The sequence below is a fragment of the Peromyscus californicus genome, unplaced genomic scaffold, assembly GCF_007827085.1.
Source record: "Peromyscus californicus insignis strain IS unplaced genomic scaffold, ASM782708v3 Scaffold_16__1_contigs__length_79575227, whole genome shotgun sequence".
In the NCBI taxonomy this organism is placed as follows: domain Eukaryota; kingdom Metazoa; phylum Chordata; class Mammalia; order Rodentia; family Cricetidae; genus Peromyscus; species Peromyscus californicus.
The window spans coordinates 75,054,906-75,199,084 of NW_026294458.1; the positions used below are offsets into that span (position 1 = coordinate 75,054,906).

Consider the following 144,179-nt stretch of genomic DNA (forward strand, 5'->3'; position numbering starts at 1 on the left):
ACCGCTACCTAGGGATGGCACCCACCATGGGCTGGGTCCTCCTCCACCAATCACTAATTAAGAAAATGCCCTACAGACTTGTGTAAACCCGATCTCATGGAGGCATTTTCTTTTTTTTTTTTTTTTTTAAAGGTTTATTTATTTATTATGTATACAGTGTTCTGTTTGCATGTGTCCCTGCAGGCCAGAAGAGGGCACCAGATCTCATAATAGGTGTTTGTGAGCCACCATATGGGTGCTGGGAATTGAACTCAGGACCTCTGCAAGAACAGCCAGTGTTCTTAACCTCTGAGCCATCTCTCCAGTCCCTGGAGGCATTTTCTTAATTGAGCTCCCTCCTCAGATGACTAGCTTGTGTTGGGCTGACAGAGAACTGTCCAGCACAGTGAGGTGAGCTTCAGCGGCTGCCACTGGCTGCACGCCACACACACCTCTCCGGTGGTTCAAAGTCACAGCTGTGTGTGTGTGTGTGTGGGGGGGCTTCCATGGCAGTCTGCCTGAGCACTTGCTCCTGGGGCCTTCGGTGTCTCCAGGCTCTTTTATTTCTCCAGCGCTAGCTGGGCCCTATGACCTGAAGTCATTAATCATAGTTTACTTTGATTTCTCCTCTGCATAACTCAGTGTATTAATCCCTTCTGGTCAGCATACTAAGCTGATTAAATCAAGCTCTGCTCCCTCTCTTCACACACACACACACACACACACACACACACACACACACACACCCTTACAAATATAGTCCCCAAACAGGTCAATCTGTTACAAATGCTGATGTTAATTTTAATAAAATATTAGAACAAAGGTCACATATAAATATGTCCAATAAAAATGTTTAATTTTTAAATCACAGAGCTTTCAATGGGTGGGAGAAGAGTGGTATGGTATTACTAGAGCCCCTGACATTCCATGGACTTCCGCTGGCTCTCCTTTGCCCCCGAGTGCTGGGATTAAAGGCGTGTGCCACCACCGCTCAGCTCTTATGTGTGTGTGTGTGGTTTTTTTTTTTTAAGATTTTTTTTTTTAATTTATTAAGTATACAGTGTTCTGTCTGCATGTGTCCTTGCAGGCCAGAAGAGGGCGCCAGATCTCACTACAAGTGGTTGTGAGCCACCATGTGGTTGCTGGGAATTGAACTCAGGACCTCTGGAAGAGTACTCTTAACCACTGAGCCACCTCTCCGGCCCCGTGTGTATTTTTTTTTAATTTAACGTTTTTAGTTACATTTTTGTTCTTTTTTTAATGCATTCGTACACATGTGTGGGCAGGCACGTGCCACCGTGCATGTGTGGAGGTCAGGACAGCTTGTGGGAGTGGTTTTCTCCTTCCACCGTGTGGGTTGAACTTCTGTTTTCACACTTGGCAGCAAGCTTCTTTCCCCTTGGGCCGTCTCGCTGGCCTTTACTGTTAACTGTGTGTTATTTACGCTCTCCTCACCACCTTTCCCCTAAACACACTGGTCTCTACTTTCTACTCTGCCCTTCAGAAGGTAATAAATCTTGGGTTCATCATCAGTCTTTCCTTCCTCTTCTTCCTGCTTTTTTTTTTCTATGAACTTTCATGTTGCCCCCCAGAGTGTTTGTTTTCTATGAAGCGTTTACAGATATGATTACTAGTCTGCCTTCAGCTTCGCCCACCAGGTAGGGATTTGATACAGTAACTTTGCTGTTGTAACTTCCTAGATAGACTGTCACTGTGCTTTGAACTCCTCTTTAAAATGAGAGAGAGAGAGAGAGAGAGAGAGAGAGAGAGAGAGAGAGAGAGAGAGAGAGACTTCTGTTTTTACATTTCCAATAGGTTGAGCATTAATTTCTTTTTTGCTTCAACATTATTAGTTTCAGTTTTATTTATTTCAGGTTCTGCCTGTAGTTTCTGTTTCACTTCTTGGAATTTGTGGGGATTTGGGGACTGGAGGGAGGGCTTAGCAGTTAAGAATGAACATTGCTCCTGCAGAGGACCTGAATTCAGTTCTTAGCACCCATGCCAAGCTGCTCTCAACCTCTTGTATCTGACGCCCTCTTATGGCTTCTGCGTGCAACTGCACTTGTGCACATACATACATACATACATACATACACACACACACACACAACTAAAAATAAAATAAATCTTTAAAAATGCGGCCGGGCGGTGGTGGCGCACGCCTTTAATCCCAGCACTTGGGAGGCAGAGCCAGGCGGATCTCTGTGAGTTCGAGGCCAGCCTGGGCTACCAAGTGAGTTCCAGGAGAGGCGCAAAGCTACACAGAGAAACCCTGTCTCGAAAAACCAAAAAAAAAAAAAAAAAAAAAAAAAAAAAAAAAAAAAAAAAAATGCATTACTTGTATGCTTCCTTCCATCTCTGCTTCAGGCTTGACTTTACCTGGTGGCTAGCCATGGAGTAGCCTGTGGCAACAGAGGCCTCGTTTTCTACTTACTATGGTCCTTTTTACCCAGCGCAAAGCCGTGCTTTTAGCTACATTCAGCCACAGATGGCTTGTTGGTCAACTACAATGTACAAGGCCATGGGAATAAAAATGTAACCATGACAGCAGAGTTCACGAACTGATGAGGAAAATGGACCAGCACTGAGTGAGCTGTGAGCACAGAGCTCAACAAAACCCATCCTGATTCTAAGTGAGCACCACAGAGGCCGCTGGGATGAATACACCCATATCATTGCCTCCAAGGTCCACAAGAGGAGTGTGGAGCGTGCAGAATCTCCTCTTTGGGGATGAAACAAGTCATCAGCCTAATTCATCTCCACAACAACTGTAAACTGTGGCTGCTCCTCCTTGTCCACACTTGATATTGTCGTCTTTTACATTTTGTTCGTTGCTGTTTCATCCTGGTTTTAATCAGCTTTGATTTTGTAAAAATAAAAGCACGTGAGATCATTGGGTGAGATGGTGGAGGCCTATTAATCCCAGCACTGGGAACACAGAGGCAGGAGGATTTAGTTTAAAGCTAGCCTGGACTACATAGCAAGACTTTGTCTCAAAAGCAAAAACTAAAAAGAGAAACCAAATGGGTGTGACTGTAAGTACCTTTCAGGAGGGAGGGGTCCGAGTGGAGGACTCCCAAGGACAGCCTTAGGCTTCCCATTCCCACTTCACTTCCCAGGGCCCCCTTGCTCATCCAGCTCATGATCGACAAGGACATGGAACGCCCACCCAAGGCAAGCGTCCACTTCCTCAGACACCTGTTGAAGCTACTGGACCAAAACCCTCCTGTTTTTCTCTCTAGTTATTAGGCTAGATGAGAAGTCTATGCAAATGCCTTATGTTGGAAAAATGCCTGAGATGACTAAAGAATTTCCAGACCCCCCCAAAGCTGGAGGCAGCTGATGCCCCGGGCAGGAGCTGGTAGGCTGCCCTGGCAGAGGGAGCGCTCCAGCCAGTTAATCATTTGCCAGGCTTGCCAGCCGCCGCCGCCGCCGGGGAAGGTGGTGAGCATTTCAGTAGAAAGGCCCTCAGGAGAGCGGAATTAAGGTAGACCTGTGCTGGGCTGCCTACCTACCTGTGTGAGGCTGGCTGAGCAGGAGGAGACTCGAGGAAGAGGCAGGTGATTAGCCTGGGGGTGTGTGATTTATGGGGTGACCTCCATTGGCCCTTCTCCGGCAGGAAATGGGCGGTTTACTAATGCCTTCCCCTCCACGCACCTGCAAAGCCTGTTGGTAGTATTTTAAAATAATTTACTAGATGAAGTTCTATGTTTTCCTTTGGACAGCTGCCCAGTAATCGACTCTGTTGGTTTTTTTTAAAATTCAGATTACAATGTTTTCCTGTGTCTCTCTCTGTCCCTCTCTCTTTCTCTTTTCCTTTCTCTTAAGGAGAGAAAGTCTGAGGACTCTAAGACCTTTATTTGTGTATTTTCTGAGGCGGGGTCTCCGGTATCCCAAGCCTCACTCGGACTCGTCATAGCCAGAGGATGACTGAACTTCTGAACCTCCAACTCTTGACCCTCCTGCCTCCACCTCCCGCGTACTGGGCTTGTACCACAATGCCCAGTATATGGGGTGCTGGGGATTGAACCTATGACTTCATGTATACTAGGCTAGCGCTGGACCAGCTGAGCCATGCCCTGAGCCCCCGTGGTACAGCTGGAAACAGACCTCAAGTCTCAGATAAACCTGCTCAGTTCAGCTGTCACACCATGCTCATTTTCTCCTCTCTCCCATGGGCAATCCCACCTCTTCATGTGCATGTGCGTGCGTGTGCATGAGTGTGCGTGTGCGTGTGCGTGTGCGTGTGTGTGTGTGTGTGTGTAAGGGCTTCAGGTAACACATGACCCCTGAAGCAGAGGACAACTTTCAGGAGTCCTCTCCTCCCACCATGTGGGTTTCTGGGGTTCAAACTCAGGCGTCTGTGGAACATGCCAACCCCAGCCGGAGGAACCTGACCTGGAGCTGTGACCCAGGCACCCAGTTTGAAGGTCAAAAGCCTGATTCTGTCCCTGGTTTGTCACAAAGGCAAATGCCTGTTGTACAAATGCTGGACTGCTTTAGTTCCATAGTCTTTCTGCTGTGGTCACTGTAGCCAACATGAAGTTAGGATGTGTCAGGGAGATGTCAGAGGTCTCAGATTTCAAAAGCCCCAACCCAGGAGAGCATTATGAGGTCCAGGAGAGGGGAGGCAGATCCGAGTACAGGAGGGCACAGACCCCTGGCAGGATATGGCTTCCTCGAGACCCACTGAGAAAAAGGCATTTTCTCCAGGGATCCCGAGATGGAAGATTCCAGTGTCTCTCCTCAGCGTGGGTGGAGGAGACATCAGAGCCTGGCGGTCCATGTATAATAGGCTGGTCTCTCGCTTCTCCTGAAACTAGGCTCTTCCTTGCCAGGGCCCCTAGGCAGCCTGAACTGAGGAGGGAGGACCCAGAAAGCAGGGCTGACTAGGACCTCTCAGGATCAGAGCCAAGTTCAGAGAGAACCAAATGTAGCGTTTCTCAGTCCACAGGGGCAGTGCTGTAATTCATACCACATTGTAACAATGGCTTCCTGGAACAGTCTGAGTCTCACTCACGTTTCCTTTTCATTCTGACACTTGAGGTCTTGTGTCGTGCCTCAAAGGAGTCAATCTTGGTTAAGACCTAGTCCTGAAGGTTTGAGCAGGAGGTGGCATCTACCCATGGCGTGGCATCTACTCCACGGTGATGGCCCTGATTGTAAGAGGCTTAGAAGGGCAGAGACACTTGTCCTGGGGGGTGAATGAAAACGAGAAAGAGAAAGTGATGGAACATACTGTTACCTGCAGGAGGAAACCCAGTCTTCCTCAGATCGACTCCCAGGTTTAGATGGCCAGGTGTAGGGCAGACCCACCATGTCACTTCCTGCTAGGTCTAGGGCAGACCTATCATGTCACTTTCTGTTTCTCCTGGGGATTCAGATGTGTGACTGATGTTACCTTTCATCTTATGTAGTCAGGAACCCCACCCCCATGATCTATGAATGATAGTTCCGGGAAGCTCCACATATGGCCACAAACCACCTACGTGCTGGTCAGGATTTGCATGGTGATCAGACTGGAGGGGTCCTGTGCTGGCGCTAACCTACATCCCTGCCTCATCATCCAGATTCAAGTCCTGGTTCAAATCCACTTTCTAAGGTTCTTTTATTTTTAGACTTATTACTCTATGTGCGTGCATGCGTGTCATATGTGTGTGTGTGTATGCGTGCGTGCATGTGTGCGTGTGCGTGTGTATACACGCGTGCGCACCCACTGTACATGCAGGTTCCCAAGGAGGCCAGAAGAGGGCGCCTAAGCCCTGGAGCTGTGGTTACGGGCTGGTATGGACTGCCTGATGTGGGTGTTGGGGTCCAAACCTCTTTTGGAGCAGCAAGTGCTCTGATTGGCCAAGCCATCTCTCCAGCCCACCTTCTCCTGTCCTGAATGTTTCTGGGTCAGGCAGTTTGCTTGAGGTCTGGTTTCCTGCCTGGGTGACTGAGCGACCTATTTGGATGAACTCTTAAGAAAGGGACTATGGCATGTTTTTCTTTACTAGAGTGCTTCTGGCTATATAGTAATCTAATAATCATCCAAGGATTTTTTGTTTTATTTTTTTTTTTGCATTTTTCAAAGAATTTTATTTATTTTTTATTGTTTGAGACTGAGGCTGGCCTTGAACTTTCTGTGTCATCAAGGATAGTCTTTCTTTTTTCTTTTTAGATTTATCTGTTTTATGAGTGTTTTATCTGCACGTTTGTATGAGTGCCTGGTGTTCTCAGAGATCAGAGGAGGGTGTTGGATCTTCTAGAATGGAGTTACGGATGGTTGTGAGCCATGATATGGGTGTCAGGAACAGAATCCAGGTCCTCTGTAAGAACAGCAAGTGCTCTGAACCGCTGAGCTCCTCTCCAGAGTGATATTAAATGCCTTGCTCTTCCTGCCTCCTCCCAAATTCTGGGATGACAGGTGAGTGTCACCACACACAGTTTAAGCTCTGCTGGGGCTAGGACCAAGGGCCTCATGCATGCTGGGCAAGCATGTTACCAACTGAGCTACATCCTTAGCTACCAGGTGGTTGAGAATCAACCACCCAAGGTCATAGACAAACTCAGATCTCCCCAGCCCCCCTGTAGCTAGAGTTTTCCTGTTTCTGCCTGGCCCAGGGTCAGAACAAATCTCCCTCACCCGCCAGTCCCACAGCTGCTCAGACCCAACCGAGTAAACACACAGAGACTCATACTACTTACAAACTGTATGGCCGAGGCAGGCTTCTTGCTGTCTAGTTCTTTTATCTTAAATTAACCCATTTCTATTAATCTGTAAGTTGCCACGTGGCTCATGGCTTACATCTCGCTTTTCATGGTGGCGGCTGGCAGCGTCTCTCTGCCTCAGTCTTCCACTTCCCAGAATTCTCCTCTCTGCTAGTCCCACCTATACTTTCTGCCTGGCTACTGGCCAATCAGTGTTTTATTTATTAATCAATCATCCACAGCAACCCCCTTTTCTTCTTCAGTAATTGCATAGTTGTATACACAGCTCTTATTCCATTGAGTTCCTCATTTTACAAGCTGCTGATTATGAGGGAGGGCCCATCCCTGGGGACCTTCAAGCCCACTCTTATCTAACTAGTTACCTCATGTTGCCAGATGTGCTGGCTAGTTTTATGTCAACTTGACACAGGCTGGAGTCACTGGAAAGGAGGGAACCTCAATGGAGAAAATGCCTCCAAAAGATCTGGCTGTAAGGCATTTTTGTAATTAGTAATTGATAGGGGACAACCCAGTCCATTGTGGGTGGTGCCATCCTAAGCTGGTGGTCCTGGGTTCTATAAGAAAGCAGGCATGTAAGCACCGCCCCTCCATGGCCTCTGCATCAGCGCCTGTCTCCAGGTTCCTGCCCTGCTTGAGTTCCTGTCCTGGCTTCCTTCAGTGATGGAGTACAATGTGGAAGTGTAAGCCCAATAAACCCTTTCCTCCCCAACTTGCTTTTGGTCGTGATGTTTTGTCACGGCCGTGGAAACCCTGAGATACCAGGAGATCTCTGTGAGGCTCGTGGACAGTTTGTAGGTCGGACTGGCTGCAGGAAACGAAGGTTCCTCAGCTCTGCCCTCCCCTAGGAGCCTCTGCCTGCCTAGAAATAGCAGCTGCTTTCTCCCCAACATTCGGGGACCTGAGGGTCTAGAGAGCCCTGCAACATCAGGACAAAGTTGACGCCAGTGTGATGGTTAACTTTGGTTGTCAACTTGACAGGCTCTAGAACAGTGATTCTCAACCTGCCACTCACGACCCCTAGGGGGTCACGTAGCAGATATTTACATTACAATTCGTAACAGCAGCAAAATTAAAGTTATGAAGTAGGAATGAATAATGTTCTGGTTGGGGGTCAGCATGACATGAGGAACTGTATTAAAGGGTCGCAGCTTTAGGACGGTTGAGAACCAATCATCTAGGAGATTAACTACCTGGCATGTCTATGAGGAACTTTCAAGACCGGTTAACAGAGGAAGGAGAAAACTGCCTTAAATGTAGGCAGCACTATCCTGTGGGCTGGGGCACCGGACTGAGAGCAGGAAGAAAGCGAGCTGAGCACCAGGATTTCTTCTCACCCACAGCTTCCTGACTGTGGGTTCCACGTAATCAGCTGCATCACGATCCCGCTGCCATGATGGACTGAACCCTTAGACTGTAGCCACAATGAACATATTCCCCTGAGTTGCTTGTTTGTTTTTCATTTCTGAGACAGGGTCTCATGCAGCCCAGACTGTCCTTGAACAGGTTGTGTAGTCAAGAACTTCTCATCTTTCCATCTCCACTTCTAATTTCTGGGACAGCCGGTGCACACCTCCACACACAGTTTTATGTGATGCTGGGGACCAAACCCAACTTCTCATCTTTCCATCTCCACTTCTAATTTCTGGGACAGCCGGTGCACACCTCCACACACAGTTTTATGTGATGCTGGGGACCAAACCCAGGGCCTGGTGCATGCTAGGCAAACACTCTCCAGCGGAACCTCATCCCAGTCCCTGACAGGTATGTTTATTATTAGAAAAGTCGCTAATCCAGGGGTAAGGAAGTTCTCTGAGGCCTGTCTAGGTCTAGGACTTGGGTAGTGAGCCCCCTTTCGCCTCCCTTTTGGATATTTGGTCTCACTTTTGTGATCATGGGCCAGGGTCTCCCCAGGCAGAGCCACTGAGCTCTCCTGTTCCACTGTAGTTCTCTTGTGGATCTTTCCTCCTCACTCAAAGCCTGGGACCGAGGCTGAGGCAGAGCAAGGATGTGAGCCCAGAACCACCGTTAGGCTGCGGGAGGGAGGTTGGGGGAGACATTGTTCAGCTCTCTGGTCATATGACTGAAGCCAGAAAGGACAGACACTAGGGCTCTCGAAGCTTTCAAGCCCCACCCAACTTTCTAGGAGTTTTTTTCTAGTTGAAGGAGCCCTCTAGAACCTGTTGTCATGACAACTAGGACTGATCATCCCAGAAAAAAGTCTAGCAAATTCAACTAAGTCCTGGGGACCAAGCACTCCTGACTGAACATCTGGCCAACGCATAGTAAGTGGAGGCACCAGACGCGCTTCCCTTTTAGCTCACTAAAGTGGGAACTGTTGGGCCAGCAAGATCACTCAGTGTGGAGAGGTGTTTGGGCAGGCCCAGTGACCTGAGTTTGATCTCAGGTTCCACATGGTGGCAGAAACAGACTCTCTCTCTCTCTGCTTCTGTGACTTCCTCGGGGTTGGGGGTGGGGCACAGCAATCGGCTGTCTGTGATTTTCCCATCATGCACTAGTGGATGCTAGTGCTTCAGTGTCAGGCTCAGGGGGTCGTCATCCTGAGTGTGGCTGCACAACCAGGATACTCCAAATCCCTAGGGCTCAGGTGAGATTTTCCATACCTGATGCAGGACCTACTGCTGTCCACCTCACAGACCCACCTCCAAGAGGCTTGTTCCCGGGCCGCAAACCAACCCCGTGGGCCCAGCTTCCAGGCCACTCTTTATTGAGCTCCTATTAGATCATTCACATAAATACATAGAATAAATACAAAAACAGCACTTTTAGAAGTCTTTGCTTTGAAGAGCACCCTTCCCATGTGTTCTGGGCTCACTTCCACACATGCACGTGGGTCCCTGTGTCCCCCCTGCATCCGTCAGCAGTCCCTCGGGGCCCAGCAGCCCTGGCAGAGGCCTGGGGAAGGAACTCACACGTAATCATTCAACCTGTACCCACTGTGCGAGGCTGAGGTCACCGAGGGGGCACGGTTGTCCTTGTAGGCTGCTGGTGGGCGGTAGGCAGGGGCAGTGGCCGTGGTGGTGGCACCAGCCCTGGACTGGGCCTGGTAGGGCCTGTAGGGGGCCTCATCCTGGCAGGACAAGCAGAGCAGGGTGCCCCCGATGAGAGACAGGGAGGAAGAGATGAAGCCCAGGTACAGGGCCTGGCCGATCTCGAACTTCATGCCGCTGGGCAGCAGCGGGTTGTAGAAATTCTGCACCACATCGTTCGTGGTCCAGGATACAGCCACCATGCACAGCAGGCCGGCCAGCAGGAAGAGCGCGCCCCCCAGCACCGCGAAGGTGGTCTTGGCGGGTGTGCCCTTGGCACAGCGAGTGCACTTCATGCCCACCACAGCGCAGGCGGAGGCCATGCCCGACAGCAGGCAGGAGATGACCATGAGTGCCCGGGCTGCTTGCAGGTCCCGGGGCAGCGCCAGCAGCGAGCGGTAGATCTGGCACTGGTAGATGCCCGTGCTGTGCCACACGCACTCCATCCACAGCCCCTTCAGGTAGGACACGGCAGTCAGGATGTTGGTACCCACGTGGGCCGTCCTCCGCCAGTGTGGCAGGATAGTGGTGATGAGCGTTCCCACCATGCCCAGGAAGCTAAGCAGGAAGCCCAGGAGCTGGACGGCTGTGCTGGCCATGGCCAAGGGCCCCCGCTAGCCGCGCCGGGCAGCGCCCAGGTCCCCAGGGGTGGGTCTGGTCCTTAGGTGCCCGCAGGAGGCCTAATAAAGCCGAGGAGGAGAGGGAGGGTGAGAAAAGGGAACTGGGTTAAATATTATCTCGATGCACTTATTTCTGTCGCCCAAACACTTTTCCATAGGCAGTTGGTATGATAATTAACATATCCTAAAAATAAAATGGTTTGGGGGACTTCACAGGGTGGACGGACAGATCTGGAAGAGAGAGATGCAGGTCCCAGCAGCCTGTGCTTCCTGGCGACCCTCAGGGAATTGCACTTCAGAGCCCCCATTCTGAATGTCTCCTGGGAAGCTTCATGGGAAGCACGTGGAGGAAGTTCTGCCTTTTGTCTACCCTCCGGTTTTTCTGTTACACCTGGACCTTCCTTCTGTTTGGTCAATCATTAGAGACGACAAATGTTATCCACACAGCCTGGACTGACTGACACATGGTAAGGTGTGACTGGAAGGACAGCCTTGGGTGGCTGTGTCTCAGGCACCCCAGAGGCAGGCCAGAGGCTGCTTTGGAATTCAGAGCTGATGGGACATCAAGGTTGCTGACTGCTGCCCAGGGACAGGTTTCCCAGGTGGCCGGGAGCTTCGTTTCTGTAACAGGGTATAGCCCCCACCCGCCCAGCTTAGGGCCCAGCTCTGCCTTGCTAACCACAGAGGCAGCCCAGGGTGGGGAATTCCCTCAAGCAGGAGTCAGGTCAGTCCTCAGCTGCTCCAGGTGGCCCTGGGTGGGACTACACTGGGCTCGCTGGCTGACCCCTGACCCTGACCAACCCTTCCTTGTGGAGTTACTCAGTAAGGACCGTAAGGAAAGCTTGCCTGCCTGAGTCCACGGGCTTGGGGAGTGGGCCAGTCTGGGGAGGTCTCTGTGTATTTATGGAAAGCAAGGAGGGCTAATTTTAGAAATCAGTAGGTTGCTATTTTTAATTTGAGGATTTTCTAATTTAAGATGTGTTAATGAGCTCCCCCCCCCCCACCTCCAGCTCCCCTCTCTATCGTAGTAGCATCGGCTGCTGGCAGCAAGCATTTCTTCCTGGCCTCGATCCTCACTTTAAGGCCGTTCGTTCTGTAGAGAACATATTAACCGAACGGCTCCTTGGAAGCCTCGTGACTCTCCTCCCAAGCTACTGTTGGCATAGGAAGGCCCTGCCTCCTGCTGGAGCTGCGTGTACCCAGCAGCAGGCGGGACTGGCCCCCCCAGGGCTAACTTTGGAGTTCCCTATGGGCTACTGTTTTCCCCACAGGCATGTGTCTGTCTGTGCAAACATTTGCAAGAGAGATGCAGGTCCAAGACAAAGGTTCCGAAAGCCCCCGGTGGGCCAGGTGGGCAGCGCGGCATCTGACAAGGTGAAGCTATCGGGCCTTGCGTGTGTGTGTGTGTGTGTGTGTGTGTGTGTGTGTGTGTGTGTGTGTGTTTCAGGGGGCTTCCCTGCACCCTAAAGAGTTTTAGAGATGGTTGTTACAGCTCCACACTTTCTATAACTTTAAGTTTCCTGTCCGTATTGCAGGCACTGATAGTTTAAACTGACAGGACTTTCTAGGCCGTTCACAAGGTCTGTGAGAATCACAGGCAGGTAATTACGCAACCAGAACTAAACGACATGATAGTGCCTACTGTGCTCATTCAGGACACCAGTGGGAGATGTCTTCCCCCAAGTCACACAGAAATGACACATTGTAACTTAACCCATGTCTGTACACGCGGGTAAAGAAAACGCCTTTTCTAAACAAGAACGCTTGTGTTGGTTAGATGAAAACCAATTCGGGGTGCAGGACCTCAGAGGTCATTTCTACTTCGGTAAGTTGCAAGAGCCACCAGATTCAGTGTCTAACACCGAAAGTCACCTGGATCACAGGAACTCTAAGCGTTTCCCAGGAGGCATCATCCCACTACTCAAACTCTTTACAAATGCAGATCAGGGCTGGCAACTGGCTCAGTGGGTAGAGGTGCTGCTGCCAAGCCTGAGGGACCTGAGTTTGGTCCCTGGGATCCAAACGGTGGAAGGGACCGAGCCAACCCTTCAAGGTGTCCCCTGATCTCTGTCTGCAAGTCCCCCCACATACGTGCACATATATACATGCATAACATACTAAATGAATAATTTTAAGAATGCAGATTGTCAACATTTTAAGATGAAATAACTGAATTTCAGTAAGAAAACCCAAAAAACTGTTTTTTTTTCTTTTTTCTTTTTCCCCAGAGCTGAGGACTGAACCCAGGGCCTTGTGCTTGCTAGGCAAGCACTCTACCACTGAGCTAAATCTCCAGCCCCAAAAACCTGTTTTTATAGCTGTTCTTTTCCTAGTTGCATAGATATGCTACGTTATTTTTCATTTTTCAAAAACCTGCCTTATAAGAGCAAAGCCCTCTTAAGCGCTGAGCCAGCTCTCCAGGCCAAGATTAGTGTCTTTATGAGAAGATAGAAGACACATGAAGACTAAGAGAAAACATGGTGCAAAGATTGATGCAGAGTTTGGAGTGATGCATCTACAAGCCCAGAATGTTCCAGATCCAGCAGCCAGCAGAAGCTTGGACAGAGTCTTGGGACAGGTTGCCCCTCACAGCCCTCAGGAGGAGCACCCCTGAGGAGCCTAGGTCTATGGTGGTATTTTATTTGTACTAAATTGTGATTTTATTTGTATGTTAATAAATAAAGTTGCCCGGGGGTCAGAGCTATTAGAGCCATAGCAAAAGCTGGGCGTTGGTGGTGCACGCCTTTAATCCCAGCACTTGGTAGGCAGAGCTAGGTAGATCTCTGTGTGTTCAAGGATACAGCCAGCATTGGAGACACATGCCTTTAATCTCAATACCAACCATAGAAGACCTAGAGGTCTGTACAGACAGGCAGTGACGAGGCTGTCATGTGGCTGGGTTTACAACCAATGAGAAGGCAGAACAGATAGTCTGTATAAAGACAAACAGACAGGAAGTAGGTCTCTTTCGGAGAGGTCTCTTGGCTGAAGAGGCTAGCTGCAGCAGGCGGGTAAGGCTCTTAGTTCTGATCTCTTGGCTTTCTTCTTTGCATTGGTTCTGTGTTTCTTATTTAATAAGACAGTTGGATACATCTACATAGGTCCCAGACTTCTAGAATCAATTTCTGTTTGTTAAGTGTCCCCAGCTACTTTCCCTCCCTCCAGTTACTCCTCCTCCCCCAGCTACTCCCCTTCCTCCAGCTAATCCTCCTCCCCAGCTACTCCCCCTTCTTCCAACTACTCCCCATTACCCCCAGTTACTCATCCTCCCTCCAGCTACTCCCCTCTCTCCCCAGCACTGTCTACTTAGCTCGGGAAGTTAGAGAAAAACACACCCAAGTCTGAACACAAGAGTGAGCCTCCTCCAGAGCAGAGTGCTGAAAAATCTGGTGGCTTTGTGTTGGTCACTCCATTAAACAAACCAGCATCTACCTTCATGTCCCTAAATGTAGAAGACAGAAAAAGAGGAGAAAGATCTGGGAAATCTCCTGTAGATATGAAGTTCAAAAACAGACTTTGTCTAAGTGGCCCACACAGGGTTCAAATGACTGGGCTTCTCCACATTAAATAATAATAATAATAATAATAATAATAATAATAATAATAATTTAACCTAGGAAGAGTTTGAGGCTAAGGTGTGTGTGTTCAGCTTGCTGCCTGCACCCAACCACTGGCTGGCTGTCTTTCTTAGGTTGGTTGTCTGCTTTTCTTTCTCCTTTCTTAAAAAAAACTATTAATAATGTGTATGTGTGTGTGCCTGCACCGTGTGGTGTGGTGTGGTGTGTGTGTGTGTGTTGCCCATGGAGGTCAGAGGGGGTCGGGTCCCCTGGAACTGGAGTTACAGTATGAGCTACCTAATAAGGCTCCTGCAAGAACAGTAGGTACTCTCAACCAGGAAGCCATCTTTCCAGCCCCCCCTCCACCCCCTGGACAGTATCTGAATTACTGTCCGTTTTTCTTAAATCAACATGTCTTGGTTTCATAGATCATAAAATCCCAAATTTGGGGTGTGGGCCAGGTGTGGATAAGATGGCTCAGTGGTTGCCCAGGCTTTACTTTGGAAATGTAAAAGAGCTCAGTGGCGCCCCCTTCAGTTAGGACCTAGATCAAGACAGACATACAGCTGAGTGGGAGGGAGGGAGGGACGGTCGGGGAAGAGAAAACCCCAAACCAAGCCCAGGGGTAAGACAGCACAGGTTTTGTGAACCTCTGAAAGTTATCCATTTGAACATAGAACTGGGGACATACAAACGCAGTCACAAATGTGGCGCGTATGAAAATGTAAAGCAAAGATTTACCGATGCTAAATAAAATACTGTGAAGCTGTTTCAGTCCTGTTCTCCGAGACTGTGTGTGGAGCCCAGGTTAGGACTCCTTAGGTGAAAGTGCTCAGTGTCCCTGGTACCCGGACCTTGTGCTTCCACCGATGGTGGATTCTTAAGCATCTACAATGTGCATGTTGCTATTCTCATTGAAGGGTGGGAAAATTCAAGTTCAAAGTCATTAAGTGACTGGGCTGAGCACAAAGAGGAGACAGTGACACTTGGGTGAGAGACACTGGAAGAGCTGTGACCAGGTGGGTGAGGCTGGCAGGGTGAGAGACAGATGTTGAGACTGATGGCCTTGGGCAACCAGACCGTGGCTGGTGAAGACAGGAGTGAGGGATTGTGGCCGTGGTGTTAACTCTCTGGATGTCTAGATATCTGGGCCCAAGGCATCATTTGTGCCCTTGTTACAGTGTTTTGGGTGACGTTAACATTTAAAGCAATATGGGTTCCTTCCTTCCTTCCTTCCTTCCTTCCTTCCTTCCTTCCTTCCTTCCTCTTTCCCCTCTCTCTGTCTCTCCTCTCTCTCTCTCTCTCTCTCTCTCTCTCTCTCTCTCTCTCTCTCTCTCTCTCTCTCTCTCCTTCTCTCTCTCTCTCTCTTTGTGAGGGTCTCACATAGCTCAGGTTGGCCTCAAATTTACATGCAGCCAAGGATGAACTTGTGACACTCTTGACTCTCTACCCGATGCTCAGTGCTGGGATTTCAGACAGGCACAATCAGGCCTGGCTTACGGTGCAGTCGATGCTACTTCAATATGCCGACTTTGAATTTTCAGTTAACTAAATTAACTAATTGATTAATTTTGTGACAGTCTCCCATAGCCCAGGCTGGCCTTAAATTTGATTTGTAGCCAAAGATGTCCTTGAATCTCTGATCCTCCTGCCTCTACTTTCTGAGTTTGGGCATTACAGGTGTGTACCACCACACCCAGTTTGTGGAGTCCTGGGGATCAAACCCAGGGCTTCATGTGTGCCAGGCAGGCACTCTACAAACTGAGCTACATCCAGCCCTGTCTATACCTTTTACATGTTTAGAAGTTTAAAGTTAACTGAGTCACTGATGGGATTTCAGATTGTAGATTTTCCTGTAGAATTCAAAGACCCAGAGAGAAGGTAGCATGTGGCCTTTCTGGCTTGTCTTTCATGTGTACTCAGTGATCAAGTTGTGCACTTTCTCTGAGGCATACTGGGTGCTAGATGCTACCTTTGCCTGCTTTCAAGCTGAACCCATTACAAATGAAAACACAGATCCTTGTTCAGAAATTACTGGGAATTTCAAGATGTCGGTAGCATCCAGCAGTGCTCACAGCTGAGTGAGCGTTTCACAGGGTGGCTGGTTCCTTGGAGCAGCCACAGATCACACATGACAGATCGGGCATACAGCCCTGTCCGTGAGGATGACCCAAGAGCTGGGCGTTGGGGTTTTCCCCTATTAAACAGTCATCTGGTTGGGAGTTTGAAAGGAGTAGGGGACTCTCTCACAGTGTTCTGTGGTATAAAAACATGGCTTCATGTGCTTATTTTTTTCTTAAGTGTAACCTGGAGACCTCCGTGAATATAGTGCAAGCTCCCTTATCCAGCTGTCCAGGAGAACACAGCACAGCCTCGGAGACAAGAGAGACCCGCCTCAACAGGGTGAAAGATGAGACTGACTCCTGAAGGTTGTCCTCTGACCCCCCCCCCCACGCACGTCCTGCCTAAATAAATAAATATTTTTAAAAAGTGGAAAGCAGGAAATACTTGTCAGTAATTGTGATGGTTACTGTCGTCCATTGGACGGCACCGGAAGCTTTTGGGGACAAAGCTGTCGCTGGTCTGTGGTGCCCAGGAGCGGCCAGTGGACACAGACCTGGGGCTCCCCACCACAGTTTTCTTAGAGAAACTATGGGGTCCCCATGGTGGCCCACCCACCGGGAGGGAAGCTGCGGAGTTGGCAACCCCGCCGCCGCCTCTCTTCCTGTCTTTGTAGTCACTCAACAGCAAGACACAGGGGCCGCCGTCAGACTGCCTGTTCAGACTCCGCCATCAAACGGCCCGGGGGGGGTCGGGGGGGGAGCTCCCCTCTTGCTGTTGCTGTTGGCTGAGCCCCCCCCCCCGCCCCCGCGAAAGCTCATGGTCTTGGCCAACAGTGTGGGGGTTCGCTGCCTGAATAAGAAACACACACATCGGGCAGACGGAGGAATGCTTGGGTTAAAAGCTCCAAGAATCACTCCCGAGCTGGCGAGACCCACTGTCTGAATCTCAAGATGGCCTTGACACAAGCTTGACTTTGATATGCTTCTGTACTACAGGAGGTCTTTTCTGATGTAGACAAGAAAACAATAAAAAAAGCCCACCCCACGAACATATTAAACTTCATCGATTTTTATCTACATGCACACACCCAAATCAGGGCTGGAGAGATAACTTAGAGAAACATCAGCCATGTAAGTCGGAGGACCAGAGTCCTGTGCTCGGAACCCACACAAAGTCTGGATTTGGAGCCCCGGATTTCCAATCCCAGTACTTTTATGACTAGATGGGAGGTGGAGGCAGGAGAAGCGCCCTGATCCAGCTGTCCACAAGTGCCCCACAGTGTCGCATTGGAGACAAGAGAGACCCCGCCTCAACAGGATGAAAGGTGAGAACTGACTCCCGAAAGTTGTCCTGCGACCTCCACATGCACGGCCTGCCTGAATAAATAAATATTTTAAAAAGTGGAAAACAGGAAATACTTGTTAGAAATCGTGATGGTTACTATTGTCCAATCGACAGTACCAGAACCAACATTAGAAACAAAACTCTGCATGTCTCTGCAAAAGAGTTTCTCAGTTTAGGTTAGTTGGGGGAGGAAGATTCATAGTGAACTTTGGGAGCACTGTTCCAGGGGCTGGGAGCACTGACTGAATACGAAAGGGATGTGGGAGCAGAACTCATCTCTGCCTCATGTCCCTGTGGTGATGACTTTTTGCCTCGAACCGTAGACCCCTCTCTGCCGTGAGCTGCTTTTGTTACTGCAATGAGAAGTCACTAAAGGGGTAATGTTTTCATGGCTCCCAAAGATGAATTTGCTTTTCTTCACCTGTGTAGTTTTGTCCACAGATGCCTCATGAGGCATCGATCTCACTGCACAGATAAGTACGTAAAATACAGGAAGCGTCCAAGATTGGTGGATCACAGGGATCCAGATGGGGCGGAGGCCAGCACTGCCTCCCAGCCTGAGTCGTTGGAGGCAAACTGCTCAGCCTGACTCATCACCACCCACCTCGAGGCAGAGGCTTCCTAAGCTGTGGAGAAGATGCCGAGATAATACAGTGAAAACCTGAATGTCCAGTTTGGGCCACCAGCAAACACAAGGAGCATGAGGTTGAGGTTTGATCATTGTTAAGGATAAGGGGTCAGCCAAAGAGAGGCACAAGTAAGCGTTGAGCCCACAGGCAGCCTCAGACCCAGATGGGGACCTCAGGTCCACCACTGGGGGTGATGCTCTAGTTTACCAACTTCAAATCTAAACCTAGTACCTAAAGGATTTAAACCTTCAAAAATGTCAAGCTCCCCACGGGAATTAAAAACCAGAGCCCCAAATATCTCCAGTTTGGAGACCCTCTCAGGATGCTAATCCTGCTTCCTTTTCTACCTTGTCCAGAGTCCTGTCACCTGCCTTGGGAAGACAGCTGCTGAGGATGTGGGGCTCAAGGAGTGGAGGATTTTATGTGAAATAGCACGGCATCTCTCCACTTTATGCCATGTTTTTTTTTAATCCTTCTTAAGAGATTGCCAAAAAGCCTGGAGAGATGGATGGTTCAATAAAGTGTTTGCAAGCTTGAGGACCTGAGTCTGATGCCCGGAACTCACATTAAAAGAGCCAGGCACGGAGTCCAGAGCTTAAAGACCCAGCATTGCAGAGGTGGTGGGTCCCTGGGGCTCTCTAGTCGGTCAGCTTAGACTAACTGGTGAGCTCCAGGTTAATGAGAGACCCTGCCTCAAACAACAAGGTGGACACTATTCCTGGCCTCCCCTTGCATGTGCACACACGCACACTCAAACACACACACACACACACTCACAATCACACGCAGAGATATGATAGATAGATGATAGGTGATAAATAGATAGATAGATAGATAGATAGATAGATAGATAGATAGATACACAGACAGACAGACAGATAGATAGAGGAACTGAACTGACTCATTTCTCCTTCTCCCAAGTATATGTGTGCGTGCTTGGCGGTCAGGGAGAGGTTTCCGTGAGGAGGAGGAGAAGGAGGAGGAGGAGGAGAAGGAGGAGGAGGAGGAGGATGCTCCCGGGTAGCAGTTCTGAACAGAGCTGGCTCTCTCCACAGGGAGTCAGAGCAGCAGGAGGAGGAAACAGTCATGATAAAGCTCCCAAGCTGACACAAGGTCCTAAACATCCCACAGATTCAGTCCTTGCTCCCAAACTGAGGTCCAGCAAGTGAAGAGAGCTTTGTCCAGATACTGTGGAACCAGATTCCTGCCCTTCCTGGGTCCTTGGCAGCTTGGCTGCCCTCAATCCCAATGTCTTATGGTCCCCCGAGACACCCAGGCCCAAGGACCACAGTGACTCTTTCATCTGGGGAACGCTCCCTTTCGCCAGGCCACTGACCTGCCTTCCAACTCATCCACCCACACACCCGAGGGCAAGGGCCCAGCTTTTGAGAGAAATGACCGCCAATCCCCCGTCACTCCGACTCACTCACAGAAGACCTGGAGTCCCATCCACCTCGCTGCTCTGGAACACAGCTGTCTCGGGCTCAGGTAGTGACAGGGACACAGCAGGTCTTCCAGCTTCACCTCACTCGCCAACCGGAAGCTTGGAGGCTAGGGCGTCTGAGAGACAGTTGTCTGGTCAATTACGGTCTCTGAGTACAGCCTGCGTGGGCACACATGCCCTTTGGTTAACATTAACTACCGGGTGTGCCCTACCAGGTGGCCTTGCTGAGGCAGGCATTCAAGACCAACCGGAAATGTCATATCTGCATTTGGAACAAGAACACCCGAGACATCTACACATGGCCGACTAATGGGTCTCTGTGGCTGGCAGGTGAAGCGTCCCCCCTCCACTGCTCCATCACCCTTTTCCGACCTCCCTGCTCTGGCTTTATTTGTCGGCTTCTCTAAAAGTCACCAGACTCCTGTCAATGAGTAAAAAGGTCTCCTGCACGCCAACTGTGCCCACAGTGGCACGTCCTCTGAACCGTCCACCTGGCAGTTGTTCCCACACGGCTTTGGACTTTTTTTTTCTTCCTATTGAGCAATTTGGTTTCCCAATACTGAAAAGGGCCAGTGAATTCTGAGGAAGGAGCAACTTCCTTTTCTGGTTGTTTTTAGCATAGTAGCTGACTCAGGTGATGTCTGTAGGTAGGAAACGGTACTGAGTAGGCAGGTCAATGGGCCATCGTGCTGAATGAGGGGCAGTACAACGGGAGTTGAAGGTAAGAGCCGAAGGGAGAAGACAGCCTTCTCGGGAGGTGGGAGATGTTGGCCCTGAGACCTCCAAGGTGGTGCAGAGACCTGGCCTGGCTAGGAATGACTCCAGGCCCTTCAGGAGTCCAGGGTGTGATTCTGGGATGCTACGGTGTGCTGAGAACCACTGAGTTTCTGGTTGATTCCGTTAGCTTCTCTACGGTGAGGAAGCTAAGTGTTCAGGATCCTCTCTCGGCACTCATCAGTCGTTGGTAGAGGGGATGCTGTGAGAAATCTCTGCTGGCGGATGGCCCTGGGCATGGCTCAGCCTGGTCCCTTCCTCCCTAGCAACAATGGTGTAGACAGGAAGGGAGCAACTGGGGGTGGTAGTGTGAGCTTCCACAACTTAGTGTCTGCTCCATCTTTAAAAGTTTTGTGTTTCATTTTATTTTTTATTTGTGTGTGTGTGTCTGTGTGTGTGTGTGTGTGTGTGTGTGTGTGTCTTTGTGCATGTGTGTCTGTGTTTGTGTGTGTGTCTCTCCCCGTGTCTGTCTGTCTCTCTGTGTCTGTCTGTGTTTGTGTATCTCTCTGTGTGTCTGTCTCTTTGTGTGTGTGCATGTATGTCTATGTTTGTGTGTGTCTGTGTTTGTGTGTGTGTCTCTCCCCGTGTCTGTCTGTCTCTCTGTGTCTGTCTGTGTTTGTGTATCTCTCTGTGTGTCTGTCTCTTTGTGTGTGTGCATGTATGTCTATGTTTGTGTGTGTCTCTGTGTGTGTGTCTCTCTCTGTGTGTGTATCTGTGTGTGTGTGTGTGTCTGTCTCTCTGTGTGTGTGTGTCGGTCTATGTGTATGTGTGTACATGTGGATATTAGAGGCTGACATCCAGCGTCTCTCTGCCTTATGTTTTGAGACAGGGTCTCTCACTATATGTGGCAGAACTTGATGATTGGCTAGACTGGGTGGCCAGGGAGCCCCTGGGATCTGACCATTTCTGCCTCCCCAGCCCTGAGGTTCCGGGTTTTCCACTGTGCCCAGCTCTTTGTGGAGGCCCTGGGGATGCAAACCAGGTCCTTGTGCTTGGGCCACAGACTTCACTGAGTCTTCTGCCCAGGTCTGACAGTTTCTGACCCGACTGCACCCTCCATCCCATGAAAGACTTCCCATGAGCTGAGACGGAGTCATGGAAGGAATGAGCCTCCCTGGAGGTAGGACAGGCTGGGGCATTTGAAGATCACTGGTGTCTGCTGGGGTTTCAGCATGGACATTAAGATGCAAATGTTCTGAAGGGACTTTTTTTTTTTCCTGAGTTGGGAGGGGGGCGGGTCACTGTGTAGCCAAGGTTAGCCTCAAACTGAATTTTCCTCCTTCAGCCTTCTGAATGCTGATTAGAGGGAACTCGGGGCTTCACGTGAGCCAGACAAGCATTCCACTGCCTACATTCCATCCCCGGCACTTTAGATAACGTGTTGATTTCTCAGCACTCATTGCACATTCTTAGGAAGTCCTGAGTAGAGAGAAAATAAAAGTAGCAAATAATTTATTTTGTTTTTAAAAAGATCTTACTTTATATTTAAATTGTGTGTGTGTGTGTGTGTGTGTGTAAACATGAGTGTGGGTGTCTTTGAAGGCCAGAACAGGGTAGTGAGTCTTTGGCACTGAAGTAAGAGAAAGTTGTGAGCTACCTGACCTGGATACCGGGAACCGAACTCTGGTCCTCTGCCAGAGCGGCACATGTTTTGACCACCGAGCCAACTCTCCAGCTCTCAGATAACAACATGTGACGGAAAAACATGTTAGGTCAGGCGGAGAGGTACCAGTGAAGGAATCTCAAGGGGACTGAAAACGGCCCAGGAAGTCTGGAAAGACGGCTCAGTGGTTAGGACACTTGCTGCTCTTGCCGAGGTACCTGAGTTTCGACCCCAGCACCTAAGTTGAGTGGCTTCAGGGTGTCTGACACCTCTTCTTGCCTCCACACTCATGCACACATACACACACTCAGACACACACTACTACACATCAAAATAAACTAAAAATATAATAATAGTAATAATAATAATAATAATAATAATAATAATTTGGCTCTAGACCCGTAAGATTCTAACTCCTTCAGTCATGAACATTTGACTAGTTACTCAGTCTCACAGAACCTTTGACCCAGGTGTGGCTCTTCTTTATTCTGGGATCCTCAGCTCACAGAATCATCTAAGAGCATAGTTCTGCCACTAAATGTACAAGGTCACTCACATTGGGCACTGAGGATATGTCAACTTCTATCTCCAAAATGTTTTTGTGACTTCCAACAAACATTTGGAGTCATTAAGCAACTCCCCTCCCCCTGCTTCCTGTCTAGTGGCTGATCACCCCACTGTCTCTACGAACTTCACTGTTCTAAACATCCCGTGTGGTGGAGACAGACAGTATTCGTAGTTTTGTGACTAGCTTATTTCACTTAGAAGTCAAGTGTTAACAAGACGATCTTCCCGGACTGCTAACTGTCCCTGGGCAGCTGCTGGGTGTGCCTGTGACCCCTGCTCAGAGTAGGCAGGGTGAGTGACCACGCACCCCATGCTCACTCTGGCTGGAGTCACTAACAACGGATGGATGGAAACCAACCCATACCTTTATGTCTAGACAGACTCCCATGATGCTCCAGCGACTTTGCCTTTAAGCCTAAGAATGGTGGCAGTCTTGTCTATCCAGAGACTCGAACCAGGCCATAATGCTGAGACCTTCCATAATTTAGTACCAAACAGGAACGGTTGTTCCAAAAGAAAGTCAAGACTCATAAGGGTTTGACAAAATGTCCACACACCATAGCATTGTGTTTACCTTACTCACTGCTTAATATAATAGTCCTGAAAATATCATTAAAATAAAGGGGTTTTTGTTTCGTTTTGTTTTTACATGGTGCTGTGGATGGAACTCTGGGCTTCATGCATGACAGACACGAATTACAGGCAGTTGTGAGCCTTAGATGTCCTCCACTGTCTCTGTGCCTGGACTGGCAACCCTGTGGCTATCGGACAAACCTTTAAACTGTATCCTTAGCAGACTAGTAGCTTCCTCCAACCTAGACTAAGACTGTCACCAGCTAACATCTGAGACCAATAACAGACTTCTCCACGGTGTACTAACCCCAGCCTGTGGACCAGCCAGTTTAATGACAAACACCTTGACTTATCTTTGTTATGAAACTAATGAAATTCGAAATAGCTCTTTCTATGGTGGAACATGTCTTTTTACACAATTTTTTTTTCAAAACATAGTTTCTCTGTGTAGCCCTGGCTGTCCTGGAACTCACTCTGTAGACCAGACTGGCCTTGAACTCAGAGATCTGCCTGCCTCTGCCTCCAGAGTGCTGGGATTAAAGGCGTGCGCCACTATGCCCAGCTACATACTTTTGTTATTAATCTATTATTAATATTTTGTTGTATGTATGTGGATGCTTTGCCTGCATGTATGTTTGTGCACCACATGTGTGCAGTGTCCATGGAGATTAAAAAAAAATGGTGCAGAGTCCCACATCTGGAGTTACAGATGGTTGTGAGGCACCATGTGGGTGCTGGGGATTGAGCCCGAGTCTTCTGGAAGAGCAGTCAGTGCTCTCAAATGACTGAGCCATCTTCTCAACCCCGGAACATGTCTTTTGAGCCAACCCAAATCTGTTCCCAAGTCACTGATTTAGCTCAGAATGAACCGCTGATTCCTTTGGAAGTGAGAGCTGTCTTGAGTCAACCATTAAAGTGGTGCATTTTATTTTTCGGGTGTTTGTGTTATTTAGTTTTCCATTGCTGCAACAAAAACCCTGAAACAATTAACTTAAAAAGAAGAAAGATTTATTTTGGTTCAGAGTTTTAGAGAATTCACCCATGACCAGTGGCCTGTTGCTCGCCGAGGGCTTCATGACCGGGAGTGTGAGGTGGAGTGCTGCTCTCTATGACCGGACAGGAAGAAAAGGGGAAGCAGAGAAACTGGGGTCTCATGATCTCCTCACAAGAATGTCTCACGACAAAAAAAAAAAACAAAAAACAAAAAACAAAAAAACCCTCTCATTAGGTCCTGCCCATCACCGCCCAATGGTGCCATCCCGAGGACCAAGGCTTGAAGTTTGGAGACACCTGGTCCTTAGGGTAGCATTGTTTTACCTCATATTTTATATGTAAGTGTAAAAGTATAAATACAAATGCATTGAGCTCACATGATCAGCCAGTTGTCCTTGCCCACGTTTATGAGGAAGGAGTTCTGTGGGATACTGTGTTCTCAGACAATGGAAACACCCTTTTCCCATCTCTGTTCTGTCAGTGGCCGAGAGCCAGATGGAAATCCCGGAGAATACTTACATTAGGACTCAAGGTCATGACAGGAAGCCTGATGCTGTGGGAGGGAGGCTCCCTCAGCCCTTGGAGGCTGCCCCAGGCAGAGGTGCCACACGGCCTGCAGCAGATCTGGTGCAGAGCGGTGCCTGCCACACCTGCCCTGGGCAACCCACACCCCCAATTGCTACCTCTCTAACACACTTGTCTGCTGGCACCCAACGTCACACCTCTAGTGTGCCTCAGACCTTGTAATGGTATAAGCACCCTCACGTGAGTGGTGTTTAATGAAGTGTGTGCACAGGAGGAAGCCGCTATCATTGCCAGCCATCTTGTCTGGTCCTCCTCACCCAAGGCCTCCTTCTAGACAAGCTTTGTGTTCTCCCTCCACAATCACTATCTCAGAGTTACCAGACCTCCCTGGAGCCACCAGAAATGGCTAGTGTTCTGAGAAAAGGGTTTGAGATGGGGCCCTGTGTCTAGGTACAGGGTACCAGTCAGAATCTGCTGTGTGTCCAGGTGTAGCTATCAGGAAGTGTTCTGATAACTCTCCTGGTCTGTGCCTGGTTGTAGAGAATGCCTGTCACATCTGAGGGGCCTGCAGGACTTTGCAGGGGGCACACACTTCCAAAATATTTCAGTTGCCATGAACCAGACAGCAGGGGGCTTAGGAGGAAGGCAGGGGCTTGAGAGATGCCTCAGACACCATCAGGGCCTTGCCCACAGGAAGGGAAGAGTCTGAATTATACAGACAGTCAATTTAATATGTGTGTGTGTAACAGGTTTGTTTTGCCCTGCCCTGCCCTGTCTCTTCCCCAAATAAGCTCACACATGGACACACACCGCATGCACACACAAGCACACACAGACATGGACACACACACACACACACACACACACACACACACACACACACACACACAGAGGCATGCACACTCTGGCAAGTACATGTATACACCTGGACATGCAGAAGTGACTTTGACAGTGGCAAAGCCCAATCATTCTAGAAGTTCTCGGTAAACAAGGTAAAAAGGAGAATAATTAAGCCAGAGAAAGACCCTCCTTGGCCTCATGTTAAACCAGGAAGCTGCATATTTTTTGCCATGTCTTGTTGTAAAGCATTAGCCAAGGGGCTCGCAGCTTTTCCAGCAAGCCAGTTAGGGTCTCATGTGACTACGGGGCACAATTCTGGTACTTAAATGCCCCCATGTCCCTCAGTGGACTCTCCTCACAGAGGGCCCTACAGTTTACCCGGGAATCTACCCTCTTCTATTCAGAGGTCACCCAGAAAACAAGAAGCCAGCTACACATCCAGCTTTTAGAAAGAGAACAGCCAGGACTGGGTGTGTACCCTGGAGTCAGGGAGAGCGGGGACAGGAACCCAGTGTCAAACTCGACCCCGTCATTTTAATTGCCGAGCGCGTTTAGACCTTTTCATGTTGGCTTCATGGCAGTGTGTGTTTGCCGAGGAGACCGTGCCACAGGATCCCAGTGTTCTCTTGCAGCCGGTAATAAAAGCCATCTGCCTGAAACCTTTTTTGGAACAAGAAAGGGTATGAACAAATAAGCAAATGGCCATAAAAGGGCAGGGGAAGGGCTGCTTCAGAAAGGGGAGCCAGGCGCATGCGCTACGGGGCACGCGCGCTACGGGGCACACGCGCGACGGGGCACGCGCGCTATGGGGCACACTCGCTAAGGGGCACACACACGCTACGGGGCACACGTGCTACGGGGCACACTCGCTACGGGGCAGCGTTGCCGGAGGCTGGGGACTTCTGAAGGTCAATTGTAAAAGCATAGGCAGTATGGAAACAAATGTGGTACATGCAGGATGAATCAGATGATGGGGGCTGATCTTTTCCTAGAACTTGCGCCCTCCTGGGGTCCCACCACTTCAGGAAGAACAGAGATGTGGAACTTTGCCCTTGAACCCCTGCCATGAACCCTTGTGTGTCCGTCTACCTCTGAACTCACATCCACCCAGAGCTTTAGAATGTGACCTGTTTGGAACCAGGGTCTTTGTCGATGTAAATAAGAAATTATTATCTGGGCATGGTGGTATGCGCCTGTCCCAGCACTCAGGAGGCAGAGGCAGGAGTTGCCCCAAGAGTTTGAGGCCAGCCTGGTCTACATGGTGGACTCCAGGCTAGCCAGAACCACACAGGGAGATCCTGTCTCAAGGCAGAAAAATATGATGAGATCATATAAGGATTAAGATGGGCCCTCAACCCAATGGCAGATGTCCTGAAAGAAAAGGGGGGGAGGTTGGGTGGGGGAAGTGGGGTGGGGGAAGTGGGCCGTGTGAAGACAGGGCCGAGTGAGCTGATGCCCTGCAAGTCAGGGACTGCCACAGTCCTGTGGTATTGTTTATGGAGTGGTGACAGATGCAGGTTTCCCTAGTATTTTCGACTCACAGTCAGCTGAGTCTGTGGATGTAGAACCTACAGCTACTGAAGGCTGACTGTGACATTAGCTGTATGTATTTCACGGACGACCTTATTCTGTCCTCACCTCTACTGCATGAGTGTCAAACTTGAACAGTTTTGAGTCTTTTCCTATTGTTGTGATGGTGGATGACACTGATTGGTCTTCAGATATTGAATCACTCTTGCATCTCTGGAATAAATCCCATTTGATTATGGTATATAATATAAATATTTCTAAATTCTATTTGACAACATTTTTAAGTAAGTTAGGATTTCTGATTACCCTTATGGGTGTAGAGAGGACTTTGTCGTATTATCCAAAATGGACACAGCCTACACCCAAGAGTCTAGCTGGAAGCCAGTGACTACAAGAGGTCCATCTCGACCAGGGATGGAGTGGGAATCCCGCTGGCCTGGCAGGGAATTACACATATGAAAATCCCATCACCCCAGTCCCTCAGGCCCTGGTCTTCAGCAGAGACACCGGGTGGACACCCAAAAGGCAGACCCAGACTGCAGGTCCTGATGCAACCTGTCTGCTCCTAGGCAACCAGTGGCTGAAGAGACCAGTGGTACCAATGGCTCGGATATGGCAGGCATATGGGTAATTCTAAGAAGATGGATGCTCTCAGATTTCTCTGAGAGAGAGGGAGAGAGGCAGAGAGAGAGAGAGAGAGAGAGAGAGAGAGAGAGACAGAGAGAGACAGAGAGAGACAGAGAGAGACAGAGAGATACACAGAGAGAGAGAGACAGAGACAGAGACAGAGGCAGAGAGACACAGAGAGAAGAATTCCTGATGGCAAGCCTCGGGAACAGGCAAGAGAACACACACGAGCTTTGGAGCCAGTGAACCCATGGCTCATGGGAATTCACCTCTCTGTAAATGCAGCTGCTCTGAGTTCACCCTTCCCTATGTTGGGATTTATAGGGGACTGATGTGGGATGGTCTGTATGTCAAATCTGTTGCTCTGATTGGTCAATAAATAAAACACTGATTGGCCAGTGGCCAGGCAGGAAGTATAGGCGGGACTAACAGAGAGGAGAACTGAGAGAACAGGGAGGCGGAGAGAGACACTGCCAGCCGCCGCCATAACAAGCAGCATGTGAAGATGCCAGTAAGCCACAAGCCATGTGGCAAGGTATAGATTAATAGAAATGGGTTAATTTAAGATATAAGAACAGTTAGCAAGAAGCCTGCCACAGCCATACAGTTTGTAAGCAATATAAGTCTCTGTGTTTACTTGGTTGGGTCTGAGCGGCTGTGGGACTGGCTGGTGACAGAGATTTGTCCTGACTGTGGGCCAGGCAGGAAAACTCTAGCTACAGGGGATGGCCGTGTGGAGATCAGAGAACAGCCCTGTGGAGCTGGTTCTCTCCTCACATTTACACAGGTTCTGCCAGGCTGTGAAGCCAAGCGCCTTCCTTCACCCTTCAGTGCTGACATGTGAGTGCCGGGCCTTACACATGATCAGCAAACACTCTGCCGCTGAGCTGCGTCTCCACACTCAACCATCAGAAAATCCTCTGGTTTCTGGAGGAGGCTTAGAGAACTTCACTGAGTACACATCCTGTGACAAGAACTTAGGAAAAGAAGAAAGAACAGCCCGGGGAGTGACAGCCACTGTGCCTACGGGGATCTGCTCTGAGGACCTGGTCCTGGCCTGGATGCTGTCAGGAGTAGACATGGACAGCTCTGGGCTCCCTGGGGAGCCCTGCAGCCCCGCCCATCTCAGCCCACCCCTGTCCCAGGAACTTCCTCTTCTGATATAGGAGAGATTTTTTTTTCTTTTTGTCACTGTTGAAATCCTAAAAAAATCCCAGTCCTTCCTTACCTTATCAAGTCTACACTACAGAAGCAAAACTTTTCAACTCTTGCAAGCACCGGCAGCCTCTGGGTGTGTATTTCAGCCCCGGGGCATTGGCAGGTCCTCTCTTCCTTCCTCCTCTTCTAGGCCTTGGATCTCCCCCAGTGTCACTGAAGTGAAGGGATTCCCTGAGCTTGCTCCCAAGTGGCCGGAGGCCTGCAAGGTAGACTGTGTGGACCTGTGAGGAGACACACGAAGGGATCCTCCCTCCCTGCATGACCTGCTCCTTCTCCATCACTGGTATTGCATCCACACACTGTCTCCCTGCTCTGGTTTAGGGTTTTTGAAACCAGATTCCAGGGTACCACTGGACTTCTGCCCCCGAGAACAGTCCAGATGCTGAGAACATTTTTCATGTAAGATCTGTACAGAACATCCCTCTGCGTTATGGGCTGGGTTCCTGAGGGACTAGTAAAATACAAGTGAGGCTGGAAACAGTCTTAGTACCGTGTTTAGAGTGTGCCCAAGGCTCTCTGGGAGCTCACTGACATGAACATCAGGACCTCAAGCCCTATTCTTCTGAGTCAGGATTTCGGGGTACAGAGCTGGGAATCTGTCTCCGTGTCAGCTCCACCCAGTGCAATGATTCTTACACATGGTAAAGGACAATCTGCCATCTAGACACAGAGACCATCAATAGTCATCCAGCTGAATGTCGTATCAGCTGAAGACAGACCCTGGGTTCCTCCAGCCCACGGAGCCCCACTGGCAAAGCCGGCAGTGACTTCCCGCTTCCCAGGTGCTCAGTTGCCAGGGCTGCAGCCCTATGTAGAGGGGTGTTCTCACAGAATCAGTGGCTGGTGGTAGAACCTGAGGGTCCCCAGGGCTTCCCAGGAGGGCAGAGCTGAGCCCAGAAGCCTGCCCCAGCTGCAAACAGAGCTGGCCCATCCTCCCCTGGTTCCCCTGAGGCAGAGAATTAGAGCGTGCTGTTCATTCACAATGTTTATTTTCCTTTTGGAAACGCCTTGGGGCAAGCCGGGATTGGTTTTCATAGTTGTATTTGCCTTGGCTTGGCCGCAGACGTCCCCCTTTGTAGTCTGTTTATGGAGAGTGCGCGCACAGCCCCACATCCAGGAGCCTTACGGCAGGTCTAAATCAGGGGCTGGGCAAGTGAAATGGGACATCCATTGGGAGGGAAGAAGAACCAGTTTTCCTCATCTGACCCTCAGCCTGCAGCTAACCTGAGGTCAGTCAGGCTGGGCACATGCTGCTTCTGCAGCCTCAGAGATGCCTCAGAACTGTGACACATCCAGCCGCTGCCTGACCTGACCAGAAAGGCAACACATTCTGTTCTTTCAGCTCCAACTGTACAGCCATATTTCCCCCCTAGGAAATATTTTCATTCCATTCATCCATCCATCCATCCATCCATCCATCCATCCATCCATCCATCCATTGTGTCATTGTCTCATGTAGCCCAGGTGAACCTCAAATTCATTATGTAGCTGAGGATGACTTTGAACTTCTGATCTGCTTGCTTCTACCTCCTAAATTTTGGGATTACAGGCATGCAACCTCACGTCTGGTTTATGAATCAAATGGATCAAATGTGAGGTTTTATGCACACCACACACCCAGTATTTATTTTCTTAGCTTAGTTTTGGAGCTGGGAATTGAATTCAGGGCCTTATGCATGTTAGGTAAGCACTCTACCACAGGACTACGCTCTCAGCTTCCTTCCTTCCTTCCTTCCTTCCTTCCTTCCTTCCTTCCTTCCTTCCTCTCTCTCTCTCTCTCTCTCTCTCTCTCTCTCTCTCTCTCTCTCTCTCTCTCTCTCTCTCTCTCTTCTTCCTTCTTTGGCCATTAGTAAGTTGCCAGATTCCCTAAATATTTATTTTTATTTTTTAATTTATTGGTGTTTTGCCTGCATGTATGTCTGTGTGAGGGTGTCATATCTTGCAGTTAGAGACAATTGTTAGCTGCTATGTGGTTGCTGGGAATTGAACCCGGGTCCTCTGGAAGAGCAGTCAGTGCTCTTAACCACTGAGCCATCTCCCCAGCCTTAAATGTTTATTTTTTAGTACTTAGCTGTGAAAGGCCTGCAGATAGCAGCAAGATCCTGTGCCCTGCACTCACGTCTGTAAAGACTGCATGAGATTGGCTAAAGGGGGTTAGTTACATCAAAGCCTTTGAACGGTCTGGAGAACACCACAGCACACTAAAGGCGTTAGAACCTGCCACGAGCAGTGCTGCTTTCCACTGTATCCACTTTGTGTTATCCTTGTTATTTCTGTCCCAGTTTCGCATAAGAATCTGGCCAACGAGAGGCTCGATGAGCTCAAGCTCGCCTAAGATGGCAAAGTCAGCAAAAGGTGGAAGCCCTGAGGGGGATGGGGGGCCCTTCCTCTCATGCGGGCGCTAGCGAAACCCTGTTCTCCCCCAGGAGGGGTCTGATGCAGAATCCCATTACACACAACCGCACTATTTGAAGGCAAGGGACAGCCAGGCCATCTCTGCAATGCTGGGCTCAGCCCCGGAGTGGGCAGAGATCATCCTCAGCCAAGAAGAGGATCCCAAGAAGATGGTACCTCAGACCCCTCGGCTTACAGAGTTGTGCGTGTTAAGCTGTATTGCAGGGGCGCACCTGTCACATTCTTATTGTGTTCATTTCAAATGACACTGCGTGGGTGACAGTTCTAAAAAGTGACTGTGTCATCTGACTGCACTTAGGAGCGGACTCCCCTGACTGTCACGGCTCCAGTCGGCCTACTGTGTCATCTGACTGCACTTAGGAGCAGACTCCCCTGACCGTCATGGCTCCAGTCGGCCTGCCGTGCTTTGGCAGGTGGTCTCTTGCAAGCACGAAGGCCCTGAGTTAGATCCCTAGAGCATGGACAGAAAGTCGAGCATGGTGCTGTGTGTTGTAGCTAGTTCACCAAAGCCTAGCAGCATCAGGGCACACCAGGCTAGTGAGAGACCCTGTCTCAAAAAATGGAAGGGGAGGAGGATGAGAAGGAGGAAGAAGAAGAAGAGGAACATGATCAAATATGAAATCACCAAAGGATTAGTGAAAACATTATTTTCAAAGAAAGGTTGATGACTCCTGAGGAATGTCACTCAAAATAGTCCTCTGGCTCCCACTGTCATGCCCACACACACAGTCTTGCACACACACACACACACACACACACACACACACACACACACACATACACACACACTGTCACATACACATACATGAACACTCACAGAGTAGTTTTTGCATCCTTAAATATCTTTCTCATAAGAAATTAGAATTGTCTACTTTTTCATGGTTTGATACAGGGATTCAAATAGCTCAGGCTGTCCTCAAACTCACTTGCACTTAGGAGGCCGTTCAAATCCTAACCCTCCTGCCTCTACCTTCCAAGTGCTGGGATTACAGATGTACACCACAGCACCCAGCCAAGAGCTCTGTACTTCGAAATACTAAGTTTTCCACCAAATGTTTAACAGACATGACTAATCATTTGACTGCCAACTATATAACCTGGCATGAATCTGACCATAAAGAAGGAGAAAATTCATGCCAGCACACAGTAGGTTCCTTGAAATATCTGGGCCTCACTCCTAGACCACATGTCAGATCTCTGAGAAAATTTAGGAATCCCTGTAGGGGACTCTAACATGCAGTCAGGGTTGAGGATGGCTGCCTGGATTTCCCTTTTCAGGTGAGCACCATTCTCTGAGTCAAATGACACAGGCTTTAAGGCCAAATGAAAGCCCACAGTGATGGATCTGTAAATGCATGGAGTTACTTCTCACGAACACCGACGGATCACAAAGAAAAAGCCGTGTTGTGCACCACAATCAAGAGCTTGAATGTGATTGAACAAAAACATATGCAGTGATTAACACACAATAATTCAAAGAGTCCCAGACATCAAGTGGATATTCAGTAACTGTCCCTGGGAAAATGCCTGAATGAATGGTACCCCACAAAGTACAATAAAAATTGTATTTTGGTGAAACTGGGAGTCAGTTGTTGGATGAAGGATCACCGATAAAGAAAATGATTTAAATTGTGTCATGCTGTCAGCTACAGATACACCCTAATTTAAAAGATGTTAAAAACAAAACCGGGCCGGGCGGTGGTGGCGCACACCTTTAATCCCAGCACTCGGGAGGCAGAGCCAGGCGGATCTCTGTGAGTTCAAGGCCAGCCTGGGCTACCAAGTGAGTTCCAGGAAAAGGCGCAAAGCTACACAGAGAAACCCTGTCTCGAAAAACAAAAAAAACCCCAAAAAACAAAAAAACAAAACCGGGAAATGAATGGAAGGAAGGTGAAACACAGTATTTAAACGTGTTTTCCTCCTCTTTGGCGCCAACCGTTAAACCACTGATGTCCACTAGATGGTGCTGTGATCCACTCTTTCAGGCTCCAAAAGGAACTCTGAAAGCCAAGTTCTGGAAGCACGCTGCTCCATTTGAAGACAAAAGATTTCGAGGCTTCATAATTTGAGGCACCGAGGTGTTTTACTTCTCTGCGTTATGGTCTCTCCGAAATATCTCACTACATGTCAACTTCTTTAGAAAGTGAACTGAAAAGCTGTTCTGTCTGGATAGAGAGTAGTTGCTTCCTTTTATCCACACTCCCGACTTGACAATCACTTGCATTTTACTGACTGGTCTGGGATGGGCTGTGCAGAGGGCATCTAAACACCGACAGAAAAGGCTGATGCTGGATTAGAATAAAACACAAAGTAATAGTGAGTGAAAAAAAATGTGGCTTCTTCTGTCCCAAAGGCAGCAGATCTGTCTACTCTGCTCCAATTATTCCCAGCTTATCACGGACAAGCAAGGGAAAGGGGAAGTTGGTCGGTTAAATGTAAACCACCCACTGTTAGTGAGAGTATTGGCCTTCTAGGCATTCAAAACCCAAATTTTCCCCGTCAGGAATGTATCACTACCTTGGCCTTAGGGATGTAGGCTTCAGGGCAGAATGAAAACCCTGGAAGCTTCCAGAGATATACTTAGAGTAACAACAGCTCAGTAACCTCCACTGGGCGGGGCAAACATTGGAAGCAATTAAAACTCCCATAGTAAATTAACAGAGTAATGTGAAATCTAATGAAAAGAAATCGGGGGACTAGGAAATACATAGCATTGCTTAGCCCTTGAGAAGCCTTGATTTTAATACAACCCCCCCTCTCATTCTCTCTCTCTCTCTCTCTCTCTCTCTCTCTCTCTCTCTCTCTCTCTCTCTCTCTCCCTCCAAAACAACCATCAGGCAGGGCTGCAGAGCTGCCTCGGTGGGTTAGGAGCACCCACTGTTCTTACAGAGAACCTGAGTTCAGCTCCCAGCACCCAAGGCCTGCAGCACCCAACTGCCAGCCCCTCTAGCTCCAGGGGATCTGATGCGATCTTCTGGCCTCTGGAGGTATCTGCACACACTTGCACATACACACAGACACAAACACATAAATAAATAATAAGTCTTAATAAACAAAAAAAACCCTGAACAACAACAAAATCCCATTTTGTGTATATTTTTGTTTGCTTAAGTAGTGGAACAAATACTCACATATTTTGTCTAGCCCTTCAAAGAAAAATAACTTCCAACATACTAGGTTATAACCACTGATACTGATAAAAACATCGTAACAAAATGTCTCTCTTCCTTGTGTGTGTGTGGTATATATATGGGTGTATACATATGGGTGTGTGTGTGTGGTATATATATGGGTGTATACATATGTGTGTGTGTGGTATATATATGGGTGTATACATATGTGTGTGTGGTATATATATGGCTGTATACATATGGGTGTGTGTGGTATATATATGGGTGTATACATATGTGTGTGTGGTATATATATGGGTGTATACATATGGGTGTGTGTATGCATGTGTTCACATGGATGTGCATGTGTGGAGACCAGAGACTGATGCCACAGGTCTTCCGTAGTTTTCCTTCCTCGTACTCTTTGAGGCAGGGTCTCTCACTGAACCAGAGCTCATCTCTTCTGCTAGGCTGGTCGACAGCCTTCAGGGATGCACTGGTCTCTGCCCCTCTAGTGCTAGGGTCACAGGTGTGTGTCAGGGGCCCAGGGCTTCCCGGGATCATGGCCACCATAGGTGAAAAAGCCCAGGGCAACTGACCAAGTATTTAATTTCACTGTAGAACTAAAACAGAAGGGAAAGATCATTGTTGACGTGTCCCTGCTTTATGAGAGGGAGCGTGTTAGCAACCACAGTTGCCTAACGTTTTAAATGGGGTGCACATGGCTCCTAGTGAATTCCATTCTGCACAGTACTGATTCATTATGATGCCATTGGCCTCAGAAATATTTTCCTTAAGAGTCATATATAATTCCCATGTATACATATGAATAAACAACACACACACACACACACACCAACATACACACCTCAGGCTGCACGTTCTCAGGCAGTGAGAGCTGGAAACAGCAATTCTTGTCTATTCTGGAACTCTCAGCCCAGTGCTGCCAAGAGTTTAGAAGGTTCTGTGAACACATTCTCTACTCCACCCTAGTCTTTCTTCTGCCTCCTGGGGTGTGTTCTAAGGGGTAGTTTTGAGCCACAGCTGTGGGCCTTGCCCCGAAGAGGCAAGGGAAGAGCATACTACTGCATGTCAAAAAGCTAGTTTCCATGCAGCTCAAGTTGCCTTCATGGAAATGATGGAGAAGGCCAAGACAAAGTTTAGCAAGCTGTGGGGGTGGGAAGGGGGTGGTTTTTGTATCAAAAGTAGTGCTGTAAAGGCCGGAGGGGTAACTGGGAAGATCTGAAGGGGAGGATCAGGGGAGGAAGTCAGGACAGAGCTTATGAGACCCAAAGAACCACAAGCATCCTTCCTGACTCTCATGCACTGTCCAGGTCATGTTCCATCAGATGTGCTGTGCAGTTCCAGAGAGCTCCGGTGGGAAAGGGAAGGGGCAGACACAGAGCTTTCCCCTACAAGAACAGCCTCCTCGTGCACTTGAAAAGAAGCCACATCTTTGAGTCAGGGTGGTCCAGCTGAGTGGTCCAGACCAGTAGTGAGAGGAGATGGGATACTCTTGCCCCATAGTCACGCCCAGGGGGGTGGGGAGGGACCAGGGAAGAAGTGTGGCATCTGGAAGCACCTGGAGTCAGGAGGTAGACCCTTGCCCAGTCCGCTCCAGAGCATAGCCTTGTCTGGCAGGTGGGTGAGATTAGTTGTGGGGCTTTTGTTTTGCTGAGAGGTGGTACAAATTCTTGCCAGGAATGTATTCTCTGGAGACTATGGGGAGGCTGCAGCTACCTGCCCTGGGGCCTTTCCTCCTGCTGAGCCCTCCATTTATTTACTTAGTGACCTGGGCCTTTCGTCTAAGTAAATATTGAACAAATCTTTAAAAACCACGGGTTTAAACAATGTCACAGAATTACCTTGCTTCAACATGGCCCCAGTCATGGCTGCTTTTCCTTCTGTTTACGTCCTGACTTCCCACGGCTAAGCAGGAGAGGGCTCCTACTGCTAAGGTGGGACAGCTACCCCCCTGCACATGATGGGCACTTCCAGATGTCAGCCACCTACGGGAGCCCCCACAAGGGGAAGCCAAGCTGGTGAATGTACCCTGGGATTGGAAAGTGAGAATGACCATTTGCCTGTTTGGGGTAGAATTGGGAGAAGGATAGACGTATGATGGATCGTGCTGACCGCAGGGACGCCGCAGCGAGGCCAGGGGGAATAGTTTCAGCCTCAGAGTGAAGAGGAATCATGGGTAAGTGTCTCTTGAGGAACTCTCATGAGGGAGTGTGAGTGGTAGAGGGAGAGGTACTGTTTAACCAGTGCAGTCCACACACAGAAAACCCGTGTTCGCTGAAAACGTCCACAAGGCAGTGCTTTTAAACACACACCTTTCAAACCCAAACTCTGTCTCCTGGCCACTTACACCTCCTGTCAAGCCCCCAAGATCTTGAGGGGGAAGCTTATACCCTGCTGCCGCCGCGCACGTCCCCTGGGCCTCACTGGGGATGTCTGTGCTCTACTAGGGCAAGGTATAGGAACACCCAGAACCTAGTTTCGTCCAGGGTTCAGCTGGGTTCTTGGCCCGTCATTCTCAAATGTGCCAACCGTGGCTCCGTGTCAAAGGAACCCAGGGCTCTGGGGACAGTCACCAGACCAGAAATACCGAGCGGCAGAGGGAGCTGCCTTCGGACGGAACCCGGCTCGCTATTTTCTTTCCTTTTGGCCATTTCAGCTTTGAGTAGGAACTGGAATAAGAGTTATAATGATACATGTTTATGGACTTTAAGTAATTAATCCCTCGGAGTCCTCTTCTGAGGGAAAAGCTTGCTACCCACCTCATACATCAGGCAAGCAAGAGGCCATGTGGCTTGGCGGGGCTGGGTGGTCGCTGGTGTCAGTAGAAGAGTAGAGAGTGAGCCTTCAACAGTCTGCGGCGGCGTCTTGGCCCTTGTCCAGACGGCTGGCCCATGCAGCCCCTAGAAAAGTGACACACGAGAAACTGAAAAGGACCAGACCATAAACTCGCAGGAGCAGTTGCCTTTAGTTAGGAGGTGAGGGTTCTGCGGCCCTGCCTGGGTCTCTTCTCTTTGAGGTACAGGCTTGGAGAGGACAGAAGCCACCACACCAGGCGCTCACCCAGGGCTCATGGATAGTTGCTGTATTCTGTAAAGACGCCCCTTGGAAGGAAGCTCCAAGGGACTGAATCCTAGGGTGCATGGCCTTGTGGTCCAATACAGGGAAATATTTGTTGAAACATCCACAGAGTCTCAGGGACACGAGTTACAGGGACAAGGCTTTCTTGGTAACACTGAGCATGCTGTCCCCAACCTGCTTAAGAACATTCTTTTCTTTCTTTCTTTTTTTTTTTTTTTCTGAAGCTGAGGACCGAACCCAGGGCCTTGCACTTGCTAGGCAAGCGCTCTACCACTGAGCTAAATCCCAGCCCCTTGTTTTGTTTTTAAAGACAGGATTTCTCTGTATAGCTTTGGTGCCTGTCCTGGAACTCACCCTGTAGACCAGGCTGGCCTCAGACTCGCAGAGATCTGCCTGGCTCTGCCTCCCGAGTGTTGGGATTAAAGGCGTGCGGCACCTCTGCCTGGCTCTTACTTTTATTTTTATTTTTTTAAATTTACTTGTGAGGGGCTTGTAGACATTTATATTTTAACATCGATGATGCTGAACACCATCAACTTTATGTTTAATTTTCCTCAGAGACTGTGTTGCCAGACCAGCCCTTTAACTCGGCAGGACAGCCAGGTGTGAGGTGCGTGGTGGCTCACGCATCAGGCCGGCTCTTTATTGAAAAGGGGTCCACAGCCTGGTCCTAAGCAAGCCATCCAGATGACGGCACACAAACACCGGTAAAGTGAATAAATAAATGAAGCAAGCCAGCTCAGATCCTTCAGGCTCCACCATTCCCACCTCCGGCTTCCTGTTCTAGCTGCTCTATGGCCATGGCTACACTGACTTCCTCTAGAGGTCCTGGGAAGAAAGAACCTTCTAGAGACTCATATACAGTCTCCACGCTCCCCAAGCTACCCGTGGTGCCTTAAGTAGGTGATAACCACGTTTTCACTTGATCCTGTCTTGTCTGTTTGCAGAGCTACTTTTCTGGACAGATTGGAGAGGGCTGATGGGATGCAGATGAGAGAAGAGAAACCACACTCTTCAACAGCTGCGTCGAGGTAGGGGAGACGGCAGAGGCACAGGGAGATGTTTGGAGAGGACCCTCCATACCCAGTGGGTGGAGACCCTAAAGCTTCAGGTCAGTCAAGGGGTCCAGGTTGGATCCCCATCAAGAATGGCTAATGTTTGGAAGCTCTATGTTGTTGTCTCACTGAGGGCTCCACCCGAGTCCACACTGAACGTTCACCTAATCTCAGTCCCTCGCTTCCTTGTATTATTGTCCATCTTACACATGTGGGTACCCTGGTTCCCCAATTCAGCTGTAAATGTCTTAGTAGTCCAGAAGATAATTCTCACAATCGATATTAATAAAAATGACTGATTTAAAAGTCCTGTATACTATCGGCTGAGAGATACAGACTAATTTTAGCCTCTTTTCCATACCTTGATCTCCTCCCACCATGCCCATTTCCTCTCATCTGGAGCATCCTTCCTGATGTGGAGGCATCTGGAAGCCATGTGTTTCTTTTCTTTGCTCCTCCATGTGGTCATTTTTTTTTTTTTATGACTGCAGGAAGCTGGGTAGATTCAGAAGTACAAGGAGCCACACCAAGACCTGAGATGACCATCCTCAGTGTTATCAGGATGGAACAACAGCATTTGCTTGGAGAGAGAGGCTGCCCCTCGAAGCTCATCCAGTCATGAAGTCGGTTGGTCTGTTTGGGCTGAAAGCCTCATATTGAAGCAATTTCTCCCAACCAAAGGGTCTACAATAGGTTCAGTCATCATCTACTTGATGTAGTTTTGACTGCCTGGAGAAACCTGGGAAGGATTATCAAGAGTGTGTCTGGCATATGGCTCTATCCCAAATCAACAGTTTGTGAACACTATTAGTAACCCTTGAAACTGTTCTCTGGGAAGAGCTAGTTTTTAATGACTCTGCCCAGATGCTCCTGTGGGGAGCTGTATGGCGGGATAATGGGGAGCTTCATAAGTAGCCAGCTGCTCTAAGTTGAGGGCTTGCCCAGGGGATGGAGACGGTGTGCCCTGCTGAACCCAGGACCGTTGTTTAAGGAAGAATGGAGATGAAGCACTTTGCTCGGCTAAGAGTTGACTTGTGTCTCTGCTGAAACACGGAGTGACGAAGAGGAAGCTGAGGCCCCTCAGCTGGCCGTGAGCAGGGCTCCAGCAGAGGCAACCAGGGATGGTGGGACAGCTCCATGTGGTCAGGGAGAGGAGATCTTTGCTTCAGTAACTGCTAGTTGGCTTTCATTTGTAGGACAATACTGCCTGAGAGCACATGGAGACAGAAAGATTGCTCCCGAGGGTTATGTTCTAACTAGGGGATTATTGACATTGACATGATTCTTGACATCTTGGCCTTTACTGACCAACTAGTTAAAATAAATGGCAATGGAGTGTCCACCTGATGGAGTAATATTCAGCCAGTCAGATGAGCGAGGCAAATAAATGCCTCAGGCAGTTGAGAGTGCTTATGCTCTTGCAGAGGACCCAGGCAGCTCACAACGTCCCGTAACTCCAGCTCAGGGACCTGGGGCCCTCTCTGGCCTCTGAGGGCACCTGCACACATGTGACATACTCACATGCAGACCTGCTCCCATAAATAAAAACCAGATCCTTAAAATGATTGAAGTACAGAGGCCTGGAAGATGGCTCAGCCTTTAGGAGCACTGGATGCTCTTCCAGAGGATCCAGGCTTGACTCCTAGTACCCACTTGGCAGCTGGCAACTGTCCACAACTACAGACCCAGGGGATACAGCGCCCTCTTCTGGCCTCTGTGGGCACCAGGCATACAGTTGCACAGACACACATACATGCAGGCAAAATACCCCTTGTACGTAAAATAAAATAAGTAAATCTAATTTAAAAATAAATTTAAAAATAAATGAAGTATATTTATATGTGCCGAGTTAGGTGGGGAAAGGCAAGTAGCAGGACAAGATGCCATGTGTAAAGATTAAAACACATTAAAGTACATGCACGTGTGTGATCATGCATGTCTCTACACAAATCCATGAAGGGAAGAGCCAGAGCTCCTCCTGGGAGGTGGCTCAAACGACCTTCCTATGAGAAGGCAGTCACCCTCCATCCCAAGGACAGTCACCTTCCTTCCTAGGCACAGGAGGCACAGCCAGAGATAATGTTAGCATTCTCCTGGATCTGGAGAGTGTCGGCTGGAGGTTTGGAAGGCACTACCCTGGGCAGAGCCACGCCCTCTCTTAGCTGCGGGTTTAGAGGGTTGATAGAGCAGAACCTGGACCAAGCTATGAGGCTCTGTCCCCGAGGGAATCCCCAAATTCCTGATTCCCAAATCAGGAGCCCTGATGACTTGCACTGTTTTGTTTTGGTTTGTTTTTTTGTTGTTTTGTTTGTTTTTGAGACAGGTCTCACTGTGTTTCCCTGGCTGGCCTGGAACTCTCTATATAGACCAAGCTGGCCTTGAACTCACAGAGATCCACCTGCCTCTGCCTCCATAGTACTGCGACTAAAGGCATGTCAGGATAATAAGCTCTGGCCACCAAATGTTTTTTTAAATTGTGAGAGAAACCCAGCAGATCAGAAACACCTACGGATTTAAAAGGTTTTGAACTAAGGTGGCTTCTACCAGTATGTTGGATTTGGGGACCTGAAGGGAGAGCAGGGAGATGATGTCTTATTGGCGTTGCCTGTGTGTGAGAGAGAAGGAGGCAGAGGGGTGGGGAGAGGTAGGAGAGAAGGGAAGAGAAGAGAGGGAGATGGTTCCTCAGGCGAGGAGAGGAAGGCTGGTTTCCACCAGGGCTCTGCATTCCTGCCCTCACACAGAGGCATCTGTTTCCACCACTGGTCTTGCCTCCAATTTGAAATTGATCACCTTGCTTACTTCTCAGAATGGAGTCAAAGCAGGCACTGCTCCAATGCCAACCTTGGCACTGTAGGCGTACAAAGTCCAGGCTGGGCTTTCAGACTGGGATCTGCAGAACTCAAAGGCAGCTACCATGCTGTGAAAGGCCTTCAGGGGCCTTGAATCCTCAACCCAAATCTCAAGCTTATACCCCTTATCAAAAGCAAACAAACACACTAACTCCTGTAAATGGAGGCTTTTTTCCATCCCGCTCGGTCCCACAGCTGCTTCCAAATAATCACTCAGAGGCTTGTATTAATTATGAATGCTTGGCTGGTAGCTCATGAGACTCTTAATCACAGGTTTTATGTGGAAATTTCAGCCACATGTTGGAACACCATATGTAATTGCAAGTTTCTGTCCTGCCAGTAACTCCCAAATATCCAGCAGCTACTTCCCAAATAATTGACTTGGAGGCCTAATATTATTTATAAATGTTTGGCCGATAGCTCAGGCTTATTACTAACTAGCTCCTACACTTAAATTAACCCATAATTCTTATCTATGTTTAGTCACCTGGCTTGGTACCTTTTTTCAATGTAGCATTCTCATCTTGCTTCCTCTGCATCTGGCTGATGACTCCTGACTCTGCCCTCTTTCCCGTCATTCTGTTTGGCTTTCCAGCCTAACTTCCTGCACAGCTACTGGCCTGTCAGCCTTTTATTAACCAGTGAGAGTAATCTATATTCATGGTGTAGAAAAGGATTGTTCCACAGCAAACTCCCAGCAAAGAGATGTGGGGATGTGGGGAAATTAGAACCTTCGACACCATTGGAAGGAAAGTCAAATAGCACGGTCATTGTGGAAAACAGCTAGAGATTATTTAAAAAAAAAAAAAAACCAAAAAAACCGAAATTCAAAATAAAAAACCCATGCACAGAATTGCCTCCAGACCCACCAGTTCCCCGCTAGATGAGATCTAAAGCAAGAGTGCAGACTTGCACACCAGTGTCCATGGCAGTGTTCTTAGTACTTACAAGTGGGGACAACTCAAATACCCATCAATGGACAAATGACAGAGTCTTATTCAACCTAAAGAGTGACAAAGTTCTGATACATAGCCCATGAGGGATGAGCTAGGATGGTGATAGCGAATCTCAGTTGTCAACTTTACACACTTGTGTAGAGGAAACCTCAACTGAAGAATCACCTCCATTAGACTGGCCTGTGGACAAATAATGGGACATTTTCTTGATGGCAATTGAGCCCACCGTGGGCAGTGCCATCTCTAGGCAGGTGGGCCTGGGCTGTGTGAGAAGGGTAGCTGAGAAAGTCGAGGGAGTAAACCAGTAAGCAGTGTTCCTCTGCTTCAATTCCTGTTTCCAGGTTCTTCCCTTGACTTCTCTCCATGGTGGACAGTAACCTGTATGATAAAGAAGCCCTATCCTCGCCCACGTTGCTTTTGAGAGTGTTTGATCACAGAAACAGACAGCAAACTAGGGCAATGATCTTATGTCAAGTGAAATAAGCAAGACTTCCATGATGCCACTTCCATGAGGTGTCTGGGACAGACACTCACAGACATGGGGAGAAAGTGGAACGGTACAGCAAATGTTACAACGAAACCCATTATTGTGTATTATGTACAATTAGTATATGCTAATAAAATAAATGTTCAAAATGGCTGGGCACAGTGTTGCATGCTTTTAATCCCAGCACTTGTGAGGCTGAGGCAGGAGGGTCACAAGTTTCAGGGCAAAGCTTCTGTTTGGCATGATGAAGTTTTTTTTTTTTTTTTTCCATGATAAAGTTTTGACAGTGAATAATGATAACGGTTGTACAACTTCAGTGTATATATTTATTGCCACTGAATCATACACTTTAAATGACTAAAATAGTAAACTTCAAAACTTACTTTTTCTTACTTAAAAAATTGTGGTATGAACAACACAAATACTGAGATACTAAAATGTGCCCAGTTTTAAAAAAAAATGTTTTGCTGTTTAGATTTATTTATTTTTATGTGTGCATGTGTTTTGCCTACATAGAAGTGAACCATGTGCGTGTCAGAAGAGAGCAACAGATCCTCTAGAACTGTGGGTGGTGTCCCATGTGGGTGCTGGGAGCTGAACTCTGGTCCTCTGTAAGAGCAGCAAGCAAGCCTTTCTCTAGTCATATTTTGTTGGCTTGTTCTATGGCTTTTGTTTATTTGTTTGTTTATGACACAGTCTCTCTCAGTAGCCCAGGCTGGCCACAAACTTATGGCAATCTTCCTGCTTCAGCCTCTTAAGTGCTGGCATTACAAGCATGAACTACCACACTGGGCATCTTTACTGTTACGGCTGTGCTGGGTTGGGCTCCCTTCCCACTCCCAATTTGTGCCCACGGCTCACTAAAACCTCTTCTGCCATTTCTGCAAGGAGGTTTCTATTTAGGGGCAAATACAACCACGCTCAGGAAGCTCGTGTGTCTTGCATTGATCTTTTAAAGGTTCAAACGCACTTTCATCCATTCATATAAAATCCTGTGAGCATAGCTTTGACACACCAGCAGAGCCAGTGTGTGGAAACAGCTCCTGACATGTCGTTTATATGGTAAATGTTACTTACTGAAACTTTTGGCGGTTTGTGTCTGACTTCCATGTTTGTGGACAGGAGTATAAACCACCGCTAGATGTTGTGTGTGGTTCCGCTTCAATACAGAAGCGCCTCTCTCCTTCCCATGTCAAACATCTGGATCGTTTTAACTAAAGAGCACCTTGACAGGTTATCTGGAGCTTTCCCTTCCTTGGCTTTCACAGTCATCCAAATACGTGAATTTTATAAATTTGAACTTGTAAAACAAAACGTTACCAATAAAGTGCTACATCTGTTGCAAACGTTGGGATTTCTACCAGATTTGAGCTGCAGAAAGTTTCTGCTGGTCAAACAAATGTTTGAAAAGGCACCGTGTCTGTTCAATTCCCGTTTGATTCAGTTCAGCGAGGACTTCCATCCATTGCTGACTTTGCATCTGGATGCACATAGAGCTCATGGGGGATGTGTCAGAGGGGCACTCATTCTGATTGGCCATGCCCTAAGAGTGACTTCTAATTTTTTTTTTTTTTGAGACAGGATCTCACTAGCCCAGGCTGGCCTAGAACTTAGGATCCTGTCTCAACGTCCTGAGTGTACAGGCATGCAATACTGTGCCTGGCAGTTTTTAACTTTTTTTTTAAATTAACGTGTTTTGATTATACATAACAATGGGTTTCATGATGGTATCTTTGTGTGTGTGTATAATATATTTTGATCATATTCTCCCCGTAACCCTCTACTGTCCTCCACCCACTCCAGCTGAAACTGTTCTCTCCTGAACCATTTCCCTCCTGCTTTCTTGTCTCTTCTGTCTGTGTGTGACCTAATGAATTTAATGAGGGTCATTCACTTGGTCATGAACGGTTATTTACTGGAGCGTGGATACCCCAGTGAGCTCACCCTCCTGACAGCCCAGCAGCGCAGCATGCAGCGTCACAGCTGCCCAGGGCTGCGGGTAAAGAAGATGTCTCCTTTTCCCAAGCAGTTCTTAACAGCCAGTGGCTCCTAAGGGAGGGGCGGAGTTTCATGAGACCCACTCCCACTCTCAGTGGAGTGTTGAGGGGTCCTCTGTCATGAAGTTAACCACAGCTGCTGAAAGCCTAAAGCGCAATGGCCATATCATGCCTATTTGACAACCTTCCACAGCATTCCGTCCCTTCCTGCAGTTCTTACATTCTTTCCACACTCTTTCTGTGATAGTCCTTGATCCTGGGCTGGGGGCGGGGAAATATAGATATCCTCGTTAGGACGGAGCTTTCAACAGTCACTTAGTCTCAGCATTTAGAGAGTGTTTGCAGCAACCACCTCCCACAGCAAAAATAAGCTTCTCTGACAAAGACTGAGAACGGTACTGATCTTTAGGCAGAAACATAAACGTCTACAAGGCAGTTTGACAGACGCATGTCCATCCATTTAACAGGAACAGCAGTAGCAGTAGGGCCCATGACCTCCGCAGACATGGGCTTTTCACCAGGCTGACAGGACGAGGTGTACATTCTCCTGTGGAGCAGGCCTTGAGTCTGACTGGAGAGCAGTTGGTTGCCCCCAACAGCCATGCCACGATTGCCCCAGTGAGCTCATCCTCCTGACAGCCCAGCAGCGCAGCATGCAGCGTCACAGCTGGCCAGGGCTGCGGGGAATGTTTTCTCTCCCTAGCAGCCCGTGTAGCAGCACTTCCCGGCTCTCTGAGAATTAGCCAGCATGGGAAAGACAGCTTTTTTACATGCCAAATGGTTAGAAAAACTCCAAAGAGATAGATGTGACTGTGATCTTGATTTTGAACTTGATTGGATTGAAGGACACTGTTCTGTACAGCCCAGAGAATGATCTTTGATGGCTGCATGTTTTTGTTTTTTGATGGATGAGTTCATTAAGCGCGTAGCAAGCAAAAGTAAAAGAGAAAAGAGCAAGCAGCAGATAGACAGCAAAGCTTGTGGAATCAGGCGCTCACCACAACCAGCGAGAGCTACTGGAATAGCCTGATGGAAAAACAAGCAAAAGAAAAAGAAGGAGCCAGACGATGTCCTTGAATCAGCTGCTCCCAGTGCCCACAGAAACCAGACAGGGGAGCTGAGGAGAGCCAAGTGATGGAGGGCTGGAGGGCTGGCCCTGCTGGAGTCCCAGGCAGATGGTCCTCCCTGTCCTCTCTGTGGATGACCCTCTAGCTTCCATTTCCCACCACAGGCATTTTTATACCATGGAATAAATAATAGTAATGTCTGTGGAGACGGTTGACTGTCTATTCTCAAAGACTTTTTCTTTTTTCAGCAGAGTGAACAAAGATTGATGGCTGAAAAGTGAGAAAAAGGGGCACGATGCTCTTTCATTTCTTCGCTTTTTTTTTTTTGTTGTTGTTGTTTTGTTTTGTTTTTTCGGGACAGGGTTTCTCTGTGTAGCTTTGCGCCTTTCCTGGAACTCACTTTGTAGACCAGACTGGCCTTGAACTCACAGAGATCCTCCTGCCTCTGCCTCCCGAGTGCTGGGATTAAAGGCGTGCGCCACCACCGCCTGGCTCTTCGCTTGTTTTTAATGTCTTAGTTTTGGTTTTGTCTTTTTGAAACAGGGACTCTTTACACAGCCCTGACTATACTGGAACTCACTGTATAGACCAGGTTGTCCTTGATCTCAGAGATCCACCTACCTTTGCCTCTGAGCGCTGGAATTAAAGGAGTGAGCCATCATGCTGGTTTTTTAAATCTCAATTACTTTATCTGCTTCCTGTTTTCCTCTCTCCCTATTACAAAGTGAGGTAGCCTGACCCAGGATGGGGGCTCTGGAGGAGGTGAGGGAAAGCCTCCTCATTCTCAGAAGCCACTTTCAACAAGCTTAAAAAGCATGTGACCACCAGGCTGTGGTGGCCCATGCCTTTAATCCCAGCACTCAGGAGGCAGACCCTGAACTGATCTACAGAGTGAGTTCCAGGCCAGCCAGGGCTACACAGAGAAACCCTGTCTCAAAAAATCAAGAACCAAAAAAAAAAAAAAAAAAAAAGCATGTGACAATTCACCATTGTCATATGGACTACAGATACCCAGGAGATAAATTGGTAAATTTACCTCTGGGTGTGCCTATGAAGGCATTTCCAGTGCCAGTTAGCTCATGAGGGTCTGGTTGACCTAATGAATGGCTAATCTGTTGATGAAGTCAAAATTTGAATTATTATTGTGAGGTGGGAGACTTGTGGAAGGTGGAGCCTTGTGGGAGGGAGGGAGTCATAGGGAGGTGTTATTATCTCGAGGGCTACACCTTGATCTGAGCCCAGGTCCTTCAGCCAGAACACCCCTCCTGCCCCTTGTATTTCTTCTTTGTTTTTGTTTGGTTTTTAGAAACAGAATCTCACTGGGCAGCCTTGGCTGGCATGGAACTCACTATGTAGACCACGCAGGCCTCAAACTCATAAGAGTTCCATCTGCCTCTGCTTCTTAAGTGCCGGGATTAAAGGTGTGCGCCACCCGCCAGGCTCCTGTGTTACTTCCTAATCATGAAGGTATCCACATAGTTTCATTATCACAAACACAGCAACCTTGTGAAATGAGGAAATCCCCCATTATGGGCATTCTTGTTTTCTCATGTCCTTTTTATTATGACAGGACCTTCTGGTCCGTTCAAGCCCTCTTTCTCGCCACCAGGAGAGGGGAGCTGCCGTTGGCTGGAGCAGTTCCCCAGCACTCAGCTCAGCACTCATGTGTGTTCACCATCCACTGTGTGCAGAATCCTTGGATAACACAGAATTCCATGGCAAGAACCACGGGCCCTAGAAACATTGTAACCGATGACGATGTACAGTTTAAAATGTACTGTCTGAAAAATGAGTCTGAAAAAAACCCATGACCAAGATGTGGGTAGAGCCATGCTCCCTCTGAAGTCTTAGGAGGGGAGGGTCCTTTCTCACCTCTGTCTAGTTTTGGCAGCTGCCTGCAGCCCTTGGCATTCTTTGGACAGCAGCTGCATCGTCCAGCCTCTGGCTGCTTATTCATTAGGACTCTGCTCCAGAGTTATCTCAGGGTGATGGGGTCCATGGTCCCCCCGCCATAACCTTCTCTTTTCTAGCTTCCTGGCATCTACCCACACTCACTCCCACATAACACACATATATAACAGTTAGAATCTAGGATCCATATAAGAGAGAACACATACAGTGTTTGTTTTTCTGAGTCTGAGCTAGCTCATTTAATACATTTCCAATCCCATCCATTTTCCTGTAAATTTTGTAATGACATTTCCCTTTTCAGCTTAATTAAATCCCACCGTGTACCACATTTTATTATCTAGTCATCTGTGGAAGGATATCTAGATCAATTCCATATCCTCCCTATTGTGAAGAGAACATTGGAAAACACTGATATATCATTGTTGTGGTTTGAGAGAAAATGGCCTTCAAAGGGAGTGGCACTATTAGGAGGTGTGACTTTGTTGAAGGAAGTGTCTCACTGTGGAGGCGGCTTTGAGGTCTTATATATTCTTAAGCCACGCCCAGTGAGACAGTTCACTTCCTGTCTGCCTGCATGATGTCGAATTCTCAGCTACTTCTCCAGCACCATGCCTGCCTGCATGCCGCCACACACCCAGCCACCATGCTCCCCTCCATGATGATAATGAATTGAACCTCTGAAACTGTAAACCACCACCCCAGTTAAATGTTTTCCTTTATAAGAGTTGCCACGGTCATGGTGTCTCTTCACAGCAATAGAAACCCTAACTAATCACCATGTGGTAGGATTCATGGTCTTCTTTTCCCCCATAATATTTTTATTGATGCTATGAATTTCACATCATGTACCCAAATCCCACTCATTTCCCAGTCCATCCATATCTACCCTCCACCCTTGTAGCCTCCCCCCAAAGAAAATAGACACTAAAAATAAAGAAAGTCTTGCCGTGGCAGCTATGGTGTCACGGTGTGTCACACAGTGTACCCTTTTGTCCAATCAGCTCTACTTGCAAATGTTCATTGCAATGAGTCATTGGTCGGGTTTGAGGCCTCGGGCTTCTGCTACACCACTGATACTGGGCCCTCACTGAGACTCCTCTTGGCTGTCCTGCTGTTGCCCCGAGTCATGGGGATTCTGCAGTTTTGGGCTCTGCAGGACTGGCCCTTTCACATGCCCTAGCAGCCCATAGATGGGGTAGGTATTGGGGTGAGGCAGGTCAAAGCCCTGGATCTGGGCCTGGCTGGTAGCTGAGTTGGTCAGTCTTCCAGCTCTCCCATGCCCACACCACCTGCCTAGGTAAGGGTAGGGCCAGCTTTCCAGCACTGCCCAGGTGAAGGATGGGTCCAGCTTTCCTGCATCCATGTCATAGGGACCAGTTCTCCCACACTCACACCACCAGGGGCCCAGGTGAGTGGTAGGACCAGCTCTCCCACACCGCTCCAGAGAGGGCCAGGGCCAGCTCTTTCAAGTGCTGCATCCAGTGAGGGGTGAGGCCAGCTCTCTGCATTCATGTCACCACTGGCACCACTGTGTAGTAGCCAGTGAGGGATGGTCCAGATCAGCATGGTACTTAGACATCAACACGGCTTCAGAGGGCAGCCCAGACCAGATGTGCACATGGTCTTTGGTGGTGACACAGGCCATAGACATCAACACAGACCCCCGCTGCAGAAGGGCCACGGACCCAGACGTGGCCCTTGGTAGCAGCATAGGTCCAGATACCGCCGTGGCCTCAGGTGGCAGTGCAGGCCTCTCCCATCAGGCTTTCCTCATCTTCTTGTCTCCAGTTCCGCCTCTCTTCATGGTGCACAATCTGCTCAGCTTCTCTTCCTCTCCCGTCTCTCCACCACATACTTGCTCATCGTAGTGGCACCCACCCCAGCTGGACCTCTGCAGCCTCTAGGACTTACGATCTTAACACAACATAATCTGCCGAGAAGATACTCCAGGTTGAAGTCCCATGGACAAGAATGGGAGGTAAGCCTTGCAGGTCCCTGTGTGGGCGTACAACTCAGCTTCCATTGGATGGAGACTCCAGACTTCTACACAATCCACCAGGAACTGCAACAGATCCAAGTAAAGGAGGCTCTTTCTCAGGCTGGTCCAGCCCCAGTGAACATGCGCTCACGGGTACCCAAAGAGGCCCCTCTGAGGGCCTGACAGGAACCAACCCTTCATCTTGGCAGCTCTCTGTCACTGGTCTAGGTGAGCTGTGGAGGCACCCTTTCCTCTCAGCTTCCATGGATGTGGGCTCCCCGAAGTCAGAGCCCTTCTCATGGGGCATGCTCCAGCCTCAACATTTGGCTTTAGGGTGTGAGCTGTGCGGAGCACACAGCCCAGCGGTAGTGGCTTCTGGGAAATCCAGACTTTCTCAAAAAAGCTGTCACTCCAAAAAGGAAGAAAAGGTACTTGGTATTAAAGATCACAAAATCTGGCTATGGCCACAGGCCTTTCTAAAATTGGAGGCTTCTTGGTAGAGATCAGCTTTGTTTCTTAAACCAGTGGGCAGTTCCCCATGGGGTAGTCAAGCAGTTGTCCTGGGAGGGGGCCAGGAGGAGTGGGGATTTGATAAAGGCTGTCTGTCCCCCTTTCCTGGGCTCACATGTGCAGGGGAGTTAAGTAGCCCATCAAATATCCATCCATTCAGGCCCGCAATACACATACCATCCCGTAACTGGAGCCACACAGACTTCTGCTGAACATTCCCATGGCAGAAACACAGATTTTTCACCACATTCCAAGAAAATCTTAAAGTCCTGTAGACAGATTGGATTTTCCCCCCAAGGAAATGATATTCCACACACCAGAGGTCCATCTGTGTGGGCAGATGTCTCAGGAGCCATGAGAGAGGCCCAGGCTGGTGGGTCACTATGTGTGTGGAGACCTGGAGCAAGGGGGTCCGCAAAGGGTGCTCTTATCCCAGTTCCTAGTTTTCTGACTCAAAGAGTAACACCCAAGGAAAATGGCAACATTGTGATTTCCTACACAGAAATCATGGGACAGAGAGGTGTTCTGTAGAAGGCCAGAAGACTGATAGGATACTCTCAGGGTTTAGAAATTTTAACACTTGATTTTAGCCGAAAGGCTGAGAATTGATGGCTTTAGCTGTACCACACCACCAGACAACCCCACTGAGTTATCTGAAGCAGCTTAGTTATGTCTGACCTCATTCGTTTACCTTTTTGTTGTTGTTTTATTTTGAAGACAGAGTCTCATACAGTCCAGGCTGGTCTTGAACTTGCTTTGCAGCCAATGCTGGCCTTGAACTCCTCATCTCTTACCTCCAAGTCCCAAGTGCTAGGATTACAAGCATGTGCCACCACATGCCTGGTGTTATGTTATATGGGCTTGAACCCAGGGCTTCTCTAATGCTAGGCAAGCACTACCCACCAAACCATGTCCCCTTCCCAAAGTTTAAACATTGAAGCCTGCATCCCTGCACAGAACTGTCGTGGAATATTATTTTAAGATGTGTTACATTTGTTTCTGCTGTGGAACATTTGTTTAATGATGCAAAGATGTGCTGCATTCTTTTGTGTTGCATTTGTGTAACTCTGTGAAGCTGTGTTACTTTGTCTGTCTAAAACACCTGATGGTTTAATAAAGAGCTGAACGGCTAATGGCAAGGCAGGAGAAAGGACAGGTGGGGCTGGAAGGCAGAGAGAATAAATAGGAGGAGAAATCTGGGAGAGAAGGAAAGATCTGGGAGCGAGAGAAGGAGGAGGACCCCAGGGGCCAGTCACCCAGCTACACAGCAAGCCATGGATCAAGAAGTCAAGAAAGATATATAGAAACAGAAAGATAAAAGCCCAGAGGCAAAAAGCAGACAGGATAATTTACGAAAAGCAGGCTAGAAACAAGCCAAGCCAAGGCTGGGCATTTATAAGAAAGAATAAGCCTCCCTGCATTTATCTGGAAGCTGAGCAGCAGACCCCCCCCCAAAAAAAGAGTCAAAGAGCAAAAAACAACATAGAACTCTTGGAACTTCTCACTGCAGATTAAACAGGTTTCCAAGCTGGGATAAGAGTAGCTTCCTTCACCCCACTGTTACGATAAAAACCTCTCTCTCCACGTCCAATATTATCAGGGCCGTCACTCTCCATGTACAACTAGGCTGACCTTTCCTTCCTGGGACCTACATTCTACTTCATGTGATAATACATGTTTACACCCTGGAAGACTTGACGTCTGTCTCAAAATAAAATAGATGTGGATCAAGGGCTTGAAGAGATGGCTCAGGCGTGTGGAGCACTTGCTCTTCTGGAGACCTGGCATCCATGTTGGAGGCTTACAGTTGTCTATAACTCTAGTTCCAAGGGACCTGACACCTCTTCTCACCTCCCTGGACACCAGGTGTGCACATGCTGCACATACACAAACATAAAAATTAAAAATCTCAACGAAATCTAACAATACAGACCGCAAGAGAGGATAACTGTCAAGCAAATTGTGTTTCTTGCCTAGATGCTAATTTTTTCTCATCCTCACTGTCTTTGGGAGACAGTGAGGGGTCCCCAGGATGGGCTGAGGGCTTGCAAACATACTCAGCAAAGCCTGCCTGGGCACCAGCACAGCCAAGTTCCTGCACTCCCATGCTCCCGTCTCAAGACCCTGTGATATATGGTGCCTTCCAGAGATCAGGATGCAGATGCGCGGGGGAGAGTAACCGGAGAGCCGTGCAAGAAGATATGTCTGTCTGCCCCTGGAGTTCAACACATAAATTAAAAACCACAAATTCAAATATGAAGGAAATATTGACATTTCTCTTCCCTCCTAACTTTGGCTTTTTCCGTGCAGGGTTTCCCCCCTCAGAACGACTTTCTCTTGCCCCATCCTAGTCACCCATCTGGTGTCTAGCAACCAGCATACTAGCATGCCTGTCTTATAGACATGTCAGGAGCAGTGAGAACCCTTGTCTCCAAATGTGAGCATTCACTGCCGTCCTGGGCTTTTCTGGGATCAGAGGGACTTGGCAAGGGAAAAGAGAGCCAGTACCCAGAGGGGCTCGAGACACTGCAGAGGCCAAAGCCGGGCAGCCAGCTACCCGCATCAATGGTCTCTCTTCTGCTTAGCTCTGTCCTACATCCCTAGATGTCCTGATACCTCTGCCCCTGACTCGCAGTTCCAGGGAGCAGGGAAAGGGGCCAGACTGCAGCTGGAAATCCCACAGGCTTAGAGCTACAGACCTGTCACCATCTTGGGTGTTTTCATATGGTTTTGCCAATAGCAAGTGGACAGCTTCAAATAATACATTGTCTCTAGCACATCTGTTCTAGGCTTTAAAAAGCCCTGATTCATTCTTCTAGAAATTCACATCTGAGCACAGAAAAAAAAAATGAAGCGCATGTGTGTGTGTGTATGTGTGTGTGTGTGTGTGTGTGTGTGTGACAGAGAGAGAGAGAGAGAGAGAGAGAGAGAGAGAGAGAGAGAGAGAGAGAGAGAGAGAATTCTTGAGGTACATTGTTTTGGTGAGGGTCTGGGGAAATGGCTCAGCAGTCAAGAGCACTGGCTGCTCCTCCAGAGGACGAGAGTTCTATTCCCAGCACCCACATGGCAGCTCACAACTGCCTGTAACTCCAGCCTCAGGAGATCTCTGGCCTCTGTGGGCACCAGACATGCACATGGTGTACAGACATACATGCAGGCAGAGCACCCATACATATAATAATAAATACATGAAAATTTAAAAATAGTTTAAAAATTGTTTTGGTGCCTTGTGCTCACTCAAGCCTTTGTAAACAAGGGTTGCTTGTTTACAAATCTGTGAGTGTAAACCTTATTATGAAAGTACTCTAGAAAGTACAAGGTGACTAACTGCCACCCCAAACAACCAGTGGGAAGGACATCCTTCTCTTGCCTGCCTGGCCCTAATGATCTGTGGTCTGACCTCAGCGCAGTGAGAACACCACAATCAGTCTCCTGCCTTCTCCTGTCCTGAATTCCACTCCCACACGCAATACTGGGGTACAGGCCACCTCAACACTGAGCAGAACCCAATTGCCCTCTCCCAGAGTAAACACTCTCTCCCAGCTCCCAGCCCTTCGACCGTACAAGCTCCTGGCTGCGCTTGCTCCCAGTTCTAACCTGCAAGAGGAGAGTCAGCTTTGGTGTAAACGAGGCTCCCCACTTCAAGCCTGGCAGACGGGGCCTCTTCTGCACAGAGCCTGAGAGAGCTCAGACATTAGGGCGATGGGTGGGATGGCCAACACCTGATAGGCAGGGTCACATGACCAGGACCTGCTGGACCTGCGCCCATTAGGGCGAACACTGCCATCAGTATGTGGCATACAGCAGGACTGGCAGAAGACAGGACAAGGAGTGTAGAGAGGCCCTACCCGTATCCTCTGCACCAGTCATGACACACGGAGGGATGGGACTTGTGGACCGGAACACACCTTCATTAGGTAGCCCTGGCTTGTGTTGTGGATGCAAGGCATCCATGCAAGGAGCTCAATACTATGATTCACTTTCAGCTGCCTTTGGTTACCAGGGTCTGGCTACCTAGTTGGGCCTTAGGTTACCCAGAACGAGGTGCTCTGTGAACTACGCCAGTCATTGACCTCCAGATAATGAACACCAAGGCTGGCCTACCTGGGCACAGTAGGCTGAGCCTTCCAGGTACCAGGCAGTACTGGCTCCTCATTTGGGGTCTCATCCTGCGATGAGACAGAAGGTTAAAACAAAGCTCTGAGGTCAGGGATGTGCAGCCATGCTGACAGTCAGAATGGGGGTGTCAGCCACTGAGGTTCTGGGGGAGTCCGGGGCAGGAGAGGCCAGCCTCTTCCTGGAGAAGATGAATATCAAGCCTTGAGTTGATTTTTTCTGAGACAGGATGACTTAGCTTCGTTTTTGTTGCTGTGATAGGATCCGCTGACAAAAACGACTTAGCGGAGAAAGGGCTTATTCTGCCTTAGAATTCTAGGTTACGGTCCGTGTGAAGGTAGTCACAGCTTGCAGGAACCCCACCCAGCCAGTCACAGCACATTCTCACCAGGAGCAGAGGGCCGTGCCTTCTGCGACACTGCTCTCTCTGCTCTTAGACCAGGGTGCCGCCCTCTTTAGAGCCGGGTCTTCACAGACCAGTTAGGGAAATGGAGACGGTCCTCCATATCCATGCTCACCTGGTGCAGATAATCCTCCATGGGCACTCTTGGGTTACAGGTTGTGTCAAAACAAAACCAACCACAGCACAGGCTCTTTACTACGTGGCCCAGGTGGACTTGGAACTTGCCATCCTCCTGTCTCAGCTCCCTGAGTGCTGGGATTACAGACGTATCACACCCGATGTCCAGGAGGACAGGATGAAGAGGGTTTCGGGTCAGGAAAGGGAAGGCTGGGGAGACGAGTTAGAAAACAGGGAGGAAATCTGATGGTGATGGCGGAGCTGGTGACAGTGGGACGCAGGCTGGGGAGGCGAGAGGGGCCAGATGGGACTTTCTGGAAACTTGGCAGAGGCTTCAAATGATGGCTTCCAGAGCTGGCAAACCACAGGTTGGGGAGGGCAGGGTGTGCGACCACAGGTGGGGCGCATGTGTGGGGCGCCTGCGGCAGATGCCCTCCGAGTGAGGAGAGAGCCCAGCAGTGTCTGCCTTCACCAGCCATACCGCTGTCCTCCACACTGAGGGCCATCGGAAACAGTAGCAGGGAATGGCTGGGGACCCTGACCCCTCAAATCTGCTGCAGGCTCACTCTGGCATCTTTTTTGTTTGTTGTTTGTTTTTGAGACAGAGTCTTCCTGTAACCCAGGCTTGCCTCAGACTTACTAGGTAGCTGAGGACAACCTTGGAGGTGCTAGGATTACAGATGTGCGTTGCTGCACTCAGGCTGGGATTACAGATGTGCACTTCTGCACCGAGGCTGGGATTACAGATGTGCGTTGCTGCACTCGGGCTGGGATTACAGATGTGCACTGCTGCACTCGGGCTGGAACTACAGATGTTCACTTCTGCACTCAGGCTTGGATTACAGATGTGCACTGCTGTGCTGGGACTGGGATTACAGATGTGCATTGCTGCACTCGGTCTGGGATTACAGATGTGCATTGCTGCACTCGGTCTGGGACTACAGATGTGCACTGCTGCACTCGGGCTGGGACTACAGATGTACACTGCTGCACTCGGGCTGGGACTACAGATGTGCACCGCTGCACTCGGGCTGGGACTACAGATGTGCACCGCTGCACTTGGGCTGGGACTACAGATGTGCACTGCTGCACTCAGGCTGGGATTACAGATGTGCGTTGCTGCACTCAGGCTGGGATTACAGATGTGCACTGCTGTGCTGGGACTGGGACTACAGATGTGCACCACTACACCTGGTTTATGTTGTACTGAGGATGGAACTCAAGGCTCTGTGCATGTTAGGTGAACACTCTGCCAGCTGAGCTACACTCTAGCCTGGGCCCTGGAATCTTTGAGGCATAGCCTGCCCCTACCCCGCCCATTGTAATTCACATTGTGAGTCCCCAAAGCATCACCCTTGGACTTCAGGGATGCACCACCAGGAAAGAAGAAAGTGGTGTGTTCATTTCGGCCTGCCCAGCCCCTCCTTTCTGTCTGTTCCCATCTCAGAGCTGACCCTCACTCAGATGCCCCCAATCTTTGTGGTCTGTATTCCTGCCCAGAATTGTTGGAAGGACTCAAGAAGGATGTCATCTAACCCAGAGGGTGACAGAAATACTTTCAACCTCATTGGATCTCTGGTCACTGTTATGGCATAAAAATGCACGGCTGTGTCCCAGCAAAACTTTAACTACAAAACAAGCAGTGGGCAGATATGGCAGACTGTCACTGATCCGGTGTTGGGCACTCCCACTTTACAGATAAGACAGAAACCCAGAGAGGTGGACAGTTTGGATCAACACTGCTTGGTGAATAGAACCAGGCCAGAACCCAGGAGATCCACCTCTCAATCATAAGGACTCTCTCTCTCTGCTGGTGTGTGTGAGTGTGTGTGTGTGTGTGTGTGTGTGTGTGTGTGTGTGTGTGTGTGTGTGTGTGTGTGTGTGTGTTCAGGTACATGCACACGTACACGAGTGTTCAGCTAGAGGCCAGAGGTTGATGTTAAGACATCCATCAACTGGTGGTTGATCTAGTCACACAGGCTTCATTGTTCAAAGGTTATACTCACGTAAGTTCTGATTACAGCTCAGGGTTTAGCTGTCTACACACGCTCAGTCTGGAGCATAATTAAGTGCATCTTAATGATGCTCAAAACTGATGGATGTAGAAATAGGGTGTATTTCAATCACCCAACATGAAGATATCCTTACCAAAGAGGAATATGACTGTCTAGAGTTAATGATGTCTCTTAGGCTAAGGAACTAGCTCAGATCAGAGGTTAAGAACACTGGCTGCTCAGTCATGAGGATCAGAGTTCAAATCCTAGCACCCCTGTTGGACACCTGTAACCCCAGATCTAAGCACTCTTTTGGACTCTGTGGTGCCACACACACATGTGTACACATGCACTCATAGATGCTTGCACACATACACAATAAAATAAATGATGTCTTTTTTTAAAAAGGAGAAAAATGGTATCTTTTCAATAATTTTAGCTGGAAAATTAAAAGTATCCACCTGGAATAAAAGCCAAAACTTCCATCTACATCTAATAGAGTATGAACTGTCAAATCAGTATGTACTTTCAACGTAGTAACCAATTCACATTCCTCAAACAGGCATTTCCGATCTCCATAGTTCTCTGTTGCTTTGATTATTATTGTGTGTACGTGTTCATGCCCATATTCCAGAGGCCAGAGGGTTATAATTGTATCTCCTGCGCACATGTGTACATGTTCATGCCTGTGTGCCAGAGGCCAGAGGGTGACCCTGGATGTCTTCTTCAGTCACTCCCCCTCTTACTTTTTTGAGACAGGATCTCACAATGTACCTGGAGCTTGCTGATTTTGCGGGGACAAGGAACTGCAGGGATCTAGCACACCCCACACTCAGGGCTGGTATCATGGACACGTTCTGTACCACGGTGCTGGGTGTTTACATAGGTGCTAAGGACTGAGCTCAGTCCTCATGTTCATGCGGCAGGAACCTTCCTGGCTGAGCCGTCTCCCCGGCCCCTTTTTATTTTCTTTCTCACGTAGCTCCCCCCTCCAGGCAAAGCTGTGCCCTAGAAAAGTCTGTGGAACTTATTAACCCGTAAGACCTCTGAGTCCGGCAGGACTGTGAGATGTTTGTGTCTGCACGGAGGTAGAGAAAAATAAAAACAGACGAAGGACTTATTAATAAAAACAGACAAAGGACTTATTAATAAAAGCAGATGAAGGACTTAATTAATAAAAACAGGTGAAGGACTTAATTATTACTATTTTTAAAAGCATGCTCATTTAAATAAACTTTAAGCCCCAAAAGGCAACTACTAACACTTGATATTCATGAGGTTGGCTCAATCATACGCAAGAAAAAATTCCTTTCTGTTGTAATGTAATTAATCTTTTCCATAGGCTCCATCAAGCTAAATAGCAGGGCCTACCTCACTCCGGAAGTGGCCACTCTTCCAGGGTTGATAAGGAATTCATCATCATGGACCTGCCACAGCTGTGAACATAAGGACCAAGAAGCTGACCTCTGGAGACTAGGGTATCCATGGGCAAGACTCTGGTCTGCTCCAAGGACCCCAGGAACACTGAGTTCCCCCGAAGTTTCGGTTGACTAAGAGTCTCATACCACTGTTGTTTTCACCTACAGGCGCCACGTTTCCTATATAAGTCACAAACGCCTCAACAGGGCGAACCAGAGGCTCCGTGGTAAATAGATAACATACAAGTGGTCCAGCGCTGTGAAGCTTGGCTGTCCTTCTTGGGTGTGATAATTTCCTACACACCAACATCCTGTCAGCACGTCAGACTTAAAATATTACACGTGGAGCAGTGAAAAATTGCCAACATCTCACCACCATCTTTTGATTAATGAGTCATTCCGCGGAGATTGGTTGGTTTGTTTGATTCCGTTACCTAGAATGACTGATGGCTGTTCTAAAAAATACTTAGCTGCAGCTTTGCTCTATGTGAGATAATTTTCATATGCCTTGTGCAGCCACATCCAGAATAATTGGACTTTATTGCCTGCCTTCCATGCATGAACCCAAGTTCCCTGGAGAAAGCCAAACAGCTTGAGATCTGCTGCCTTAGTCTTTCCACACTACGATCAGCTGCCACAGTCACAGGAAAGCTCCTACCAGATGGCCAGGCCGCCTTGTAGTGACATTTCCCATTTCCCGTCCATTACTCACCAATGGAAAATAATGTGACGTGAATTCCCCATTTTGAATAATATGTGGTTCTATTCTTGCGGTTCCTGCACTACAGATAAGTGAATTATCATGCAGTCATTTCTTGACTCTCTGGGGAGAAAACAGAGAGGCAGCAGGTCACTGTGTTTGGCTGGAAAGGGGGAATCGTCACTGTTAAGGCATTCGCCATGACATTTACATTTAATTTCCTAGTTTCTTTTTTTTTTTCCTTATTACTTATTCTTCCATCACTCAGGAAAAATAAATTTGGTTGCTTAAGACATTTGAGCTCTGGTTTTAAGAATGATTGTCTTTGGACACTGAAGTCATGATTATGTCACCTGGAAGTTTCTTTTCCTCTTGTTCTGATGCAGAAATGAGGTGGTGAACATTAGTTTTGTTTTGTCTTTAAAGGTCCAATTTTCTCTTCCACGTGGACTCAACTGTCTAGTTCTTTTAGAAGTCTTTACTTTTTACTTTAGAATTTTTTAAACATAATTTTAAAAATGTGTCTTTTTGGGGTCTCCATGCATAGGTGCTGTGCCTGTGCAGAATAGAAGGGGCCACTGGAGCCCCTGGAGCTGGGGTCACAGGCAGCTGCAAGCCACCTGCGGGGGGTGGGTACCCGGGAGCCAAAGTCAGGTCCCTTTATAACAGCAGTGTGTGGCCTTCACTGTTGAGCCATCTCTCCAGTCCTAAGAAGCTCTGCTGTTGAAAGTCGTGGTTACGTGTTTGACACTGTGTTTTTCCATGTCCCTCTTGACCAGAGTCTTGGAGGTGACTGGTCTGGGTTATCCAATTGCTTTACTTATTGTTAGAGGCAAGTGATTAATAATGACATTATCAAGACCAACACTTGAAACTGCCACCCAGCCAGCCCTTTACCAGGTGCAGGGTGGCGTGTCAGAGTATGACACACTTCCCCCATCGGTCACTGCTAGTGTGTGGGGCCAGTGCTGTTCTGATCATCAGGCTCCATGTAACAGAACGAGGAGTCCACGCTCTACCGCCTAGCAGGGTTTGAATCCTCGCTATGATTCCAAGCTGTTAACTCTGTGCACTGGGGAAGCCGGGAGCTAGGAAAACCTTTCTGGAAAGTTCCGTTCCATTCCTTCTCTTCTCATACAAAAGGCAGCTCTGGTGCTTCACCAGACATGGGCGTGCAGGTCCCTGCTTGTTCTGTTCTCCCAGGAGGACAGCGCTAAGGAGCTGACTGAGGTCCCTCCCTCAGGCAGCCAGCCTAGAGGAACTGGGGTCTCTCAAGGGCTCCATCCACACAGCAGCACCTGCCCTTGATCTGGAGACAAGCAATTCACCCTAGGCCCCATTCTACATACTGATAAATTAACTTTTCAGTGAACGAATGCACATGTTTCGAGGTAGCAGAACATTCTAAAAGTTGTGGAAAGTTATCAAAGTGGACCAGAAAGTTCCAGAAATTGCTTCTAGAGAGTTCTAGAAATGGATTCTTTTCTCCACCATCTCAGACAGGATGAATTGCAACCTTGCATGGCCCTCTGTCCTTTACACAGGATGATAGACATCACCCCATGTGACCTGCCCCAGAGTGTACCCTGCTAGTAACTCAAGTCTTTTATACACTCGTTTGGATTCACCCAGACGACTGTTGTGACTACAAAGAAATGTTTCTTCCTCAGTAGAATCACAAATAATTTGAAGAGAAAGCCACAGACAAGACATATTAATCATGTTTGAAAGGAGCTATCTCTTTCTACAGAAAGTTTTCTGCATTTAAAATCCCCTTCCCTCATGGAAACTCTGTGACAGTGCTTCTGGACACACAGAAAGGTGTAGCTGGCCGAGTTTCTTCCCTCCAGTGACAAAGCCAAACCTTTACCTTGTGCCCTTTAGATGACAATGTTCCTCAGCCACCCGGGTCACATCTGAGACAAGAACCACTACAGAAAACCGTCTACATTATTTTCCTTTAACTCAGATTTGTATTTCCTAGTTAAAAAAATAGTATGGGGGGGCTAGAGAGGTGACTTAATGGCTAAGCTCTGTCCTGCTCTGAGGAGGACCTGATTTGTTTTCCAGCAAATACATAGCAGTTCATAATCATCTCTGAACTCCATCCAGCTCCAGGAGACCTGAGGCTCTCTTCAGGCCGAGAGGGTACCCACACATGACACGCATTCTCACACACACACACACACACACACACACACACACACGCACACACACACGCACACGCGCACACACACACACACACACACACACACACACGCTATAAAAAAGAAAATATTTTTTAAAATTACTGTTACCTTTCTCATTAAATAGGAGATGCAGACGTTTTGAATCATTGTTTCCCTATTTCTTGTATTTGTTAGTCTGCTCCAGTCCACAGCAGCCGCCGTATGAAATACATATCACAAAGGAAAGCATCAGGCACAGAGCAACCACCACTGCGTCATTTTAAGATGGTGCTAGTATTGCTGCATCCCTGCCCACAGCCTCTGACACCTGAGCAGGTGACTTCTGGCTGGTGGGTTTTGTGTGGACAATTAATGAGGCTGTTTTTTCCAGGATTTGTGTGTGTGTCCCTCTGCATTTTGGTTAAAGATTAAATATCCACATCAGGCTTTTAGCTCAAAGGCAGGTTTTGAAGGGGTGTGGAATATTTGCATTAATTTGAACAAAGCAAACCCAGTCGAGCTTGGTTTATTTTTAACAGGGGCAGAAGCACTGTGGGAAGCCGGTTCCACAGTTGCGTTTCAGGCAGGCAATGCTCCACAAATGAAGAAGCTGCCTTGAGTCTCCCTAACTAAAGGGGCATGTTGGGTTGAGGGAACTCTGATGAGCAACTTCTGCTGCACAGCCATGGCAGCCATCGGTTGACCCACCACAGCTCTGCCTTCCCTCTGTACATCCATCATGCAGCAGCGGTTTCCTTAGACACACTTCTGTGCACCTCCTTAGGGGCTCCTTGATGTTACTAAGCATCTACGGTGCACTGGACACAAGGATGCAGCGCAGAGTGGACCAGTGGATGTAAGTGCAGAATCGAGAAGAGTGGGGGAAGGTCACGTGACACTGGAAGAGCAACCGAGAGGAATCTAAGCATCACAAGAGGAGTAAGAGGCAGCGAAGGAAACGTCAGATCTGACGGAGGAGGTCGAGGGCAAAACAGTCTTGGGTGTGAGTGGGTGGAGAACAGGGGGACGTGCTGACATTTCAGATGTACCTGGGGAGGGATGGGCTGTCTGGCTGGGGGTGACAGCTCAATGACAGAATGGCACACGTAGATAAACTCACACAGGACGGCCTCCAAGACAGGCTGTCCAGGGCAAAACGAGTCCCAGAATAGACTTTGTTAAAGAGAAGTTTGTGAGAATAATTTGCCTTCAATGAACAAGACTGAAAAATTGGCAGGTACTTTAAGGAAGTATGAACGCACATCCACACATGACTGTGTGTCTGTGAATACTTTGCTTTGTGTTCTTAGTGGTGCTGGGCCTTTGAACTCAGGACTTATACATGCTAGGTAAGCGTTCTACCCTGAAGCCATATGTCTAGTTCTGTAAATTTACCTCTAAAGGCCTCTGTATATACACCTAGACCAACACTGTCCAAGGATAGGACAGTAGAGGATTAAGATTGAAGCCCAAAGATTTTCTGTAATGTTTACTTCATATATATACACATATATGTATATGTATATGTGCATAACTATATGTATGAATTTTTCAGAGCTGAGGATTGACCCAAGGGCCCCTTACATGTTAAGCCCATGCTTTACCACTGGATTACACACTCTCAGGTCCTGCAATGTTTATTTTTACAATCAATTTAAAATTAAGGAGCATCTATTCTGTGTTATCCAAACAATTAAAAATGTAATGTACTTTTCATTTTAACACATGGTGCTAAAGCATATTACATTCTGTCTGGGTGTGTCCGGAGCTGGCATTTCAAAGTCGGGGGTTTCTGAAGACGCAGAATGACTGGCCATAGGAGCTCGTGTCCAGTAGCTGAACATGACTTCTCATGGTCTTATGCTGGTAAACACAGAAATAAGTATATTCAACAGTTCATGAGACAGTCATGTGGCACTTTAGTCAACTGGAAAAATGTGATAGAACAACTCCCCCCACCATGGTTGCTGAACCCCAGTTACTCAGGAGGCTGAAGCAGAAGGACCCTGGGAGTCCAGGTGCTGGAGACTGGCCTGGGCAATGAGGTGAGACCACGCCCAAACCTCAGGCTCAACCCCACCCCCATCTCAAAAAGTAAAAAAAATTTGTCTCAGAATCCATCACCTCTGAAGAGGGTCTGCTCTGCTATAAACATCACTGGAGTGTGACATGCTGCAAAAAGCAGCCGGCTGGCAGTCAAAATATTTATCTTCTCCCCGAAAGCCCTCACATGACCTTGGCATTACTCAGTCTCCTGCATGAAGCCGCAGGAAATACTGTTACTTACTACATCACATGACCTTGGCATTAGTCAGTCTCCTGCATGAAGCCTCAGGAAATACTGTTACTACAGAGAGAGTAAACTGACATGTTAGGAGAGAACTCTAGATTTAAAAATATATATACTTCTTAGCAGTGCCTGGTAGCACAGGCTAAGAACACCAGTCGTCAGGGAGCCTGAGGCAGGAGGATGGCAAATTCAAGGCTAACCTGGGCTACAGAGTGAATTCAAGGCTAGTCAGGACTATCGTGTAAAACTCAAAATAAGAGGTAAAAATGGGGCTGGATACATATAGCTCACTGGTAAAGCACTTACCCAGCATGTGTGGAGCTATAGGTATAGTGTCCAGTTTCACACACACACACACACACTCACACATATACATTCTCACACACTCATACACACTCACATTTGCATACACACATGCACACGCACATGCACACTCACACACGCAGTCTTAGAAAAGGAAACCTGCAGAAACAACAGAAAGAAAGGCAGGGTTTCTTTAGAAAATATGATGAGAAAGGAAAATTTCCACTAAAGAAAACATTTAACTTATGATCGGAGATACATTTGTCTAGATATAAAAAATGTTTCCCCCCTTTAAATATCCACAGCTGGCGCTCCAGCCATATAAAGTTACTATGTTACCAAATGGCTTGCAAGATCTGTATGGAAGATTGACATCATGTATCTGCCTGCTGGAGTCACCACACCCTGATTGTGGTTTGTTTTACAAGCACCAAGAGTCTTGACACTTAACATCTATAGAGCTGCCTCTGTGATACGGAGGCGTGTAAATTCAGCATGCTCCGTGATTCCAGAGGGCAGCTAGCAGCGGGAAGGCAGCAGGCTCAGCTCAGGAGGGTAGGTGCATCCGGGTGCATCTTCCCTGGGGGAGTGTGGGGAGAGCAGCTGGGGTTAGGAGCCAGATGCACAGACCACAGAACAGTGGTGGCGTGGTGGGAGCTCAGGCCATACGCGGGGAAGGTGCTGTTTAAGCTGCACTTCTTGGCTGTGCCCTGTTCTTCCACTACTGCTGTGATAAAACACTGACCAGAAGCAACTCAGGAGAGTAAAGGGTTTATTTGGCTGACACTTCCGGGTCACTCTCCATCACTGGGGGAAGCCAGGGCAGGAACTCAAGCAAGAACTTGGAGCTGAGGCCATGGAGGATGCTGATTACTGGATCCCCCTCAGGTTCATGCTGAGCTAGCTTTCTTACACAGCCCAGGACTACCTGCCCAGGGAGTGGTGCCGCCCACAGTGGACTGGGCCCTCCTTCATAAATTAACAATCCCCAAAGATATACCCAGGCCAATCTGGTCTTGGCAATCTCTCAACTGAGACTCCCTTCTCAGGTGACTCTCGGCTGTGTCAGTAACTGTTAAAGCTAACCACAGCAGATACCAAGTGGGGAGACTTTCTGGGTGGTTCTCTCTGTAATCTTTTCACCCATCCCATCCCTGAGGCCCTCCGGAAGCCAGATACTCTCACACTTGGAGATGCTCCAGCTACTGTGTCTGCAGCTGCGGAAGAGACAGTTTGTGTGTCCGGAGTGGGAGGCAGAGTCTGAAAGGCGGCAGTGGCATGTGGGGCTTAGTGAAGAGCACTTGCCTACTGTGGGTGAGCCCCTCCATTTCCAGCCCAGAAAAACACTAAAATAAACAGAGTGGTTATGGGGACCGTGTTCCAACACAGGAAACACTGACAACAGCAAGCAGCCCTCAAAACCAGTGTTACTTCAGTAACTGTGCCACGAATTGCTAAATGGTCTTTTAATAAAAACAAAACAAAACAAAACAAAACCAAACCCAGGGCCAGAAATTGGGGTAGATGCTGAAAGATCAGAGAGACAAAGGAACAAGCCACAGCCTTACCAACTCCTCAGCCTGAAAAGCCTCTAGTTCCTGTCTCCTCACGCCTTATATAGCTTTCTCTGCCCAGACATTTCACTTCCTTCCTAGTGCTGGGATTAATGGCGTGTGTGCTTCCCAAATACTGGGATTAAAGGCGTGAGATCTCAAGTGCTGGGATTATAGGCATGTGACCCCCAAATACTAGGATTAAAGGTGTGTGCCACCACTGCCTGGCCTCTGTGTTTAATCTAGTGGCTTGTTCTGTCCTCTGATCTTCAGACAAATTTTATTAGGGTACACAATATATCACCACATTTTCTCTTTTTTTGTCTAAAATAATAAAAGAAGGTTATAATTAATATAAGAAAAACTATATACAATAAGTAAATTAAGTATATATAATATATACAGTCAGGAATTACATTAACAATGTCCAGTTCATTAATATTTCACAGATTATGGGAAAATACTCCATTATTTATTATAGTAAGTCTAAAATGTTGTACCTAACTCACCTTCTATCCTAATTTGCATTACCAACTGAAAACTATCTTTTGATGTCTTTCAAACTTATACACTTTACACTTCTGTAGTGAGTTTCTTTTCTGAATTTGTTAACAAGGAAAACTATAAGGATCTAGTCTTCAACTCCCCCAGAGACCACCCGAGAAGGAAGTAATATTAACTGAGTAAGCAGGAAGTGCAAACAAGCAACTTCCAAAAATTGTGAGAAATGACAGAAACAGCTGGCTGCCTGGACAGTCACCCAAGGTTCCTCTGCAATGTTGGAGCATCATCTTCGGCCTACAGGCCTAGCATATCTGACAGACTTTCCTGTGAAGCAGGATTTTCTAAAGAGCCTTCCTACCTTGTCTTGGCAAGGTTCGGTAGTCCTTTCTTTCGTGTCCTGCTTGTCCATTTTGGACAGTGTACTGTCAGCAGTCGAGGCAAGGGCGTTTTCTTGCCCAGTGGCTAACTTTTGCCACAAAGAAAGTAAACTCCATAAGGAGTTTCTTCAATGCTCATCATCTTCTCTGAAGTAGATTGGTACTGTCAGAAGCAGACATGTCTCATTGTCATAAAAAAAAGAATCTATGTTATTAAAACATCTTAAATGCCATATTCTGTAGATCTCTGAAGTGTTTGAAGGTGACCTGTTTATCTAAAATATCTCTGTTTGACCTTGAAAACATACCTAACCTGACTACGAGTTTGATTTTAATAGGTGACTAACTACTAACCTGCATTTCTTTATATCCTAATTAGTTGGTGATAATAACTTTCAAGGACTAGAAATTTGCATTACATTGTTCAATGAGCTGTATAGATACAATACGTTGAACAAGAGTAGAAATATACGTACAGTATTTTCTAACAAAATTAATCTCAAATTTGTATCAATGTATACAATTTGTATACAATATACAAAAATCCATCCAATGTAAAATATTTAAAAGTAGTAGTTGCTTTTTAAAAGTAGATTCAATAATCTACCTTTTTATCGTATCATATCCATATTCTCCCATTTTTCTTTTGAGAGTAGATTCAATAATCTACCCTTTTATCCTATCATTTCTCTATCTCAGTAACAGAGAAAAGCAGCTGCAGCTTCATTTACTGGAGCGCAGTGTGAATTCACGAAACACTTCCACTTCTGAGCGGCAGATGCGTCTCCGTTGGTGGAGTGCTCGCTTGCCGAGCACCCTTGAAGCTCTGAGGTCAATCCCCAGTGCCACATAAACTGGGCATGGTGGCATGAGTCTGTAACCTTAGCACTCAGTGGGTGGAGGCAGAAGGGTCAGAAGTTCAAGGTCACCCTCAGCTACAGAGTGAGTCGGAAGCCAGCCTGGACTACAGGAGACCGTCTCAAAACACAAAATCGAAAAACAAAACTTCCATTTGACAAATGACAATGAATAACTTTGAAGGCACTATCCTGCTTTCTAGGAATCCTGGGAGGGCGGGGCAGCATCTGGGCACACCATGCAGCACACAGGAAGACAGGGAGGGTGACAGACGCCAGCTCCCCTGTGAGAGCTGGAACAAGGCTGTGAACATCACAGCTCTGGCAGAAAGCATCCTGCTTTCTCCCGCTGCCGGCAACATCTTCAGCGTGGCAGAGGTGGGCAAACCCACCAATCTCTTCTGTCTCACAGTCCTTGTGCTCAGATGAAATGCCCTGGGGAGAAGCTAGCTGGCCACACCAGACTGCTACACCACTGTCGTGGCACACAGCCCTCCACACAGTGCCGGTCTGTCCTGATCCCTCCCTCGTCCTACCGCGGCGAACAGTCCCTGAGTCTGCCTCCACAGCCAGCTTCGTGTCCTTCCTTCATGAGGACACCTCACTCACATGCCTGGGAAAGAGCACATACAGGTGTCACATCCAGGCACCGTCCACCACGGTTCATTGTGGTGTTCTTTGATTATTGCTGTGTGCTTGAATGCTGCCATGGCGGGTCCAAGTTGAGGTGACAGCATTGTGTGTGCACGTGTGTGTGTGTTTTCAGTTGCATGTATGTGTGAGGGCACAGGACAACTTTAGGTATCATTCCTCAGGCACTGTACATTTTTGTTTGTTTGTTTTTTCAAGACAGGGTTTCTCTGTGTAGTTTTGGTGCCTGTCCTGGATCTCATTCTGTAGACCAGGCTGGCCTTGAACTCACAGAGATCCACCTGGCTTTGCCTCTCGAATGCTGGGATTAAAGGCGTGCGCCACCACCATCCGGCCACTTTTTTTTTTTTTTTTTTTTTTTTTTTGAGACAGGGTCTTTCACTGATCTGGAATTCACCAAGTAGGTGGGCCGGCCACCCAGAGAGCCCCACGGTCTATGTATCTTTGCCTCTTTCTATGGGATTTTATTGTGCACCAACGTGACTCTCTTTTTAAACATGTCTGGGGATGGGACTCGGGTCCTCGTGCTCCCAAAGCAAGCACTTTACCAACTGAGTCCTCCTCCCCAGCCCTGGGCACATCGCTCTCTGGAGCCCCAGGTGTCTCGCAAATGGTGGAAGTGTCTGGTCGGCACTTATGGGTTCTAAGCAAGAGTCATGAAACTCTCCAAGAAAAGGAGGCAAGTCTGCTCCACTGTGCCACCGTCGCCCCCACCGGCAGGGTTGTAGTTAAAGAACCTGGACAAAAGTGACTTAAAGGAGGCGGAGCTGGCTCAGTTCACCCGCCGGTTCAAGGGAATGTCCATCATGGTGGTGAAGTCAGGGCACCAGGAGCTTGAGAAGGAGAAGGAGGTCGCATTGTGTCCACTGTCAAGAATTGACTAAAGCTGGTGCTCACCTGGCTTTCTCCTTTCTGTGCAGAACCCAACAGAGGAAACGGAGCTGCCCACTCTTCCACCTCAATCCACCTAATCAAGAAAATCCTTCACAGGAGTGCCCACAGGCTAACCTAGTGTCCATCCCACAGGAGTGCCCACAGGCTAACCTAGTGTCCATCCCACAGGAGTGCCCACAGGTTAACCTAGTGTCCATCCCACAGGAGTGCCCACAGGTTAACCTAGTGTCCATCCCACAGGAGTGCCCACAGGCTAACCTAGTGTCCATCCCACAGGAGTGCCCACAGGCCAACCTAGTGTCCATCCCACAGGAGTGCCCACAGGTTAACCTAGTGTCCATCCCACAGGAGTGCCCACAGGCTAACCTAGTGTCCATCCCACAGGAGTGCCCACAGGCTAACCTAGTGTCCATCCCACAGGAGTGCCCACAGGCTAACCTAGTGTCCATCCCACAGGAGTGCCCACAGGCTAACCTAGTGTCCATCCCACAGGAGTGCCCACAGGCTAACCTAGTGTCCATCCCACAGGAGTGCCCACAGGCTAACCTAGTGTCCATCCCACAGGAGTGCCCACAGGCTAACCTAGTGTCCATCCCACAGGAGTGCCCACAGGCTAACCTAGTGTCCATCCCACAGGAGTGCCCACAGGCCAACCTAGTGTCCATCCCACAGGAGTGCCCACAGGCTAACCTAGTGTCCATCCCACAGGAGTGCCCACAGGCCAACCTAGTTTAGTCCATCCCATAGGTGTGCCCAGAGGTCTTCTTTCATTAAGTTATGAACATTCACCACTGTCACATACGCATATACATATTAAAGACGATTTTTAAATGGTTGCAATAAAAGTCCCAAGTACCAGAAAAGTGTTATAAAGGGGTGTGTGTCAGAGTATAAGAACCAAGAAACAGAAGGATGGAAATGACCCCATCCAAGCTCTAACCCTAAAGGAAGCCACTTCAGTTGCAAGCAAAACATTTAACTTCCCAGCAGCCAAACAAAACAAGACCGGTGTTCTTCCTGGGGTTCACTGTCCAATAGGAAGGGGCATCCTGGTTCGCCTGGACAAGCACACTTTGTACTCAGTCTCACCTTGAAAGCATTTCTACCCTGGCCCAGCTTCTCTGAGGGTAGTGGTCACCACCACAGAACTGGGGGACTGTCAGGGAAGACACCGGCCAGTCATGAGGGAGCGCTCTGCCTGGTGTCTTCCTTTTGGGGTCTGTTTTAATGGTGTGAAGGTCTCTCTCTGACTACTCACCTAACTACAACCTCTTTCTTTCAGGACACGGATCTCTTCTGTGATCCACTCTCTGCCGTGTGTGATGCACACACACGCGTGTGTAGCCAAGAGTTCGTTACCAGTTCCTAAGACTCGACAATGAGCTTTATAGCCCACTCTCCCTGGCTGCTGGTTCTGACTCCCCTGGCCTTAGCAGAACAAACCACACCCAGACTGCACACTTTGCTCATGCAGCACATTTTAAATACTTTTTTGGGGGGGTGGGAACAGGGAGTGATGGAACTCATTTTGTAGGTGGGTTTTCAACTAGAAATCTTTTGCCTGAACCTCCTCAGTAGCTGGGGTTATAGTCGCGAGCCACAGCACCCTGATCATGTCTGAAGTAAATTGTTTCTGCCCTCTGATCGGGACACTCCCCTGTGATGCATATCCAGGGTCACCACTACACCTCAACCTACTTGCCGAGAATCCCCAGTGTGCTTGGCTCCTGGGGCTAGTCTGAACCTCACCCCATTCTCCAGGACCCCAGGCTAGGAGTAGAAGTAACTCCCTCTGGCTGGGTACTCACCCCTCCTGGGTGGCTTCAAACCTCCTCATGGCTGCTCATGTGCAGTGCTCAGGGCCCAGCGGTGTCTGTGGTCTCCTCGGTCTCCTCCTCGGAGCCCCATGGGACTCTCTTCTAGGAGTCCCAATGAGCCCCTAAGCAGATTTCTGGGGCCAGGATGGCCCACAGGTGGCCATGCAGAGCTGGTGTGCTGAAAGGGATGAATAATTGATACATGGAGTGGAATTACAGCTGTGGATTCTGGTCCCTCCCACAGCTGTACCTGCCCTGGGGAATACTGTTCTCAGAGAGGACACCAGTGCCAGCTTGCACAAAAGATATTGCCTTATTCCTCCACACACATTTGCATACTCAATATCAGGTTCAAATGCGTTCACACAGACGAGATTAATTAACCTGACCTGGGAAAGTCTCTGCGTGTTGTTGGAGGCGGGGGAGGGAGGACTTCTCCTCTTGCAGCAGGGCTGAGAAAGCCCCAGGAGCTTCCAGCAGCTCCTCTTCCCCCATCTCTAACAAGGCTTGCAAAGGGACCCAGCTACTGAGATATAAGGTGCCCAATATCTGGAGGTTGAGGACACGCCAATGTTCAAGCTGCGATGCTCAGAAAACACTCAGTGAACAAATGTGTCACTGAGCTCCATTTGGGGGGCTGGAGGGGTGGAAAAACTAAACAGACAGACAAACAAAATCCTCGAAGGAATTATACAGCGTACGTGTGCCACAGGAACAAGGATGGAGCAGGTACAGCGGATGCCTGAGGAATCCAGGATGTTCGGGGGGCCTTCTCTGCCTATCTGGTCTTAGGCTGTCCTATAACCTAATCAATATGCTGTTATTTGGCAATGACAGTGGAAACTAAGACAGGTGGTTGGGAGCTTTACGTAATTGTCACACCAGTTCAATGACACTGAATTCTTACTGGGGTACTTCCTGAAGAAGCAAACAGAGGCAGTGGTTCCCGAGGCTGCCCGGCGAAGGTATGGTCCAAGCTGGACTTCAGCCTAGGATCTGGCTCCAATACCATACATGACAATCCTGCCCCACCCCTCTCATGCACACGTGCGCACACACACACACACACACACACACACACACACACACACACACACACCACCACACTCTTCTCTTTCCAATGTGTGATGAGGTGAAAATGAGCTGATATGGTATAAAGTGCCCCCTGAAAAGCAGAGGGTCACCCAATCCTGTAACCTTATTCCACATTTTTGTCTAAGTTTGGGTCAATTCCTAAAATCAGAAACAGTGTGTGATGGCGGGGACTATTCACCGTTTACTAGGCAAGAAAATTAAGTCACCCAAGAGTCCCCACACCTACAGTCAGGGGCCTGTGTCAGCTGCTCAGCTGGGATGTTAGCAGCTAGGCTTTCATTTGGGGACCCAGGGAGTGATACTGAGAATTCTGGAGTCCTGTAAGTTCTTGGCTCCCCCAAGCCCAAGTCTCCATTTCCCAGCGTGCTGGCAGGGAATACCATCCAGGAACGGGGGTGGGGTGGGGGAGAGAGAGATAGCAGACTCACTCACACGGCTCCTCCATCCGGTCCTCACCCTGCTCTGGGTGGACATTTCTGGGGGACAGTCTCTGCATCAGAGATTTCGCTATTTTCCTCTGAGGTTCCCCCCGTTACACACACCCCTGATAATCTTTGGAGGAAGAGTACTCTTGGACTGAACGGTGAATTTGAGGCTAGGGAGAATTCAGACTGCCTGCTCTGGCCACAGGCAGCTGTCCCTCCCCTGAACAAAGCATATTCCCTCTCACATGCCCCGGAGCCAAAACGAGACGTCGCGGTGTTTTACTCCAACTCTGACTCCATCCTGCGGCAGGACTGCAGATCAGCTTTTGATGGGATGGGACAGTTGGGAGAGATGGGAAGAGATCTGGCTGAAATACGACAAAGCCCAACCATAAGGACGTCGGCCGAGCAGCCATGCGATAATGGTGAGGACAATAAATTTACTAATTGCTGAAAGGAACCTAATCACAAAACCACGACGCCCTGGCCACTTCGGGGGGTGCCAGTTGCTCTCGCTTGTTTGAGGGATTGTAAATAGCAGGTTGGCACCGTGGTGTTTGTGGGTAGACACAGAAAGACTTTCAGGGCTCTTGTACCAGGGCAGGGGGCTCGGGATGGGGGAGGTGGTGGAGACATTACAGACAGAAACCCACAGAGAGAGAAAGAGGGAGCCTGGGAAAGGAGAGGGGGGAGGGCTGGAGGTAGAGGGAGGAAGGGGAGGGGGCTCGGCACTCTTGCCAATTCTCCCCCCTCCCTTGCACTTTCTCCATTTACATCGGAGGCTTGGCTTGGAGGCTCAACAATTGGGTTCTAATAAAGGTCCAAGGGCAGTGTGTTTCTAAAGAGCCTTGGGGTCTCAGGTGTGAGTGGGTAGCAGTAAGGTCCTGAGTTGAAGCAGCGACTTGTGTTTGGTTTGGTCTGTCCCCTTCCGGTTCTGCACCCTCCCCCCAAGTCTTTTGGGGGACGGCTAGTTACAGGTCATCCTTCACACAGACCAGGCCTTGCATCCAGACACCAGGAGTCCATTCTTGCAGCGTTTTTGAAAGCGAGGACCCCCTTATGCCTTCAGAAGATCAAAGGCAATCATCAAAGGAGCTCTTACAGCATCCCAGGGTCTGCGAAAGACACTTCTTCTGGCTGGGGGTGGGGTGGGGGCTCCCTGTGCCTCCCCTTCTCCTCAGTTGCCTGAGTTATGAGGATCTGGACAGTTGACGCATTTCTTCCTTCTTGAAATATTTGGTGGGGGTGGGGTGGGGTAGGGGTGGGGTGAGGAGGGAGTGTCAAATGATTTGTTCTGAATTACGCCCCTTTCTACGTCCCCTCTCTGTGACTTCTTATGTATCTATAGGAAGTTGCACCATTAAAGCCAGGGACCCTGTGGTACTTTTCAACTGTAGTTGAAAAGCTGATGACACCCCTTTTCTCCTCACTAACACCCCCAGCACCCCACCACACACACATAGTTAAAATACTCATGACTTAGAATTTGGGATCTTAAAGGTCAAGTTTGCTTGTGCTGAAACACCCCAGGAGGCCCCCTGAGGCTGGGCAGAGAAGGGATGTGAGGAGCACTTTGCCTGTTTTGGAACATGGACCTCATTAAGAAAGGACTATCTTCCCAAGTGGTCTTCAGGCCCTTAGTAACTCTGAGGAGAGTCTGTGGGCTGATCCCATGCAGGGTCCTGAGGAAATAGACTGCAACCTGGGACTTGTAATACTTCTGAGGTCATGGACCCTCAGGCCGCTCTGGTTCGTTCTGTGATTGAAGAGGATCTTTGGGGACCTGCACGGGGTGGGACTTTCCCTCTGCTCTTTGCTGAGCTACTTTTCCTAAATAGCATGTTCATCTTGTCTTGCTAACCCAACAGTACCAATCAAATCAGTTTTGGGGCCCATTCCAGAATCTAATTCAGCACGTCCAGGTTCTGGGCATCAGGGCAATTGTCCACAGCATTTCCTCCAGGGCTCATGGCTATCTGTGGGCTTCTTATCAGTAGTGGACTTATTTAAATGGTTTTATTGTTTTGTGTGAATGGGTATTTTGCTTGCAAGTGTGTCTGTGTGCCTGTGGATGCCAGAAGAGGGCATTGGGTCATTTAGGACTACAGTTACAGACTGTTGTGAGCCTCCATGTGGGTGTTAGGGACTGAACCCCGTTCTCTGCAAGAGCAACAAGTGCTCTTACCCTGTGAGCCTTTGCTCCAGCTCCTTCCTCCTCCTCCTCCTCCTCCTCCTCCTCCTCTTCCTTCTTCTTCTTCTTCTTCTTCTTCTTCTTCTTCTTCTTCTTCTTCTTCTTCTTCTTCTTCTTCTTCTTCTTCTTTTGTTTTTTTGATACAGGGTTTCTCTGTGTAGTTTTGGTGCCTGTCCTGGAACTCACTCTGTAGCCCAGGCTGGCCTCGAACTCACAGAGATCCACCTGCCTCTGCCTCCCGAGTGCTGGGATTAAAGGCGTGCGCCACCACCGCCTGACTTATTATTATTTTTTTTTTTTTGGTTTTTCGAGACAGGGTTTCTCTGTGTAGCTTTGCGCCTTTCCTGGATCTTGCTCTGTAGACCAGGCTGGCCTCGAACTCACAGAGATCCACCTGCCTCTGCCTCCCGAGTGCTGGGATCAAAGGCGTGCGCCACCACCGCCCGGCTTATTATTATTTTTTAATCACAAGTCATTATGGCATTTCTAACCAAGTATGTTCTGTCTTGAGGTTAACTAGAGGACTCTCAGATTCAAATCCCACCCTGAGGAAAAAGGTTCCTAGTGTTTCCTGTTCATCTCCCAGTTGCGGCCTTTGCTGGTCTCTGCCTCTGCTGGAGCCTTGCTCAACACAAGCATCATCTCTATTATGAAAACCCAAAGACCGTGTAAACATGGCCCATTCAATTTCAAAAGTTCAAACACACACCACTAGCAACTGAGTGCAATGAAACCCCATCTGTCCATCACGAACCTCCGATAATTTTCAACTTGTAACCAAGCATTTCTTTGACATCACAGTGGAGGTCTGGAGTCTTTCTAAGCAGCCAAAGCCTTTTCACTAGTGAGATGCTGATAGGATTTAATAATGGCTGTAAGTCCCAGGTTCTCCCTGAAGGAGATGGCCCCTCTCCACCGCCTTTGCACCCAAGATATCATCAGGCGTTATCTAGAGACATTCCTGTTTGTTCCAACTGATGATGAGTCGGTGTCACTAGTGGCCTCTAGAGGGCAGAGTTAGGGACACAGGATGACCCTCACAACGAGGGAGGGTCAAGCTCCAAACAGCAAAGGTCCGCACTGGATGAAAACAAATGCTTTTCAAGTAAGTGTTCCTGGGAAAATGACTTTAAAGTAGCAGTTCTCAGATAGTTACATCACAATTTATAACAGTAGCAAAACTACAGTTATGAAGTAGCAATGAAATAATTTTATGGTTGGGGGTCACCGCAACACGAGGAACTGAGCATTAGGAAGGTTTAGAACCACTGCTTTAAACAAAATCCCATTTTGAAGTCAAAAACTCTTCAGAGCATCATAGACATGATGGTTTAGTACACCCAGGGCACCCACTCCAGAACATGGAGAAGGAGCTGGGTGGGATAAACACTTGCTTTTTGTTTTTGAGACAGGGCACCAAGTAGTCCAGGCTGGTCTCAACTTAACATGTATCCGAGGATGACCTTGAACTTCTGACCCTCTGCCTTCGCCTCTCAAGTGCTAGGATTCCAGACCTGCACCACTGTGCCTCACGTATGTAGTGCTGGGGATAGAAGCAGGGCTTCATGCGTGCTAGGCAAGTGCTCTACCAACTGAGCTACATCCCAGCCTAGGGTCTGCCTTTTGGCTATTAATGCCTTTTATGCTACATGCAGATCTTACCTACTTAAAGCACAATATGAATGCCAAGGATCAGAAAACAAAAATTCTTATTTAAAGAAAACATGTTCTGGAAGGTTGCTTCGGGAGGCCAGGCACACCATCCCAATAGGCTCTTCTGAGTGCCAGAGCCCAGCAGACACAGGGGTGGGGTGTTCAGCAGAGACCTGGCTATTAGGGGAATCAGAAACATGTGGAGGGTACAGCTGACTCCACATGATGGATGGATTGTGTGAGAGGGATATTAAACGTGATGGTCCCCAGGCCATGCCTCGGACGCTAATAAGCCCTAACTCCAGAGTGGGTCCCCCAGGCCGGGTGTTGATGTGCTGGTTAAGCAGCAGACCAAGGACAGTTGGAAGGGGCACAGGCAAAGGAGGGCTGCCACCAGACCCTAGGTGGAGTCCTGTGTCTGTCTGCCTGTGGCCAGACACCCTAGGAGGTCACTTAGCCTCCACCTGATCATGGTTTTAATGAGCTGTGAATGGCAACAGAAGTGTGGAGAAGCCCCTCACACCTGACCTGTCACCTCCATCTCCTCCATCCCTGGGGGGGGAGGGGGTGCAGCCACAGTGCTAGGGAGGAAAGGCTGCAGCACCCCTGCGTGAGCTCACAGAGCACCAGGGCTGGCTCCATGCCTCACAGTCGGTTTCTGCCTTCCCACCTGGTGTCTCTAGTCCCCAGGCCTTTATATTTGCTAGGCTTCGTCTGTCTGGGTGCTATGCATGAGCTCTTCTTCCCACTGGACAGACTTCCTTCCTCTCTCTACCTGGTCAGCCTCTACCTCAGCCTGCCCTGCCCCACCGCACCCCTCCCCATCCCATCAGGCAGCACCCCCTGGCTCTCTAGCAGGTCGAAGCCTCGAGATGATCTGCTGGCTGAACAGCCCAGTGAGTAACAGAGCAGGCCTGTCCAGAGCTGTTCTCCGGGAAGGGCAGCCGAGACTGGAAAGCAAAGAAGTCTCTCAGATGTGAGAGCTGGCCCTGAGCATCCTTTTCTTGCTTTTGCAGGTGGGAAGTCCAGTGTGTAGCCGGTTCTGCAGTGGCCAGAGAGCATACTTGGGGGGCAGTGTTCCCCACTCTTCCCTCCTTTTGTTTGAGGGATGGGCTGACCATGAGCCGTACCAGGGATGCTCCTCTGCAAAGGTAAGGCCTCCTTGACTCAGTGACCGAAGCGTGCTCAGCCGCTCTTTCTCGGGCATGCTCCAGTTACTAAATAGTTTGAGACGTTGGCTTTTCTCTATGTCTGGTGCCCAGATAGGCTGTGAGCAACATGAGCTGAGGTTTATGTCCCTCTCTGTTAGTCTTCCAATCCAGCACAGGCCTCGAGCACAGAGCCACTCAACAAATGTGCACAGAACAGGCTCCTGCTGGTCACTCGCCCTCCGGTGCTGGTCACTCATCCTCCGGGACACAGGGATAATTTCTATGGTTAGTTTGTTGTTTGTTTTTCCCACGTGTCTGTCTTTCTGTGATTTCTGTCCACAGAGCACAAAGGGAACTGCGCCTAAGGGCCACTTGCTTCAAGCAGAATGTTAGACTCCTTCAGGTGCCCCTTTACACCAGACTCATGAGCGGGCGCACGCACATCTCAGCTGCTGAGGATCCTTATTGAAACCCAAAGTGGCAGTAGGGAGAGGCTGTGAGTTGAAAAGGCTGTCTGTGGTGTTGAAAGATAAATGGATGAAGGTAACAAGCAGATCTCAGGGAAGACAAGTTATCCTTGGGGTGCAGAGGCTAAACTAGGCCTTAGACCACGGCAGACACACGGTCATTTCAAGACAGCACATGGGGACTCCTCTCTTTTCCTCATTTCCACACTGAGTCTTCTCTCTCCCAGGTCTCAGAGGAAGCACAGTGACTCAGGCAGGGTAGCTTCTTCTGCTTGCTCACCCTCACACAAGACTACTACCCTCAGAGTCCCCAAGGAATGACCCTGCTGACTCAGGACCCCAACTTCCTGTTAGAAGACTCTTGGGACCACTCATTTCTGTTTGCACCACAGAGCACAGAGCCTTGTTATGGTGGCCCTGCACCCGTGAACCCGGAGACTGGACGGTCTGATTGAACTCATCTGGGTGGCTCTGTTGAGTGGAAAGAGGACCCTGTGAGTCCAAGCTCTACCATTGGACTTCATCCCAAGCTCACTCCTGCCCTCAATGCCAGTCTCTGGCTGCCATTCTTGCCTGTGTGTTTCTGGCCTCCAGCTGTAAACTCCTTCAGGCTGAAGCACTGATTTGTTGTTGGTACTGGGTGCCAGACATAGACCGGGTACACCACAAATGACATTGGAGGGTAACAGCACCAGTTAGAGAAGGGTCCTAACAGCAGGTTTTCTGAGCTCCCTGTGAGACACCTGAGCAGGTAGGCAGAAGGTTAACTGGAAGACCCCAGATGCCGGAGGCTGTAGGGCCATAATTTGGGACAGATTTTTGACATGAAAACACACACACACACACACACACACACACACACACAAAAGTAGGGCTGGAGACACAGCTCAGTAGCAGAACATCTGCCTACCATGTGTGAGGTCCTGGGTTCTATCCCCAGCACCGCAAGAAAATAAACTGATAAGCAAACAAAAACACAAAAGAAAGCAAGGTGGCGTTCTCCTTGACGTTGGGGATGAGGTGAGAGGACCGTGGTCGGTTCCGCGGGGCTGTCCTGGCCCCACGTCCTCACTGTTCTGGCGGCTTACAACCGTCCTTCTTTGGCTGCCCCTTTAATCATTTTTAAAGGACCGTTCAGGGCAGGAAGAAGCGGGGCAGGAGGCTGTCTCATGTGAGACTTCCACAGTTTTCGAACAGTAAAAAATGGGAGCGGTGATAAAGTTCCCTCATCCATCAGTCATCCACCCCCAAACATTTGCAACTGATTACACTCTTCAGAGCTGGCACGGAGGCATGAGGTATTCCCGTGAGCGGCCAAGAGCAGGAAGGCGAGAGGGTAGCTCTGAAACACGGTCAGGAGGAAAATGCTCCCGGGTAATAAAAAACCTGCAGAGACTGGTCATTGCCTCCCTCAGCAGCGAAACATCCAGCTCGGCTTAAAAAAAAATAAGAAAAGAAAAGGAGAGGGGGGCCATTCGTTTCAAAGCTGACCGTGGCTGGCGCTGCCCGTCTAAGTGGCCTTTAGAGTCTCTGTCCTCACTCTAAGGTTCCCCAGGACACAGAGGCCTGCAGGCTGCATCTAGGAGGCCAACTTGGGGTACTTGGTGCTGTGGATATTGTACTCTATAAATAAAACACTGATTGGCCAGTGACCAGGCAGGAAGTATAGGCGGGACAAGCAGAGAAGAGAATTCTGGGAAGCAGAAGGCTGAGGAAGGGAGTCACTGCCAGCCACCGCCATGACAAGCAACATGTGAAGATGCCTGTAAGCCACAAGTCATGTGGCAAGGTATAGATTTATGGAAATGGCTTAATATAAGATATAAGAACAGTTAGCAAGAAGCCTGCCACGGCCATACAGTCTGTAAACAACATAAGTCTCTGTGTTTACTTGGTTGGGTCTGAGCGGCTGTGGGACTGGCGGGTGAGAGAGATTTGTCCTGACTGTGGGCCAGGCAGGAAAACTCCAGCTACAACTTGGCGTCTGGGTTCCATTCCTAGCTAAGCCTCGTTGACCTGAAATCCCGAAAGGGTCCTAAGGTGTTTGCAGAAGTCTGCCTGAGTGGTCACTGTCTCTGACCTAGAGATGACCGTGGTTGGCTTGGATTTGAGACTTGTCCCTGAAGCCCACAAAATCAATTTAGTTTTTTGGCAAACTAGAAGGAAGTAGAATGTGAATCCTTAGCACAAAGGTGTCAAAACAAACCGAGAAGGACCCCATGCGGTTTCTGAAATGAAGGCATCTCAATGCCCAGCCTTCCCCATGACCAGGTGCGCTCTCTCTCTCTCTCTCTCTCTCTCTCTCTCTCTCTCTCTCTCTCTCTCTCTCTCTCTCTCTCTCTCTCTCTCTCGGAGCCATCTCTACCCAGGCCAACTCCTGACCCTAAGCAAGCAACGCCTTTGCAGTTGGATTTCCCTGTGCACAATGTTTAAGGTGCTTGAGAACTGTGGGCGCTCAGCCCTTCATCACTCTGTCCTCTAACAGCTTATGTCCCTCCCTCACAGGGACAAGCAGCTGCTGCTCTTGGCGGTCCCCTTGGTTGGGCCCGGGGCAGGATGCCTGGCAAGGAAGATCTCACCTGTGTAGAGTGCAGATGGAATAGGAAGCAGGGGCTGGGCTATTAACTGCAGCCCACCCCGCTCCCAGTGACCCACCCCGCTCCCAGTGACCCACTTCCCAAAGGTTCCATGACACCCAGAAAGCGCACCAGCCAGGCACCAACCCTTCAAACACAGCATTTTTCATCCAAACCATAACAGCCAGGGCCACAATCTAAAGAGCTATCTATACACAATGCTCAGTAGGAATCAGAACTTTAGTTTTGAGTGGTCCATTCTCTTACCCCTTAAGATGTTCACAAGCTAGATGCTCTCTTCACAGATGGGGTAAGTAAGGCACAGAGGAGTTAGGAAATTTTCTCAAAGTCACACAGCAGAGATTCTGAGGTCAGAGGGTTTTGTTGTTTGTTTTTTGAGACAGTGTCTTCTGCATCCCAGGCTGGCCTCCAGCTCTCATCTGAGGGTGACCTCGAACTTCTGATCCATCTGCCTCCATCTCCCAGTGTTGGGATTACAAGCACGCTCCACACCTGGTGTTAGGTGGTGCTGTGGATAGAACCCAGAGCACCGGTCAGGCTAGGCAAGCCCTCTGTTGCCTGAGCTCCATCCTAGTCCAGTGTTCCGGGGTTTGAGCCCAACATCACACTGTGGCAAGCAGTACCAGCCTCTGGATGTCATCTAAATTCTCAGTCCCTTGGGAGCAAAGCTATTCTGCAGTTTTTCTGAGCGGGATATATCATCATGGAGCGGGCGATTCACGCACACTGTGTTCTGCCCCTCGCCACAGCGTGCAGAGGCCCAGCATCTTTGATGCCCACGGCCCCCTGAGAATGCTAAAGACACCCCCAGACCAGTCACCCATGTCACTCCTCAAATCCAGTGCTTATGGAGCTATTTCCCAGTCGCTGGGCATCTCCAGTTCTAAGCGTCCATGGGCACCTGTGGAGCAAAAGCTGGATACTTACAATTCTGTCCAACTGGGGATGTTTTCAGTGGGTCACTTCTCTTGCAGGCTCTGAGCGCTGTTTTTCCAGTGTGTGGAATGTGTTAGGAAGGGCTTGGAGTGGATTGCCGTGCCACAGGCTAACCCCACCTTGACTCACAGAAATCGCTGGAAAACACAGAACACAGAGGCTCTAGGTGGAATGACATGCCAGGACTGGAATCAGCCCTGGGGAGAACGGGACTGCGCTCCAGCCCCACATGGGGTGCACTGTTACGCTTCAAAACAACTTATCAGCGATTTAGTCTCATTAAGTTGTAAGAAAACAGGAGGCATGAGCCAAGGCCGTACGTTTCTTCTGTGTCCGTTCATTGCCAATGTTTTGTAAAACCAAGGAGTGCGGGAGTCTGCAGGGGCTTGCCTCTCTGATGGATAGATGTGGAGTTTGTGGGGGAACTTTTCCAAGCCGTCTGGAAAGCCAGCTCATTAGGCCTCCAGGCAGCTGTTCTCTTTCCCCTGGGATGGCTGGTCAGTGGGTGTGAAGGACAATCTCCACACACAGCTGGGTCCCACCTACCAGTTTTACTGGAAGCTTCTGAGGCTGAGTGTGGGGACAGGCAGACTGGGCTTTCTGTGTGTCTGTGTGTGTGTGTGTGTGTGTGTGTGTGTGTGTGTGTGTGTGTGTGTGTGTGTGTGTGTGTGCGCGCACATGCCCCTGTACCCCTTCCCTGGTACACTTTGTGCACAGAGAATCTGATACAGTCTGTATTTTAGGATGAAGAATTTTTAAAAGAAACGACCCCCTTAGTCGTCTTTCATCCAATTTTATCCCAAAGTAGCCAGTCAGCTCCACGCTGCAGTCTCTTTGCAAAGACTCTTCACAGGAGTCTGAGCTGGCTGGGCCAGTGGTGACTAATTTCATGACTTCACTTCCAAATGCTGAGGTGACCCCCTGCTGACTGGCTGGCAGATGTCAGTGGCACTGCTGGTCACCGCGGGGACCCTTCCATCTTGCCATGCACAGTGCCCAGGCACAGGGTCATGTCAGTCACCTCTCTGGGGTCTTCAATTGAGCAAGTGTGAACTCCAGAATATTCTAGAAACGCTGGTGTAATTCAGACTCTAAAATCTCTTCCAGGTTTTTCAGACTCACCCAGGGTCAGAAGGGGCCTAGAGCAGGTCTATTCTGTGACAGAGACTCAAGTAATGTGCCTTCTGCCTGGGGCCGCCTCTCATGCCTGGCTCCTGTGACTCACGCGATGCAGCCATCTTCACGGGGTCTTACAGCCAGTGTTTTGTGAACCTCGATGTGGTAGGAAACCACAGCCTCCGAGTCTAACAGGCTTATGGACAAAGACTGGTTCTGCCCCTTCTATGACACGGCCTTGTCCTCTTTCCTCACCCTTTGAGCAGGCATCTGTGGGCGGCGAGTGACATTTACTGGGTGACCAGCCATGCTGCACTTAGGATGGATTCTCGGGTGCAAGGTGCAAGGAACCTGGATTCTCTCCTTACCCACAGCTACCCTCCTAAAAGTCTCAATAAATGGAATTTTACCCTGCTGTGGGTTGAGTGAGAAATGTCCCCCATGGCCTCATGTGTTGAGCACTTGGCCCCTGGCTGATGGAACTGTTTTTGAAAGGCTGCGGAGCCTTTAGAAGGTGGAGTCTTGCAGGAGGAAGTGGATGACTTGGAGGGTGGACCTAGCCTCCCCTCCTGCCTGCTGTTTGCTCCCTGACTGTCGACGTACTCTGGCCTCATGGCCCTGCAGCCATCCCTTCCCCACCGTCTGGACTGTGTTCTTTCAAACTGTGAGCCGAAGGAAGCCCTTAGCCCTTAACTGCTTCTTATCAGGTATTTTCTCAAAGCAATGGGAAAGTAACAAATAAGTAGCTTCGACTGATTCTTCCTTCCTTCCTTTCTTCCTTCCTTCCTTTCTTCCTTCCTTCCTTCCTTCCTTTTTGTGGTAAAGATATTAAATATGAGATTTGCCAAAAATGTAATTAATCGTTAAAAGTATTGCTAATTAGAGATACAACACTCAGCTCTCTGGGACATGCTTGTCTTACAGACTCAGAATTGGACGTGCATCAAATATCAATTCTCCTTCCCCAGCTCCCCAACTCTGAAACGTTCCGTGAATTTAACTATTTGAGATAACCAAATAGGTGAAATCATTCGATATTTGTTTTCTGCGATGCTCTCATTTCACCTGGCACAATGCCTCTAGACCCACCCACATCATCACCCATGGCAGAGCATCCTCCTGGATTTGAATAAGACTCCGTTGTGCATATGCACCACATTTTCCTTATGCATCCATCTGCTGGTGGACGTTCAGATTGCCTGCACAGTTTGCCTATGGTGAATGATGTTGCAATAAATACTGGAGTGTGAACATTCCTTTGGGGTCCTAATTTCAGTTCTTCAGGATAAACACCCTGAAGTGGAATGTCTGGCTTTGTGTTTCTGTCTTTGGCTTTCTGTGGATCCTCTATACTGTTTTCTGTATCTCTGGTGTCATTTTGTCCTCTCACTGTCACGGCGAGCTCGTTAGTTTTGTGAGCGAGGTACAAGCTAGAGTTTCATGAGACGAGGGAGCTTCAACCGAGGAACTGCCTTATCAGATTGGCCTGGAGACATGACTTGGGCATTTTCTTGATTAATGATTGATGTGGGAGGGCCCAGCCCATGGTGGGTGGTGCCGTCCCTGGGCCAGTGGTCCTGGAGTCTATAAGAAAGCAGGCTGAGAAGCCGTGAGGAGCAAGCCAGTCAGCAGCTGTGCCATGGTTCCTGCTTCTGCCCGCTTGAGTCCCTGCCTTGACATCCCTCCACGATGGACTGTGATCAAGATGTGTAAGCCAAATAAACTCTCTCCTCCCTAAGCGGATTTTGGTCAGTGTTTTCTCGCAGCAACAGAAAGTAGCTAGGACACAACTCTCATCAGCACAGCCTCTAGCTTTTCCACATCCTCACCAGCACCTTCGGTTTTTGATTAGAGCCATCTTATCATGTGTGAGATGTGTCTCATTGCCACGCCGACTTGCAATTTCCTGATTAGTGATTCATATGCCCATTGCACAATTATGTTAGCATTTCTATTGTTAGAAGTGTCTGTTCAATTGTTTTTGTTCTCTATGCTCCAAATCAGGTCTGTTTTCTATTGAGTTGAAGGGGTTCCTTCTACGCTTTGAATATTACCCCTCGTTGACACACACACACACACACACACACACACACACACACACACACACACACACACACACACGGCAGTTCCGCAGCTTGTCTCTTCTGCCCATGGCTGTTTCTTTGGCTGTGTAGAACCTATCTAGTTGGCAGAATCACATTTCTTTCTTTCGGGGGTACTGCTGAGACAGATGCCATGGTTTCTTCCCAGTGTTTGCTCCTCTGTGGCGAAGGCCATGGGCTGATTCTTTAAATGCCTTTGGAGTTGGTTTTTGCATGTGGAAGAAAGTCCAGTTTCATTCTTCTGCATGTGAAGAACCAGTTTCCCCAACACCGTCTGTCAAAGTATCACTTCCCCCGTGTTGACTCTCGCATCCTCACTGAAGACCAGTTGGTCCTATACCTGTGAGATTCTTTGCAGATGCTTGCTTCTGTCCGTAGGTCTCTGTGTCTGTCTTTATGCCATAACCACAGCTTTAGCTAGTGTAGGTTTGTGTTCTGTGATTTGTTTTGGGAAGATGTAAATAAAGGTCTGTTTACCCGCAGGCAGGGCATCAACAGCACACCAGAGGAGGACTGGGCCCAAGCCTCATTGGTAAGCCTAGGAATTTAATTGGCATTGACGGACAGGAACATGGGTGAGGATCACACACAGGAACGTGGGTGAGGGTCACACACAGGAACATGGGTGAGGATAACACACAGGCACGTGGGTGAGGGTCACACACAGGAACGTGGGTGAGGGTCACACACAGGAACGTGGGTGAGGGTCACACACAGGAGCGTGGGTGAGGGTCACACACAGGAACGTGGGTGAGGGTCACACACAGGAACGTGGGTGAGGGTCACACACAGGAGCGTGGGTGAGGGTCACACACAGGAACGTGGGTGAGGGTCACACACAGGAACATGGATGAGGGTCACACACAGGAGCGTGGGTGAGGGTCACACACAGGAACGTGGTGAGGGTCACACACAGGAACGTGGGTGAGGATAACACACAGGAACGTGGGTGAGGGTCACACACAGGAGCGTGGGTGAGGGTCACACACAGGAACGTGGGTGAGGGTAACACACAGGAACGTGGGTGAGGATCACACACAGGAACGTGGGTGAGGGTCACACGCAGGAACGTGGGTGAGGATCACACACAGGAACGTGGGTGAGGATCACACACAGGAACGTGGGTGAGGATAACACACAGGAACGTGGGTGAGGATAACACACAGGAACATGGATGAGGATCACACACAGGAACGTGGGTGAGGATAACACACAGGAACGTGGGTGAGGATCACACACAGGAACGTGGGTGAGGATCACACACAGGAACGTGGGTGAGGATCACACACAGGAACGTGGGTGAGGATAACACACAGGAACGTGGGTGAGGATCACACACAGGAACGTGGGTGAGGGTCACACACAGGAACGTGGGTGAGGGTCACACACAGGAACGTGGGTGAGGGTCACACACAGGAACGTGGGTGAGGGTCACACACAGGAACGTGGGTGAGGGTCACACACAGGAACGTGGGTGAGGGTAACACACAGGAACGTGGGTGAGGATCACACACAGGAACGTGGGTGAGGATAACACACAGGAACGTGGGTGAGGGTCACACACAGGAATGTGGGTGAGGGTTATACGCAGGAGCAAGGGAGAAGGTTATATGTAGGAGTGCAGGTCAGGGTAACGTACAGGAATATGGGCAATTGTGAAACTGCTAAACACGGAGGAATGGCCTCCCTTCCCGGAAGCATTGATTACTTATGTGTTCTTGGGGAGGAGAGGAACCTGGATGCCTCATGAACCTCCTGCTCCTTCCGTGAGGGGATGCTGGAGCATCTCTGGGAATCGCAGCTGCTTCATTTCAGGACAGCGCTGGCCACGTCCAGGCCAGGGCATTTCCACAGCAGCTTATGATGTATTGTGAAGTTAGGAAACCCAGACCCCTGGCTTTACTCTTCCTTCTCAGCACTTTTTTTTTCCTGTCTGGCATGCTCATTGTTCCTATGTAGATTTTAGGGTTATTTTTCTATTCCTGCAGAAAATGACATTTGGGGAGATCACTGTTTATAAACCTGGAGGAAGGTGGATAAAGAATATTCAAATTCAGAAACATGATTCTAGAATAAACTGGTTGATGAACGTGAATGTCTGTCTCTACCAGGATCACCACTGGTGAGGCAAAGGCAAGGATCATGGCCTTTCTGCTGTGGGACATCATCAGTTGACTCAACCTGTGTGCTGTACTGGTCTCATCTACTTAGGCAGCTCTCCCATCTTCAAAGTCACACTTCACAATCTGTCACTAAGCATGACACAATTACCCTTTGGATGGTAAGGTCCCATTTGCCCCTCCAAGGTGGCGTCTGGGTAGGTGGGGGCTGGGGAGAGCTGATGTGCCCCAGGCATTAGGGAAGGCAACCAGAGACAGGACAATGATGAGCACACTGTGGATGCTCCCCTCTGGAGTAGAATTGGTCAGCTGATGTCAGTGACTGGAGGACTAGTGACTCTTGGTCAGTCTGGAATGGGAAGCTTCGGAATGCCGCCATGGCGGCCACGTGTGTCTCTGCTCATCATCCGATCATGTGGCTCCTTCCACAGCGCCGCTCTGCACTTCAGCTGAGCTTCTGATGGCCTCAGTCTAGAGCCGCACTCTGCTACCTCATACTCTTCACCCTCTTTGTTTCTCAGGGCCCACGTGTGGGTGAGAAGGCGCCAGCACAGTGGTGTTGCCCCAGTAGAAAGCACACTGTGAACTCTGCACCTTCTGATTCTCTTCCACTCAGCACACGCCTTTCCCACTCCAATCTCAGCCCAGAGAGGCACAGTGAGACCTACATATTGCACTGTTAATCACTCTTCCTGTTGGCTAGCTGTATCCCACAATCCTCTAGGCCTGGAAAGAGCTGGTTGTCACTCCCTCCTTTCTTCAGATTATAACTTTATGGGTTAGCTCTCTGAGCCTGGCTCTCGGTATGCCTGAACAAAGCCTGGCTTTCCAAGTCCATTGTTGGCTGCAAAGTCCTGTTTGTCAACTCAGAAGCTGAATGTCATCTTCCATGGTCCTTACATTCTGGCTACAACATGTTGCTTCTTTGTGGCCATAGTGTCTGTACTTGTTGATTCAACCAACCACAGATGGAAAGTATTGGAAAGAAAATCATGTCTATTGACCATGAAAAGACTTTTCTCCTGTTTAATATTTCCTAAGCAATTTACATTTACATAATGTTTACATCATATTGTAAGTAATCCAGCGGTGCTTTACATAGATATGTAGGTTCTGTGCAGATACTACATTTTATTCAAGGGTCTTGAGCACCTGGTTAGTTTTAATTGTCAACACGACACAATATAGAATTGCTTAGGAAGAGAGTCTCAGTGAGGAGTTATCTAGATTAGGTTAGCTGTGGGTGTGTCTGCAATGGACTGTCTTGATTACATTAATTGATGGGAAAAGACCAGCCTACTGTGGGTGGCATCATTCCCTAGGCAGGGTCCTTGATCGTGTAGGTGGAGAGAGGGGCCTGAGCACAAGAACATATGCCTGTGTTTGTTCTCTTTCTGCTCTTGGTTGTGATATGATTAGGTGAGAAGTTCCTGCATTGAATTCCCTGAAATGATAGACTGTCACCTCGAACTGTCGCCACATAAAGCTTTTCTCTGAACTTGCTTTTGTCAGGATATTTCATCATCTTGACAGGGAAGGAAACTGGGTCAGTGTCTTTGACAGTCCCTGGAGTTAGCTGATTTTGAAGGAATGACTACACTTTCAGGATCCCTGGTCCAGGGATGATTTCTCTGAACGACCCACTGCACTGAGGGAAATTTTCCTATAGGGAAACAGAATCACCAAGGACAGGATGAGGGTGGGTTGCTGGAAGAGAGAGGGAGATCTGGGGGAAGAGAGCTCTCGTCAGGGCAGGAGGGTGGGGTGAACATACTTTGTGTCCCCCACTAACACCATCTGAGTCACTAGGAGGGACACAAAGTCAGGAAGTTGTCAGAAAGAAAGAGGCGGCCCCACAGGAAGAAGGATGCCAGGACTGGACATTCATCTCGTCATTCTGCTTCCAGCATGGTCTCCGGCCACAGTCTAGGCTGGGCCTCTTCCTGCGAAGAAAAGGACGCCCCGCTCCCACTGTGCACAGCCCCACCCTTCGTCCACCCATCCATCCTCCACCGTGGATGGCTTCCAGCCTGCGTGTCGCTTTGGATTTAGTACTGCCCCATCAATTTTATTATAAGTGATGACCCACAGTCTCTAAAGAATGCTTTCGCCCTTATCTCTAAAATATCCCTGACCTCCTACCCAGGCTGTGCTCTCTCCCATGAACAAATTACACCTGGCCTCTTTCCACCTGGGCGGCAGACAGTGAGCGTTTGGCATGGAGACTTGGCTTGTCTCCACATTCTGTTTGTCAAGGAGCGCAGTTTTGTGGTGAGCCCACTGGCCTGGGAATCCTAATAACCCTGGATTCGTGGGCAATTTGGGGTGAGTTACTCATTTCTATTCTTCATGTAGCTTTTCTGTAGAATGAGGAAAGTTATAACACAGTGTGGTTTTTGCAGCCATAACACAGTGATGAAAATGAAAGTGGTCACCTCTGTCCAACCATGGACTTGGGTGCCGCCAAAGAATGCAGAACAAAATGTTATCATTCTTCAGGGGAGTCATGTTTCATAAAGAGCTCTGTGTTTCAGTCACTCATTTGGGGAAAAATATATAATACATACATGCATATATATATATATATGTATTTATATATGAAATAAAGAAAGAAATAGACTGTGGCAGTCAGGGGTGGACAGGTTACATTCTCTGTGGGTGTTAGAAGGAGGGCAGCCCCACAATGGTTTGCAAAGTGAACCACGGAGGCCCCTGAAGGGCTCCATGTAGGCCCAGTGACAGGTACTATGGGTAGAATATTGAAGCCAGAGTATTTTCATGCATTGTTGGGGCTTTCCATCCTAAATCATTGTGTAAATGCATGCTCTGGTTTAGGCTAACCCACTAGGCATGTTGGCTGATTTCCTTGCTCTGGAGCCATCTCCTAATAACCAAGCACACAAAACAGGCCTTTCTTTTCTGAAGCTGCGAGTCCATGAGCTGTAAACATGGCTCTGAGGTTAGAAGATTGAATTCCGAGAATATCAACAATCTGTCCTACCCCATTAATCAGAGATTTATGATCTCTCCAGTCTTAGGAGCCCCAGGGCCGTCGTTGATAATTCCCTGTCAAGGAGAGACATAATCATCCCGACATGTGCTTAAAGAGGCATGTTCCCCTTGTTGATTTTATGTAGGAAATGATTACGAGGGAAATGTTGGCTCGCTCAGAGGTTCTGTGGCTTTGGGAAGAGGCCTCGGACTGGGGACGGCGGAGATGCGTTGACACACAGAGCCCCTCAGACAGGGCTCAGCCAGAAGTAGAGCAGCAATTTGCTGGGCGAGGCTGCCACATAGTCTGTTCCAGAGCAACAAAAGGAATAATCAACCCCTCAGGTTCACCCATCTCTCCCAGGAGCCATTTTGCCATATTTGAATCACATTATCAAGAGACAAGTGTGGGTTCTGCTCTGATACCCTCAAACCCTTAAGAGACAGGCAAGTCCAGTTGGTGACCTACAGCTCATTCTTCTGGCCTCTCTGGCCCTAGCTGGCTCCATCTCAATTCTTCGAGGGTTGCCAAAAATAAACTAGGTTGAGAGCATATCCCTGTGAGAGCTAAGCCAGACACCCAAGGTGGGGCACTCAGATCTGTGCTGACTCTCCTGCAGTCATTACTAGGGACTCTCAGGCTGGAGGATGCTCTGTTCCGGATCCCCTGCAAATGCTCAAATCCTAAGAAATCTCAGGTCTCTATAGTAGAAAATACTATTTGCATCTCCTTCCCATGCATCCGCCAATGTACTTTAAACCATTTCTAGATGACTTGTAATGCCCAAAAGGACACCGACGCCACATAAGTTGTTGTCAAGCTATTGTTTGTGGATGGTGACGAGGTAAGTCAGCATGTGCTCGGCACAGACGCAATTCTGTTTTGAATATTTTTGACGTGGTTGGTTGAGTCTGTGGATACACAAAGCATAGATACAGAGTGCTGGCCACAGAACAAGTTTCCCACCACAGAAATCTGGTTTGTGTCAGGAAAAGATGCATTTTTTCCCAGGTTGGGTGTAATCACCATGTGCTGCGCTTGGACTTGTGTGTGAGGATACAAGCTCCGGAGAACTGCCAGCTAGACCTAAGCCAAGGAAAATCCACAAATTAAGGGGCTAACTTAATGGAGTTTGAATGGAGCAACCACTGAGAGAAATTCTAATGCCTCTGATTGAGTCTGTAGGGTCAGAAGCACCAGAAAAGCCTATTCGAGTATTTAGAGGAGTAGATTCAGAATCCTGGGTGACAGCCTGTGTCTACACTGAAGAGAGCCAGTCCTGGGTCACTCTGGATGTCTCCTAAGGAAAGTGTGATTCTGTGTGTGTGGTGTGTGAATGCGCATGTGAGTGAGTGTGGCGTGAGTGTGCATATGAGTGAGCATGCACATGTGTGAGCATGTATATGGAGACCAAAGCTTGATGTTGGCTGTCTTCCTCCATTGTTCTCCATCTTATTCTTTGAGGCAGGGTCTCTCACATAACCTGGAGCTCACCAGTTCAGATGAACTGGCAGGCTTTGACTTCTGAGAGCTGTAATGGCAAGTGGGTCACTATGCCCATCCAACATTTATGTGGGTTCTGGGAATCTGAATTCCAGTCCTCACACAGAGCAAATGTCTTAACCACTGAGCCCCAAAATGTGCTGTTGTAAGCCACAGAAGCACAGGTCTAGAAGATGCCGTAAACACTGGATAATACAACTGTTGGTTTGCCATCAAGGATAGAAGAAGGATTACTGTGGGAGCCATACCATAGGGTTGTCAGAAAGATTGAACCAATGTTTGTAAAGTACTCGGACACAAAGCAAGAGCTTTGGAAGAGTTGATAGAACAGATATAAAGGAAGAAATACCTACACTGAGGGAAGGGCTCAGTAGGAAGGTGCTCTATGGTGTGAGGACCTGAGTTCGGATCCCCAGAATCCAAGCTGGACATGGTAGCATGTGCCTGTAACCCCAGTGCTGGTGGAGAGGGTGGGGTGAAGGCAGAGGGAGCTTGCTGGCCAGCCAGTCTCACTGAGATGGCCAGCTGCAGACTCAGTGAGAGACCCTGTCTTGAGATGGCCAGCTGCAGACTCAGTGAGAGACCCTGTCTTGAGATGGCCAGCTGCAGATTCAGTGAGAGACCCTGTCTTGAGATGGCCAGCTGCAGATTCAGTGAGAGACCCTGTCTTGAGATGGCCAGCTGTAGATTCAGTGAGAGACCCTGTCTTGAGATGGCCAGCTGTAGATTCAGTGAGAGACCCTGTCTTGAGATGGCCAGCTGTAGATTCAGTGAGAGACCCTGTCTTGAGATGGCCAGCTGCAGATTCAGTGAGAGACCCTGTCTTGAGATGGCCAGCTGCAGATTCAGTGAGAGACCCTGTCTTGAGATGGCCAGCTGTAGGTTCAGTGTCTTAAAAAATAATTGAAAAATGATAGAGGAAGATAATGAAAATTGACCTCTTCCTTCTATGTATACAAAGACAGGTGAGTGCGCTGGCATGCACATACACGCACACACACACACACACACACACACACACACACACACACACAATTTTTTTTTTAAAGAAAACAGAGGCTTTAGAGACAGTCTAGTGGTTAAGAGCAAGAACTGGTCTTGGAGTAGATGGAAGTTAGGTTACCAGAACCCATGAGCAGTGACTTACAATGACCTATAATTCCAGCTCCAGGGGATCTGACCCCCCTCTTCTTGACCCTAAGGGCAGACACTGCATTCATGTGTACATACCTACATACAGGCGCGCACACACACATAATTAAAACTAAATCTTTAAAAGAGAGAGTGAAATTCAGGATTTTTGTTAGATTTTTGCCCTTTATTTGGTGTACATGTGCACACGCACACGTCACATCACAGGTGTGGAAGTCAGAGGACAACCTGGGAGTCAGTTCTCTCCTTCTACCGTGTGGGCTGGTGGATCTGAACTCAGGTCATTAAGCTTGGCAGCAAGCACCTTTACCCAGTGAGCCCTCTCACTGGCCCAGAAATGGGAGGTATTTTTAATGGTGATTTTAATTTTGATTTGTAAGGCTTAGGCAAGTATCACCCACACTGTGAATGCACCACCCAGCCATCTCTCCTCTGCTTTTACAGAACTTCCCTGTGACTCTCCAGAGACACCCAGCTTTTGGAATGAGTCTGCTGTGTGAGGTGGGCTCCTGGGGCTGCTTGGTTACTGATGCTCTGGCAGCAATCTCTCCCTACTGTGATTTAGAAATGCTTCTCTGAATGATTACTATGGCCTCGACTAGATCCCTTTCTGATGTAGGCACCAGCAGGTCACCATTTTCTAGCTCAAACACACAGTCAGACCTTCAGAACCTTCATGTGGTGGCCCATTTACTCCTCCAGCCCTACTCCCCTTCCAAGTTAACTCTCAAGGCCAGGTGACAGTCCACCCCAGTGGACCTTGCTGAAGCTCTGGGGTTCAGGATCATAAATCAGGGGCCTCCCAGTGATGAGTGAACAACATCAGAAGGGAGGAATCTCTTGCAGCCACTAGGCCAATAATAAACTCAGGAGCTCCTGGGAACATGAGCACTAAGATCAAAAGCAAGAGTGAATACTGAAGATGCCAGAGGCATTGTCCAGAATGTATCTTCAGCTCGCCAGTGATTGCTAGCCCTGGGTTTCATCAACCACATCATATGTCAAAGTCTCAAAGAAAGACAGCCTGACTTCCAAGACTCACCAACTGTTAGTCTGCCTGATGGGAGAAGCCGACCCTACCTCAACCTGGATCTCAGAAGGCATCCATATTCAGGAAGAGTTCCTGCCTAGAAATTGGATCCAGTTTCTTCCTCTATTTATCTCACAATATACCCAGGGAAGGGATAGTTGATGTAGACAAGCAATAATTCTCCCCGCCACACAACTTCAGTTACGAGGTAGAAAAGCCTGGAGGGGCCCAAGAATGTCAAGAAGAGCCAACTGTTGATTAATGGATGCTGAGCACTGCTGCCTTGGAAGGCGGGACTGGCTGGTTTGTGGCTGTTGTTCTGAAGCCCGGGCTTACAGGTAGTCCTTCATCGGAAGGTGATTGATCACACAAGTCCTTCCATTTAGGAGGACAACTGTAGAAGGACCTGTGGGTGTGGCCAACCGTAGAGCTTAGCCCTTTATCACAATACTCTTGCTTGAAGTACTTCTTAAATTGAGGACAGTTCCCACTTTGTCCCCTCTGTCTGTCTTCTGTGCTTCACAAACATCCTTCTTGGCTCTTCTTAACATAAAATGTATTCTTCCTTCGAGCCTGAAATCATCCAGGTCCATTCACCTCAGATCCAGGGGCAACTCAGAGAACTTAGAGTGAAGTCAGCTCACCATTTAATTTACAGTTGGGGTGGGGAGGAAACCGAGGCGTTCTTAGGATAAAACAAAGCCATTCCATTTTCCTCCTGCTTTCCTTCACGTCACTCAAAGGACATTTACCTGTCATGCAGCAGCTCAAGGTGAGATGAGAGAGATTCGGAAATCGGTCCTTGCCACCGTCTCGGGAGCTCACGCGTGATGGAGACAGTCAAGCACGGATGTGAATATGGAAGAGGGACCGTAGAAACAGGAGTGTGTGTGGGGGAAGACAAAAAGTGTCCTTCCTGCCTATGCAGCCAGCATGCAGCACATCACTCAGACCTCCCCTTAAGAAGTGCTCTCTTAGCTTGGGGGAGCGGGAGATCCTAGCTGGATCAACAACAGAGAGGGAGAACAAGGAATAGGAGACCATGGTAAATGAAGATCACATGAGAATAGGAAGAAGCAAAGTGCTAGAGAGGCCCACAGAAATCCACAAAGATTGTGTGCTAGAAACCCCATCGAACTACTGAGGGATCTGGATGCAGAGATCCACGGCTAGGCCCCGGGTGGAGCTCTGGCAGTCCAATTAGCGAGAATGAGGAGGGTTTATATGAGCGAGAATTGTTGAGACCAAGGTTGGATAAAGCACAGGGACAAATAGCCAAACGAATGGAAACACATGAACTATGGACCAATGGCTGAGGGGTCACCAACTGGATCAGGCCCTCTGAATGGATGAGGCAGTTGATTGGCTTGATCTATTTGGGAGGCATCCAGGCAGTGGGACCGGGTCCTGTGCTCATTGCATGAGTTGGCTGTTTGAAACCTGGGGCCTATGCAGGGTCCCTTGGCTCGGCCTGGGAGGAGGGGACTGGACCTACCTGGACTGAGTCTACCAGGTTGATCTCAGTCCACGGGGGAGGCTTCGCCCTGGAGGAGGTGGAAATGGGGGGTGGGCTAGGGGGCAGGTGAGGGGGGTGGGAGGGGGGAGAACAAAGGAATCTGTAGCTGATATGTAGAACTGAGTTGTATTGCAAAATAAAAATAAAAATTAGCCGGGCGGTGGTGGCTCACGCCTTTAATCCCAGCACTCGGGAGGCAGAGGCAGGTGGATCTCTGTGAGTTCGAGGCCAGCCTGGACTGCCAAGTGAGTTCCAGGAAAGACGCAAAGCTACACAGAGAAACCCTGTCTCCAAAAACCAAAAAAAAAAAAATAAAATAAAATAAATAAATAAATAAAATAAAATAAAAATTAAAATTAAAAAAAAAAGAAGTGCTCTCTTGCTCATCTGCGGGGCCCCTTAGCTTTTGATCTGAAGTCGTGTTGTTCTTGGGGTACTTCACCTAATGCCTGAGAAGGAGGAGGGTCTGTGGCTCAGCCATGTCCCTCGCTGTGTGTGGCTCAGCCATGTCCCTTGCTGTGTGTCTTCTCGAAAGGTTGGAGAATAGATTTTGATGTAAAGCTTGTCTGGGCTTCCCTGGAGCTCTGGCACGTGATGGGTGGGGGTGGGTTAGCACAGTGGTCACTGGGGGGCTTTTGTCTGGTGGCTCTCCAAAACTTAAAAATACAAATATGAGTGACACCAACATCCCTTGCACTCCATCTCCAGCCCTCTTTTCAAACACTCTCCCTATCATTTCTTTATTTCTGAATTTTATTTATTTGGTGTGTGTGTTTGTATGCATGAGTGCACGGAGGTCAGAGAAGAACATGTTGGAGCTTATTCTCTCCTGCCATCCCCGGGTCTCGGGGACTGAACTCAGGTCATCAGGCTTGGCAGTAAACTTACCCACTGAGCCATCTTGCCCATCATTGTCATTTCTTTAAAATCTCAGGTGTGCTGTGGCACCGGGCTGCTGCTGGACAGTCACTGTTATGACATTGCTGTCATTTAAATCCAACAACCAATCATGGGGGGGGCAGTATGATCAGACTTGATCATACTGAAGATCAAGTATGCGTTCCAGGATACACCAGGCGAGTACTCTACCACTGAGCTACACTCCCAGTCCACAATAGCCAATAACATCCCTATTAACCAATTTGGCTGCTGCTTTTGTGATTGCTGATTTGAGTGGTTCTGGTTCTGCTCCACACAGCTTAGGGAGCAGCCTTGAGGGAGAGAGCTCCACCTACTTTGGGTCTGTCTGTTTCCTGGTCTCCTGACACTATAACAAGCCAGGGCCCAGCACATGCCACCACAGACAGAGCTCCGTGTTCCCTACCACGACAACCACATCCTCTGAGCCTTGAGACAACAGAAACCCTAACCACCTTAGCTGGCTTCACTAGGCACTGTGTCACAGTGGCCAGAGAAACAGTGGGGCAGCCATCACTTCGTCACTGTGAATGGAAGGACTGGCTGGGCTGAGGATCTTCGACAGATGTCACAAGTATTCAAGGCTGGTTGGTGGAAGCCAGCCAACACAGAGCCAAGATCCTGCTTCTTGATGGCTTGACGGGGTGGAAAGATGACCTTTTAACAGAACCCTCCAAACTCAGACCTTAATCCTTATGTCACTACAACTTGCCTTTCAAGGCACCCCATGGAGATATATTGTGTACCCTAATAAACTTGTACCCTGATAAACTTGCCTGAGGATCAGAGGACAGAGCCAGCCACTAGATTAGACACAGAGGTCAGGCAGTGGTGGCACACACCCTTAATCCTATCACTTGGGAGTCAGAGATCCATCTGGATCTCTCTGAGATTGATCCAATATAGGAGAGAGAAAGAGAGTCAGGCAGTGGTGGCACACACCTTTAGTCCCAGTACTGGGAAGCACACACGCCTTTAATGCCAGGAAGTGATGTCTGGGCAGAGAAAGGTATATAAGGCGTGAGGAGACAGAAACTCACTCTCTTTAGATTGAGGATTTTGTAGTGGTAAGCAGAGCTGGCTTGCTCTGCTTCTCTGATCTTTCAGCTTTCACCCCAATATCTTGCTCTGAGTTTTCTATTATAAGACCTTCTAAGATTCGTGTTACACCACCCTGCTGTATGATATGATGCACACAATGCTTCTTAGGAAAAACAACTAGCCCCAGTTTAACTATGACTCAAGATTTAGCCATTAGGGTGACCTTGGGAAGAGGAAGAGGACGGGGGGGGAGGGGAGGAGGGGCCAGGAGAGGGCCTCGCAAACATTTATGAGAATACCAGAAACCGGGCAACGATCACTATTGAAGATGGCCAATGTGACGCGTGCCCGGGAGGGAACAAGCTCTCTCGTGTGTTTTTGATGCTCTCCCAAGATATATGGTGATGCTGTCCCCACATTACCACAGAAGTGTCTATAATTACACTTTCAATGTGTGTGTCCCTATATTGGCACATGCAATGTGGAGGTCAGAGGTCAACCTTTGGTGACTTCCTCCATCATTCCCTACATGATTTTTTTTTTTTTTGAGCCTGTCCTGAAACTTGCTCTGTAGACCAGGCTGTCCTCAGACATGCACCACCACTGCCCGTGTTCCTCTGACTTTCCCCCAGGGTGACTTCAGGCTCTTCTCCCCCAGGGCGACGCCCCAAGATTCTGGACCAGTCTTGGTTGGAAGGTTTCCAGGAGGCTGAAGAGGGAGCCATCCGTGCGGGATGAACTTCAGACCCACCCACAGACAGAGGAGATGGCAGTTCTTGGAAGGCGATGCCCTTTAGACATTACCTCCAGGTGCCCTGATTGATGGAGGCAGACCCTGCCAGATTCCGTTCTCCAGACTGGAGATTCCAGAAGAGGGCTCATACTGGGAGTGATATTTTCTTGGACTGTCACCAGGGATTATGAAGAACTTTCCTCACCCCTACGTGTCTAAGGTATGAAGGACAAAGGTCAATCTATAGAGAACTGACATGGTGAAAGACACAGAGATGAATTTCCCTGGGTAAAATCTGAAGAGTCAACGTCTCACAGCATCATCTCAGCCCGGTGCGTGCTCTCCCTAAAGTGAGACCAGCCAGCTTCAGGGCCTCCAAGCACAGCACAGCAGGCTTTATTCTATACCACCCTCTTAACGGGTTCTGTGAGGGGTGCAGATGGGGAAGACTTTTGGTGTCGATATTCTCTGGGCTTCTACATTTTTACTGCCTGGAGTTGGGTTTATTGGTTTTGGTTTGGGGTCTCTGTGTAATTACAGGCCGGTTGTAATCTGAATCTGTGCTGGGGGCTTGTGTGGGTTGTGGCCACGTGAACTGCATGCATTCCCCCAACAGGGAGCACCTCAGAGAGCGTTAGCCTCCCTCTCCCTCCTCTTTCTTCTCTTCTTTCTTCTCCCTCTGTTTTGTTTCAAAACAGAGTCTCACTATGTAGTCTAGGTTGGCTTTGAACTTGCAATGTAGCCCAGGCCGGCTTAAGACCTCTGAACTTCTCATCTCCACTTCTTGAGTGCCAGAGTGCAGCCTTCTGATTCAGGGTAGTGTGGCCAATGTGCATTTCACGTGGGTAACCCGCCATATAGAATCCTGTTTCCCTAACCACCAGGCTCCACAGCCCTCAGCAGCTCTTGGGGAAGAAGAAATTAAAGAGGACTTGATTTTCTTAGCATCCATCACACTTAGCCACAGAAGCCAAGACATTAATCACCACAGTCAACCTGTTCCTTGGTAATAAATGGATATAAGTGTTCTTGCTTATCAGGCTTAGAATTCTCAAGTCTGGCTACATTCCTCATCCTCTATGTCTAGAAGGTGTAGGGAATTAGATTTGGGTTTTGTTTTTTAAAATTTTATGTATATGGGTGTTTTGCCTGAATGTATCTCTGCATACCACTTGTGTGCCTATTGCCCATGGAAACCAGAGGACATGGGATGCCCTGAAATTGGAGTTACAGATGGTTGTAAGCCACCATATGGGTGCGGGAACTTGAACCCAGGTCCTCTGGGAGATCAGCAAGTGCTCTTAACTGCTGAGCCATCTTTCCAGCCCTAAATTCATTTTTTTTTCCAAACAAGTGTTTTTGGAAAACTGTGATCAAAATTGTGTCTGGTGTCTGGAATTCTGACTAAAATCTAGACTGTACTACTAACTAAACATGACCTGGCCTAGCAAATGATTAATCTAAGCCTCAGCTTCCTCACCTGTGAAATGCGTTTACCATTCCATGGGTGAGCTGAACAGAGTGATGCACAGAAGTCACCAGGCTCATTCCTGGTGACCTGCAAGTGGCCCCCGAATAACAGCTGTCACCATATCTAACCTTGTCTCCTCCCAGTTCCGTGCTCAAAATGAGGGCTCCACTTACCAAATGACAGTTGGAGACTATCAAGACAGTGTCTACTATGTCTGTGTGGAGTCACACCGTGGTTACTGGAGAGCCAGTGCACATCTGTGTGGAGTCACACCATGGTTACTGAAGAGCCAGTGCACATCTGTGTGGAGTCACACTGTGGTTACTGGAGAGCCAGTGCACATCTGTGTGGAGTCACACCGTGATTACTGGAGAGCCAGTGCACATCTGTGTGGAGTCACACCATGGTTACTGGAGAGCCAGTGCACATCTGTGTGGAGTCATACTGTGGTTATTGGAGAGCCAGTGCACATCTGTGTGGAGTCACACTGTGGTTACTGGAGAGCCAGTGCACATCTGTGTGGAGTCACACTGTGGTTACTGGAGAGCCAGTACAAACTCTAGGAGCTACAGCGTCAAAGGGGTAAACATGGTTGGGGGCGGACAGGAGGGAATTACAGAGAGTTCAGAGAATCACACAAGTCTGGGCACCATGCAGATGCTGAAGCCAGTGATTTTGAGAGCTTGCAATTGAATTGAATGACTTGTTTTGTGAGCCTTTTCCTCTCTATGCTTTACTCCACTGAAGCCACCCCAAAAACTACTCCCCAGCCAACAACAATCAAACCTTTAGCCGAAAAAATGTGTCGGTACTGTCAAAATTAGAGCTCTTGTTTTGTTTGTCAATTTATCTTAAATTATTCATCTGTATCAGGAAAACTACAGATCTACAAGTGCATTGCTACCCTTATATGTACTTATCCATGTCACACCACAGAAAGCAAAATGTAACCATCAGTGTGTATCAGTTACTTTTCTATTGCTGTGATGAAATGCCAGGACCTAAGACGACTAACTTACAGGAGAAACGTTTATTGGGCTTATGGCTCCAGAGGCGTCAGAGTCCATCATGTCAGGGAGGCATGGTGGGAAGAGGCATGGCAGCAGGAAGCTGAGAGGGCACATCTCCACTGCAGACACAAGGCAGAGAGTGAACAGAGCTGTCCAGAGACCATAAACACTCACAGCCTGCCCCCAGTGACTCACTTCCTTCAGGAAGGCTCCACCTCCTGAAGGTTCCACAGCCAACTAGGGACTAGCTACTCAAACACCCGCGACTATGGGGACATTTCTTATTCAAACCACCACAACTGTATTTTGTGTGCTTGTAACAAATATTTAAAAGTTTAAAAGTCAAAACAAAACAATATTTTTGTTTGCTTTTTGGGTTTTCAAGACAGAGTCTCACTGTGTAGCCCTGGCTGTCCTGGAACTCACTCTGTAGACCAGGTTGGCCTCAAACTCAGAGATCCACCTGCCTCTGCCTCCTGAGTGCTGGGATTAAAGGTGTGCACCATCATACCTGGTTAAAAATCAACACTATTTTAAAATAACACTACAAACTTCAAATAACCAGTAATATATTTAATTAAATACATACAAGATACATCTGTCCCTGTTAGTTTTGTCTGCTCAACATGGTCCAGAGTCATCTGAGAGGAAAACCTAGATTGAGGAATTTCCCAGATCAGACTGGACTGTGGGCGTGTCTGTGGGACGTTGTCTTGATTATTAACTGACGCAGGAGGGTCCCGCCCACTGTGAGCAGCACCATCCCTAGGCAGGTGGTCCTGAGTTGGATAAGGCAGGTCAGCATGAATCCATGAGAAAGCCAGCAAGGTGGTGAGCATCATTCCCTCATGGTTTCTGCTTCAGGCTCCTGGCCTGACTTCCCTTAGCGATAAACCGTGGTCTTTAAAACAAAGATGCCATTCCCCCCACCCAAGTTGCTTTGGGGTGTGTGTTTTATTACAACAGCAGAAAGACACCAGAATAATTTCTCTATGAAACCTCTGAAGTATATCTGAGAAAAATTAAAGAGGCCGACAGAGGGATATACTATGTTCATTGACTGGAGGATGCAATGTTTTAAGATACTTGTGTTTTATAAGCATATGGATTTGTTCTATAGAAACTGCATAAAAACCCAAGCAGATGTCTTGAAGAGAAACTAATAGGCTGACTCTAACAGATGCAGAGAGACACGAAAGCTTTGAAATACTGCAGTGGTTATTTTGCTGTTGCTGTGATAGCATGCTGTGACCAAAGGCAACTTAGGGAAGGGTTTGTTTGGGGCTTGTTGTTCCTGAGGACTAAGAGTTCACCATGGCCTTGGAGGCATGACAGCCAGAGCTGGAAGCCGAGCGCTCACATCCTCGATGATAAACATGAAGCAGAGAAAGCGACCCGAGTAAGGCTTTAAACTCTCAAAGCCCACCTCTAGCGACCCACTTCGTCTAGCAAGGCTGTACTTCCTCCCCGGACGGCACCAGCAACTGGGAACCGAGAATTCAAATACCAGAGTCTGTGGGGGACATCTCGTTCAAACCACCCCAAAGATCCAAAATGATGTTTGAAGAAAGAACACCAACCCAGAAAACTTACATAACTCACAGTGTAATGGTACAACAGTCAAAATCAACTGGATTAAATCAAGCTTAACAATAGACCAGCACACAATGCCAGCTGGAGTCTGTGCAAAGGTATCCAAGTCATTCATGGAGAAGGGAGAGTCTTTGTCATACGTGTTGCTGAAACTGGAAACACAATAATCATACAGTGAAGTACTCTGCTTCAATGAAGATGGACGGACTGTGGAAACATCTGACGAGGCAGACAAACCAAGCACAACATACCAAGGAACAGACGTCAAACCAGAAAGCATTGCACATAGTTAATTCCATTCACAGAAAATCTAAACAAAGACAAAGGTGACTTAGAAACCAGAAAGGGCTGAGGAGAGAGAGAGGGGCAGTCACTGGAGGGGGCTGAGGAGAGAGGGAGTCACTGGAGGGGGCTGAGGAGAGAGGGAGTCACTGGAGGGGGCTGAGGAGAGAGGGAATCACTGGAGGGGGCTGAGGAGAGAGAGAGTCACTGGAGGGGGCTGAGGAGAGAGAGAGGGGCAGTCACTGGAGGGGACTGAGGAGAGAGGGAGTCACTGGAGGGGACTGAGGAGAGAGGGAGTCACTGGAGGGGGCTGAGGAGAGAGGGAGTCACTGGAGGGGGCTGAGGGAGCTTCCTGGTATGACGGAATACGTACTGTGCTCTGAGAGGTGGTTGCCAAAGTGTCTGTAATTCTACGTCGGTTGAACTGTATATATGCCTGTGTATCTCAGTTATGATAATTATACTCAAATAAAAACTTTAAGAAATGAAAACTTATTAAGAGGAGGAACTACTGTATCTTTTCACGGCTCCCAGGGACCGACTTGACTGGGGCATCGAGGGAATAGAGAAAAAACAAATACAGACTCAGAGCAGTGACTGGGTGGCCTGGGCTCTCAGCTGGGGACGGCGTGTTTTATACCCAGCTGCTTTAAACGGCTCTTCTTCTGTCCGTTTCTTTGTTTCTTTATCCTTATTTCTCTCTTCACATTTGTTTCTTCCTTTCTCTGCATCCTCTTTTCGGTTGTTTTAACCTCACAGTGGCTCCGCCTTAATCTACTGCTCTCTGCTGGCATTAGCAACTCGGCAGTGACCGCCCGCTTCTCTAGCAATGGCCTGGCTGCTCAGGCCACAGCCTGGGGGGATTCTGTTCCCTCGGGCACCGGCCCTGTCACTGCCGCTAAGATAGCTTTAATTAAATCTCTATCAATCTAATTATGAATAAGACTTGAGATTCAAAGGCTGGGGTAAAAACCTGTGAGCTCAGGGAGGCCGAGTAGCAACTAGCTGACCCTTGCCCTTTGCTGATGTCCACGGAAGCCCCATGTGTGGGGGTATTGTGTTCCCCAAAATATTGTGCACCCTAATAAACTTATCTGGGGTCAAAGAACAGAACAACCACTAGATACAGAGGCTAGAAAATGGTGGCACTCACGCCTTTAATCCTAGCACTCCAGAGGCAGAAATCCCTCTGAATCTGTGAGTTCAAGGCCACATTGGAAAAGGCCAGGCATGGTGACACACGCCTTTAATCCCAAGAAGTGAGCCTTTAATCCCAGGGAGTGATGGCAGAAAGCAGAAAGGTATTTAAGGCGTGAGGACCAGAAACTAGAAGTATTTTGGCTGGTTAAGCATTTGGATGGTTAAGCTTTCAGGCTTTTGAGTAGCAGTTCAGCTGAGATTCATTTGGATAAGGACTCAGAGGCTTCCAGTCTGAGGAAACAAGATCAGCTGAGGAACTGGAGAAGTGAGGTAGCTGTGGCTTGTTCTGCCTCTCTGATCTTCCAGCATTCACCCCAATACCTGGTCCAGGTTTGTTTTTATTAATAAGACCTTTTAAGATTCCTGCTACACCCATGCTTCCCCTTCACCAAAGCAGAAACACCTGGGCCACTCCAAACCCCACCCTACTACTTCCTGTGTCTCTCGGGTCTCTCCCGGACATCCTCTGATGCTCTGTGGTTACTTTCTGTCAACTAGTTGCTAACTCAGCCTCCTGACCAAAGGTTAATTTTATTTAATTATGCAAATGCAAACCCGGGGTTCACAGTGTGATCGAATATCCCCAACACTTTCCCATTACTCCTTTGGTCTGCATAAGCGTACTTGTCCCTGGAGTATTCCCTCATCCGACCTAGGAGAGTCCCCTACAGCCAACGTTTACACTCTTGTCCTTGTTTGGGCCCCATTGCCTGCATCCATACACAGCTTCCGGCACTTACACCTGACTGAGAGTGGAGGGGGAATAAAGAAAAAGCAGACAGACAGACAGACAGACAGACACAGAGAGCTGGGTTGGACAGACTGGGCTCTCAGATGGGGAAAGCTTAGTCCCTAGAAGTCAGAGTGTTTATTTTATACTCTGAACAGAAAAGGTGGGTTGTTACATACAGATAACAAGGAGGCAGGGTGTGGGGTATACAGATGACTCAAGGGGAAAGCCTGAGTTCATCTTGGTAGGAAAAGCCTCTCTAGTGGAGTGTCTTCAGGCCATAAACATCCAGGGAGGGGAAGCTATGGAGACATGTTCTGCACACACTATCATTATGCACACAGGGACCCGAGGGAAGGCTTTGCCCTTTCCCTGTGAGCCACACCCCCTGGGGAGAAGGCTTTGCCATCACTCCACGGGTCTCAGGCTCTGGGGTCCTTGACATGACCATGTCCATGTCAACAACACACAGTCACTCAGGACTTCACTCTCTCAGGACTTCCTCCACACCCTGTAAGAAATGTTTGATCCCGGGTTGTCCCAGTCTATGGCTCTGTATGTTTTGCAATGTGAGTTCCTGTGTATGATGGTGTGGACTGTGTCATATAACTTCTTGGATTATAGCCCCCCTTGAAGTTCTTAGAATTCTGCTCCTGAAATATTGTTTTGACTAACAACAGTCCATAGAACACTTTTTGCTGTTTGTGATGGAACAGTTTGTTGTTGTTGTTTTTTAATATAAAGAAGCCATCTTCTCCTCTTAACCTGAGTTTTGATTAGTCATTTTTTCATTTCTGCAGATCTACCAAGGAGAGAGGCAGCAAAACTCTTTAAAACCATTGACCCAGTTCCCAAGGCCTCACTTCCTCCTCTCACACCCCTCCCCCATGGCCCATCGTTTCTGGTAGAGGCAGGTTTGTTTGTTTTGTTTTGTTTTGTTTTTCAAGACAGGGTTTCTCTCTGTAGCTTTGGAGCCTGTCCTGGAACTCACTCTGTAGCCCAGGCTGGCCTCGAACTCACAGAGATCCGCCTGCCTCTGCCTCCCAAGTGCTGGGATTAAAGATGTGCGCCACCGCTGCCCGACTGAGACAGTTTTTAAAAAAATCAGGTTTAGAGAAAAAGAGAAGTCAAACTGAAAAGGAGAGGTGACTTCATCTCTCCCGAGGAACAAAGTCGGGCAAAATCACTGATTTATCTTCTTAAGTAGTTTTACTCCCGTGGAATTGAAGTTCCTGCTTTTACAACGACTCCAGATAATGCCGCGGGTTGTACCATCTGCTCCTGTGGCCGCGGGGATCCTGGTCTACTCTGTGTCTTGCAGCCCTAACTCACCCCTACGCTCAGCAGTGTCTAGTTATGACGACCTCCTGTTGTAACAGATAACAGGAGTGTGTCCTCTGCTGAGTGCCAGCTACGACTTCATGCAGCCTGTCTGTACCACCTAACTTCCGTCTCTACATCAACTCCGTGAGGCAAGGACTGACAGACACATCTCCATTTTACAGACAAGGGAAGGTGACATAGCTTGGCACTAGGATTTGAATCCCGATGGTATGGCCTCCAGGATCCTATGTAGTCTCAGGACACTTTCCTCAAAAGAAAATAAACAAAGCCATCACTAGGTGAGCCACTGGAGACGTGTTTGTTAACAGAGACAGCCCTGGATGGACAGCCTTGCTCACAGGGAACCTAAGCAATGTTCATCAGTACAGATGTATATCACCCTCTTTCCAGTGAGAGGACCCTAGGAATGAGCCTCTGTGAAACTCCTTAGTGGAGAATATGATGCAAGCCCCAGTGACCCTCAGTCCAAGTGCTCATCGGGTTTTCTATTTCCTTTGGGATCCAATCTGGCTGGTAACACACATGAACGCAAAGCCCGTGTAACCCTGAGTAATTATTCAATCTCCATGTCCTCCGTGATCAAAGCCACACCGTCCCTTGTCACCAACTCGGTAAAGAACGTCTGTCTATGTTCTGGCATTCCCTTGAGCTCGGCTGGATACACGAATTGCTCAAACAAGCCGGTGAATTAATCACTGATTCAACAAGACACGGAGGTTCCTCTTCCTTTCCTTCCCTCTCTCTTTCCTTTTTACCTCTTTCTCCATCCCACGGCCTGTTCTACCTTCCATGACTGAGAGAGACTCAAACACCAAAACAATATCAGACAGAGACGTCACTCACGGTGTTGATGGGTCTCCCGCCAGGTCCAGTAGTATATCCAAGCGCCTGTCCAGAGCTCCTCTTGAACATCTTATGGGGCTTCTTGTCCAGGTGCCCCTGGCTCCTGCTTCTTCTGCCTGGCGGGTTGTACGCACCCCCTGGGCAATTTCCCTTGCTCACCCTCCCCACCAATCAGATCCACCTGGCTTTCCACTGGGCCCTCTCCTTCCCGAGGCTGCTGGACACTCTGCTGGTGCCCAGGATGCTCTCAGGCTTCCCACAGTCCCAGCCTGAGGGATACCTAGTTTCAGCTATCAACGCTGCCCTTTCAGAACATGCCATTCTGACTCTGTCCGCTTTAAAAGGGGCCAGTGTCTCTCTCAGGCCAGCTCACAGAGTCACTGTTCTCCTAACAAAAGGCCAACCAAATTCTGAGAGTCTTTCACTGACGTCTCCGCGGCTCAAATGACCTGTTTTCTTAGGCTTCATTGTTGCCGGTCACTGCTGGTGACTCTTGGTGTCCAAATTCAGAAGAAAGCTCAGATTGAGAGTGGCATTAAGAAAGAGGAAAGTATCCAGAGAAAAATCAAGGTGGTGAGGGGGTTCAGGGAAGAAATGCATATGGCGGAAGGGCCTGCGCTGACAATCAGATTGGAGGGAGATGAGATAAGAGGGGACCAGAGAGCCCGCTCCACCAGGCAGCAAGGAGAAATGCACGCAAGAAATGTCTCCTTGGGCAAAGGGGGAAACAGCAAGCTGTGGGGAAAAGACAGAGACCGGAACATAAAGATCCACTTGTACATATCTCTATTGCCAGGGGAAGGTGACAGGAACTTCACTGCTCACTGCCCAGGTTACACCCAAAGCTCATTCACTCCCACTGTTCAGCTGAAGGCTGGGTCCAGAAAGGGCTTCCCCAGCGGAAGACAAGGGCTCGTGTTATTCCACAGTTGGCTTAAGGCTGGGCACGCTCACCGCTGCATGCTACTTGTTCTATTCTTCATCCACGCTTGTCGACATAATGTACACAAGACCCCTCGGTGTGAGACTCTGCCCTGAGCACGGGACAAAGCATGGCAGATTTGGAAGCAAAGCCGTCCCGCAGCCGCACAGGCTCACTGTCCCAGCTCCGTTCCTAGTCACTGAACGGCCTTGGGAGGTATCATATGTGCCCTGGGTCTGTCTTGATCTTTAAAATGAGTTTAGAGATATTGATGAACTAGGAGCTGGAGAGAGGACTCAGTGAAGAAAGCGTTCACCGTACAAGCGTGAGGAAAGAGCTGAGCGTGGCTGCATTTGTCCGTCACCCCAGAGTTGTCTGGTGGAGACAGACAAATCCCTGGAGCCTGCTGGGCAGCCAGCCTAGCCAAGACAGGTCAAGTGAGAGACCCCTGTCTCAAAAACGAAGGCGGAGAAGGGCTGAGGAAGACAGCTGTCAACCTCTGCAGATGACACACAGCTGGCACCGGCTAGCTCACATGTGAGCACATGTACTAATAAAGCCTCTCAGAGAGTCACGGTGGAATTCTTCAAAGACTGCCAGCTAGAGAAGAGTGCCTTCTTTAGGGGGGAGGGACCTTTTTCTTTCTATTTAGGTCTCCAGATGATGAAATGAGGCCACCTACATCACGGGCACAGTCCCCTCTGCTCTCCAACTGAATCATCTCACTATGCTGAACAGTGTTATGTCAGCTCAACACAAGCCAGAGAGTCATCTGAGAGGAGAGAACCTCAGCTGAGAAAATCCCTCCATGAGATCCAGCTGTAGGCAAGAAAATGTGGGGCATTTTCTTAATTAGTGATCAGTGCGGGAGGGCCCAGTCCACGGTGGGTGGTGCCACCTCTGGGTTGCTGGTCCTGGGTTCTATAAGAAAGCAGGCTGAGCAAGCCATGGGGAGGGAGCAAGCCAGTAAGCAGCACCCCTCCATGGCTTCTGCATCAGCTCCTGCCTCCAGGTTCCTGCTCTGCTTGAGTTCCTGTCCTCACTGTTTTTGATGAAAAACTTTTATATCACAGCAATATAACCTTAACTTAGACATTAACCACAGCATTCTCACAGAAACATCCAGAATAATGTTTGATCTCATGTCTGGACCATGGTCCAACCAAGTTGACACATAGAATGAACTTGTCACCAAGGCATGCTTGCCCATGTGATCCCAGTAAAGAGTTCTGTGTCTGCCTTTAGGGATGGTGTGTTAAGAAATTAATTTGGGATTTCTTCACTGCGTGGTGCCTTGCATGGCAGGCCATTCCTTGGCACTATTGTCCCTCCCAACACACTCTGGGAAGGAGTGCATAAGGCCACTCTCAGCAAACCAGCTGAGAGACTAGGAGACGCACAGCAGGTGGCCCGGCAGGTGCCGATACTGCGGTCCTCTGGGAAGGTGACGATTTTTGATTAGAAAAATGAAAGGCACGGTGGCACATGCCTTTAGTCCCAGCACTTAGGAGGGAGAGGATGACAGACCTCTGTGAGTTCCAGGCCAGTCTGGTCTACAAAGTGAGCTCCAGGACAGCCAGAGCTACGTTTAGAGACCTTGTCTTAAAAAAATAAAAGGAAGAGGAAAGGAAGGAAAAAAAAAAAAGGAACTAGGTAAATGGGAGGAGGGCAAGCAGGCTCCCTGAGCTCTCCAGGACTCCTCACAGTGTGAGCTAGACGCCAGGAGAGTGATGGATGAAGACACACACCTGTAGCTAACTTGAAGAAGGGCAGGCATGTATGCAAGCTATAAATCTCAGGAGAAACAGATTGGGAGTGAGTCATGGGGCTGGGTGGATGGGGGGCTGAGATGTGCTGTCTGAAGGAACACAGGGTATGAAGATGGCAAAATTTCACAACAGGATCAGAGTTTTTTAAAACATTTTTTTCACCCCAAAGGGCTAAGAACCGGAAGAGGAAGTGCATCATGCTTCAGAATGGCCATGGCAATGTTTCAGCAGCAGAAGGAGACAGGTTGGGGAGAAAGGCCCTACTTTTGGGGAGGGGGAGCAGGAGGCAGGATGGATTAACAGATGGGGAAAGGCGCCAAGGATGCCGGAGGGGGCAGGAAGGTGGGGTGAAATCCAGGCCCAGAAATTACATGTACCCAAAGTCAAACGTGGCCTACAGTTTGTCCCCCTCCGCCTGAACTGCATTCCCATGAGGCAGCATGGCACCCTAGTGTGTTTAATCAAGTTTCCACTGTTGCCAATCCAACATTCACCACTTTGCCTCAGACGTAATTCGATGCAAGTTCTACCTGCAACAGACCATCTGCCAGGAGAGGACCTTAAATCTCCAAGAACAGAAGTCTCTAGGGAGAGGACATTCGTTCTGTTGAAATTTAAACTTGGCCCCATTCAACAAGACCTGCTCTGGGGTCTCCAGTCCTCAGGCCTCCACAGTGCTCAGAAAGGCAGCTGAATGGCTGACTGGAACCTGTGTGAGCTCTCGGCTCTGCAGCGGTCCTGGAAAGACGCCAGGGCATCCTCGGAGGGCTAGGCTCAAGGATCATAAAGCCTTGGGTGCCCACGGACCCACCTCGGCTTTTCCTGCAGGGAGTGTGGAAATGGCAGCGTCTCAGACAGTGTGCCCCCCACCCCACCCCCCTCAAGGTTAGACCTGGGGAGACTGCGCTAAGGGAGGGTTGATGCAAACCCCACTTGCACGGAGAATGGCTTCAGGTCCTCTGAGACCTTGGGGGGCACAGCACCCCAGTGGACTTTGAGTCTTTTAAGACAAAACTTTCTGACCAGTGTGGCTGAGACTGGAGAGGGTGGAGAATATCCAGGGTATGTAGCTTCAAAGGTGGTCAAATGTCAGACAAGTCACTCATGGACCCCCTGTGTCTGCTCAGTGAGACCCTGATGAGAACCAGAATTTCACTTCCTCATCTTTCTACCAAAGGACTCTCTTCCTGCCTGCTGGGCCCTTCTGAAGACTCCAGGGAGTCACTCCTCTACCCTGCTGCTTGCCGGCAATAATGGGGCTCCTCGGTTCCTACAGCAACTCTCCAGGCTCTCTAAGCTTTATTCTTCTTATAAGAATGCCAGTTAAGTTTGAGCGTGGCTCTCACTTTAGCTCGGTGATAGCCATCAAGATCTGATTTCCAAATCGAGTCACAGTCTGAGGCTCCAAGAATCTGGGGACTAACTACTATTCAGTAATCGAAGGTAAAGGATGCTAGAAGGGCTGAGTGAAATGGTACACCCCTTCAATCTCAGCACTTGGGAGGCAGAGGTGGGCAGGTAGATCTCTAGGAGTTTGAGGCCAGCCTGGTTTACCTTGGTCTACACAGAAAATTCCAGGCCAGCCAGAGCTGAGATCTGCCTTTAATAATAATAATGTTTTTTAAAAAGCCATTTAATTCCCATGTCCTACTGTCTTCCACAAATCACTTTGAAATGCTCTCTGCATTCTGGAAACCTGGTCTAGCCCAGAACCTGGTTTAGCACAGACTAGCTTGCCTTCCACACACAGGTGTCTGTCAGAGCCTGCAGAGTCCTCCCTGGTGAGGAAGCTGGTCTGTGATCTCCCTGTCCCCTTCACACCTCTGTCCTGATTAGGAAGTCTGGAAGTGTTCAAGAGTGGGAACCTTGGCAGTGAGTTACACCTTCGATGCTTGCCCCTCTGGGTCCAAGTGGAGACAACCAGGTCCCACACACACCTCTGCCCAAATCTGGACTTACTAACAGGGAGTATATTTAAGAGAGGCCACACCCACCATCCTGGACTCCACCAGCTATAAAGGCTATCCCAGGGGTTCAGTTGGCTCTCGAGCTTCCCATGAGACCAAGACTAACACACAGACAAACACGACCTTTACTGACTCCCAGGAGACATCAGCAACTCCCAGGGTGCACTCTTAGTACCAAGAGACCTCCCAGGCCCTCACACACTGTCAGTCCTGTGTGGCTCTCTCCCTTCATGTGCCAGAAGATCTGACTGGAAACTGGAAAGGAGAGTGCCCTCCATCCCTAGGCAGACTTGAACTTTCTGGAAAAGGCCACAAGGGAATTGATTTTACCACCAAGCCTTTTACCTGTGATAACTGGTCTGCATTCCAGAGAAGGCCATGAAGGAGGCCAAGCGACAGGGCTGAAGTGAAGTATGCCAAATCTCAGAGGGGAGGAAGGGCAGCCGGCAGCAGTAGCCACCCCCCCCACTCCCCCCCATTACACTTCGTCCCTTGCCATGGAGTCTCTTCGGGATAATAGCCTCTGTAATTACGTGTTTGCAGGCTGTACAGCCAGCCCACCTGTGCCCGTGGGAACACCCAGGTCAATAAGAGTAACAGGAGAATGAGGAGAGAAGAAAAGATTGTATCAGACTGTTTATCTTAGGGACACCTTCACGTCCTGCACAAACACACCTGCTTCTTCAGCGCCTGCCTGGGGAGTGCCACGTAAACAGGCCATCCTTTAAGGCAATGTGTGTGTGTGTGTGTGGTGGGGGGAAGACACCTGTGGCCATGGAGAGCTGATCCCCAGGAGGCACGGCATCTCAGCAGTGAGAAAGCAGGGGTCTGAACGCCAGATCAGTATTTAAAATGCTGAGTTCATGGACATCCTTGTGAATTAAGCGAGCACCACACACTGGGGACATTGTGTTTTGGCATCTGCCAGTTTCTGTGGTGTAAATCTTCCCACTGTATTGGATTTCAAGCTACCAACCTGTCCCTGAATGTGGAACTGGGTGGAGGGGCACAATGCCACACCTTTATGGCATATGCCACCCCACTCTGTAACCTAGTCATCACTTTTGAAGAAGTGGCCAAATAGGAGGGAGAGCAATGTTGGCTCCGTTTCAGGTGTTCCAGTCCGCCACGGAGGAGTGAGGAGGGCGTGGCTGCGGGCAGCTCTGTCTTTAGTGGCAGGAGTGAGGCCACAGATCCTGACATCTTGTGGATCAGGAAGAAAAAAGTGGAACTGGAAGTGGGGCTGCATTATAAGCCTCTAAAGCTTGTCCAGAGTGGCCCGCTTCCACCAGCTAGACCTCAGGCTCAAGGCTCTACAGCCTCTCGTGACAGCACCAGCAGTGGAGACCAAGTGTGCACACACAGACACATGCACAGACAGAGAGACACACAGACACACAGAGAGACACAGACAGACACAGACAGACTGACACACAAAGAGACACACAGACACAGACAGACAGACACAGACACACAGAGAGACACAGACAGACAGACTGACACACAAAGAGACACAGATATACACATAGACACAAACATACAGAGATCAACAGACACACAGACAGAGAGACAGACACAGACACATAGACACACACATACACACGGATACAGACAGTGAGACACAGACACAAAGAGAGGCACACACAGACACATAACACACAGATATATAGACACACAGAGACATATAGACACACAGACAGACAGACAGACACACACTCTCGACTAGGCGGTGGGGAGATAGTTCACATTCAAACCATAATAATACGTAGGGATTAAATACAGTAAAACTATCGGGAAGTCAAAGACACTAAAATAATTAGAAAGCAATCAGTTTAGAATATTTATTACATTTTAGATAATATGATTTATCTAATTGTAAGCTTATGCATCTCAACTTTTGAAATAACAACTCAACAACTAGCTTGCAGCAAGTTAGCAAAGTCGTGGGGTAGCTGAGCTGCCTCCACACAGCACAGCAGGGAGTCTTGTGAAGATGCCCAAGCCCTCCCTTCACCACCCCCCGAGGTGTCTGAGGCCTGCAGAGGCAGATTTCCTCAGAGGGGAAAACTGGGTGACTCCACTGGATTCCTAAAAGTCAGTGAAGGGGCTTGTGGTGGTTTGAATGTAATTGTCCCCATAATCTCATAGGGAGTGGCACTAGTAGGAGGTGTGGCTTTGTTGGAGGAAGTATGTCACTGTGGGTGTGGGCTTTGAGGTTTCCCATGATCAGGATACCACCTAGTGTAACGATCTACTTCCTGCTGCCCTTCTGGTCAAGGTGTGGCCCTCTCAACTCCAGCAGCATATCTAGCTGTACACCTCCATGCTCCCTGTCAGGACGATAATGGACTGGATAAAAAACTATAAGCAAGCCCTCTCAATTAAATGTTTTCCTTATAAGAGTTGCCGTGGTCATGGTGTCTTTTCACAGCAATGGAATCTGTAACGAAGACAGAAATTGGTACCAAGAACTAAGGTATTGCTGTGATAGGCCTGACCATGTTTTTGTTTGGAGTAATATGGACTTTGGTACTTTGGGTTAGGAAAGCAGTGGAATGCTTTAAGCACTGATTAATGGGTCGGACTAGCTGGAGCATGGGAGACAGTGGTGCTGAATGTGATTTGGTGAACTGTGGGGGTCAAGGGGCTTCAGAGGAGAGGATGTAAGTATTGTAGCCCAGAGACTGGTCTTGGGATACTTCGATGAAGAATGTGGCTGCTTTTTGACCTTGTCCAAAGAGGCTGCCTGAGGTTAAAGTGAAGAGTTTTGGATTAATTCCTTTGACAGAGTGTTATGAATTTGCACAGAGGACCCAAGGGTATCCCGTGTGTTCAGGGAAACATGCTGGCATGCTGGGCAGATGCAGCGGTGGACCATGCAGGCCTGGTGGCAGGATGGTGGTGGTGGACAGGCATTCACGACCCAGATGCTGCATCTGTGAGGAGATGGTTTATTATAACAGAGAGACTAAGAGAAGCTAGGGAAGAGGGAGAGGAGAGAGAAAGAGAGAGGAAAATATATATATAGAGGGATCGAGGGGTGCACACCTCATGGAAGAAAAAGCAGAAGAGAGAGAGGAAGGGGAGGGGCCTTTCCCCAAAATGAGGCTTTTGTATCAGGATGCAGGGCGGTGCCAAGGGGCGGGTCAAAATATAAACATTGGTGTCCAAGGGGCAGGTCAGAATATAAACATTGGTGTCCAAGGGGCTGGTCAGAATATTAGCACAGAGGAAATCTCAAAACAGCCTAGTATAGATTCTGTCCTGTGCTTATTAGTGGTAACTCTAATGAAGATTTATAATGAAAAGGAGCAAGCTGAGCAGGGTAAATTACAAAACGTAAATTTTTGAGGAGGAAAAGAGCACCAGGAAGTGGAATAGAGCTAAGTCCTGTGTTCAAGGAAATAAACAGTTAAGACATGGAATACAGGGAGTGGACCTCAGGACAAGATCCCACCCAGCTAAGTTTCCAGCTATGGAAAGGAACTAAAGAAAAGCTTAGAGCCAGATGTGGTGTGCACGTCTTTAATCCCAGCACTGGGAAGGCAGAGGCTGGCAGATCTCTGAGCTTGAGGCCAGCCTGGTCTAGAGATCCAGTTTCAGGACAGCCAAGCAGTGAAGGACAGAAAGCTAGTGAAAATGTAATTGAACAAGGGGGCCATGTTCTGGACCATGTTCCAGCCCCAGTAAACAGCAGAACTTGGCAGCGTCAGTCACGTGGTTCTGGCTTCAGAGTTGAGGAGAGAAGAAAGGGGCTATGGAATTTGCCTCTGAGACTGAGGAAAGCTGCTGAGACCAGGCATGTGTCGGGGGTCCGTGAATGGAGGCCCAGAGAGGCCGTTGCAGGAAGCTGTGGAGTTGAAGCCTGGATTGCCTTGGAGAACCCAAGATGTTGGAGATGTTGAAGATGGTAGAGCGGTGGGATACCTGCCAAGGAGAGCTGCTAACCGGGAGTGGAACCAGCCCAAGAGAAAGAAGTGTGCTTCAGTCAACAAAGCTGAAAGGAGCTGGAGGTCTGAGGAACGTTTTGACATCAGACATGGAGATGCAGAGTTTAGAGTTTGCCCAGCTGGTTTTTGGTCTTGCTTTGGTCCAGTATTTCCTCACTGTGCTCCCTTCCCTACGTTTTGGAATGGTAATGTATATCCTGTGCCGTTATATGTTGGAAGTATGTGATCTTTTTTTTTTTTAATAGGGGATTACAGCTAAGAGATTACATGAATCTCAGAAGAGACTTTGAACTTTGGATTTTAAAACATTGTTGAGACTGTGATAGACTATGGGGACTTTTGAAGTTGAACTAAATGCATTTTGCGTTACGATATTGTTCCAAGCTTATGGAGGCCAGGTAGCGGAATGTGGTAGTTTGAATGTTAAAATCCCTTAATTTCATAGGGAGTGGCACTGTTAGGAGATGTGGGTACAGCCTTGTTGGAGGAAGTGTGTCACTGTGGGGGCGGGCTTTTGGGTTTCCTATGCTTAGGAAACCGCCCAGTGTGTCAGTCAACTTCCTGTTGCCTGCAAGATATAGGACTCTCAGCTAGCTACTCCTCCAGCACCACGTCTGCCTGCACGCCACCATGCTCCCTGCTATGATGATAATGGACTGAACCTCTGAAACTATAAGCGAGCCACCTCAATGAAATATTTTTCTTATAAGAGTTACCGTGGTCATGATGTCTCTTCACAGCAATAGAAACCCTAGCTAAGATAGGGTCTTACCCCACAGGGAAACGGAGGTTGAAATTGTCCTGTCCTGTGTGTTGGTGAGCAGATGGCTCAGCTGGGAATGACTATTGGTTAGCTTCCTTCCCCACCCTGCTCTTCCCACCTCAAAATGTAACTTTAGATCTGATCATTGTAGGGACCCTCCTCCTAAGCCCTCCACCCCACTGGGGGTTCAGTGTCTCTAAGGACAGGATCTCATTTGTGAGCATGCCACCCCAGTGACTGAGCAGACAGCAGCTGCCAGGCCAATGTCTTCTCTTCTGTTGTCGGAGAGAACATTTTGTGACAGACTGTGGGTTGACCCCCCCACCCCCCACCCCTACCTCCCAAAGACATTAACCCTGAGTTTTAGTGAAAGCTCATTTGGGGAAGCTCTGTACAAATAAGAACATACCTTTAGCTAAGAATTAGACTTGTGGTTCCAGAATCTTGTCTCTCCCATCTCAGCCTCAGCAGGGGTGCCCTCCATTACTCCCACCTTCCTAGGAGGACGCTAGAGTATGGAGACAATGTCCTACATCAGGCCCATCAGCCTTCCAACTATCCTCATTATCAGGATCATTGTCCTATAAATCAGTGTGACACTTTTGCCCATCCCATTCCTGGAAATTGTGGCAGAGCCAGGACACTGTGTGTGAGAATCTGAGGCACAGGAGGGGCCCATATGACACACATGCTTCTGTAGGAGCAGGGTGTACTTCCAATCTTTTCTAGATGCCCTGACTCCTTAGTGCAGGACTGGTTTAAAGCACTTGGGGCTAGACTATAATCTGGTGGGTAAAATACCCATCTGTATCGTGCATGAAGCTGAGTTCAGTCCCCAACGCTGATTAAAACTGGGTGTGTTCCCAGCACTCGGGAGGCAGAGGCAGGCGGATCTCTGTGAGTTCCAAGACAGCCTGGTCTACAGAGCAAGTTCCAGGATAGCCTGGTCTACAGAGCAAGTTCCAGGACAGCCAGGGCTACACAGAGAAACCTTGTCTCGAAAAACAAAACAAAAAAAATAAACAAAATAATAATTTTTAAAAAATGGGGATGGCAGTGCATGCCTATAATCTCTGCACTATAGCCCTGGCTATCCTGGAACTCGCTCTGTAGACCAGGCTGGCCTCGAACTCACAGAGATCCGCCTATCTCTACCTCCCGAGTGCTGGGACTAAAGGCGTGCGCCACCACCGCCCGGCTAATGCTGGTGTCTTCTTAATCACTGCTAATTTCTTAGCTCTAGCTAACTAGCATCAAGTATCCCAGCAAAGCAAAATTTCACTTTAGTAGTTCTGGTATTGTCGACGAATTTCTAAACAGTCTTATTAAATAAGAAACACAGAGCCAAATACAGGGGTAATAGTCAAGGAGATCAGAGAAATAGTGAATAGCCACGACTGGCCTCAGCTTACCACCTCGCCGTCGCTTCCCAAGAGAGAGAGAGCTTCTACCTGTCTAACCTGCACTTTTATTGTTTTCCTGTTCTGCCTTCTCATTGGCCATAAGCCCAGCCACATGACTTCCTTATCACTGCCTGTCTATACAGACCTCCAGGTCTCTATGGTTGGTACTGGGATTCAAGGCGTGTATCACCATGCTTGGCTGTGTCCTTGACCACACCGAGACTCTGCCTGCCCTGTGATTGGAATAAGGTCATGTGCTACCACCACCTGACTCCTGTTTTATGGCTCGTTATGACCTCTGATCTCCAGGCAAACTTTATTTATTAATATACAAATAAAATATCACACTTCAGCACAAATAAAATATCACCACATGGTATCTTGCTAATCACAGCTGATTCTTCAGCCCCAGCTAACCAGAACCACAGAATCTTAATTCAAAGTAACAATTGGCCCCAATAAAGTTTCTTTCTGCCGGGCGGTGGTGGCGCACGCCTTTAATCCCAGCACTCGGGAGGCAGAGGCCGGCGGATCTCTGTGAGTTCGAGGCCAGCCTGGGCTACCAAGTGAGTTCCAGGAAAGGCGCAAAGCTACACAGAGAAACCCTGTCTCGAAAAACCAAAAAAAAAAAAAAAAAAAAAAAAAAAAAGTTTCCTTCTAAAACTTTCCAAGCCAGGCCTCTATTGTCTTCACTGCTCTCAACATTCTTATCTTCCAAGCTTCTAAAGAATATTCCACTGAGCTCTCAACATTCAGTGGCTTTCCTAGCCTAAAGTTCCAAAGTGCTTCCACAATCCTCCCCAAAACATGATCAGGTCTGTCAGAGCAACATCCAACTTCATTGGTACCAATTTGTCTTAATTACAGTTTCCATTGCTGCAACAAAACACCATGACCATAAAGCAAGTTGGGGAGGAAAGGGTTTATTTGACTTATACTTCAGCATTGCTGTTCATCACTGAAGGAAGTCAGGACAGGAACTCAAACAGGGCAGGATCCTGGAGGCAGGAGCTGATGCCAAGGCCATGGAGGGGTGCTGCTTACTGGCTTGCTCCCCAAGGTTTGCTCAGCCTGCTTTCTTATGGAACCCAGGACCACCCGCCCAGGGATGGCACCACCCACCATGGGCTGGGCCCTCCCCCATCAGTCACTAATTGAGAAGATGCCTTACAGCTGGGTCTCATGGAGGCATTTCCTCAACCGAGGCTCCTTCCTCGGATGACTCCAGCTTGTGTCAAGTTCACACACTAAACCAGGCAGTACAGACTTGAAGATGAAAAATGGTCTCATGTCCACCTCCTCCTCCCTTCCAGCCACCCCTCACCATTCCAGGTGCTCTCCCTGATCCCCTTTGACCACAAACGATTCCAGCCCTCCTCTGAGGGTGCTCCCCTTCTTGGTGAGGCATGGTCCTGTCCTCACTCCTGATGTAGTCCAGGCTATGCTCTGGGGAACTGGCTGACTCTCCAGAGACAAAAGCCCCGTAACACCATGGATCCCAGCTTTCACATCCCTGCCTGTAGGACGTCGTCTTCACGTGGACCTAAAACTGTACTTTGAAGGAAGAGACCTCGACAAGGAAACCTTTTGCTCCCGGAAGGTATCTGTGATGGTTTCAATGAGAAATGTCCCCCATAGTTTCAGGCATTTAAACATTTGATCCTTGGTGGCACTGTTTGGAGAAGTTTAGGAGGTGTGGTCTTGCTGTAAAAAGTATGTCACTGGGGGTGGGCTTTGGGATAAAAAGCCTCCTCACATTTCTAGTTGGATGTGCTCTCTCTCTCTCTCTCTCTCTCTCTCTCTCTCTCTCTCTCTCTCTCTCTCTCTGTTTCATGCTTGCAGTTCAAGCTGTGACTCTCATCTTCCTGATCCTGCTGCTATGCCCTCTCTGCCATTATTGACTCTAACTCTCTGGAAATATAAGTCAAAATGAGTCAGCTGCTTTGGTCATGGTGGTTGCTTTTTTTTTTTTTTAACAACAGAGAAGTAATTAATACAGCCTTCCACAGTAAACATGACCAAGGCCCCATGCTCTAGGTGAACATGGACTCCCTTCCCAGACAGGAAGCTCTACCTGCATGGTTGTGGAGGAGATGGTCGGACCCTGGTGGTGATGCTGAACAGGTATTAGATTGCACCTCCAGCAGAAGCCGCATTTCCAGGCCTTGCACCCATGCTAGCTCAGGCATCCCCAGAGGCCAGAGGAGGCACTGGCCTGGCTTCCATAGCCTGTACACAGAAGGGTCCCAGAGGAACAGAGGCAGCACCTTCCAGATACTTTCCCAACATAACACCTGGACAAGGGCTGCCTTCAAGCTTGCCTCCCAGCCCTCCAGGCTGCAGACCCCAGCTCTGGGTCCCCAGAGTCATATTATCGCCTTCATCCACTTCTGCATCCCTCTGCCTCCACCCCATAATGCTAGAGTCTGTGTCTCTCCAGATGAATCCAGCAGAAATGCCTGTGCTCAGGAAACAGAGGGCCTTTGGGCCTGTTGTTCTGGTTATCTGCATCAATTACCTTCTCTCGTTAATGACTTGACTTCCCACTTCTGTGCAGTGTGCACGTCTGAAGTGGCCTGGTTTACCTGGGATACATGGGGTATGATGCCCAGAAGCCCCAAAAGCACGCAGGTCCTCCACGTGGTCTTTATGGAGGGGTGTTTTGTTTACTGCTGTTAAAACACAGGGAGCTTGGGAGTGCTGTGAGAAGGACAGAGGCAGGGGCTGGGGACAGAGGCTGGTGGGAACTCTGCTCGGGCCTGGACCTCTGGGGACTGGAATTCATAAACCCTTGATCCTGGGCTGAAACTGCAAACCGGAAACTGGGCCATGATTTCTTCCTTGACCTTGAGGCCTGGTTCAATCTCCCATTTCTATTCTTCCCCAGTCGGATGTCCTGCTCTGTCCAGCTTGGCCACTATATTTGAAGAGGACAGAGGGACGTCGCTCTGTACCTCAGCTTTGCCAGCCCTCTGGATGTCCTCCGTCAACTCCTGCTCTCCCACTGCAGGGCACAGCTCCACTCATCTCCAGGGGCTCCTCTCCCCCACCTCTCCCCCACCTCCTCCAGCACTTGGTTGGGTTTACAGTTCACCTTCTGCCCTGGGATCTTGTCCTGGCTCCCTAGCCAAACTGTGAACACTCTGGGGATGGAACTTCCTTCTTTGGCTTGGCTCTGCACAGGAAGTCATCCTACGCCCAGACAGGATCCACATGCACCCGATGGCTAAGTTAATTAGACACCATTTACACCACTGGAATTCATATTCTGTTACTTATTTATTTACTTCTTTTTATTTTTAGAAAGGGTCTGATTATGTAGCCCCTGACTATTCTGGTGCTCTCTGGTAGCCCTGGCTAGTCTGGAATTCTCTAGTAGCCCTGGCTAGTTTGGAATTCTCTATGTAGCTCTGGCTAGCCTGGAAATCTCTGTGTAGTCCTGGCTAGCCCGGAACTCTCTATGTAGCTTTGGCTAGCCTGGAACTCTCTATGTAGCTTTGGCTAGCCTGGAACTCTCTGTGTAGCTTTGGCTAGCCTGGAACTCTTTAATGTAGACCTGGTTAGTCTGGAACCCTATATGTAGACCTGGCCTTGAACTTGAAGGGCTGTTGCTGCCTCTGCCTCCTGGGTGCTGGGGTTACAGATCTGCCACATGCCCACTAGCATTCCCTTTTGAAGCCAGGCTAGATGTCTATGCTCTCCTTCCCAGACCATCCACGTGACTCCTCATGCTGTTGAGACTGAAGCACCCCCAAACCTCCAGACCTGTGTAACAAGAAGCTTCCATGGTATGGAATGAAACTGCCTGTGTCTGATCCCTTTTCCACACAGTCCTGGGGACAGCCCCTCGGAAGGGGCCTTTGAAAATCAGATGCAGACAAAGCATTTGGGTTGGCGACCATGGCGGAAGGTTCCCAAACTGGCCTTTCTCTCTCTCTTCCTTTCTGCCACATTCGCCCAACATTTTACCAAACAGGCATCCTGGCCACCTCTCTCCCTAATGGCAGCCTCTCTGCTCTAAAACGAAGCCAGTGAACTTGGACAAATGTCATAATGTCTATGTCATGACTTGCCCCAAAATACAAGGCTCTTAACCAGGAGTGATTTCACCCCAGGCAGCATTTGGCAACATATGGGAACATGCTAATTCCACCAGTGCTGGGGTAGGGAGGGCTGTTTCTGATTTAGTGAGGACAGTCCAAAGATGCCCACAAACATCCTCACAGATCAGCCCCCCACAAGAAAACATTCTCCAACCCCAAATGTCACTGGCATCAGGATTGAACTCTGTCCTGATATACGCCTGTGCCAAGTACAACTGGTCTGGCTAGTTTGCGCGTGATTTGCTGTCTCCCCCGACTATTCAGTGCCAGGTAACTCCAATACTACCCAAGGGAAATGGAGAACTGCAGGAGACTTCTCACTCGGCGGGGAGCCAGAAGGTTCCCGGCTCCCACCCCGTGACTGCAAAGGGAAGTCGGGAGGTCTGTGCATTTCGGGAGCCAGTCTGCATGGAGGCCTCCCTTTGAAATCCCCAGCCCTCCGTCAATCCTCGGTACAGGAAGGCCCTGGATGAAAGGCTGATGAGAGACGTGTAAAGGGAGCACCTTTGTTTCTAAGCCTATGGAGAAGGGTGGAGAATTTTTTAACGGAGCCAAACCACACACGCCTCTATTGGGGCGTGAAAAACATGAGGAAGAGAACAGCGCACCTGCACCCACTTGCCATGCGCGGCGCACACAAGGCCACAGGAGCGAAACGAGAAAGCGTATTTACTTAGTGGAAACTCTCAAATAATGGCCCTGCCTGCCCCAGCAGGTAAGACTTGCGGTTTAATTGCGTTTGGTCTTTTTTTTTTTTCAACACAGGATATCTCTGTTTGACAGTGTTTGAACAGATGGTGTGCAGGCAGCACCCTTGACAGCAAGGTGTTCCCGTTGTTCCCAGCCTCAGACCGGATCCCAGGGTGCCATTGTTGGCCACCGCGTGTGCAAAATGTGCAGGGCTTAAAGATGTCACCTCTGCACTATTTATGTGTAACTGCTCTTCCATCACTTAGAAAGCTTCAGATTTACTTACTTTACGTATAGGAGTGTTTGTTTGCATGGGTGTCTATGCAGCATTTGAGTACAGTGCCCTTGGAGGTCAGAAGAGGGTGTCGGATTCCCTGGAGCTGGAGTGACAGGCAGTTGGGAGCTGCCGTGTGGGTGCTGGGAACTGAATCTGGATCCTCTGTCGGTGTAGCACATGCTCTAACCACCGGGCTATCTCTCCAGCTCCATCCCACCACTTATGTTGACCTGCATCACCCAAGCCTTCTTTAAATCATCCGGAATGGCAGATTCGCTACGACCTTAAGCCGCAGAAAGGATCCACTAATTGCGTCACGGAACAAAATGTCAGGAGAGAATTCCAGAGTGTGTGGCGGATCGGCATTGCTGAGGGTTCTTGTTCTTCTTGGGCATTCTTTACCAGTTAGAGGCTCACTCTTGAGAGCGACACCTGGTGGTCAGGAGCCGCTGCCGCAGCTGCAGAAAGGCTCGGCTGCGCCTTACGTGGCCAAACATCCCTCTTGCCCAACCCTAGGAGGGTTTTTCATTTTTGTTTTTTATTTTGTTTTGTTGTTTGTTTTGAAAGTTCCAAGCAAATAAGAGCATGTTGGTCATCCAATGTCTGTCTTTTATTAGGGAAAGGTCATATTTCCTAGAGGCCCCAGAATATTCCCTCTATGCTCTTTGGACCCTAACTAGGTCATGCCTTTACAATCAGCCCAGTGGCTAGCAAAGGAGTTGCTAATACCCTCTCAAGACTTTTCTCAAGAGGGTAGGAAAAAGTCTCCTTCAGGCTTGCCCAACACTTCGAATCAGAGGAACCAAAGCCCCTATCTGCAGGAGTGCTCATAGGTCAGTTAGTTTTCCAGTCACTCGGTTCTGACAACTGAGCTAAGTCTTCTGGGTTATGTCTTGGACACATTAGTCACTTATGTGTACACTGAAAGATTCGTGTGCAAGCTGCAGTCTGGGTGCTGGTGACGTAGCCTCTCTGGGAGCTTCCGAGCAGGACACAGAACTTTCAGTGTGAGCAGGGGCTCCAGAGCTCTAGAGCCTATGTCACGGGGCAGCTAACTGGCCAGAGGTACCTGGGATGTCTTCCTGAAGAAAGGGGCCATGAAGCAGAGGCCTCCACAGGGGCAGCACTAGCAGAGGTGAAGGCTTGAGGGGTAAGAGGAGTGGTCCCCGGGGAAGGCTCTGTGCAGGAGGGGGTCCTTGGCAGGAAGGCGGTCCTTGGCAGGAAGGGGGTCCTTGGCAGGAAGGGGGTCCTTGGCAGGAGGGGGGTCCTTGGCAGGAGGGGGGTCCTTGGGAAGATCCATGTTAACCTGTGGTCAACCCATTTGCCCTTTCTGTTGCAGAGAACATGGCTTTATCTTTAGACAGTGGAAACCGGCTACAGGGTTTTAAGTGAGAGAGTAAGATGTGTGTCTTCAAAGTCATTCTGACCTTAGTGGGGATATAATAGTAACTTGCTACTGTGTGCCACTTTATGTCTTTTGGTAGTGGTCAAACAAGGTCATAGGCCTTGCCACCAACCATGGTTGCGAAGTTGCTCTTGCATTAAATAGTTCTCTTGGGACCCTGGTTACTTCTCATGAGACGCTCCTATCAAAGAACAGTACTAGCCCCTTCCAGTCCCTTGGGCTCACTGCCTTGTTATACAATCACCCTGTCACTCTTGCTGGGATGCCATTAGCCATGATAGGTAGCCAGTGGGACCACCCAAGGCTGGACCTTCAGCCTGCAGAACCATGAGCTAAATGAGCCTCTTTGCTTTCTATTATCTGGCCTCGGGGACTTTGTAATGAGAATGATAAACATACAAGCATAACCCAAGTTCATGACTCACAAATCAGCGGCTGTAATAAAATGGTGGTGGTTTTGAGCCACAAAATATCAGTGTGGTTTGTTAGGCAGCAACCACAGATAGATAGATAGATAGATAGATAGATAGATAGATAGATAGATAGATAGATAGATAGATAATTGGAACACTGCAACCACAATGACTTGTTATTATTCGCTTATTAGATTTTAGTTAATATGCAAGATAACGGGTTTCACTATGGCATTTTCAAGTCCACATTCATTGAATAATGTTACTTTAGTGTTTTTTAAGAAGCCCTCTCCACTAGCCATTTGCCATGAACTGCCCTTCAGGAAGATGCAGGAAGACCCATGGGAGCTGTTTCTGCAGGGTTCCTCCTGCAGGAAAATTGTTGGGTTTGCAGAATCTGGCCTTAAGGGATGCCCGAGCTCTGTGTAGAGTAAACACAAGCTGCCACAAAAGTCAAAGCCAAACCAAGTGCCAAATTAACCAGCAGGCTCTCCTTTTGAATAAAAATAATGCAATTACCTAAATTCTTGGTTTGCCCATGCATACAGCAGAGGTGCCTGGGAGTGTGTGACCTCTGAAATACACAGGTAAGGGAGAGCCTCACTATGGGCTGTATGCTTCAAATGCCAGAGTGAAGTGAGGCCATGGGTTGCTTTTAATCAGTATTTATGCAACACCCCCCCAAAAACTGTGACTTGCAGAGGGAAAACGTCACCTTCTCTCTTTCGAACACCTTTTGCTTGTTATTCAATAGGAAATTATTCTTTCAGAATTAGCTACATCTGTCAGCCCAGCATTCCTGGCTGCCACGTAAGTAGCTCTTACAGTATCCCACCTCCTCAATAACTTTCTCTCTAGTTCACCTTCCCTGGATTTTATTTATATTTGACAATTCTCTGGGGTTTCCTGACAGGAAACGTTAGTGAGAGCTGGGATCACGTGGTTTAAACATTCGGCGCTACATAATTTTTCTTTATTAGTGTTTCTAAATCTGAAGAAGACAGTGGATCCACTCCACACCAAAGGCTGTGTCCGCTTTTTAGTGTTTCCAGACCCATCACTAATTGTGAGCCTTAAGGTACCAACTTAATTGCCTCCTTCGTGGGTATGAAGGGTGCTGTGAGCTGGGGAGATGCCTCAGTGGACTAAGTGCTTGGTGGGGACCTGGGTTCGATCCCCAGCGCCCACTTAAAACCCAGACACAGTGACACAGATCTAGACCCTCACCTCTGGGGAGGGAGCAGACAGGAGGGTCCCTAGGGCTTGCTGACTGGCCAGTCTATCCAAAATAACAAGTTACAGGTTAAGTGAGAGACAGTCTCAAAAACAATGTGGAGAGGGAGAAAGGAGGACATAGACGTTAGCCCCTGGCTTCCACAGACACACACACAACAGACACACACACAGACACGTGTAAGTGTGTATACACACACACATAGGTTTGTATAAGCGTGCACACATCCATACGTGCATGCCTGTTCTGGGGCTGGGGATCCACTATAGTAGAGCGTTTGCCCAGCACTGGGCCCTGAGTTCCAACCCAGGACACCCAAAGTGCATCTTTGTCACATTGGCATAGGCTCCAGACGAAGTTCTGTGCAAGTCTCCATGGATTCGCTCCTTCTCACAGGCACTGTAATTGGTCAGGACAAAACTTCCCCCTCCCATTACTCGTCATAAGCCCTGTTCAGTGGCTGGCTTTCCAGCAGTGCGCCTTGGCTGGTACACAAACCTTACCCCTTTCTTCATTCTGCATTGTGACTGACACACGGCGTCCCCTCCACCACTGATCTCTGGAGCTCCGTGAGGCTGTCGTTCAGCAATGCAGAACCAGATGAGTCTGGCTATCTGTCATTGGAGTTCACCATGAGGCAGGTAAAAGGGTTCCTGAATAGCCTGGAAGCACATTAGAGGAGCCACCGTCTGGTGGAAGGGGGCCCAATGCAGGGAAGGCTTTATTCTCAAGAGAAGGGGTTTTTACCACGTTGGACTCATAATCCCACACAGCTGTACCCCTGGGGCTCCCTTATCAGCAAGCCGGCTTTGTGGTTTTCTTCCTTTCTGTGTGCAGGCATGCACATGTGTTGGGGTCTGGAAGACAGCCTTGGGTGTTTTCCCTCAGGCATCGCCCACCATTTTCTTTATTGGAGGCGGTCCCTTGCTGTCCTGGAGCTGACGGAGCAGGCAAGGCTGGCCGTCCAGTGAGCTCCAGGGACCTGGCTGTCTCTGCTTTCTCAGTACCGGGATTGTGTGTGTGTGTGGCTGTACTCAGCTTTAGACAAGCAAACAAAGATTTATTTTTAATTATGTATATGTGTCTCTGTGTGGGTATGTGCTTGTGAGTGCAGGTGCACACAGAGGTCAAAAGAGGGCATCAGATGCCCTGAGGTAGAACTACAGGAAGTTGTGACCCACCTAAGCTAGGTACCAGGGACTGAGCTCAACTCCTCTACAAGAGCAGTACATGTTCATAACCACTGAGTCATCTCTCCTTTACACATGAGTTCTAGGGATCAAACGGGTCCTTGTGTTTGCAAGGAAAGCCCGTGACCAGCAGAGCCGTCTCCCAGTCTGCAGCTTTGGAGTTCTCCATACACCAGCAGATCTTAATGGAAATCAGAGAGATAGAAACAACTCTCTGGAAACACAGAAAGCAAATGCTGGGTGAGACATGTGCATCTTACCCTGGCTTTAAAACACACACACACACACACACACACACACACACAAGTCTCGAAAACATAGTGTTCCTAGGCTCTCTGTCAAACACCCATGGCAGCCCAGATCCTTCCCAGCAGACTTACTGTGATACTTTCCAGATTTGGCTTTAAGATGTGTATTATTTATTATGGTCTGCCATGTTCCAGGAAGAGTTGGAGGCAGCTAGCTTAAATATACAACCATGAAAAGCCGATTCAACTTCTTTCTTGGTTAAAGATGCCCTTCTATAAATAGAAAACATTGGAATCCTTATTATACAGCGACTTATTCATGAAGATTACCTTTTTTTTTTTACAATAAACAGACGTTTCTAATAAATGAATACAGTTAAGTATATGTCCAAAATTTTTCTTTTGACCTTAAAAATCATAGCCAATATGTAGTGTTTTCATTTTTGCCTAATCACAAGGAAATCTGATGTCATCCTGTAAATTACACAGAAGAATTTTTTGACATGGGCAAAGCTAAATAGTCCTGATGATTTAGATAAACTCTGCCATCCTCATCCTTGCGTGGCATGGAGAGTCTCCTGCTCAGACCCGTCCTGGGATGCCTCCATCCGTGACTCTAATTCTTCTCATTTCCTTCAACATTGAAGCACATTACTTTCCAATTTTTTCCTTCTGTGGGTCACCTGAAATCCCACATTCCTGTGATTTATTGAAACATTCAAATGCCAATCCCTTGTTTGTGTTTTTATAAAAACTCTCTTGACTCTCTGCCAAGCAGAGAGGAATTTATGCATTCTCTGGTGGGGTCAGGTTTTGGTGGTACCTTGTGATAGTGTGTGGCCTGGAGTACTGACTGAGTCATGACCTGGTGAGCCAGTCTACCTCCTCAAGTGACTCTCCTCCATGCACGGACCAGAGAACGAGGGAGGGGAGCATCCCGCTGCCCAGCTGGGATGCTGCCCAGTCCATCTTCTCCCTCCTCTGGTTGCAGGTATACGTGGTAAGGCCCTTGGCCAGCTGGTTAGTGAGGAGGATGGTGTCATTCCCAACCTTTGCTACTCCAAGCATGTCCCTGACATTGACTTTTCTTAAGAAAAGAGGGCTACCCTGTGCCTGCTGGAGCCTAGAGCACCCTGTACCCGCAGGGTCCTGGGACACCCTGGGTGAGGCTTCTGGTGGGAGGAGACGCAGTGAGACCTTGTGTGTTGGGAGAATCTGTTGCCCTTTGCCTGTTTGATAGGATATGCCCAGGCCAGATTTCCTGTTGACTTAGTTCCTGTCTCGACAAAGCCAAACAGCCCGTGTTTGAGGAAGAATGCCACACCAGGGACTGCAAAGAAGGCCCTGACCCTCAGGCACCTGGCCGCCTGGTGCTGAGGGCAAAACAGGATTCAAACTATTCCCACTCTGTGAGGGCGTGTGAGCCTGCACTGGACACGGCCAAGGAAGAAGACGTGTGGACATTAGGCTTCTCCAGGCTGTTCCAGATAAGGAAATAAACCCCCAGGCCTCGCTCCCCCAAAGAGGATGGCTTTTATTTTCTTATTGATGGCTTTGCTTATATATTAAAAAGATAAATATATAGTAATCATAGAATATCATGAAGTAGGACAGCATGCCATCATCTCTCTAAAAATAGTGCCCTTTGTGTCAAGCTCCTGGGGCAGCTCAGCACACATCTCCCTGTGGAGAAGTCTCAGTTCACATCTGCTGCTGTAACAAAACACCCTAAACCTGAGTAATTTGTAAGCAGCATCCATTCACTTCTCGTAGTTCTGGAGGCATAGAAGTTCAGGAGTAAGGCACTAAGAATCAGTGCCCCCTGGAGTCTGTTCCCTATAGATGGCGTCTTCTGTCTTCTTCACGACAGAGAAGATGATAGCTCCCTTGGGACTCAAGGTCATTATTCCTGTCTGTACCTCATCATCTCCCAAAGAGAAAGATGATCTCTCTTAACACCACTGCTTTGTAGACTTGGTTATGACATTTGGATCTGGAGGGGACACAAACACTCATATAGCAGCATTCTGCCACCCCCAAGTTCACATCTGCTTTTCTGCACATTTATTCCATTGCAATAGTTCTCAGAATCCTGATGCACTTGGCCTCAACTCCAAAGTGCAAATTTCAGAACCTACCCTAAAAAAATGCCCCATCTGATATGGATGAGACTTGCCTTAGTCTTTTTTCTGCTTCTGTAACAAAATATTACAGGTTGAGTATTTATAAAGAAAACAAATTTATTTAAGAAATTTTTTATTCATTTTACATACCAACTGCAGATTCCCCCTCTCGTCCCTCCTCCCGCTCCCCCCAGGCCCCCCCCCCCCACTCCCCCATCCTCTCCTCCAAAAGGGTAAGGGCTCCCATGGGGAGTCAGCAAAGCCTAGTACATTCAGTCGAGGCAGGACCAAGTGCCACCCCTCACTCCCTACACCCCACCACCCAACCCCCTATCCCCCACCTCACCCTGCCTCAAAGCTGAGCAAGGTGTCCCACCATAGGTAATGGGCTCCAGAAAGCCCATGCACCAGGGATAGATCCTGATCCCACTGCCAGGAGCCCCTCAAACAGACCAAGCTACACACCTGTCTCATATATGCAGAGGGCCTAGTCCAGTCCCATGCAGATTCCACAGCTGTCGGTGTAAAGTTCGTGAGTTCATACGAGCTTGGGTCAGTCATCTCTGTAGACTTCCTCATCATGGTCTTGACCTTCCCCACCCCCTGCTCATATAATCTCTCTTCCCTTCTTCGACTGGACTCCCAGAGCTCAGCCTGGTGCTCGGCTGTGGATCTCTGCGTCTGCTTCCATCAGTCACTGGATGAAGGCTCTCTGATGACAGGGTAGTCACCGATCTTATTACTGGAGTAGACCAGTTCAGGCACTCTCTCCACTATTGCCAGAGTCTAATCTGGGGTTGTCCTTGTGGATTCCTGGGAACTTCCCTAGCACTAGGTCTCTCCCTAGCCCCATGATGTCTCCCTCTATCAAGGCATCTCTTTCATTGCTCTCCCACTCTGTCCCTCCCCCAGCCCGACCATCCAGTTCCCTCATGGAAAACAAATTTATAAAAGCTCTACTAATGTTTTATAAACTCCCAAATGAAGGTTCTGGCATTTCTTGTGGGGCTTCTTGCTGTGTCATAATGTGGCAGGCATCCCACTGCTAGAGGGGGAAAAGAGGATGGGAAGAGGGATGAGGAGAGGGCGAGGGGGAGGGAGAGAGAGGGCATGAGATCAGAAGGAGACCTAATCCAGCCTTTCTGTCAGGACATTCCCATGATAACTAACTCATTTCTGTGACCACGAGGACAGTAGAGCCCTCCTGGCTTCACTCCTTCTTAAAGTCCCACTTCTTAATACTGTCACGATGGCAATCCAGTTCAACACAGCTTTTGCCAGGGACATCCCAATAATAACATAACTTCATATATGACCCTATAATAAAATCAAATAATATGCTCCCAAACACAGTATTAAGAGGAAGAGGGAAGATTGACAGCCAACCTGGGTAGCAAGAGGCTCTGGGTCAGACTGAACATTAGAAAAAAATGAAATGGATGAAATTGATTGAACAGAGAAAGAGCAGGGAGAAGAAGGCAGACGAGGTAGGCCGGGTGATCCAGCTCCTGTTTGTCCCCTGTGAGCTCCTGGGGGTTGCACACTGAGGCAGCAGCCGGGGACTGCCATGATCTCTGCTGCTAGATACACTGAGAGGGACTCAGCACGTGGACAGCTCACAGCTAGGCAGTGGCACTCAGAGCGTGGACAGGTCACAGCTCTGCAGTGGCACTCAGAGCGTGGACAGCTCACAGCTCTGCAGTGGCACTCAGAGTGTGGACAGCTCACAGCTAGGCAGTGGCACTCAGAGCGTGGACAGCTCACAGCTCTGCAGTGGCACTCAGAGTGTGGACAGCTCACAGCTCTGCAGTGGCACTCAGAGCGTGGACAGGTCACAGCTCTGCAGTGGCACTCAGAGTGTGGACAGCTCACAGCTGGGCAGTGGCACTCAGAGCGTGGACAGCTCACAGCTGGGCAGTGGCACTCAGAGCGTGGACAGGTCACAGCTCTGCAGTGGCACTCACAGCGTTTGGTCTGTGCTTCGATACAGCCAGCTCCGTAAACACTTTTCCTCTTTGTGTCCCAAGATCCAGGGACTCGACACTGGAATCACCCCAATATCGATGGAAAAACCATTCAAGCATGAACAGGAGGCCAGGAATCCCAGATTTCACTCAGAGCAACAAAGGGACCTTTAGTCTCCCAGATGGGACTATCTGTGTTATCTATTATTTTAAAGAAGTAGTTGTTTGTTATTAGATGTACAGGCACATGAATGATTGAAGGCTTAAAATGCCTCTTGAATCCTCCCCGCTCTATTCTTAGAGTTGCAAGCCTGTCCAACCCATGCCCAGGATAACTATGGATGAGGCTCAACGTGGAACTCTTAATATACTTAAAATGTGAGGTCTCTCTGTGTGATTTTTTTTATTGTGTAGCTTGATTGTGCAGATCTCAAGCACAGACTGTAGATGACAACGTCATGTTATGATGCCTAAAGGTTTGGCCTGCATGGCAGATGATTTCGTATCATTAGAAAGACAATAACTTACCCTCCAGGCTTATGGGAGCCTGAAGATGGCTTCCATGGCAGCCCCCTCCAAGCGGCTCATCCTCATCTCCAACATCGTGATGACAGAAACAAGCTTCAGAAGTTCATAACTCTCCATTCTTGAATTGCTTCATCATCACAGACTTACACACAGGCCAAACACTGTTCTATTCTAGGACACGGGATCTCTGTGTTGCTCAGGCTGGCCTGGGATTCCTGGACTCAGGTGTCCTTTTGTCTCTGTCTCTTGAGTAGCTGGGTCGAAGCTGCAGACGGGCTTGAAGAGAAGTTTGTAAAAGACCAGTGTCACTATGCATGCTGTTCTGGGTTGGTCTTACTGAGGGTGAATGTCCCACCTTAGTCACAGTGCGTTGATGTTTACCTGTCCTGCCCCTGCCATTGAAGGATATCCCACACCCAAGAATCCTTAAAGCTTCCACGCTGGCTTCCACCACCTTCATTCTGAAGAGTTCCAGACACCACTGTACGATGGAACCCAAAAGCACAGTCCAATGTCTACTGGAACCTATCTCTAAATGAGTTCTTTCCTAAGAGTCCTCTCAGGCCTCCAGACCACTAGACTCTGGGCTCAAGCAGCTATGAACTTCACAGATAGCCCAAGCCTTCCCACACATACTTGTAGGGAGTAAAAATCCTCTGCTCTGGATATTTTGATGAAGAAAGTCAAGGAAAACTCTCATGGGCAGGAGGCTGCCAAAGATGGGAAGAGCAGATAGGACCATTCAGGGCAGGAGCAGAGGTATTTCAGAATGTTGAGACGTCAGAACAGGAAGGCTCTGAGCTGGTGGATCCGTCAGCGTGACTCAAGCAGCAGACAGCCCCGTGTACTCAGTAGCAACAAGGGCAGATGTGTGTCAGAGGGGTTCCTGCTGTGTTTCTCACATCTTCCCATACAGAACCCAAACTAACAAAGCAACACGTCCTGGAAAACAGCGAGAGAATGCACGCCCATAATGTTCCTTGGTAGAACTTCAGCATGCCTACGGCTTACGTCCCACTTACTCATGTGAGGTGTAGTCTATTTCACAGCCAAGCAGGTCAACGGGCAGAAGGGTATCATTCTTTAACAGGGAATTAGGGGTATGAATAGTCATGATACCAACCCTAGTGACTACAGGTAGGTGATATACCTGGGAAACTGAAGCACAGCACGGAGCTGTGGCTTACCTGAGGGCCACATGAAGTTGCAGAAGAAGTGTCTGCACCATATTCCTATCAGTCTTGATTCTGAGTCCTGATCCTGAGCTTCCCAAGATACCTGCCAATGTACCTTCTGAAATGTCTTCCCAGATGCTAACAGATGGGTGGGCAAGGCACTTTTAATACATGTCAGCGATTTGACGATGCTGCTGGAGTGTAAAGACTCTCCAACTCAGGGAAGAAGACTCAATGTCTCACTTTTTTTTTTCACTCTAAGCCCCATAGACCCTGCTGGAGGGGCAGCTCCTGGGACTCTCAGGAACACGCTTTGGGAAACAGCACATCACGTCACTAGTCAAATGGACTCTAATTTGCCCCTGGAGGTATGAAACTCGAGTTTGATGTTGCTGTGAGGAATGGTTTAAAATAACACAGCCTGCCTATAAATTCTTCCCAGCTTAGACAGGGACACAGCTTTCCCTTTTAGGACAGTCACATGACTGTGTAGGGCCATCATTAATTTTGATTATTTTTTCCACTTTCGTTTCTTTTCAGTTTTAGCCAAAAATGCAATAAATGTCTTGGAACAGATCTTCTTTAAAGCCATTGGTGGATGAATCATGGGTATCTGGAAAATGTTTGTTTTTTTCTTTCTTTCTAGAGCAATGGTCTTTTTCTTTTTAATAAGAAACAACAAATACTACAGCTCCTGCCTCAACAATAAAAATGTCTTACAAAGCAAAAGCCTGCGCTTCGGTGTGTCACGGCTGCATGCCCCTTCACTCCCAGCGCATCGGAAGGAACCTAGGATGGCCTCTGTCTGTTGGAGCTGTGGATCTGTCCTGGAAAAGTCTTCAATAATCAGACCGTCTCAGGCCACTGGGGTATTTTTTTCCACAATGATTCCTTTTATTTGTAACATATGTGAAATTAAAATAAACTTTATATGATTTTTTTATTTCCACAAGCCCTTTAAAAAGTGAGACCCTAGTCAAATGGCTCAAAGTAAAACTGAACTACACTCCAGTCTCCCTTTATCAGAATTCTCTGACCAGATGGAAGGGAGATTTAAAAAAACAAAACTGGGTCTGGGAAGGCTGTTCCCTACCTGTCTCCTGGGTAGGTGGCTCTACACACCTAAGAGCCAGGTTGAGAAGAAGCTAAGGGACATTCACCCAGTCTCCCAGAGCCTCAGCCCTACCATGTGCCCCTTGGGTCACAGAGGAGGCCCTGTGGGCAGAATCTGTGCCAAGAAGGGAGAGCAGATAGAGTTCTGCAGAGCTCCTCTTTGTGTATGAGCAAAATGGATTTCTGGGCTAGGATGTTCTGAGGTAGAGCATCTGACTAGAATGAGTCAGGTGTTGACATCCTCTTCCGGTAGGGGGAAGTGCAGAAAGGAGGGAGGGGGAGGTAGGTAGGGAGGTAGGGAGGGAGGGAAGGAGGGAGAGAGGGAGACAAAAGAGAGAGCAGGAGGGAAGGATAGGGGATGCAGCTCGGTTGTGGTGGAGTGCTTGCCTAGAGTGTATGAAGCCCTGGGTTTAATCCCCAATACTTTATAATCCAGATGTGGTGGTAAACACCTGTAACATCAGGACTCAGAGAGGCAGGAAGGTCAGAAGTTCAAGGTTGTCCTTAGCTATAACAAGTTTAAGTCCAGCCTGGGCTACACGAGACCCTGCTTCAGAGAGAGAAGTAGGGTAGCTCCAGTGCCCACCTCTTGGACAGGGAGAAATAGTGTAACTCTTCTGTTCTATCAGGTAGTTTGGGTCTGCCATCTTCTTCCCAAGTCTTCTGAGGTTGTGCATCCTGCAGACCCCAGTGGTCCCGGCATGAAGTTGCCTGGCCCCTTCAGTGGCTGTCGGGAATGCGATGCTGAGCCCCGGTAGAGTACATAAAGACTGCTTCTACTCAAGAACTTGGGGTGTGTAGGGGACAGACGACATCAGAAGCTGGGGCTGGAAGATCTTGTCTCCTTGCTTTGATGTATCTCTATATCCCCAAACTACCATGGTCCGACTGTGGCACCACCGGTCTCTGTGTATCTGGGGCATTTCCTCTTGTGAAAAACCATTTTATGTCTCAATATTCAGTTAGCTACTATCATGTAGACATGTCCCAAGTAATATCCAAATATACTTTATATGGCTTAAAAATAGCATATTGAGAAATAAATGTCTGTCACTGACAGTTTTGGGCTATTTGTCCAGGCAGGGATGCTGACTAATACATCAGCTAAGATCTCTTTTAGAAATAAGTGTATCTGAATACCAGACAGACAGACAGACACACACACACACACACACACACACACACACACACACACACACACACACGAGCATTTGGACCATATGCATACATTTGCATGTGATTTTTATTACCATTTCAGGACAACAGTGCAGTGTTTGCTACTTTTCTTAGTAACATACATTAAATACAAAATGATTAGATTAAAAGCGTATTTCAGGCCAACAGCGAAGAGCACTGTCTGCTCTTCCAGAGGACCTGGGTTTGACTCCCAGCACCCGCATGACAGCTCACAGCCATCTGTGACTCCAGACCCCAGGAATCCAACACTCTCCTTCGGCCTTCACAGTCACTGCATACATGTGGTACATAATATGGAGATATGCAAAACACCCACATATGCAAAATGAAGGAAGTCAATATTATAAATCTTTTAGCCTTGTTATTTCATGAGTTGGCAAGCATCTCCCACTGCTATAGGGGTTTCTTCTGCAAAGCTGTGCTCTCTTTCCCAGCCTCACCCACCCAATCCTGTTTCTATGGCAAGTCCAGAGACAGAAGAAAAACAGAATAGGAGAGGATTCGGCCAGGCCTTCTTCTCTCTGAGGCCAACCAGAGAAACTGCTAGGGTTTGCTTGTTCTGGGGACAGTGGGGCCTGATGTTCCCGCACACCACACCTCGTACCCCAGTGAGGACAGACTTCCCCCAATTGCCCTGGTCCATCCAACTCCTGCCTCGGTGCTGAACAGTAAGCTGTTGTTTTGTGCAGAAGAAAATAACGGTTTAACGACCTTCCCCACCAGTGGCCCGAATTTCATCTCAGAGGACACACTCCAGGGAAGGAGGTACCATCACGCCAAGCCACCCCAAGCGCCCCACACCCTAAGCCACAGCTCCCAGGCTGGAACTCCAGGGTGTGTGGCCACTTACCTTTCCTGTGCTTGAGGGGAAGGTGACCACAAGCCAGCGGACATTTCATGTGTGAAGTAGACGTCATGACGGATCGAGACACATTTGCAGCACTGTCACTGCTTTGTGGGGGGTGGGGGGCGCAGTAGGCCCCTGAAGCAAGCCGGGGCATCATCTGCACTCCCATAGCTGCGTGCCCTTTGTGTTCGCTGTGACGGGGTCGCAAAGAGCGAGCGGTGCGCACTCGGTGCACGTTTTTCTAGCAGGGCCGTGAAGACATTTGCTACCTGCGGTGTTTCTGGAATCAGTGAAGCAGCCGTCTACCGTGTGGGTTGCATTTCCTCTGCCTGGAGCTCGGCCTCCCAACACACATTAGCCGGGTGTGTGCGGTGGGGCAAGTTCCACAGAAAAAACAGCAGCTTATGCTGGTGGGTGACGAGGGGCAAAGCACCAGACGTGTTTCTTCATGTTACTGTGTCTCTAAATGAGGAGTGTCCCACAAGATGCGTGTGTGTGTACGTGTGTGTGCGCATGTGTGTATGTGTGTGTACGTGTGTATGTGTGCGCATGTGTGTGTATGTGTGTACATGTGTGTATGTGTGTGCATGTGTATGTACATGTGTGTACATGTGTGTACGTGTGTGTATGTGTGTGATTGTGTGTGTGAGTATATGTGTATGTGTGTGATTATGTGTATGTGTGTATGTGTGTGCATGTGTGTGTGTATGTGTGTGCATGTGTGTATGTGTGTGTGCGTGTGTATGTGTGTACATGTGTGTATGTGTGTGCATGTGTGTGTGTATGTGTGTACATGTGTGTATGTGTGTGCATGTGTATGTACATGTGTATACATGTGTGTACGTGTGTGTATGTGTGTGATTGTGTGTGTGAGTATATGTGTATGTGTGTGCATGTGTGTGCATATGTGTGTATGTGTGATTGTGTGTGTATGTATGTGTGTATGTGTGTGCATGTGTGTATGTGTGTATGTGTGTGCATGTGTGTATATGTGTGTGCATGTGTATGTATGTGTGTGTATGTATGTGTGCGTGTGTGTGTGTGTGTGTGTTCCCTTGCCATCTGGTAGCCCTTGTCCCGTATGAACCATCTTCCATGATGCTTGCTGGTAAGGACTGTGAGGAGGGCTTCTCTCTGGCTTCTGCTGGTTTAGCTGTAACTTCAACATTCACGTGTCTGTGCTTATGCCCTCTGACTTATCTGAGGTCACTATAGCAGGTGGATGGAGAGAACTAAGATTGTTTCTGCCTTAGGGACAAAATCATTCTAAAACTTGGGGCTAATTATGCCACTCGTGGAGCCCCAGGTAGGCTCCAGGGGAAAGCTGTGTTTTCAGTATAATGCTGGGGGACTGCTAACCTCCAGTCTTTCTAGTAGTGAGCATTAGGTACCCGGTGGCTATTGGGAAGTTCAGAGCCAAACCCACAGCCGAATCTCAGTGAGCTCAGGTCGGATGGCTTTGTGAGACTTGATCCGTTCTGTTCTGGAACCAACAGTGTCTGTCCATTGGGTGTATTCTCAGGAGCCTCCAAGCCTGTGGGGAATGTGTTAACACAAGAAGAAGTTGTGCCAGGTACTGCTTGCTCCGTAGACAAGCTTTGTTCTGAATATCTTCAGGTCTAGGTCTGGAGATATCCCCGAGATACCGGTGCATGGCCCCTGACTAACACACCCCTCAAATGACGAAGTCTTCCAAGTGTCTGCAAGTCCTAGAATTTCAGAGAAGGAGACACTCTGCTGGCTTTAGCTGTCTGGGACTTTGATTCTGCGACTGATGAATTGTGTCATCTCTGGAAGGTAGCGGTGTCCCCGTGAAAATCTAAGAGATGGTACTGGTGTCCTGTGCAATCCTAACAGATGGCACGAGAGGCTGCCGCACTTACTGTAGGAAATATTCTCTGTGAGAGAGTGCTCTTGCCCTCTCCTTCCCCCAGAATATTAATTTTAATTTCTCTAACACGCTGCCAGCATTTTAAGAGATAAACAGGGATGGGAGAAAGCTCGCTTAGCATGGTGAAGCCCTGGGTTCAATCTCTAGAGAGAGGGAGAGGGCGGAGGACAGAGAGAGAAAGAAAGGAAAGAAAAATAATTTTTAGAGGATAAGTAGCTCACTAAAGCACAAATCTTTCTGAAGGTGATTAAAATATTATGATTTCCTCACCAGCTGTGATGGTACACGCCTTTAATCCCAGCACTTGGGAGGCAGGGGCAGGCAGATCTCTGTGAGTTCAAGGCCAGCTTGATCTACATAGTGAGTTCCAACACAGCCAGAGCTGTATAATAAGCTGTCCCAAACTTAATTAATAAAAATAAAAACAAAATAATAATAGTAATAGTAATAATAATAGTTACATATCATAGCTCCCCTCATCATGACAGCATATAGCCTATTTTCAACCACACATGGGAACTAGAAAGAGTCAAAATTTGTCCCAGTCCAAGATTTTCCCAGTTAAAGATTGGGGGGCTGCGACAGTGAGCCGACCTTGGCCCACCGCCATCCTGCAAGGGTCTAAGCCCTGCTCTGCCCTGAAGCTCTGTGACCATAGGCCACCACCTCTCTGCTCTCTCACCTTTGACTCTGGAGCTCCGTCTTGGCTTGTTTCAGCGTCTCTTCTGGTCTGTTGCATCCTTTGGGAACTAGTCCTTCTGTGTTTGCCTGTGCCCTCCATTATTATGGGAATATAAAGTTTCCACCAGGGGGCGCATGATTCCCTGCCAGTGGTGGCCCTGGGTGGGGACAGACCCTGGGGACAGATGAGGGTGAGTGGAGAATGGTACCATCCCCACTGCCAACCCGTTCTGTGCTTTTCCCCACACCTCTGAAAAGCTGCTCTGTGCACTGCTGACATCGGTGGCCGACTGTTTGGGAGAACTGGACAGACCGTTCCTTATGGCTGCAGCTCAAGACAGATCTGGAAGATGGCTGAGGTGTGTGTGTGTAGTGGGGAGATTCTGGTCCTGACCATCCATCACCAGTCTGTGGCCAGAGGAACCACTCTCTGGCCTGGGAAGTGGTCAGAGGCTCTGGGGGCAGGAGAGGGTAGAGTATTGTGCCCACACTGGTATCTAAGAGTGCCCCCAAAGCATCAAACCTGCAGTCAACAGCAGATGACAATCCTGTCACTGCCAGGGTCCCAACAGCAACCACGGGGTCTGAGTGAGGACCGTGCTTGGCTGATTCGCTCTGTGACCCTGTCAAGTGGCTCTTTGAGGAGCTGTGTTGGAGCTTCTGAAGGTGACTTCCCAGCCCTTGCCCATCGCTTGCTGTGAGCTGTGTGTTCCTCAAGTGGAAATGCCGAGGTTTGCGTCCCCAGTGGGAAAATGACCGTATTTGGAAAAAAATGGCTATGACACTTTTAGGATGAGGTCATACTCAAGTGGGCTGGTTCCTGAGCCAGTGTGACTGGTGCCTTCACAAGGAGAGAAGAGCCAGAGATGCAGAAAGCGGGGCCTTGTGACGACCAGAAGACGGGGCCCACAGAAGGGCAGGATGCTGATGGGCAGGGCAGGATGCTCCCTGGGCTCCAAGGGACACCTCTGTCCCGAACTGTCACCAGTGCAACTCAGCACAGGGTGATCTGTTACAGAGGGGAGAGGTAAAGTGAGAATCAATGCTTGCACTCAGCGTGAAGGGACTCTGTGTGTCACAATTTTAGGGGACGTCAGCAAGCATCCATTTTCCTTTTCAGTCAACATGACTTTGCTAACACAGAACATGAGGCGATGGGTGGAGAGGTATCTCGGCAGGTAGAACGTTTGCTGACCAGCAGGAGGACTTGACTTAGACCCCCCAACACCCAGCTAAAAAGTGGCATGTGCTTGTAATGCCCTGGAGAGGTGGAGACAGGTAGATTCCTGGGGCCCAGCCAGCTTAGCCAAAGATCCATGATTCTAGGCCCCAGTGAGAGACCTCAAACCAACAAACCAACAAACAAAACCTTGTACATGCACGGGCACACATGTACACACGCGCGCGCACACAAACACACACACACAATTAAACATAGGGAGCTTTGCAAATTATTTGCAAATGTGGTCTGTGCTCCACTGAGAGCATAGAGCCAGGTTCCAGCTCTCAAGACAGACTGTAATCTCCTTCAGGTTCAGCTAAGTCCCCTTACAAAGGGGATGGAGATGAATGACAGTCCCAGTGTCCCTGGAACACCCTCTCCAGTGACCCTACCATGTCCATGCAGTACCACAAGGCTCAAAGGTCACACTGTCTGTGCTGTGGATAGACGTGTACCCCTCTGGACTCATAGCCTGGAGTCCTAACCCTGGGACCTCATGGGGGAGCAGGGCTGTTACAGATGTGATCAGCACGTGAGCTCATGTGGGACAAAGTGAGATTTAATCCAAAATGTCAATTAAACGACAATATCCTTACAAAAGGGGAGATCTGACTGGGTGGCAGTGGCACACACCTTTAATCCCAGCACTGGGAGGCAGAGGCAGGCGGATCTCTTTGAGTTCAAGGCCAGCCTGGTCTACAGAGCGAGATCCAGGACAGGCACCGAGCAACACAGAGAAACTCTGTCTTGAAAAACTAAAAAACCCAACCAACCAAACAAACAAAAAGGGAAATCTAGGCATGGACATACAGAAGGAAATCCACGGGGAGGTGCGGCTAGGTGGCTGTCTGCAGGCCTAGGAGAGACCGACCCTGAAGTCACCTTCAGTTCACACCTCCTGTCTCCCAGGTGCAGGAGACAGCGCATCTCTGTGCTCTGAGGCCTCAGTGTATGTCGTGGTGTTGAGCCAGCTGGAGCTGACAACTCCAGCAGAAAATTCCAGATGGGGGAGTTGGGCCTAAATGACCTTAGGTATAGCCTGTGTACCAAATGACTATGGCTGCTGGGGGACCCTGGCTATTCGGAAAGGGCACTGCTGAAACCCAACCCTGAAGGGAAGCTGATGTCTTTCCTCCTCCTCCTCCTCCTCCTCCTCCTCCTCCTCCTCCTCCTCCTCCTCCTTCTCCTCCCCTCCTCCTCCTCCTCCTCCTCCTCCTTCTTCTCCTCCCCTCCTCCTCCTCCTCCTCCTCCTTCTTCCCCTTTCCCTCCTCCTCTTCCTCTTCACCCTCCTCCTCTTCCTCCTCCTCCTCTTCCTCCTCCTCCTCCTCCTCCTCCTCCTTCTTCTCCTCCCCTCCTCCTCCTCCTCCTCCTCCTCCTCCTCCTTCTTCCCCTTTCCCTCCTCCTCCTTCTTCTCCTCCCCTCCTCCTCCTCCTTCTCCTCCTCCTTCTCCTTCTTCCCCTTTCCCTCCTCCTCCTCCTTCTTCCCCTTTCCCTCCTCCTTCTCCTTCTTCCCCTTTCCCTCCTCCTCCTCCTTCTTCCCCTTTCCCTCCTCCTCCTCCTTCTTCCCCTTTCCCTCCTCCTCCTCCTTCTTCCCCTTTCCCTCCTCCTCCTCCTTCTTCCCCTTTCCCTCCTCCTCCTCCTTCTTCCCCTTTCCCTCCTCCTCCTCCTTCTTCCCCTTTCCCTCCTCCTCCTCCTCCTCCTTCTCCTCCTCCTTCTCCTTCTTCCCCTTTCCCTCCTCCTCCTCCTTCTTCCCCTTTCCCTCCTCCTCCTCCTCCTCCTTCTCCTCCTCCTTCTCCTTCTTCCCCTTTCCCTCCTCCTCCTCCTTCTTCCCCTTTCCCTCCTCCTCCTCCTTCTTCCCCTTTCCCTCCTCCTCCTCCTTCTCCTCCTCCTCCTCCTTCTTCCCCTTTCCCTCCTCCTCCTCCTTCTTCCCCTTTCCCTCCTCCTCCTCCTTCTTCCCCTTTCCCTCCTCCTTCTCCTTCTTTATTTTTTTTTTTCTGAAACAGGGTTTCTCTGTGTAGCTTTGGCTATCCCAGAACTAGCTCTGTGAACCAAGCTGGCATCAAATCTACACAGATCTTGCTCTGTCTCCCTAGTACTGGGATTAAAGGTGTGTGCCATCACATCTGGCTTTGAAGGCCTTTCTTGGTGGCTTCTTGATGATGGTAGGTCCAGGAAGTTTGGGGATGGTGGCAGCATGGGATGTATATGACCAGGAGAATGTGGTTGTGCTGGCCCTTGACTTGCTCACTTCTACTACAGACCTTTCCTTGAACAGCACAGGGCCAACCTCACTCCACATCTCCTAGACCCTTCCCTCCTTGGCCCTGTAGAAAAGGAAAGACCTGCTGGCCACCTCCCAGGAAGAGGAGCGGAGCGCATCTCTCAGCTCTCAGCATAACCCTCCCCATCCGCTGTAAAACCACTCTGTCCTCATAAAATCATAGCTCGAAGCACAGAGAGCCCTGGGAGCTGGACAGAATGGAAGGCAGCCTCCTTTGAAGACGGGGTCCTTTGGATTGTCCTGATGTCAGCAGCGTCGGGGACAGCGTCGGGGAGGTGCAGCCCAGCACCGCCTCCACAGCCCAAGGAGGTCCCCGTTCGGAACCTCCACTCAGGTAGAGCCAATCCTTGGTGATGCCGCAGAGAAGAGTCTCCGGATGAGTCGGCATGAAGCGAAGCGAGTGAAGTTACTAAGTATCGATCGGGGGAGTCCATCAAGCTTAAGGTTTGAACACTGGTAAAGAAAAGGCAAGAAACCGCTCTGCCACAGCGGGGCTTAATAACCTCGCACCACAAGCCAAAATCAACCATTCCTTCTTAAGTGGGTTTTCTCAGGTATGCTGTCACGGCAAGGGGGTAAGTAACTAATGCACGCATGTCTCAGCATATGAAAATCTGTAGATTTAATAGATCTCACCAACAGGGTAAAGGACAAAACCCACGTCGGAAGCCAAGCGCGGTGGCTCACACCTAGAATCCCAACGCTGGAGAATAATTCCTCAGCTGTGCTCATGTAGGTAGCCTTAATTAGATTCAGTGGGGCACGAAAAGAGGAAAGGAAATAAAAAGTAGAAAGGGGGTTCATTAGGAAGAGGGGGGGCTCAAGCGGGGGGGGGGCAAGAGAGAGTGAAGGGGAGAATGTGGTCACAGTACGCTGCGTACCTGTGTGAAGTTGTCAGAACATTAAAACTCTGCCAGGCGGTGGTGGAGCACCCCTTTAATCCCAGCACTCAGGAGGCAGAGGCAGGTGGATCTCTGAGTTCAAGGCCAGCCTGGTCTACAAAGTGAGTTCTAGGACAGCCAGGGCCAGGTAGAGAAACCCTGTCTTAAAAAAAAAAAAAAAGTAAAATTTAAATATAAATAAAAAACTAAATTCAAGGCCAGCCTGAAGGTTACATGAGATTCTGTGTCAAAGGAGGGGTGGGGGTGGTGGGGTGGGCATGACAAAATTTTAATTTCTAATGGACTCTTACTATTTTCTAGCACAGATGGGATTCAATGTGACATTTCAGCACATGCAAAAGCAATGATCAGTTGCACTGAGCACAGTCCACATGTTTGTCCCTCAGACGGTGATTGTTGTTGGTATCGAAATGTTCATACCGTCTCTGTCAATTCTTTGGAAATAGCCAGTGATTGCAGGAGCCCTAGGTATCCTGTACACCTTTTCTAGCAACGACTGCAAAGGTTTCTAATGGCTCACTAGGTTGAAAACATCACTGAAAACCTTCAGCCCGAGGCCCAGACGGCCTAGGAATCTAAGCTCTCATTCTGATCCCCTCTAACTGGCCATCTTCTCCCTGGTCCAAAGATTTCAGGTCACAGACCCAGCACACACAGCAAACTGCCTGCCCAACCTCCCTGGCATGGTATATGCTACCCAGCATTTCATAAACAGAGGGACATGGCTGTGCATAGCAGTTGGAAATGGCGAAGACAAGAGATATTTACCAAAATAAGAGCTGAAATTAGCATTTCCAGATGGCAGAGCGTTGCGTGTAACAACTGGAGCACCAGACCCCTGCTTTCACAGGACTCATTTGAATAATCCCATCTAACAACGAGCCAAAATCGACACACAGACCGGCTTGCGGGGAAAGCCTGTCAACAAAGGGAGGGCGAAAAAAATTCCAAGGGGGAGAGCGAGTCAAAAAAGGAAAGACACTAAGAGGAAAGCAAATGTACAAGTGTGCCTCTTAAGTCGCACCGGTCTGTAGGGATTTGTAACTCAGGAACGCCCTGGAATGAAACACAAATCAAAAAGTGACCAAGAGCCGTGATCCACATTCCTAAACAAGTTGTCTTTTCCGGTAATGAAAACGGAGAAGGACTGTAAATGTACAGTATCTCCCTCCACCACCTCAGCTTCTCTCATTGCTTTCTTAAAATATTACAAAGCAAACAAATCCCACGTTCTAATCCATTACAAGCCGAGTCCCGTACCTAATCAACTTGAAGCCCGGCCATATGGGGCAGTGCAAACCTTTTTTTTTTTAAGTCAATCTGAGATAAGCAAAACAGGAAATTGGAGGTGGGTGCCCAGGAAAATGATATCCCACTGGTAACCTGAGCAGCCAAGCCACTAAAACCTTCCTGCACTGTAAAACAGAGCTTCCAAGGATGGGGCTCACCCCCCACCCTCGACTGCAGTCCGTCAGCCATTTGAGTCCTACAGAATCACTGCCTGGTTTCTTCTTGCCCCCATTGCCTACACGGTGTGCTGGACTGCAGGATCCTGGGCACCAGGCGCTGCCACCTGCTCGCCTGAAGCCTGTGTGGTCCTGCCGGCTGCTGAGCCGGGAACACAGATGCACCCATGTGTTTTTCCAGCGACTGTGCAGAAGGAAGTCTGTCTGTCTGGGGCAGTCTCCCACCCCTGGCACTGTTCACATTTTGAGGAGATGGTCTTTTCTGGAGATGGAGAATGGGTGCACCCTGTCCATAAGCAGGATGTCCAGCTGTCCAGTAACACCGTCCTTGGCCATGACCATTGACAATCTCTGGACATTGACAGCTAGCCCTGAGATGGAGAGGCAAAACTCACCTCCAGTTGAGAATGCCTTTCTTTCTTTTGCTTTGTGTGTGTGTGTGTGAGTGTGTGAGTGTGTGAGTGTGTGAGTGTGTGTGTGTGTGTGTGTGTGTGTGTGTGTGTGTGTGTGTGTGTGTGTGTTGGCCTCTCTGGGGGCCTCAGGTCATCTGGAGATAATATTCTTGCTAGATAATGACATTGACAGAACAGTGGCTGGAGACCAGGAAGGACCTATCATGCCAGAGCCAACAAACTTGGCAGGTGCTGGTGCTTGTGGTATAGCGCAAAGGCTTCTGGGTTGGGTTTAGCTTTTGTAATGGTATTGTTCCCCTTTCTGGAGTAGCTATGGGTAAGTGGCTCCCCTGAATCCCAGGCCAGTCCCTGCTCTGCAGCTGGCCTGCCTCCTGAGGCCTCAGTCTACAGTCATTGTATGAATCCTGTCCCCAGGATGTGTGGCCTAGGAGCTCCTGCCACCTCTGTCTGGTACAGTGGGCCAAGCACAGTTGACCCTGGGCAGAGCTGTGTCTGCCACTCTGAGGCATCCAAAGTGTCTGCCTGGCCTGGGCCAGCCACCTCTGTCCGTCCCCCAGCATCTGTGTCTCAGGATGTGACGGCTAA

The 144,179-nt window shown here is 48.8% G+C and overlaps 1 protein-coding gene across 12 annotated transcripts; it reads right to left on the reverse strand.

Annotated features, from left to right (window-relative positions):
- Positions 1–2,324: 2,324 nt before the first annotated feature.
- Cldn14 (claudin 14) lies at positions 2,325–105,847 on the reverse strand. Of its 12 annotated transcripts, XM_052741240.1 has the most exons (8): positions 105,459–105,821; positions 80,754–80,899; positions 80,073–80,334; positions 70,239–70,425; positions 58,846–58,956; positions 36,957–37,097; positions 19,385–19,514; positions 9,365–10,420 (listed from the first exon to the last, which is right to left on the reverse strand). In XM_052741240.1, the coding sequence occupies exon 8, from the start codon at positions 10,337–10,339 to the stop codon at positions 9,620–9,622; it is 720 nt and encodes a 239-aa protein (XP_052597200.1). In that variant the 5' UTR covers positions 10,340–10,420; positions 19,385–19,514; positions 36,957–37,097; positions 58,846–58,956; positions 70,239–70,425; positions 80,073–80,334; positions 80,754–80,899; positions 105,459–105,821; the 3' UTR covers positions 9,365–9,619. The 12 variants fall into 12 exon arrangements, 11 of the variants coding, with proteins under 11 accessions (XP_052597200.1, XP_052597202.1, XP_052597198.1 ...); XR_008218930.1 differs by lacking the exons at positions 9,365–10,420; positions 58,846–58,956 and adding an exon at positions 2,325–5,173 and having other exon boundaries at positions 105,459–105,847; XM_052741242.1 differs by lacking the exon at positions 70,239–70,425.
- Positions 105,848–144,179: the final 38,332 nt, after the last annotated feature.

Excerpts from the sequence above, each read along its gene's own strand:
- Cldn14 (XM_052741249.1), bottom strand. The coding sequence starts at position 10,339 with ATGGCCAGCACAGCCGTCCAGCTCCTGGGCTTCCTGCTTAGCTTCCTG.